General features: G+C 43.4%; 1 protein-coding gene and 3 long non-coding RNA genes across 8 annotated transcripts; 1 reads left to right on the top strand and 3 right to left on the bottom strand.

The window, feature by feature from the left end:
- Positions 1-12,078: 12,078 nt before the first annotated feature.
- On the bottom strand, positions 12,079-73,029 carry LOC308605948. Of its 3 annotated transcripts, none has more exons than XR_014013745.1 (5): positions 72,856-73,029; positions 71,571-71,629; positions 18,892-18,982; positions 13,764-14,110; positions 12,079-12,213 (listed from the first exon to the last, which is right to left on the bottom strand). It is a non-coding gene; the product is annotated as an uncharacterized lncRNA (long non-coding RNA). The 3 variants fall into 3 exon arrangements; XR_014013746.1 differs by lacking the exon at positions 12,079-12,213 and adding an exon at positions 12,519-12,596; XR_014013747.1 differs by lacking the exon at positions 12,079-12,213 and having other exon boundaries at positions 13,287-14,110.
- On the top strand, positions 13,208-30,101 carry LOC308605950. The gene is made up of 3 exons (XR_014013749.1): positions 13,208-13,292; positions 24,232-24,367; positions 28,092-30,101. It is a non-coding gene; the product is annotated as an uncharacterized lncRNA (long non-coding RNA).
- A 19,096-nt stretch (positions 73,030-92,125) lies between the features above and the next one.
- LOC308605949 lies at positions 92,126-103,322 on the bottom strand. The gene is made up of 3 exons (XR_014013748.1): positions 103,263-103,322; positions 93,411-93,590; positions 92,126-92,184 (listed from the first exon to the last, which is right to left on the bottom strand). It is a non-coding gene; the product is annotated as an uncharacterized lncRNA (long non-coding RNA).
- A 15,593-nt stretch (positions 103,323-118,915) lies between these two features.
- LOC308605933 (uncharacterized protein) lies at positions 118,916-128,466 on the bottom strand. Of its 3 annotated transcripts, XM_081216318.1 has the most exons (3): positions 128,397-128,466; positions 125,134-125,260; positions 118,916-121,511 (listed from the first exon to the last, which is right to left on the bottom strand). In XM_081216318.1, exons 1-3 carry the CDS (start codon positions 128,409-128,411, stop codon positions 120,082-120,084), a joined length of 1,572 nt encoding a protein of 523 aa, XP_081072444.1. In that variant the 5' UTR covers positions 128,412-128,466; the 3' UTR covers positions 118,916-120,081. The 3 variants fall into 3 exon arrangements, with proteins under 3 accessions (XP_081072444.1, XP_081072445.1, XP_081072446.1); XM_081216319.1 differs by lacking the exon at positions 128,397-128,466 and having other exon boundaries at positions 125,093-125,169; XM_081216320.1 differs by lacking the exons at positions 125,134-125,260; positions 128,397-128,466 and adding an exon at positions 123,060-123,224.
- Positions 128,467-129,210: the final 744 nt, after the last annotated feature.

The raw sequence follows: 129,210 nt of genomic DNA, 5'->3' as shown, positions 1-129,210 counted from the left end.
TAATAGTCATCGTAAATATACTGATCCTCTTTATTTAATATGGGAGAAAGCAAGAACCACTGGTCCTTGCTTAGTCCCCACTGTTCTGTTTCTAATCAGAATCCCCAGGTTGCCCATGCTTGGCCACTTGAACTTGGAAAGAGGATGGAGCAAGCGGCCCACTCTGCCCAGAGACAGAGGACCTGTGCTCCGGCTCCTCTCGTGGCCGCTGTCCCAGGCGCGCACTGGTCTCCCCTGGTCCCCTTGCCCTGTGCCAGCCCAGGGCGGGCTTCGTGATGATGGGCGGTGGCCGAGGAGGTGGCAGGGGTTACGTGACCTTTATTCTGTGAACTGATCCCATGTGGGTTTTCTCTTTAAGTGCTTAAAAAAATGACTGCTTTTGTCTTCCCTCCAATTTCATTTTAAAGGTGAAAATGAAGATTTTATTCTTGAAGTTGAGTGCAGTGATTTTAGTCTTTTTGAAAGCAACAGTTGAGATTTGAAAAAGACATCTCAGAGAACTCCAGTGTATAAAGCCGAGAAAAGAGAATGTGTTCAGGTTGAATTGTGGGCGGGACCCCAAATTGTGCCTCTGTGTCGCCCAGAGTCTGCTAATTCCTGAGATGGGTGGATATAGGACTCCAAACACCCGAAGGACTAAGGTCCTAAACCACAACTTAGTCTGCTGTGTCAGCAGTGTTGGTTGTTACGGCAGAGGTCTGGATGGAGCCAGGAGCAGCGTAGCCTGTGCCGAGGGATCAGAGAGCAAGGAGGGTGGAAGCACAGCCCAGCCAGGAGGGTGAGAGGGGGTGGGGGGTGACGTGGGGACAGAGGAAGGGGTGACACCTGGCGGGGTCTGAGGGGCCGTGGCCGTCACACTCAGGGCAGGGATGCTCCTGAACGTCTACGCAGCACCCACGGCACAGCCGAGGTTGAGAGGCTCTGGTGTGAAGAATCCCCAGCCTGTCTCAAGTACTGCTGAGTTCACAGCGGGGTCCAGCACTCCACTGTGGGTTCATTTTCAGTGCCCTTAACAAGGTTGGATCCAGCACTTCCTGAGCTTGAGTGAGTCAGTTAGGCAGCATTGACCTCAGAATCAGTGAGGTAAAATTAGCCCAGTGACTCCTCACCTGGGGTAGATTCTAGGGATGCCTTTGAGTTTAGGTGGGGCCGTTCCAATAGCCTCACTGGCGGCGTTTTTAGTAGGAGGAGGTGGCAAAACCCCTCTTAGTTCTAGTGTTTTTGGTTTCTGAAAGTTAATACTCTTCAGTAGCTTCGGGTTGTTAATTTATTGTTAAAAATTTTATTCAATTTTTTAAAAATTAACTTGCTTTATCTGTATGGCTGAGTCGGGTCTTAGTTGTGGCGCATGGGATCTTGAGGCATGCGGGCTCTTTCGTTGAGGTGTGCGGGCTTCTCTCTAGTTGCCGCATGCGGGTTTTCTCTTCTCTAGTTGTGGCGTGCGAGCGCAGTAGTTGTGGCGCACGGGATTAGTTTCCCCACAGCATGTGGGATCTTAGCTCCCGGACCAGTGATCCAACCCGCGCCCCCTGCATCGTCAGGCGGATTGTTTACCACGGGACCAGCAGGGAAGTCCCTCTTCAGTGCTACTTTCAGACAGTATCCTTTCCAAGCAGTGTTTGAGCACTCTTCCCCACACACTCATCCTGTCGTGTTCTTGGAAGTCGTCCCCCCGCACCCCTTCTCCGCCCCGTTGTTGGTGGCCTGAGCCGAGCCCTCCGATGTCCATGGAGCCCCTTGTGACTGGGTCGGTTCTGGGCTCCCGGGAGACAGTGGCAGAGGCGGAGCCATGGCGCCATTCCCTCTGGAGATGGCGGTGATGGCGGCGGTCGCAGTGACAGTGGAGGTGGTGAGGTGCCCAGCAGTGAAGCAGCAGCCACCGCCGAGCGCGAGGTGCTGCACCCGTCCCCGAGGTTGGGTGATGGAAGGGGCCACCTGTGGTCCCATTTCCGGTGCTGCGACCGCAGGGCCAAGGCCATGGCGAGGAAGAACTTGGCCTCAGCTCAAGTCAGGGAAGCGGGGCTGGTGCCCCCGGCCCCAGGAGCACAGCGAAGAGTGCAGGGAGGTGAGGCCGGCAGGGCTGTGGCCCGTCCAATGGGGCCTGGTGAAGAGGCGGGGTTTGCTTCGTCTTGTAAGTACGGCTGCGGGCCCAGGGAGTTGTGGCCTCACTGGGGAAGGATTGACACCATCTGGTCAAACGCGGCAGCAGGTCCTGCGGGCGCTGTGTGGAGGACGGGTGGGGGCGGGGCAAGAGGGATTGGTAGAAAGCACTGGAGGAGGGGTCGCTCGGGGTACATGGGAGGAGTCGCTGGGCATACATGGGAGGGGTCGCTAAGCGTACATTGGAGGGGTCTCTCTTCGTACATGGGAGGAATCACTCTTCCGTACATGGGAGGGGTGGCTGGGCGTACATTGGAGGGGTCGCTCTTCGTATGTGGGAGGAGTTGCTGGGCGTACCTGGGAGGACTTGCTCTTCGTATATGGGAGGAGTCGCTGTGCGTACATTGCAGGGGTCGCTCTTTGTACATGGGAGGAGTCGCAGGGCGTACATGGGAGGGGTTGCTAGGCGTACATTGGAGGGGTCGCTCTTTGTACATGTGAGGAGTCGCAGGGAGTACATGGGAGGGGTCGCTCTTTGTACATGGGAGGGGTCACACTTCCGTACATGGGAGGGGTCACACTTCCGTACATGAGAGGGTTCGCTAAGCGTACATGGGAGGGGTCGCTGTTTGTACATTGGAGGGGTCGCTCTTTGTACATGGGAGGGGTCACTCTTCCGTACATGGGAGGGGTCGCTGGTTGTACATTGGAGGGGTCGCTCTTTGTACATGGGAGGGGTCACTCTTCCGTACATGGGAAGGGTCGCTGAGCGTACATTGGAGGAGTCGCTCTTCGTACATGGTAGGAGTCGCTCTTCGTATGTGAGAGGAGTCGCTGGCCATACCTGGGAGGAGTCACTCTTCGTACATGGGAGGGGTCGCTCTTCGTACGTGGGAGGGGTCGCTGGGCGTACATTGCAGGGGTCGCTCTTCGTACATGGTAGGGGTCACTCTTCCTATGTGGGAGGAGTCTCTGGGTGTACCTGGTAGGATTTGCTCTTCGTATATGGGAGGAATCGCTCTTCTGTACATGGGAGGAGTTGCTCTTCCTATATGGGAGGAGTTGCTCTTCTGTATATGGGAGGGGTCGCGGGCATACGTTGGAGGGGTCGCTCTTCGTACATGGTAGGGGTCGCTCTTCCGTACATGAGAGGGGTCACTAAGCATACATTGGAGGGGTCGCTGGACGTACATGGGAGGGGTCGCTCTTCGTACGTGGGAGGAGTCGCTGGGCGTACCTGGGAGGAGTTGCTCTGCGTATATGGGAGGACTCGCTCTTCTGTACATGGGAGGGGGCACTGGGCGTACATCGGAGGGGTCGCTCTTCGTACATGGGAGGAGCCACTTTTCCGTACATGGCAGGGGTCGCTAAGCGTACATTGGAGGGGTCACTGGGCGTACGTGAGAGAGGTCGCTCTTTGTACATGGGAGGGGTCACTCTTCCATACATGGGAGGGTCGCTCTTCCGTACATGAGAGGGGTCGCTAAGCATACATTGGAGGGGTCGCTGTTTGTACATGGGAGGGGTCACTCTTCCATACATGGGAGGGGTCGCTAAGCGTACATTGGCGGGGACGCTGGGCGTACATGGGAGAGGTCGCTCTTTGTACATGGGAGGGGTCACACTTCCATACATTCGGGGGTCGCTAAGCTTATATAGGAGGGGTCGCTGGGTGTACATTGGAGGCGTTGCTCTTTGTACATGGGATGGGTCACTCTTCCGTACATCGGAGGGGTCGCTGGGCGTATATTGGAGGGATCGCTCTTCGTACATGGGAGGAGTCACTCTTTCGTATACGGGAGGGGTCGCTAAGCATACATTGGAGGTGTCACTGGGCGTACATTGGAGGGATCGCTCTTCATACATGGGAGGAGTCGCAGGGCGTACATGGGTGGAGTCCCTCTTTGTACATGGCTCTTCGTACATGGGAGGGGTCGCTGGGCGTACATTGGAGGCGTCGCTCTTCGTACATGGTAGGGGTCCCTCTTCCTACGTGGGAGGAGTCGCTGGGCGTACCTGGGAGGAGTTGCTCTTCGTATATGGGAGGCTTCACTCTTCTGTACGTGGGAGGAGTTGCTGGGCGTATCTGGGAGGAGTTGCTCTTCGTATATGGGAGGAGTCGCTCTTCTATAAATGGGAGGGGTCGCTGGGCATACATTGGAGGGGTCGCTCATCGTACATGGTAGGAGTCACTCTTCTGTACACGGGAGGGGTCGCTAAGCGTACATTGGAGGGGTCGCCGGGCGTACATGGGAGAGGTCGCTCTTTGTACATGGGAGGGGTCACTCTTCCATACATGGGAGGGTCGCTCTTCCATACATGAGAGGGGTCGCTAAGCGTACATTGGAGGGGTCGCTCTTTGTACATGGGAGGGGTCACTCTTCCGTATATGGGAGGGGTCGCTCTTTGTACATGGGAGGGGTCACTCTTCCGTATATGGGAGGGGTCGCTGAGTGTACATGGTAGGAGTCCAGGGCGTACATTGGAGGGGTCACTCTTCCATACATGGGAGGCGTCGCTAAGCATACATGGGAGGGGTTGCTAAGCGTACATTGGAGGGGTCGCTGGGCATACATGGGAGAGGTCGCTCTTTGTACATGGGAGGGGTCACTCTTCCATAAATGGGAGGGGTCACTCTTTGTACATGGGAGGGGTCACACTTCCATACATTGCGGGGTCACTAAGCGTATATAGGAGGGGTCGCTGGGTGTACATTGGTGGCGTCGCTCTTTGTACATGGGAGGGGTCACACTTCCATACATTGCGGGGTCACTAAGCGTATATAGGAGGGGTCGCTGGGCGTATATTGGAGGGATCGCTCTTCGTACATGGGAGGAGTCACTCTTTCGTACACGGGAGGGGTCACTAAGCATACATTGGAGGGGTCACTGGGCGTACATTGGAGGGATCGCTCTTCATACATGGGAGGGGTTGCTCTTCGTACATGGTAGGGGTCCCTCTTCCTACGTGGGAGGAGTCGCTGGGCGTACCTGGGAGGAGTTGCTCTTCGTATATGGGAGGAGTCGCTCTTCTATAAATGGGAGGGGTCGCTGGGCATACATTGGAGGGGTCGCTCATTGTACATGGTAGGAGTCACTCTTCTGTACACGGGAGGGGTCGCTAAGCGTACATTGGAGGGGTCGCCGGGCGTACATGGGAGAGGTCGCTCTTTGTACATGGGAGGGGTCACTCTTCCATACATGGGAGGGTCGCTCTTCCATACATGAGAGGGGTCGCTCTTTGTACATGGGAGGGGTCACTCTTCCATACATGGGAGGGGTCGCTAAGTGTACAATGGAGGGGCCACTCTTTGTACATGGGAGGAGTTGCAGGCGTACATTGGAGTGGTCGCTCTTTGTACATGGGAGGGGTCACTCTTCCGTATATGGGAGGGGTCGCTGAGTGTACATGGTAGGAGTCCAGGGCGTACATTGGAGGGGTTGCTCTTTGTACATGGGAGGGGTCGCTCTTCCGTACATGGGAGGGATCGCTGAGCGTACATTGGAGGAGTCGCTCTTCTGTACATGGGAGGGGGCGCTGGGTGTACATCGGAGGGGTCGCTCTTCGTACATGGGAGGAGCCACTTTTCCGTACATGGCAGGGGTCGCTAAGCGTACATTGGAGGGGTCACTGGGCGTACATGAGAGAGGTCGCTCTTTGTACATGGGAGGGGTCACTCTTCCATACATGGGAGGGTCGCTCTTCTGTACATGGGAGGCGTCGCTAAGCATACATGGGAGGGGTCGCTGGGCGTACATTGGAGGGATCGCTCTTCATACATGGGAGGAGTCGCAGGGCGTACATGGGTGGAGTCCCTCTTTGTACATGGCTCTTCGTACATGGGAGGGGTCGCTGGGCGTACATTGGAGGCGTCGCTCTTCGTACATGGTAGGGGTCCCTCTTCCTACGTGGGAGGAGTCGCTGGGCGTACCTGGGAGGAGTTGCTCTTCGTATATGGGAGGCTTCACTCTTCTGTACGTGGGAGGAGTTGCTGGGCGTATCTGGGAGGAGTTGCTCTTCGTATATGGGAGGAGTCGCTCTTCTATAAATGGGAGGGGTCGCTGGGCATACATTGGAGGGGTCGCTCATCGTACATGGTAGGAGTCACTCTTCTGTACACGGGAGGGGTCGCTAAGCGTACATTGGAGGGGTCGCCGGGCGTACATGGGAGAGGTCGCTCTTTGTACATGGGAGGGGTCACTCTTCCATACATGGGAGGGTCGCTCTTCCATACATGAGAGGGGTCGCTAAGCGTACATTGGAGGGGTCGCTCTTTGTACATGGGAGGGGTCACTCTTCCGTATATGGGAGGGGTCGCTGAGTGTACATGGTAGGAGTCCAGGGCGTACATTGGAGGGGTCACTCTTCCATACATGGGAGGCGTCGCTAAGCATACATGGGAGGGGTTGCTAAGCGTACATTGGAGGGGTCGCTGGGCATACATGGGAGAGGTCGCTCTTTGTACATGGGAGGGGTCACTCTTCCATAAATGGGAGGGGTCACTCTTTGTACATGGGAGGGGTCACACTTCCATACATTGCGGGGTCACTAAGCGTATATAGGAGGGGTCGCTGGGTGTACATTGGTGGCGTCGCTCTTTGTACATGGGAGGGGTCACACTTCCATACATTGCGGGGTCACTAAGCGTATATAGGAGGGGTCGCTGGGCGTATATTGGAGGGATCGCTCTTCGTACATGGGAGGAGTCACTCTTTCGTACACGGGAGGGGTCACTAAGCATACATTGGAGGGGTCACTGGGCGTACATTGGAGGGATCGCTCTTCATACATGGGAGGGGTTGCTCTTCGTACATGGTAGGAGTCACTCTTCTGTACACGGGAGGGGTCGCTAAGCATACATGGGAGGGGTCACACTTCCATACATGGTGGGGATCGCTAAGCGTACATGGGAGGGGTTGCTGAGTGTACACTGGAGGAGTCGCTCTTCGTACATGGTAGGAGTCGCTCTTCGTATGTGAGAGGAGTCGCTGGCCATACCTGGGAGGAGTCGCTCTTTGTACATGGGAGGAGTCGCTCTTCGTACGTGGTAGGGGTCGCTCTTCTGTACATGGGAGGGGTCGCTGGGCGTACATTGGAGGGGTCGCTCTTCATACGTGGTAGGGGTCGCTCTTCTGTACATGGGAGGGGTCGCTGGGTGTACATGGGAGAGGTCGCTCTTTGTACATGGGAGGGGTCGCTAAGTGTACAATGGAGGGGTCGCTCTTCGTACATGGGAGGAGTCTCAGGGCGTACATGGGAGGGGTCACACTTCCATACATGGGAGAGTTCACTAAGCGTACATGGGAGAGGTCGCTGGTTGTACATTGGAGGGGTCGCTCTTTGTACATGGGAGGGGTTGCTGGTTGTACATTGGAGGAGTCGCTCTTCGTGAGAGGAGTCGCTGGCCATACCTGGGAGGAGTCGCTCTTTGTACATGGGAGGGGTCGCTCTTCTGTACATGGTAGGAGTCGCTCTTCGTATGTGAGAGGAGTCGCTGGGCATACCTGGGAGGAGTCGCTCTTCGTACGTGGTAGGGGTCGCTCTTTGTACATGGGAGGGGTCGCTGGGCGTACATTGCAGGGGTCGCTCTTCATACATGGTAGGGGTCGCTCTTCCTATGTGGTAGGAGTTGTTGGGTGTACCTGGGAGGATTTGCTCTTCGTATATGGGAGGAGTCGCTCTTCTATAAATGGGAGGGGTCGCTGCTCTTCGTACATTGGAGGGGTCGCTCTTCTGTACATGGTAGGAGTTGCTTTTCTGTACATGGGAGGGGCCGCTGGGTGTACATTGCAGGGGTTGCTCTTCGTACATGGTAGGGGTCACTCTTCCTATGTGGGAGGAGTCACTGGGTGTACCTGGGAGGATTTGCTCTTCGTATATGGGAGGAGTCGCTCTTCTGTACATGGGAGGGGGTGCTGGGCGCACGAGAGGGGTCGCTCTTTGTACATGGGAGGGGTCACTCTTCCATACATGGGAGGTTCGCTCTTCCGTACATGAGAGGGGTCGCTAAGCGTACACGGGAGGGGTCGCTAAGCGTATATTGGAGGGGTTGCTGGGTGTACATGGGAGGGGTCACTCTTCCATACATGGGAGGGATCGCTAAGCGTACATTGGAGGGGTCGCTCTTTGTACATGGGAGGGGTCACACTTCTATACATGGGAGGGGTCGCTGGGCGTACATTGGAGGGGTCGCTCTTCGTACATGGTAGAGGTCGCTCTTCATACATGGGAGGAGTCGCAGGGCGTACATGGGTGGAGTCCCTCTTCGTACATGGTAGGGGTCTCTGGGCGTACATTGGAGGCGTCGCTCCTTGTACATGGTAGGGGTCCCTCCTCCTACGTGGGAGGAGTCGCTGGGCGTACCTGGGAGGAGTTGCTCTTCGTATATGGGAGAAGTTGCTGGGCGTATCTGGGAGGAGTCGCTCTTCTATAAATGGGAGGGGTCGCCGGGCATACATGGGAGAGGTCGCTCTTTGTGCATGGGAGGGGTCACTCTTCCATACATGGGAGGGTTGCTCTTCCATACATGAGAGGGGTCGCTAAGCATACATTGGAGGGGTCGCTGGGCTTTCATTGGAGGGGTCGCTCTTCCATACATGGGAGGGGTCACTCTTCCGTACATCGGAGGGGTTGCTGAGCGTACATGGTAGGAGTCCAGGGCGTACATTGGAGGGGTCGGTCTTTGTACATGGGATGGGTCACTCTTCCGTACATGGGAGGGGTCGCTCTTCTGTACATGGTAGGAGTTGCTTTTCTGTACATGGGAGGGGCTGCTGGGCGTACATTGCAGGGGTCGCTCTTCGTACATGGTAGGGGTCACTCTTCCTATGTGGGAGGAGTCACTGGGTGTACCTGGGAGGATTTGCTCTTCGTACATGGGAGGAGCCACTTTTCCGTACATTGGAGGGGTCACTGGGCATATATGAGAGGGGTCACTCTTCCATACATGGGAGGGTCGCTCTTCCATACATGAGAGGGGTCGCTAAGCGTATATAGGAGGGGTCGCTGGGTGTACATTGGAGGCGTCGTTCTTTGTACATGGGATGGGTCACTCTTCGGTACATCGGAGGGGTCGCTGGGCGTATATTGGAGGGATTGCTGTTTGTACATGGGAGGAGTCACTCTTCCGTACACAGGAGGGGTCGCTAAGCATACATTGGAGGGGTCACTGGGCATACATTGGAGCGGTTGCTCTTCGTGAGTCGGAACAGTTGCTCTTCGTACGTGGGAGGGGTCACTGGGCGTACATTGGAGGGATCGCTTTTCATACATGGGAGGAGTCGCAGGGCGTACATGGGTGGAGTCCCTCTTCGTACATGGCTCTTCGTACATGGTAGGGGTCCCTCTTCCTACGTGGGAGGAGTCGCTGGGCGTACCTGGGAGGAGTCGCTGGGCGTATCTGGGAGGAGTCGCTCTTCTATAAATGGGAGGGGTCACTGGGCATACATTGGAGGGGTCGCTCTTTGTACATGGGAGGGGTCACACTTCCATACATGGGAGGGTTCGCTAAGCGTACATGGGAGGGGTCGCTGGTTGTACATTGGAGGGGTTGCTCTTCGTACATGGTAGGAGTTGCTCTTCGTATGTGAGAGGAGTCGCTGGCCATACCTGGGAGGAGTCGCTCTTCTGTACATGGTAGGAGTTGCTTTTCTGTACATGGGAGGGGCCGCTGGGCGTACATTGCAGGGGTCGCTCTTCGTACATGGCAGGGGTCACTCTTCCATACATGGGAGGTTCGCTCTTCCGTACATGAGAGGGGTCGCTAAGCGTACATTGGAGGGGTCGCTCTTTGTACATGGCAGGGGTCACTCTTCCATACATGGGAGGGGTCGCTGGACGTACATTGGAGGGGTCGCTCTTCGTACATGGTAGCGGTTGCTCTTCCTATTTGGGAGGAGTCACTGGGTGTACCTGGGAGGACTTGCTCTTCGTACATGGTAGAAGTCGGTCTTCTGCACATGGGAGGGGGTCGCTCTTCGTACATGGGAGGGGTTGCTGTTGGTACATGCGAGGGGTCGCTCTTCGTAAATGGCAGGGGTTGCTGGGCGTACATTGGTGGGGTCACTCTTCGTACTTGGGAGGAGTTGCTGGGTGTACCTGGGAGGAGTTGCTCTTCTGTACGTGGGAAGAGTCGCTCGGCGTACTTGGGAGGAGTTGCTCTTCGTATATGGGATGAGTCTCTCTTCTGTACATGGGAGGGGGCACTGGGCGTACATGGGAGGAGTCGTTCTTCGTACATGTGAGGAGTCGCGGGGTGTACATGGGAGAGGTCACTCCGTACATGAGAGGGGTCGCTAAGCGTACATTGGAGGGGTCACTCTTCTTACATGGTAGGGGTCGCTCTTCCTATGTGGGAGGAATCGCTGGGCGTACCTGGGAGGATTTGCTCTTCGTATATGGGAGCATTCGCTCTTCTGTACATGGGAGCGTTCGCCGGGCGTACGTTGGAGGGGTCGCTCTTCGTACATGGTAGGAGTCGCTCTTCTGTACATGGGAGGGGTCGCTCACTATATGGGAGGAGTTGCTCTTCGTACTTGAGGGGTCGCTGTTCGTACGTGGGAGCAGTCACTGCAGATACATGGGAGGAGTCGCTCTTTTGTACATTGGAGGGGTCGCTGGGCGTACATTGGAGGGATCGCTCTTCGTACATGGTAGGGGTCTCTCTTCCTACGTGGGAGGAGTTGCTTGGTCAGAAGCCTAGGAGACAGCTCTGCCTAGTCTCCAGGCCCTGTGGGAGGCACCTTTCCGGTGTCTTGGAGGCCGAGTTTGAGGTCCGCTGGTGAGATCTGGACTGTCTTCTTCCGTCAGGTTGACTCAGGGAGGGGTTGACCCCAGTAGCCTCTCTGTCCCGCCCCAGCCATGCTGGGTTCCTCAGCTGGGATGTTTTGTCTCCTGTAGCTTCTTTGTAAATATGCTGTTCTCTCAAAGAAGGCCCTTCTTTTTGCCCTGTCTTCTGCTGGCTAGCTCTCAGCATTCGCTACTATTAAGCAATTTGGTAGCTATCTCTTCTGGAGAACCAATTTTGCCCGGTGTATAAAGATCCTCAAAATGCTTATATTCTGGCAGGAGCCGTTTTATTTCTGCTAAGGAAATGGTTCTTATCTGGAGAAAATGTATGCGTAACAATGTTGACCGTAACAACTTTCAATGTGATTTACATTTTTTTTTACTGGTTAGAAAATTAAAAGAGCAATACGCCACTTAGAAACCACTTTAAGGTATGAGCACCGTGTAGTTCGCGTTCCTTGGGGATTTAACGTCTCCCACTTTGCCTCCCAGCCTTACCTCATTTCCTCGCTTTACCCTCACTTTGGGAGGGAATGATTTCTGGTGGTCCCGTTCTTGTGGTGGGTGGTGGACTCATTGGGCTGAGGCAGTGGTTTCTGACCCCTCTTTGACTCTCTCCTGAGTGGCCGTGAGTGTGAGCCCACTGCGTGCAGAAGGCAGTTTTGACCTTACCGATTTCCTGGAAGTACTTTATTTCGTCCCTCACCAAACAAGGCTGTTTAAGGATTCTTTCTGATTGTTCCCTAAGCCACAAGGAAGACCTGGCTAACTAAAGTGATCGAGCTCCAGGAAATCCTAGATGAGCAGTCAAGAGAGCAGAGCCACGGACTTCACTGGTGGTCCAGTGGGTGAGACTCTGCGTTTCCAGTGCAGGGGGCTGGGTTTGATCCCTGGTCAGGGAATTAGATCCCACATGCGTGCCACGACAAAGAGCCCACAAGCGGCTTAATCCAGACTCAATCTTTGGTTTACACACTGGGAAATTCCTCCACCAATGTGTATATAAGCTGATGCCCTTTAAAATACGCTTGTTTCTGCATATAAATCTGCTCGCTGAGTCCATCTGACAGTAATGGCTGGTGACAGTCCTGAGGCCCCCTGGGTCCTTTGTTGAACAGAAGCCGTGGGGAGGGACCTTGTAACGAACCATGTCGCTGCCCTTCTCTGTACCTGTGGGTCAGCTCTGGTGATGGTGCAGAGTCCACTAGAGATAGCAGTGGGAGGCCACAGCCTACGGAGCCAGGGCACAGGCCACGCCCGTCGTCGCTCCTTGGTGCTTTTAAAACATGGACCATACTTGTTCTTGAAGTCTGTAAGTTGTTTCTCCTATTTTAGGCAAAACAGCAGTTACAAGAAATGCAACATAATCAGGTACTTAAATCTCTAAATCGTTTAGAAATCTGTTAAGAGGTGAATTGAGCTGGGTTCATAGTTATTATAATTACTACAGATGTTTAGCCAACGTCTACGCTAGTCCACTGCTGTAATGCATACAGCACCCCTGGATTTGTGCACCGAATGTGTTTGCATTTTAGATGCATTTAGCGTCTGGCAGTTGTGTGTGGTTCAGAATGCTGACTCCTTTCTGGGTTCACTTGAAAGCTGACAGCCTAGGGAACCAGGGCACAAGCCACTCAATGTTGTCGCTCCTTGGTGCTTTTAAAATAATGGCCATACTTGTTCTTGAGGTTTAGAAGTTTTCGTTTTTCCTATTTTAGGTAAGGCAGAGAGAAAAAATGAATGGAAAATGTAATAAATGCTTATCAGATGCTGCTGACAAGCTTCTTTCAGAATCTAATAAGAGGCTTCAGCTTCATCATAAATGGCTGCTCAGGCAGAGAAGGTGCACTGGCACAGCGTCCCTGAGGGCCCCTTTACAAAAAGGGCACCATTGGTCATGTCCATGCCACAGCAAAGATCCCCCGTGCTGCAACTAAGACCTGGTGCAGCCAAATAAATATTAAAAAAGAAAAAAAATATATATATATATATATCTCCACCTTAGTGTTAGGATTTACGTTCAGAAAAATATCTTGGACTTCCCTGGATCTTGAGAAAGTGGGGTTGCGTTCCCTTCTCACCCCGATCCGTGTGCATGCCAGGGTCAGGGGCAGAGGGGTGAAGGCTGGTCTGAGTTACGGTGGTCCGGGGGGGTCTTGGGTGGACCCCCTTTCTCTGGAGGGTCAGAGGGGTCCTCCCACAAAGGCGCAAGGTGCCTTTGTGTGAAGACTGGAGAGGATTGACTGGGGACAGTCTTGAGGGTCTATTTTCTACTTCTATTTATTTAACTGTTTTCCAGGATTTTGCAGCAGTTAAGAACTAAAGAACTAAACATATGCAGAGAGCAGCTCCTTGAAAGAGAAAAAGAAATCGCTGAACTGAAAGCAGAAAGGAACACCACCAGGGTTAGTGGGGTTCTTACTGCGTTAACATTTGCTTCTGGTCATGATTGGGCTCCAGGTTACTGTCTTTAAACTCAAAAGATGATCCACTCTGCCTGCTTTTAAACACATTTTCGACATCTTCCCACTAAGCGGACTGGGGTTGACCAGTTCAGGGTTCTCATACCTTGCTTGAAATTTATGATGAGAGTTAATGTAATTTTAGTACATTTGAGGGGGAATTTCTCTAACTTGACTCACTGGCCACACTGCGCAGCGTGTGGGATCTAGTTCCCCGACCAGGGATCAAACCCGGGCCCCCCACATTGGGAGTGCCAGTGTTATCCACTGGAGCACCAGGAAAGGCCCTTAGCTAATGATTCTTAAAGAGCAGGAAAACCAGGAGAAGACATTAACAGACGGGGGTGCTTGACGTAAACCCCGAGCATGAATGGAAAGGCAAGTCCTTGTCTCCCTGTTTGGTTCTCATCTCACCTGTCCAGTCTGTGCAGGTCTGTCACCAACACACTGCCTAGACCTGAGCGGCCATGACAGTCGTGTGAGCCCACAGCGGGCAGAAGGCAGTTTTGATCTTAGCAATTTCCTGGAAGTGCTTTATTTTGCCCCTCACCAAACAAGGCCGTTTAAGGATTCTTTCCATTAGAGATCTTCTGATGGTTCTCACGAGGAAGACCTGGCTGGAGTGCCCAAGCTCCGGGAAATCTCAGACAAGCAGTCGAGAGCAGAGCCAGACGAAGGAGCCGGGCGCCTGGCAGCCTTCTGTACTCACGTGACAGAGTGGGAGAAAGGTCTGTACACGGCCAGAGAAGACCTCGTCGTATCTGAGGAAATGAACACGAAATTGCAACGAGATGTTTGTGAAGTGAGTGACATTAGATGTGTCAGTGTTGTCAAGGGAACCAGACATAATCAAAGACAAATGTGGTGAATCGGCTCTGTGTGCACCTTCTGTGTGGTTCTCAGTGGGTCCTCACATGACCCAGAGAACAGGGCGGGCAACGATCGTCTGCCTTGAGTAACTCAGCCTCCCCTGGATGTCCAGGCCTTACTGCCTCTGGAGCATTTTTGTGTGTTTGTTTGTTGTCTGGTCAGAAAGTTCGCCTTTACACTTTTCTTCACTCTCCCTGCAGATACTCCTCCACCTGTTACAGAACCACCTAACTTGGCCGTGTTGATTTTCTCTCAATATTTTGACCACTCTGCTTCCTCCTAGCTGGTATGTCAGAGACAGAAAACTAATCTCAAGATGCCTTGGGCCTCAGCAAATTGGGAGGACAGGCTGAAAACAATGATAAGCTTCCAAAAAAGTAAGCTTTTTGTCTATCTCACTGAACAGTTTTCAGTTGTTCCTGATTTTTAACTAATGTTTATTGATTAAATGGAATATCCAGCTCTCTTCTGAAAGCTTAACCCAAAGCCTTTTATTAAACTGCTCTTTCTGGAGGACTTAGAGCATCTGAACTAGATTCAGACTCACTTTTTCAAGCTGGGGTTAGACGAGGTCTCCCCACCTAAGGCCACTGTCCCCTTATACATTGGGGCTTTATAGGAACTTGTGGGCCCAGGGAGGTGATTTTACTGCTGCAGCCCCAGGTTCAATCCCTGGTCAGGGAACTAAGATCCCACAAGACACTTGGCTTGGCCAAAGAAAAAACAAAAGATAGGAGTTGTCTAGTGACATATTTTTGGATAACATTTTCCATTACCATTTTCATCCACATTTATTTCAGCATTTTTGAACAACAAGAATTACCTGCACTTAGTTTGTCAACATTATTTTTATACTGGTCTAGTAAAAGAAAAATGTTACAAACATACAGAGAAAAATACAAAACTTTCCTATCTCTGTATAATACCTATATTCAAAAATAAAAAGTTTTATCCACCAAAATTAAAAGAACTAGGTATTAAAAAATGCAAAACAGTTTGTGTATTCCACTTATAAAACACTGACTCAAAATTAGAAGTTATTACTATTATACATTAATTTAACATATTAAGAAAAAGACTTATCACAATAATAAAGTTTAAAACTTCCTGGAGAATTAAAAATCATGACAAAAAGGAATATAGAAAAAAAGATATTGTTATGAAGCAAGAACATTTCACCAAACAAACATCATAATCAGAAGAAAACACTGGATGCATTCCCTCTGAAGTTGCAGTGAAGGGTGCTGGCCAGGGCTCCTGCCTTTTACCACTGTGCAGTGTGCCTACAGAGAGTGTGTCAGAGAGCTGGAACTATTAACAATCACAAATCTACAGCCATGGAAAGGCCAAGAGTGAAAGGGTGGAAAAAGACATTCCATCCTAAAGAGACCCGAGGTGACTACACAGTGTCACACAATATAAAGACAAAAGCTGATACAAGAGATGAAGGACAATATATACTGTTAAAAGGATCAATTCACCAAGAAGATATACATCTAACATTAGAGCTCCCCCCCAAAATGAAGGAAACATTAACAGAAACAAAGAGAAATAGCAGCACAGTAATAGTATGAGATTTTAATACCCCAGTTTTTTGGATGGATGGAACCAAAGAGAACATCAGTAAAGAAACAGAGGACTTGAACAAGACTATAGACCGACGGGACCTAACAGACATGTACAAATCACCTAACAAAACCAGAAAACACACACTACTCAAGAACAAATAAAATATTCTCAATGAGAGACCACATTAGGACATAAAAGAAATCTTAATTCATTATGCTCTCAGTCTTCTTAAAATTTTCTCAAACTACAAAGCAATGAAATTAGAAATAAACAGCAGAATGAAAACAGAAAAATCCCCAAAATGTGGAAATAAAACAACATATTCATAAATAACCAATGGGTCAAAGAAGAAATCACAAAGGAACTTTTAAAATATCTGGATGAAAATGAAAACATACAAAAATTCATAAAACATAGTGAAAGCTGTACTAACGGAAGTCAAATCAGAAATCTATTTTTACTAAAGTAAGTAGAGAAGAAGAATAAACTAAAATTTAACGTAAGGAAAGAGGTAAATAAAAAAGATTAGACCAGAGATAAATGTACTATAATGAATATAAAATATAAAAGTCAATATAAAAGTAAAAACTATGAGTTGGTGTTTTGAAGAAATTAAATTTACAAAACCTTGGCTAGAGTAAGAAAACAAAAGATTTAGGTAACTAAAAACATGAAAGAGGAGAGATTTCAACTGCTGTCACAGAAATGGTTTTTAAAACTGTAAGGGGTCCTGTGGACAGTAATGCTTACAAATTACAGAATCTAGAAGATACAGGTAAATTCATGAAACACAACCTACTACGCTCTTATCTTTAATAAAAAAATTGAAAAGAATTATAACTAGAGAGGTTCAAGCAGCAATCAGAAATCTCAAACAAGGAAAAAGCCAAAACCAGATCACTTCACTGCATAATTCTACCAAACCTTTACAGAAGAATAACCTCTAATCCTGAATAAAAAAAACTTCTGAAGAGCTGTAGAGGGAACGCTGGCAAACTCAGTCTATGGAGCCTGTATGATTCTATACCAAGCCCAGAGAAAGACACATGAAGCGAAGAAAAGTACAAACCAATATCCCCGATGAATACTAAAGCAAAAATCCTCAACAAAATAGTACCAAACCAAATTCAACAACACATTAAAATGACTTTACATCATGACCAAGTGGACTTTATTACTATAAAAAAATCGATTAGGGCCTCCCTGGTGGCGCAGTGGTTGAGAGTCCGCCTGCCGATGCAGGGGATACGGGTTCGTGCCCCGGTCTGGGAGGATCCCATATGCCGCGGAGCGGCTGGGCCCGTGAGCCATGGCCGCTGGGCCTGCGCATCCGGAGCCTGTGCTCCGCAACGGGAGAGGCCACAACAGTGAGAGGCCCGCATACCGCAAAAAGAAAAAAAAAAAAAAAAAAAAAAAAAAAAAAAAAAAAAATCGATTAATGTGATACACCACATTAACAGAATAAAGGAAAAAACACATGATCGTCTCGATGCAGAAAAATGCGTTTCACAAAATTCAACTATGTTTCAAGATATAAAAACTGGGAATTCCCTGGTGGTCCAGTGGTTAGGACTCGGCACTTTCACTGTCGTGGCCCAGGTTCAATCCCTGGTCAGGGAACTAAGATCCCAACACAAAGCCAAAAAGAAAAAAAAAGAGAGATATAAACACTCAGCTAGAAAGCTTTCCTTCTCAGATCAGGAAGAAGGCAAGGATACACGCTCTCTGCACTACTGTCCAGCAAAGTACAGAAAGCCCTCACCAGAGAAATTAGACAAGAAAAAGAAAGTTACCCAAATTGAAAAAAGTAAAATTATCTTTTTTTCGTAGATGATAACTTTTATATGTAAAAACAGTAAAGATTCCACAAGGAAACTGCTACATCAAAAAACAACTCTAGGGCTTCCCTGGTGGCACAGTGGTTGAGAATCCGCCTGCCAATGCAGGGGACACAGGTTTGAGCCCTGGTCTGGGGAGATCCCACATGCCGCAGAGCAAATAAACCCGTGCGCCACAACTACTGAAGCCTGTGCGCCCTAGTGCCTATGCTCTGCAACAAGAGAAGCCACCACAATGAGAAGCCCGCGCACTGCAACAGAGTAGCCCCTGCTCGCCGCAACTAGAGAATGCCTGCGTGCAGCAAGGAAGACTCAATGCAACCAAAAATAAATAAAATTTAAAAAGACCTCTAGAAAAGTTGCGGGATACCAAAAGTCCATGCGAAAAACATATCACGAAATAAGATGGTGTGGTACTGGCATAAACACAGATATGTAACGTAACAGAAGAGAACACTCAGAATTAATTTTGCATAGACGTAGAACGCATTTTCAAGGGTGCCAAGACCACGCAATAGAAAAAGGACAGTCTCAGTAACAAATGGTGCTGGGAAACCGGGTATCTGCCAGCAAAAGTGTAAAGCCTGGAACCTTACCTGCATCAGAATGAGAAACTTCTGTGTCAGAGGAGGCAACCAACAGTGAAAAGTAACCTCCAAGGACCAGAGATGATGAAAATGGGTTAAGAATCTCCACGTGTCAGAGATTTAGGTTGATTTCAAAGTTTAAAAGCAATAATAGAATGAAACGCCCTCTATCACTGATGTATCTCTGAACTTCCCATTCCATTCCCAATCATTGCGATTTTTAAATCAGTGACACATCCATTTCGCTTCTAATGCAGCCTGAAAAGTCAGAATGTATTTGCTGTAGTCTGTTTCCTACAATTTACCAGGCATAAGTGCATATTATTACCTGACTTGCATGTGCAGCTTCTTTATCCTGGTTTTCAGAGAGCGGACAGTGCAGTGAGATGGGGCCCTAAGCAATCCCTGCTGCCCAGTAGCACTGACACCACGTCTCCAGTCCATGGGTGTGAAGCCCTGCCCAGGACTAGGCCCAGTGGAGCCTCTTCACAAGTCCCAGGTCACTGGGTCATGGGGAAATGGGATCTAAGTGGAGATGTCAGGCCCTGAGGGAAGGACCCAGGTGAGTGTGAATGTACAGGTGTCAGGCAGGCTACTTCAGAGTCAGAGATTAGCGAGTCCAAAGAAGGGCATTTCAGGAAGGACAGACAGAAGAATCAGCTGAGAAAATGACTTCACCTGAGAAAGAGTCATTCCTGACTCCAGTTCTTTCCTCTCCCTCCTCTTCAGGGCTTCTTTCTCAGACAAGAGTCTTTAGAGGTCACTGGACCTGAAAGTGGAAAACAGGCTGTTTTAATGCTTAGAATCGAGACACCCCCTTCCTGAGTCACCACCACACACACAGGGAAGCCCTCAGCATGTGGAACAGACAGTCCTCTGCTGCCCCCTGTCCCAGGAGGGGCTCAGGACAGTAACTCCCACACACAGCCCAACAAGTAAGTTCCTACTTTTTTTTTGTCCAGTGCATGACAGGTCTTTGAAGATCAAATAGTGTAGCTTATCGCTTTTTTAACTGAAGTATATATATATTGAATATATATTTTATTCATTCATTCATTTATGGCTGCATTGGGTCTTCATTGCAGTGCACGGGCTTCTCATTGTGGTAGCTTCTCTTGTTGCAGAGCACGGGCTCTAGAGCGCAGGCTCAGTAGTTGTGGCGCACAGGCCTAGCTGCTCCGGAGCATGTGGGATCTTCCCGGACCAGGGCTCAAACCCGTGTCCCCTGCATTGGCAGGCAGATTCTTAACCACTGCACCACCAGGGAAGTCCCTATGTTTTCTTTTTCAGATTATTTTCCATTGTAGGTTATTATAAGATACTGAATATAGTTCCCTGTGCTACACAGCAGTTCCTTGTTGTTTAATTACTCTATATGTAGTAGTGTGTATCTGTTTATCCCAAACTCGTAATTTATCCCTCCCCCTCCTTCCACCTTTGGGAACCGTAAGTTTGTTTTCAATGTCTGTGAGTCTAGTTCTGCTTTGTAAATAAGTTCATTTGTACCATTTTTTTAGATTCCACATATAAGTGATATCATATGTGTCTATCTCTGTCTGATTTACTCCACTTAGTACTGTTACCAAAACACAAGTCCGTGTGCTAGACACACAGTGAGGCCAAACAATACCAAGATGTTGGGGTTTGGAACAGAGAAAGTTTGTCGCAGGGCCATGCAAGGAGATGGGTGGCTCCTGCCTTAAAAACCCCAATCTCCCTGAAAGCTTCCAGGAAAGCCCTCTTATAGGAACGGTGAGGGAGGGGTGTGGTTAGTTGTTGCAGACTTCTTGGTGGCAGATCCTTTGTACTTGAGGTCAGGTCATGGTCAGGTAAAGATGTTCCTGTAAACCTCCACCAAACAAACGTTACTCTCTGTCCTGACAAGAAAGGGGAAGGTGCCAAGGCACAACTTTCACCCTCTGAGGTCCAGGCCTGGCTAACAGAAAGGGGTCCCTGCAGGGGGCCAGTTACCCTGCCCTGGAGCACTCGCCCAGAACCAGGTTGGCAGCTCCCTCAGGGCCAGATCCCCAGACCCTGCCCAGCACCCAGGACCCAACTGGCCCTCCAGCTCCTCTGGCCGCCCAACGGCAAGGGGCCAGGTCCCGCAGACAGCGGCCCATGCAGACTGCCGCGGCCATTAGGTCGCAGAGGCGCAGATGGGGGAGAGGGTCACCGCTGCCTCAGGGCCCGGCCAGGATGCTTGCTGCTTGTGGTCAGCCCCGGTTGGGGAATTTTCAGGTAAGGCCCTAGCAGCTGCTGGGACCACTTGTCCTGAGGATCTTCCCTTTAAAATTCCCTGAAGCGGCACCAGATGCCCCAGCACTTAGCAGTGGGAGCAAGGAAGTGACATCTGGGAGCTCCATACAGATGGAATCGATGGGAGGGGCTCGAGACAGTAGGTATGTCTGATGTGTACAACTGGGAACATACCACCCTCTCAATTTCCGCCTTTCCTGTAAGGGAAAAGCCAATTTGTTTTGCATTTGACTGGGGTACCCTGTTGGAGAGGGGAATTTTTGTTGGAACTCTGTGAACCAGTTTGTTTGCTTTTGTTTTGCATTCATTCACGATGGAATTTGTTTGTACTTTCGGTATTGGAATTTGTTTGTGCCCTTTGTGTTTTGTTGCTCTTGAACTTATAAATATATCTGTCCCTAAGGAAAGCCCTTTGGGGCGTATCTTAAATGAATGGGCAAAGTATAGTTGTGGGCCTATGACTAAAAAGAGATGATATTCTATTGTATAGTGTGTGGCCCCAGTATATGTTAGGATCAGAAGAGCAGTGGGCCCTGAATGGCTCACTTATACAATCTTGCAATTAGAATTGAGCAGGTAAAAATGATGAGATTCCATATGTAGAAGCATTTATGCTATTGCATCAGGAGGAAAAGAAGTCAGACAGCTGCTGCATTATGGTATGGTGGTCTGAAAGGAAAACCAGGGGAAAATCTGTTCTACAAGAGATAGAGGGAGAAAATGAGGCTGAGAACATGTGATTTCATATTTCAGCCAAGCAGGCTGCACCAGGGGTTGTTCCGACTGCCCCCACGCCACCAACATATTCACTCCTTTCACCACCTCCTGTTTCCCCTACTTATGGGGATCAATTAGAAGTTTCTATGTTAACCTCTGGGGCACAGAGGCCTAGTTTGTATCACCATCTGTGACCCAAGAGGGCACCCCATTTGACCAGGAGCCACTTCTGGAGCAGGCAGTTCCCCTTGCACCGATAGCCTGTAGGAGGCCTTAATGCAGATGGCCAATCAGCTGGGTTTCTATGGATGCACAGTCCATTCTCAATTTGATTTATTTAACTGGAAAAACCATAACCTACATAAGTCCACATGACTGAACTTCTATCTTTGTCACTGAATGTCCCTTTTGGGCGGATATTCACACCCTTACGAATATGATGCTTACTGGGGATGAAAGGAGGGTGCTCATTGACAAGACTGGAGAGGAGGTGCACGAGCTCCATCTAGCGGACCAGGTGGAACTCCAGAAGCAAATCCGGCAGGTCCTACTGCTGAGCCTGACTGGGAACCTAATAATGGAGATGTGCCGCACCTGGAGCATTAGAGGAAGTGTATCTCAGCGGGTCACTACTCAGTAGCGGGTCGCTACTCAGGGAGTAGCGAGGCAAAAGAGCTTAAACAAAATTCAAGAGATACACCAAAACCCAATGAGGATCCATCAGAGTTTCTAGAAAGAATTTATCAAGCTTATAGGCACTATACTGATGCAGACCCTGAGGCCCCCAAAAATATGGGAATGGTAAATATGACCTTCATTGGGCAAAGCGCCCCAGATATAAGAAGAAAATTACAAAGTTAGATGGTGCATTTGGAATGAACCCTTCTCAACTGGTAGATGTTGTTTTTGAAGTGTTCAACAACAGGGAACAACGAAAGGAGCTCTTTGCAAGACGTAACGCCACCGATCTGGGGTGGGGGGGGCACTGGATTCCCGGAAGGCGAGCAGCCTGGAGAGAGGTGAGCCCACTGGGGAGGGAACAGTGTGCTTACTGGAAGGAGGAAGGGTGCTGGAAAAGACTGCGCTCAGCTAAGGAATAAGAAGGAAAACAACAAAAGAAAGACGGGAGCCTCTCCTGTGGTAGAGAGAGCAACGCTCTGAAGATGAATACAGCGGCCCAGGGGCTCCCTTGGACTTGAGGCGTCCAATTCCAATTTCCCCACAGGAGCCCCGGGTAACTTTGACAGTGGGGGACAAGTTGATTGACTTTCTGATAGATACGGGTGCAACATACTCTGTGATAAACAGCACGGTGGCACAGAAAACATCTCAGTCCCTCCCAGTCACAGGAGTTTCTGGAGAAGGATGAAGTCTTTCTTTCCTGTAACCTCTAGGATGCCAATTAGGGGACCTCAACCTGAAACACAGTTCCTTATATATGCCGGTATGTCTAATCAGTCCCTCTTTTGTAAATTAAGCACTCAAGCAACTTTTTCGCCAGAACAGCTTGGCATCAGGGTCCCACAGGAGCACACTGTAAGCCTAAAGATGGCGCTCATGGACACCCCAGAAAAGGAGACTGAGCTCTCACCCACTGCACCCCCATTCCCCCCGCTCCAGGTCTGTGAAAAGGTAAGGCAGAAGTGTGGGTTGATGGCACCCCAGGGAAGGCCAGAAATGCATGGCCAATACAAATCATGTTAAAAAGGGACTCTGGAGGGAATTCCCTGGTGGTCCACTGGTTAGGGCTCGGCGCTTTCATTGCGGTAGCCCGGGTTCGATTTCTGGTCGGGGAACTAAGATCCCGATCCCGCAAGCCGCACAGCGCGGCAAAAAAAAAAAAGGGATGCGCTGGGACACGTAATCGAAAACAATACCCTCTGAGCCAAGAGGCCCAAAAGGGAATTTAGCCAATTCTCAAAAAGTTGGTTTAATCAGTTTAAACCTTGCAGGTCCCCATATAAAACCCCTATCCTCCTAGTCAAACAGCCAAACTCAACAGAGTATCTCTTTGTCCCAGACTTGAGGGCTATTAATGAAAAAATCCAAGATTTGCACCCTGTGGTACCTAATCCATACACTCTGCTCACAACTATTCCAGGAGCAAACAGCTGGCTCTGTTTTTGACTTGAAGGATGCTTTTTTTCTGCATTCCTATTGCAGAAGAATCACAGCCGCTGTTTGCTTTTGAATGGCAGGACCCAGAAAGACAGGTGGGATGGTCCTGCCGCAAGGATTTAAGGATTCCCCTACCTTGTTTGGGGAAATGTTGGCCAGGGACCTTAGAGACTTAATACTGGATGAAGGACTCTTCCTCCAAAATGTGGACCATTTGCTCATAGCGAGCCCTGCAAATGATGTGTCTACAAAATACCATCAGAACCCTGAGCTATTTGGCCAACTGTGGATGTAAGGTCTCCCAGAAAAAGGCTCAAGTATGTAAGCAACAAGTCACGTAGCTGGGTTTTATCCTTTCCCAAGGGCAGTGGGGCCTTTTGCTTGATAGAAAACGGGCAGTTGCAGGCTTGGGAACACCCAAGAGTTGCAGGTTATCATAACTGAGGGCGTTTCTGGGAATGGCAGGACTCAGTCGGATCTGGATCCCGACCTACAGGCTCAGAGCAAAGCCCCTCTGTAGGCTTTAAAGGGACATGATTCTGGGCCCCTTACTTGGACTAAAGAGTGCCAAACAGCCTTTGAAACAATAAAACCAAAGTTAGTCTCAGCTCCGGCTTTGGGACAACCAGACTGAAAGAAACCTTTCAGATTATATGTCCATGAGAGACAAATCTCGGGGTGTTAATTCAAATTCTGGGGAATGTCCTTCGACCTGTTGCCTAATTCTCAAGACCTTGCCTTTGAGCTATAGCAGCTCCTTGCGACAGACTTCTGGAGGCTGAGTTTGCCCTGGGCAGCCCGGCACTGTGTATGTCTCTCACCATGTCCTTTCTTTACTGGAACAAAAAGGGGGGCTACTGGCTGGCTTCTGGGAGAATGGGGAAGTACCAGGCCATTCTCTTAGACAATCCCAATGTAACATTTCAGGTCACTTCAGCCCTCAAGCCAGCCACCATTGCTCCGGACCGCTGCTGCACAGTCCCCAGAGCACAGCTGCCTGCACGTCGTGGAGCTGGTGTGCTCTAGCAGACCAGACTGATCAGACAACCCCTGGCTGAGGCAGGTACGGAACTGTTCACAGTTAGAAGCAGCATCAGGGACCAAGGCAGTTGATGTGCTGGGTATGTGGTGGTAACCCTTGAAAGGACTGCTGAAGCAAAAGCCCCGCCCCCAGGAGCTCAGCTCAGAAGGCAGAAATCATTACCCTGACGAGAGCCCTCTCACCATGCATTCTCCGTGGTGCATATGCTCACGGCGCGACCTGGAAAGAAAGGGGGCTCCTCCCTTCAAACGATAAAGACATAAAATGTGCTTCTGAAATATTGTCCCTATTAGAAGCAGTCCACAAGCCCTCACAAGTGGCCCTAATGCACTGCCCAGGCCACCAGAAGGGTGAGACTCGTATAACAAAAGGCAACTGGTTAAGCTGACCAAGCTGCAAAGAAAATAGCAAAGGCAGGCAATTACCAAGCCATCATAGGGTCCCTTCTCCCGCAGACTGGCTTGTCAAAAAACCAGCCGGAATATTCAGAAAAGGACGAGGAGAGGGCCGGGGAGCCACTCCTGATCACACCTCGCCTGGTTAGAAATGTAGTGCACATGGAACTGACTTGATTTCTGAGGCATTCGTGGACACTGTGCTGCAGCACGTTCGTAATAGTACCCACCACGGGGGAGATGCCACCTTACGATGGAGTCAAAAATATATAACGGGGCCTAACCTACAAAGGGCTATCCGGGAAGTCACTGAAAATTACGTGATTTGTGCTAAAAATAACCCAAATACTGTCAGGTCTCCCCAGGTGGGGACCCAACACAGGACCCCACGAGCCACCAAGGACTGGCAAATAGACTTTACTCAAGTTGATAGGGACAGAGTAAAGGGACAAAGTAGGCGACTGAATAGTTAATCCCACTAGGGGACTGCAAGTAAAGAAAAAAGCATGGCAGACCCCTGTAAGGTAATGATCACTCAAGAAAGCAGGTTCGCTTATCCACAAAACCAAGCAACAGAAGCCTGAGACACGCCCCTGAACAATAAAACAATGGTGGCATGAGACCCACATCTGCCCAGTGAGCTCAGTAAGTTGATGATTCCTAGACACGCTCCTCTGCGTACACTAAAAACAAGTACATAAGGAAAAGGTGACATTATGCTGAAACCTGAGATGGTTTATCATAGTTCAGTAATGTTTCCACCTTTGTTCCTCCTTTCCGTTGCTCACGACAGTCCCAGTTTGGCCATGTAGGGACAAGAAAAATCCCCCACCCGATGTGGAGGCGGAGCTGATGATGGAAGCTTGAGTGTCTGCTCAAGAATGAGGAAGGAGGTGGTCCTCTCCTCCTCCCCACTTTTCCTTTGATTATAAAACAGGAGCCCACTAAGTTCTCGGGGCAGCACCCTCTCGCCCACCCGCCAGCCTCACAAGCGTCCTAGTCTAATAGATCACTTCGCCTCTCGCTGAAGAATGAGCTCCTCAGAGCACCCCCAAGACACATTTCAGTGGTTTCGGCTGGCGACCACAAAGGGGCAGTGGTAAGATAAGAAGGAGGGGGGTCGGGTTCTAGAGGGGCCGTGGATGCCAGGAGGACTGTGTCTGTCCTAGATAAAAGGCCTCTTAACAGGTATTCTTAAGCACGTCATGCATACAAGGAAACTGAAGGGAATCCACTTCCAAGACTTCAGGTACTTTTCCCCCAGTTACTAGAAGTGCCCAGCAGAGGGGTGCCCTGATGTCGGTCTTCCCCTACTACGCCCCTTACAGGTGCTGACCCTTCATTTCCAATTTACAGTCAGACCAGTTCCCACTCACTGTTAACACCACTGGGGACACCTTCTGTACTATTCCTTTGGGACAGTTTCTTGGCCATTAACACCAGGTTGGGAGACTACTTTGGAAGGGATACATCTAAAGTAGTGAGTACAAATCTTGATTAAATTGCACGGTGGATTTTGACAAAGGAAGGAAACTTCTGGATAGCTAACTGTTGCTCCGGTGGAAGGTGCTATAGCCATGGAAGTGGCTGCTCCAACAAGGGCTATCTCACAGGCAGGAGCCCCTGCTCCAGCTGAGGCCCTTATCCCAGGGGAAAGTGCACCCAAGGGTGAGGAGAGAGAGGCCCCCACCATATTCAGGAGCTCCTCCTCTGTACCCCAAGGGGCCCAGTCTTGGACCAGCTAGCAACCGCAGTGGCGTAAGTCACCAACCAACTGCCCCTACCGTTCTGCCTCTGAGAGAAAGTTCCTGATGGAAATCAAGGAAAAATAGAAGTCCGTGTGCCTTGCTCAATGTCTGATCTAAGTCTGGCAGAAGATAAACTGGGAAGTTTTTCTGAGGACCCTGAACTTTTCACAAAGGAGTTTACCCAGTTAATGCGATCTTTTGATCTCACTTGGGGGGCTTTGCAGATTTTACTATCCCGTGCTGCACCCCAGAGGAAAAACAGCGTATAATATTGGCAGCCAGAGCCCAACAGGGCCAGTCACTACACCGGGTGGGGAACAACGCTGTCCCCGAGGCAGATGCATGATGCATTATCAGGTAAATTCTACTGATAGGGACAGATGAGACCATATGATTGTTCAACAGAGGCTATGAAAAAATTTACAGTGAAACCTGTCAATTATGAAAAAGTGAAAGAAGTCCAACAGGGGTCAGATGGAAGTCTGATAGTATCTCAAGAAAAGTTAATAGAAGATTTAAAAAAGTATATAAATGTGGATCCCTCCTCCCCCAAGGCACAGGCCCTTTTGGCTATGCATTTCATAGCCCAGTCTGCCCCAGACATCAGGTGCAAGATTCAAAGAGCGACTGCTGGCCCTCAGACCCCTATGAGTGATTTGCTCCAATTAGCTTATTCAGTTTTCAATGATAGGGATTTGGCCGAAAAGGCTGAATGCACTCAGAGAAATATATACAAAAGGCCCAAACGATGGTAGTGGCTTTGTCCACTCAGAGCCCACCGAAGGGGAGGCCGGGCTTTCCGGGCCAATCTGGCTGTGGTGGACCACAAGGCCCATGGGTACCCAGACAGGACCAGTGTGCCCTGTGTGCACCAAAGGGACACTGGAGGAAGGACTGTGACACGCGCCCTTTACAAACAGCCAGGGCACTGGAGGAGGGAATGCCGCAGACACCAGAGAGCGACGGGGGCCTCTGATGGTTTCACAGTCAGAACACTGAGGGCGCTCGAGGCTGAAAGTGGCTCTGCCTACAGACACCATGTACGTAACTAGTGTCGAGCCTTGGGAGGTCACTATGTGGTGGGCCATCATAGAATTTCTCATAGACACCGGTGCAACCCTTTCAGTCTTAAGCCAGAGGATTAGAAGCCTTAACAAGCATAAGAAATATGTAATGGGAATGTCGGGAAGGAGACAGGGGCACACTTTCCAGGAACCCCTTTTGTGCAACAGCAATGGCCGGTCGTTTCTACACTGCTTTCCATTTGTGCCTGATTGTCCTCTCTCTTTAATGCAAGGGACTTACTAACTAAATTAGGGGCCACCCTGTCTCTCGAGGGACAAGGAAGCCACCCTTATCACCAAATGATATTAACAAAAAACAAGCTTAAATCTATAACTGAGATAAAAGACTCAACAGAGCCTGAAGTACGAAACACCGAGGTTCCGAGCCTAGCTGAAAACAAACAGATTGAGGCCTTAAGTGATCCTCTTCCAGATTTGGAAACTGTTTGGGAAAAATGGTTTGAATCTTCAAACTTATGGCTACAATCACTTTTAATGACTCTTCGAATGCTTACTGTTCTATTTATGTCTTTTGTAGACGCATCCTCTGACGCTTAACATCCAAGAGGGCTAAAAGGATGATGCTAACCAGAGTGACACTGACTCGCAGTCCTCCCAACAAGAACAGACAGTCAGCCAGGAGCTTTATTCCTCCCAGGCAGGCCTAGGTCCCATCTCAGCAGGAACAGTTAATGATAGGTTCCTCGCTCCTTGCCTCCATTTTAAGCATAAAAGGGTAAACACCTGGAGAGGGGAATGATAGGGGCAGAGTAAAGGGACAAAGTAGGTGATTAAACAGTTCATCCCACCAGGGAATCATAAGTAGAAAGCACGGGAGACCCCTGCAAGTTAATGATCACTCAAGAGAGCAGGCTTGCTTAGCAATAAAACCAAGCAACAGAAGCCTGAGACACGCCCCCAGACAATAAAACAATGGTGGCCTGAGACCCACATCCTGCCCAGTGAGCTCAGTAAGTTGATGACCCCTAGGACACACTCCTCTGCACACACTAAAAACAAAATATAAGGGAAAGGTGACATTATGCTGAAAGCTGAGATGACTGATCATGTTTTAGTATATGTTACCTACACCTTTTTGCTCATTTCTGTTGCTCCACGACAGTCCCGGCTTGACCATGTAGGGACAAGAAAACTGCCCCTCTGGGTGTGGAGGAGTTTTCCCTTGATTATATAAAACTGTAGCTAAGTTCCCGGGGTGGCACCCTCTCGCCCGCCTGGAAGCCTCACCAACGTCCTTATCTATCACTTTGCCTCTCACTGAATTCTTTCTGTGCTGAGACGTAAAGAACCAGAGCTCCTGGGAGCCCCCTGAGACACATTTCTGCAGCATCAAAATGCCTCGAGCCACAGGAAATTTCAGGTATCTGCTTGTGTTTGTGGATGGGTGGAGGCCTATCCCACCCAGACAGAGAAAAAGCCTCTGAAGTGGTTAAAGCCCTCAAGGAAATTATCCCCTGATGTGCACTGCCTGACCCCCTTCATAGTGATAATGGGTCTGCTTTTCTCTTGAGCAAAACCCAACCAGTATCTAAAGCCCTGCAAATTAATTGGAAGCTACATTCATCACGGAGACCACAATCAACAGGAAAAACTGAGAAAATGAATCATCCATTTAAAAAGGAGCATTCCTGGGACTTCCCTGGCGGTCCAGTGGTTAAGACTCCAAGCTCCCAATGCAGGGGGCGTGTTCAATCCCTGGTTGGGGAACTAAGACCCCACATGCCACGCAGCCAAAAAAAAAAAAAAAAAACAAGACCCTACTCCTGAAAGGCCCAGAGAGCAATAGGCTGGTGAACCCTTAGAAGACAAGGTTGCTCACTGGACCTGGGAATGAGCATTCCTAGCACTGTGGGACTAGGTCACAAAATGCCTCCCAAATGTTGGATGAAAATAAGACCGAACGGGAACGGACTGTAAAATAAAGACTGTTGCCCACCATCCAGTTCTACAAGATTCAGGACATCAGCCGCTGCGGTCACTGACCTGCAGCCACCCCGACAGGAATTCAGGGCAGAGAGCAGGATGAGGCACTCTCTGCTCTGGGAAAACTGGCAGAACCGGCCTTCAGAGAGTCAAGCATTTTCAGGGAAAATTTTTATGAACCTGGGTTCTTACATCTTACCATAGTGAGCAAAGCACTGAAACCATTAACTAAGCTATGTGTTCCTCAAGAACGGCAGTTACCTTCTTCCAAGATGTGTGCCTGACTCCCTGTACCCCTCCGCCAGCATCAGCTATACACCAGCCTCCCTGCTTCCCTCTTCAGCACAATCCTCACAGCTCTCCAAGGGACTGTCTCCGGGGTTAAAATCCTCAGGTTGGCAAAAATAAATTTTTCACTTATTTCTTAGATTGACTATTGATTACTTTTCCGCCAACTACACATTTTCCAGCGGGGGGAATTTCAGACGGAAGAACACTGGGGTGTCACGCGCCTGGCCCAGGTCACTCCCCGCCCCACACGCCGGGTGAGGGGAAGGGCTGACCACAAAGGGGAGGCCGGAGGAGCAGAAGGACCGGCCTGAGGAGACGCAAGGACAGAGGAGCGGGGAGGGAGGGAGGGAGGGGGTCTCCGGAGAGGGGCGGGCTCTGCAGAACCCCAGGACCGGGGGGAGGACGCGGCCTGTCCGCTAGCGGGGCGGCCGGGGCTGCCCTCCAGGGGCCGAGAGGGCGAGCCTGGGCGGCGCGCATCCACCTCGCGGAAGAGGACGTTACATGGGGGGGGGGCGGGGGAGGTCGTAAAGGGTTTTATGGAGGAAAACGACCCTAAAGGCGGCGTCTACGTGGACCGGAGACGGAAAAGCTGAAGGAGGCAAATACACGCATCATATCAATGATATTAAGCCATCGTTTACACGTCGTGACTCTCCACCCGTTTCCTCTCTTACTCCTATCATTAAACCCCCAAATCATTTTAGGACCTTATACTGTAAGTATTCTTTAAAAAAGAGTAAAACAGTAGATTGTGAATCCAGTAACAGAAGACTAAATCTTATTTACCAAAAAAGTATGCAAGAACTGCTAATTCACGCATCCATACCTGTTAGGATGGCTTTCTCAAGCTTCTAAAGGACAGCAGTTGTCCACTGGTCTTAGGAACCAAAAAACTGGTGCAAATCCAAGTAAAAATAATAACTTACTCACCTCCTTTACACTAGTCACACTATTCATACTAACAATGCCGATTATAACAACAAACTCCAACATTTACAAAAGTAATATATATCCATCCCATGTGAAAACCACTATCTCATATGCTTTTATCACCAGCGTAATTGCAACAATATTTATTCTTACAGAACAAGAAATAATTATCTCAAACTGACACCGAATCACAATCCAAACCTTAAAATTATCACTTAGCTTCACAACAGATTATTTCTCAATGTTTGTGCAGTAGCACTAATTTATCGCATGATCTAGTATAGAATTCTCAATATGATACATGCACTCAGACCCTAATACTAATCAATTTTTCAAATATTTACTCCTGTTTCTAATCACAATACTAATTCTTTTCCCCGGCCAGGGATGGAACCCAGGCCCTCGGCAGTGAAAGCACGCCGTCCTCACCACTGGACTGCCAGGGAATTCCCACAATACCAGCTCGTGTTCCCACTACCAATCTTCTCCAACTTTTCACCGGATGGGACGGAGCCAGAATCATGTCTTTTCTGCTTATTGGGTGACGACCTGACAGAGCAGATGCAAATGCGGCCGCTCTTCAAACAACTTTATACAACACACTGGAGACACTGGATTCGTTGTATCAACAGCATGACCTCTACTCAACAAATCTGTATACTGAACCTAAGTCACCCAAACCTACCCGATAGGACTTGTATTAGCCGCAACCGGAAAACCCGCCCAAATTGGCCTCCACCCATGACTTCCCTCAGCAACAGAGGGTCCTACTGCCATCTCAGCCCCAGTCCACTCAAGCACAACAGTTGTAGCAGGCATCTTCCTACTAATCCGCTTTCACCCTTTAATAGAAAAGAATACATTTATCCAAACAATAACATTCTGTTTAGGGGCTATCACCACATTATTTACAGCAATATGTGCTCTTACCCAAAGTGACATTAAAAAAATTGTTGCTTTCTCCACTTCGAGTCAACTAGGCCTTATAATAGTAACAGTCGGCATTAACCAGCCTCATCTAGCATTTCTCCGTATTTGCACACACGCCTGTTTCAAGGATATACTATTCATATGCTCTGGATCGATTATTTGCAGTGCAAATGATAGATAAGACATTCGAAAAATAGGAGGCCTACGTAAAGCAATGCCTTTCACCACAACAGCCCTCATTATTGGAAGTCTCACGTTAACAGGATACCACTCCTCACGGGCTTCTATTCTAAAGATCTCATTATCGAATCTGCTAACACGCTGTATACCAACACCTGAGCCCTCTTAATAACCCCCGGCGCCACATCCCTCACAGCTGTGCATAGCACGCACTCACGTTATTTTCCTCCCACTACGAGGACAACCTTGCTTGTCCAATTAACTTCAATTAATGAAGACAACCCACTCCTAACCAACTCTATCACATGTCTATTAGCTGGAAGCAGTTTCTCCGGATTTCTTATCTCCAACAACATTCCCCCAACAACAATCCCACAAATAACTGTGCCTCCTTAATTGAAACCAACTGCTCTTGCCGTAACCATCCTAGGCTTTATTCTAGCACCTGAAATCAACCTTGCTGCATAAAATTTAAAACTTAATTATCCCTCAAACTTCTTCAAAACCTCAAAACTCTTAGGATATTTCCCCACTATTATACACCACTTTCAGCAAGCCAAAAATCAGCATCTTCCCTACTGGATTTAATTTGACTAGAAAATATCTTACCAAAACCCACTTCTCTTATTCAAATAAAATTTTCTACACTTGTACCAAAGAGGCCTAATCAAACTATACTTCCTTTCATTCCTCATTATCCTTACCCTAAGCATAATAGTATTTAATTGCCATGAGTAACCTCTATAATAACTATAAGCAATGAACAACCAGTAACAATTACCTTGAATCAACTACCATAACTATACAACGCCGCAATATCTATAGCCTCCTCACTAAAAAATCCAGAATCACCTGAATCATAAATTACTCAGTCCCCCAGTCCATTGAACAAATACCATTTCTACTTCCTTGTCCTTTAAAGCACAGAAAATTCTATCACTTTATCAATTTTCTATTGTAAATTCTATCATTAATCCCGAAAGAAATATACCTAAAACAGTTTTATTAGAAACTCAAATTTCAGGATACTTCTCAGTAGCCACAGCTGTTGTATAACCAAATACTACTAACATTCCCCCTAAAGAAAGTAAAAACACCATTAAACCCAAAAGCAAACCACCAAAATTCAACACAATTCCACAACCAATACCACCACCCACAATCAACCCAAGTCCACCATAAATAGGCGAAGGTTTAGGAGAAAACCCCACAAAACTAATTTTAAAAATAGTACTTAAATACAATGTATGTTACCATTATTCTTACATGGAATCTAACCATGGCCAATGACATGAAAAATCATCACTATTTCGACTATAAGAACACTAATGACCAACATCTGAAAATCACACCCACTAATAAAAATTATCAACAATGCAGTCATTGATCTTCCAGCTGCATCAAACATCTCATCACGATGGACCTTTGGTTCTCTGTTAGGCATTTGTTTAGTTCTACACATCTTGACAGGCTTATTCCTAGCAATACATCATACATCAGATATAGTAACTGCATTTTTATGAGTAACACATATCTGCCAAGATGTAAACTAGAATCATCTGATACCTACATGCAAATGGAGCTTCCATGTTTTTTATTTGCCAATTCATTCATGTAGGACGAGGCTTATACTACAGATCCTATACCTTTTCTGAAACATGAAATACTGGAATCATTTTACTATTTACAGGTATAGCCACAGCACTCATAGGCTATGTCTTACCTTGAGGACAAACAGCGTTCTGAGGAGCAACAGTTGCCACCAATCCTCTCTCAGCAATTCCCTATATCGGCACAAGCCTTGTGGAATGAATCTGAGGCGGTTTTTCAGTAGACAAAGCAACTCTAACACAGTTCTTTGCCTTCCATTTTACCCTCCTCATTGCAGCACTAGCAACTGTTCCCTTATTCCTTCCAGAAATGGGCTCTAATAACCCCACAAGAATCTCATATGACATAGACAAAATCCCATCTCACCCCTACTATACAAAGACATCCTAGGTGTCCTATCACTGATTCTAATCTTAGTATTATTCTCATCTGACCTGCTAGGAGACCCAGACAACTACATCCCAGCAAATCCCCTTAATACACCACCACATATCAAGCCAGAATGATACTTCTTATTCGCGTACGCAATTCTACGATCAATTCCCAAGAAACTTACAGGAGTACTAGCTCTAATTTTTTCAGTCTTAATCCTAGCATTTACCCAGTACTCCATACATTGAAACAACAAAGCATAACATTCCGACCCCTCAGCCAATGCCTATTTTGAGTACTAGTAGCAGACCTAACGACACATGAATTGGAGGACAAACCCTAGAGCACCCGTTATTATCGAACAAGCATCCATTTTGTTTCTTTTAAATTCTAGCTCTAATACCAGTAACTAGCATCACTGAAAATAATCTCCTAAAATGAAGAGTCTTTTACCCTGGTCTTGTAAACCAGAAAAGGAGAATAACACACCTAAGCCTCAAGGAAGAAGCTCCACTATCAGCACCCAAAGCTGAAATTCTACTTAAATTATTTCCTGAACATTTGTTACGGGACACTTAGAAAATTAAGTACCATGTCGGTATTAAAATGACTTCCTTTTTCTATAAGTTACTACGTATTTCGTGCATTATAATGTATTACCTCTGGATTTTACACCGAAGGGAAATCAGACCCCAGGCTTCTCACGGCCACAACTGAATTAACTTGGGGTGCGGGAGCGGATATTCTAAGGTCCGTAGCGACCCCAGACCTCGGATACGGAGAGGGGACCATCGGGCGCAAGTTAAACTAGTAAAAAACGGTTAACTCACACTCCCCACCGCGACCGCAGCTCCGCGTTCTCTGCTTCGGGATCTGCAGCAAACTACGCGACCATGGAGACGAGACGCCAGAGGCGGCTGGGGGCGGGGCCTGAGCAGAGTGTCACGGGGAGGGGCGGGGCCTGAGCAGAGCGCCACGGGGAGGGGCGGAGCCTGAGCAGAGCGCCAGGGCGAGGAGCGGGGCGTGGGGCCCAGGCCAGCGCCTGGACCGTCAGAGGGCGGGGCGGGCGCTGCACGTTCCTCCGTTTGATCCTGTCTGGGTCTAGAAATGCTTGAGGGTCTTGTGTTGCACCATTGCTTCCTCCTTGGTTTAACAGTTTGTAACAGTTTTAAGGTAAAAGCTTAAAGTAGTGTGGGATACTTATGTTGGTCTGGGAACTGCAGTCTCGGTGGGGGCTTGATGTGGGGTGGTGTTTGGACCCAGGAACATTCCTGCAATTAGAGTTAATTTAAGCAGTTTAAGGAAACAAGGGCTGGATCTGTCTGCGTAGGGATCACAAACTATGTGAAACACAGAACCCTTAGAATGGGCTATTTCATACTAACACCTGTAAGGACAAAAATGTTGCCGTGCCATTCCTGTTCTACAAGGATCAAGCTCATTGGTCACTGCGGTGGCCCTGAGTGTGTCATACAAATACAAATGCGGAAGGGCAATTCGGTGAAGGTAACAGAAGGAGAAAATTGCCAGGATGGGCACATATTTACAGTGACTGAGGAATAGCCATAATTATTGTGTGGCTTGGTGAGGTGTGATATTAATTTTCTATTGGAGACATTTAAAATTTGGGACTTCTTGGAGTTAGAATTTTTTTTATTTTTCAGGACTTAAAAAGCCACCCTATATAAATAGGCTGTGTATACTTCTGCATGTTGAGTCTTCGTTTTAAAAAAATGATATAATTCCCTAGAGAGCTTAAGATATAAGTAATGGATCCAAAATCATGATTACCTGTTTGAAGGACACACAGATATGTTTCTTTATAGCATCCTCAGTATTGCCGAGAAGACATGGGGATGGGGCAGTATAATGAATTAGTGGAAAGATAGTTAATATCATTTGTCAAAACTGCCTGAGAGATTTGATCCCAGGACTATTTATATACACACTTTTCCTGTATCGACCCCTGTAGCTATGTAGGGGTATGTTGCTAGTTCCACTTATGAAGGCATGACAAGTAAAGTAAGTGGACGCTTTTAAGCCTCAGTTGTACCTTCAGTGTCAATGTCATCAAAATATTTTAACGTATAAGACATTGTACTTTCGAATCAAATTGCAACACAATCTCATATCACTTGTATTTCCCCTGAATGAGTACAAGACCTACTGACTGCCAATTATTTGCAGTTTTATTTTTCCAAGTAAGAGCAATCCTGTGTCACAACATGGATCGACCTAGCGATCATCATACTAAGTTAGTCAGAAAGACAAATACCATATGCTATCACTTATATGTGGAATATAAAATATGACACAAATGAACTTATCTCCAAAACAGAAACAGACTCACAGACATAGAGAACAGACTTGTAGTTGCGGGGGGTTAGTAGATGCAAACTATTATATATAGATTGGATAAACAACAAGGTCCTACTGTGTAGCACTGGGAACTATATTCAATACCCTGTGATAAATCATAATGGAAAAGAATATGAAAAAGAATATATACATGTATAACGGAATCACTGTGCTGTACAGCAGAAATTAACATTATCAATCAACTATACTTCACTAAAATAATTTTTTTTAAAAAAAGAGTAATTCATGTGTCACCGCTGCCTAATACCTGAGTACCAGATTGACTTTTCCGTATGCGTTATGTCCAAAATTTTATAGTAATTGAGATACGAAATCGAAATGTGACACTCCATGAGAAGTCAGCAAACTTTTTTGTAAAGGGGCACATAGCAAATATTTTATTCTTTGTAAGCCATACTGATTCTGTTACAACTATTCTACTCTGCCCTTATTAGATCCATGGTATGTAAACATAAGTGTATTCTAATTACATTGATGCAGCATTTAAAAACAGATGGTAGGTTGTATTTGGCTCCTGTTCTGTAGGTTGCCGAGCCATGACCTACACAAAGAAATGAAGGCCACCAGAGACAGTAACTACATGGGTAATACATAAGCCAGACCTTGCTTATTTTTAAGTGTCTTTAAAATATAATTGTTTAAAAAACTTAACCATCTAGTTTGGGTTTATAGTATATGTCAAAGTAAAATCTATGAGAATGATCACACAAAGGGCAGGACTGGAGAACTGGAAGTATACATGTGTAAGGGTCAGATGCTCTATAGAAAGTAGTGTGAAAGTCCTTGAATGTAGACTGTGGTAAGCTGTATAGTAAAACCCCTAGAGCAAACACTTAAATATTGTTACAGCTAACAGTGATGAACTGAAAAAGGAGTTTAAACAAACCCATAAAAAAATTCAGTTATTTTACAGAAGACAGAAAAAGAGGGGAAACAGTGGAAAATACAAAGCAGACAATATAAAACCAACAGCATGATAATAATTTAAATCTAACTATATAATTATCTCAAACCAAATGGCCTAAAGACCCCAATTGAAAGGCAGACATTGACAGCTAGATTTTTAAAAGAGAGATGAATTTAATAAAATTCAAAATAAAAGCATGGAAAAAAGGTAAACCATATCAACACTATTCAAAATAGAGTGGCTATTGTAAGATTAAAGGAGATTAAGGAGCAAATAAGACCAGGGGTAATGAACTCTAGTTCATAATCATAAAGGGATTAAGTTCATCAGAATGACAGACAGTCATAAAAACTATGCACCCAGCAGCAGAACTTCAAAACCCTCAGAGAAAACTGGCAAGATTGCAAGGAGAAATAAATAAACCCACACTCATGGTCAGCGATTTCCATGCTTCCTCTGTCGATAACAGTAGAAGAACAGACAGAAAATCGGTAAGTTCCTGGAAGATTCTAACAATACCATTAATCAATGAAATGGAGATTTATAGAACTGTGAGATAATAGAAAATATATATATTGATCTCTGGCCCTGGCTCCTGGCACAGAGCTCCTAAAACCCTTGTGATTCTCTAAGTGGTAAGAGCACCAGGAGCATCTTTTGTTCTATTGAGGTGACTCTGGGTGGCTCCATCCTATAAGGGGAGCTTGGTCAGCAGAAAGACCAAGCCAGGATTAGAAGCTTGGAATTTTCAGCCCTACCCCTAAAAATTCATTATACCTACACGAGGAAGCCTCCATAAAATCCCAACAGTAGGACGTTCAGAGAGCTGCAGACTGGCGAACACATCCACATGGGGAGGGTGATGCACCCCAATGCCATGAAGACAGAAGCACCTGCGTTGGGGTACCTCCCAGATCTCACCCTATGTGTCTCTTCAACTGTATCCTTTATCATATCCTTTAGGAAACTGGTGAATGTGTTTCCCTGAGTTTTGTGAGCAGCTCTAGCAAATTAATTGATCCCAGGAGAGGCTTGTTGGAATCTACCACCTATAGCTACTTGGTCTGAAGCAAAGGTGATGACCTGGACCTGTGACTGGGGTCTGAAGTGTGTCGGGTGGGGGCTGGGGCAGTGTTGTGGGCTGAGCCCTAATCTGTGGGATGTGATGCTCTCTCCAGGTAGATAGTGTCAGAATTGAGTTTAAGTGAAAAACACCTAGTTGGTGTTGCAGAGAATTGCTTGTTGTGGGGAAAAACTTCCACATTTGGTGACCAAAAGTGTGAGAAGTGAAGTGTTCAGAGTGAAGGTGGTAATAGTGTGAGCATAAAGGAAACACAGAGAAAAGAAACACAGTAGGATGGACTGGATCTTTCTCTCCACAAGAGGAGGGAAACTGAGTTTCTCCTTTATAAGAACAATCCAGCTAACGAGAATTTTAAGCAATCTTTCAAAGTGCACATAGTACTTTACCAAGACAAACCACATCCTGGCCCATGAAACAAGTCTGGATAAACTTTACAAGAATCCTATACAAAATATCTCTATGACCACAATGGAATTAAAACAGAAATCATTAACAAAAATATCTGGAAAATCAAATATCTGAAATATAATGACCGACTTGTGACCAACCCTGTGACAGAGGAGAAATTAGAAAGGAAATTAGAATGTATTCTGAATTGAATAAAAATGAAAACAGAACGTATCAAATTTATAATTTGCTACTATAGCAGGAGAAATTAAAAAGAGCACCCTTGGAGAAGGGATAACTATTTAACAAAACACCTAAAAGCCTAAGGGCTCTTTCATTTTTTTTGTTTTCTTGGGCTTTTTGGCCCTCAGTGTGAACTTCCTGCTTGTAACGGGACTTAAGTCTTAACTGAGCTCATCCAGTTCTGAGGCTTGTTTAGGTAGGTGAAGGCATCACAGTGAAAGAGGGCAAGTTTCTTGAGGTTGTTACAAATATCTGATACGATAAACCAGCTAAACATGTTAAAACTGAGAACACACAATCCATTAAGGGTAGTTAGACAATGAAAGGTAATATATTTCTAGATGAATTAAAATTAAATGGATATTCTAATGCAAACAGTGAATATATGATGGAAGGAGTGAGGGTAATATTTAGGAAGGGGATCTTGAAATCAAGATTTCAAAGGTGGAACAATTACGGGGAATACTGAACTCCCATCTGTAACCTAAACCTTGGGTGGTTACGGTGGGTAAGGAAAAACAAAAGGTCATTGAAAGTGTACCAGTCAGCTTTCTACAAGTTTTCCTGCGGTAACAAATACCTCTGAATTCTTACTGGCTTTATAACAACAAATATTTATTTCTTGCTCATATGATATCTATCATTATTCACCTCTTGCTTGTTTCTCTAACTTGATTCTGGGATTCAGGGTAAAATTCCAGTGTATCTGGGATCTACCATTCTTGCAGCAGGAAGAGAAGGTTCAAAAAAGCAAAGAAAGGTTTTGAAAGCTTCCATTTAAAGTTGAAACATGCCATTCTACTCACACCAGGAACTCACAAAGCCAATCTTGCACAAAATGGGCAGAGAAGTACAGTCCTCTCAAAGGGAAAGAAGGGTTGGTCGCCTAAGTCAAGTGGCCAAGTTTGATATCAAAGGGCAGACATATATGATCTCACAGGATGGTGATAAATGATTGGAAATAATATTACAATATATGTTAGTGCAGCTTCTATCAGAAATAATTTGTCTGTCCTTTGTTCACACAAAATATATTTACCCCGGTCCGAGAGGAAAGAAAAAACATTTCACCCTAGACATGAGTTCAATCACAAATGAGAATTTCATAATAATCTCATGAGATCCCTCTGAATTCAGAGCCCCGTGTGGAGCTCTCCCTACTCATAACACATTACAGTGGAACAGAGAAATAAAATCTCAATAAACACTCTCATTTAGAAGAAAAAAATAAAAGAGGTACCGAGTAGTCTCGGGTCCACAGCAAATGTGCAGTTCTGATGGGCAGATGTAGTGAGGGCCCTGTTCTGTGGGGGCAGGAATGACAAGGGACCCTTTTCTTGAATCCAGCTCTTCTCCTGAGAACAGACCTCCAGTGCTTTGTATTTCGTTGCTCTTGACTTCACCTAGTTACATCTAACAGAGTATTGGAAATGTTGCCTTACTTGTGCAATGAGCTGCTTGCTCCGGTTACTCCCTTCGCATGAATGTTTACAGTCCCAAAGATCATCGGGTTAATTGAAAAAAATAAAACTGAAAACCCACTATCAAAACTACCAAAAAAGGGTTCCATGGTGGCACAGTGGTTGACAGTCTTCGCCATGGCAATCAGAGAAGAAAAAGAAATAAAAGGAATACAAATTGGAAACGAAGAAGTAAAATTGTCACTGTTTGCAGATGACATGATACTATACATAGAGAATCCTAAAGATGCCACCAGAAAACTACTAGAGCTAATCAATGAATCTGGTAAAGTTGCAGTATAAAAAATTAATGCAAAGAAATCTCTTGCATTCCTATACACTAATGATGAAATATCTGAAAGAGAAATTAAGGAAACACTCCCATTTACCACTGCAACAAAAAGAATAAAAGGGCTTCCCTGGTGGCGCAGTGGTTGGGAGTCCGCCTGCCGATGCAGGGGACACGGGTTCGTGCCCCGGTCCAGGAAGATCCCACATGCCGCGGAGCGGCTAGGCCCGTGAGCCATGGCCGCTGAGCCTGCGCGACCGGAGCCTGTGCTCCGCAACGGGAGAAGCCACAACAGTGAGAGGCCCGCATACCGCAAAAAAAAAAAAAAAAGAATAAAAGACCTAGGAATAAACCTACCTAGGGAGACAAAAGACCTGTATGCAGAAAACTATAAGACACTGATGAAAGAAATTAAAGATGATACCAACAGATGGAGAGATATACCATGTTCTTGGATTGGAAGAATCAATATTGTGAAAATGAGTATACTACCCAAAGCAACCTACAGATTCAATGCAATCCCTATCAAATTATCAATGGCATTTTTTACGGAACTAGAACCAAAAAATCTTAAAATTTGTATGGAGACACAAAAGACCCCGAATAGCCAAAGCAGTCTTGAGAGAAAAAAACGGAGCTGGAGGAATCAGACTCTCTGACTTCAGATCATACTACAAAGCTACAGTAATCAAGACAATATGGTACTGGCACAAACACAGAAACATAGATCAATGGAACAAGATAGAAAGCCCAGAGGTAAACTCATGCAACTATGGTCAACTAATCTATGACAAAGGAGGCAAGGATATACAATGGAGAAAACACAGTCTTTTCAATAAGTGGTGCTGGGAAAACTGGACAGCTACATGTAAAAGAATGAAATTAGAACACTCCCTATCACCATACACAAAAACTCAAAATGTATTCGAGACCTAAATGTAAGACCGGACACTATAAAACTCTTAGAGGAAAACATAGGAAGAACACTCTTTGACAGAAATCACAGCAAGATCTGTTTTGATCCACCTCCTAGAGAAATGGAAACAAACCCAAAAATAAACAAATGGGACCTAATGAAACTTAAAAGCTTTTGCACAGCAAAGGAAACCATAAACAAGATGAAAAGACAGCCCTCAGAATGGGAGAAAATATTTGCAAATGAATCAAAGAACAAAGGATTAATCTCCAAAATATATAAACAGCTCATGCAGCTCGATATTAAAAAACAAACAATCCAATCCCAAAATGGGCAGAAGACCTAAATAGACATTTCTCCAAAGAAGACATAAAGATGGCCAAGAAGCATATGAAAAGCTGCTCAACATCACCAATTATTAGAGAAGTGCAAATCAAAACTACAATGAGGTATCACCTCACACCAGTTAGAATGGGCTTCATCAGAAAAGCTACAAACAACAAATGCTGGAGAGGGAGAAAAGGGGACCCTCTTGCACTGCTGGTGGGAATGTAAACTGATACAGCTGCTATGGAGAACAGTATGGAGGTTCCTTAAAAAACTAAAAATAGAATTACCATATGATCCAACAATCCCACTACTGGGCATATACCCAGAGAAAACCACAATTCAAATAGACACATGCACCCCAATGTTCATTGCAGCACTATTTACAATAGTCAGGTCATGGAAGCAACCTAAATGCCCACTGACAGACGAATGGATAAAGAAGATGTGGTACATATATACAATGGAATATTACTCAGCCATAAAAAGGAATGAAACTGGGTCATTTGTTGAGACGTGGATGGATCTAGAAACTGTCATACAGAGTGAAGTAAGTCAGAAAGAGAAAAACAAATATCGTATATTAACGCATATATGTGGAACCTAGAAGAATGGTACAGGTGAACTGGTTTTCAGAGCAGAAATTGAGACACAGATGTAGAGAACAAACGTATGGACACCAAGGGGGGAAATTACCAAATTCGTCACATTTCTCCCCAGTATGAATTTTTTGTTGAATCTTCAGGACATACTGTTTTCTTAAAGGTGTTTCCACATTCAGTACATGTGTACAGTTTCTGATCTGCATGAATTACCTCATTACACCCAAGGTGTGAATATTTGATGAAAAACTTTACAACATTCATTACCTTTGAAAGCTTGCTCTCCAATATAAATCCTCTCCTGTTCCACAGTCCTGATCTCTGGGTTAAAGCTTTAGCATGCACATTAGTCTTGTGTGGTTTCTGTGAAAGACGTATATTCTGAAGTCGAGTGCACTCTGAAGCCTGGAGAAAGCGCCTGCCCATACATTTCCAGGACTTCTCTTCAGTATGGACTCTTGTTGCCTACTTCAACTCAAGGTGAAACTTTTGCCACTCCCATTGCATCTGTAAGGGATTGCTCCACTATGTTCCCCAACCTTTGATGTTTGGGTAAAATCCTTCCCACAAACATTACATCTGTGTGGTTTGTCTCCAGGATATATATTCTTACATACCTAAAGAGTGAGCAATAAGTTTTAAAACTGCCATATTCATAGCATTTCTAAGTATAAAGTATTCAGTAAACCCTGAGTTTAAGACAGTACCTAAAAGCCTAGCCACATTCCGTGCACTTGTAAGGGTCTCTCCAGTATGGATTATCCGATGACTGGTGAGATGTGAGCCCTGAGCAAAGGTTTTACACACTCGTGTCACTTGTAAGCATTCTCTCCAGAATGAACTCTTTAGTGAATCCTGAGTTCAGACCATTGTCTAAAAGCCTTGACGCACTCATTACATTTATACAGCTTCTATCTAGCATGAATTTTCTTAGGAAGCCTAAGATGTAAAGGCCTGACAAAAGCCTTGCCACATTTATTACATTTGTAAGGTCTCCCGTGAGTAGGGATCACCTGATGTCTTTTTAGGCCTGAATGCACCCTGACGCGTCTGCCACACGCATTGCACTTGTACGGCTTCTCTCCTGTATGAGCTTGCTCATGCTCTGCAAGGTGTGAACGCTTTCCAAACGCTTGTGACATTCACTACGCTGGTAAGGTTCCGATTCGGGATTAATTACCTGATGGTTGGTGAACCAGGTCTGAACACAGAACCGAAGCTTTGCTGTGACACCCACATTTGTGTGGCTTTCCTCCAGCTTGACTTTTCTGAGGGTCCAACAGATTATACACTTTACCACACTCATTACATGTGTAAGGTTTCACTCTAGTGTGGATGCTCCAATGATGTGCAGAGTGAGTCCTCTGACTGAAGGCCCGGCCACGTATACCACATCTAAATGGTTTCCCTCCTGTATGGATTCTTTGATGTCTAGTGAGGTCTGAGACCTGAAGAAAGGCTACGTCACACTCATTACACTTGTAAGAACACTGGGGTGTCACAAGGCTGGCCCAGGTCACTCCCCGCCCCACACGCCAGGTGAGGGGAAGGGCTGACCAGGAAGGGGAGGCTGGGGGAGCAGAAGGACCGGCCTGAGGAGACGCGAGGACAGGGGGGCTGGGAGAGAGGGAGGGGGTCTCAGGAGAGGGGCAGGCTCTCCAGAACCCCAGGACCGGGGAGAGGGGAGCAGGGCAGCCGGCGCTGCCCTCCATGGGCCGAGAGGGCGAGCCTGGGCGGCGCGCATCCACCTCGCGGAAGAGGACGTTACATGGGGGGGGGGCGGGGGAGGTCGTAAAGGGTTTTATGGAGGAAAACGACCCTAAAGGCGGCGTCTACGTGGACCGGAGACCGAAAAGCTGAAGGAGGCAAATACACGCATCATATCAATGATATTAAGCCATCGTTTACACGTCGTGACTCTCCACCCGTTTCCTCTCTTACTCCTATCATTAAACCCCCAAATCATTTTAGGACCTTATACTGTAAGTATTCTTTAAAAAAGAGTAAAACAGTAGATTGTGAATCCAGTAACAGAAGACTAAATCTTATTTACCAAAAAAGTATGCAAGAACTGCTAATTCATGCATCCATACCTGTTAGGATGGCTTTCTCAAGCTTCTAAAGGACAGCAGTTGTCCACTGGTCTTAGGAACCAAAAAACTGGTGCAAATCCAAGTAAAAATAATAACTTACTCACCTCCTTTACACTAGTCACACTATTCATACTAACAATGCCGATTATAACAACAAACTCCAACATTTACAAAAGTAATATATATCCATCCCATGTGAAAACCACTATCTCATATGCTTTTATCACCAGCGTAATTGCAACAATATTTATTCTTACAGAACAAGAAATAATTATCTCAAACTGACACCGAATCACAATCCAAACCTTAAAATTATCACTTAGCTTCACAATAGATTATTTCTCAATGTTTGTGCAGTAGCACTAATTTATCGCATGATCTAGTATAGAATTCTCAATATGATACATGCACTCAGACCCTAATACTAATCAATTTTTCAAATATTTACTCCTGTTTCTAATCACAATACTAATTCTTTTCCCCGGCCAGGGATGGAACCCAGGCCCTCGGCAGTGAAAGCACGCCGTCCTCACCACTGGACTGCCAGGGAATTCTCACAATACCAGCTCGTGTTCCCACTACCAATCTTCTCCAACTTTTCACCGGATGGGACGGAGCCAGAATCATGTCTTTTCTGCTTATTGGGTGACGACCTGACAGAGCAGATGCAAATGCGGCCGCTCTTCAAACAACTTTATACAACACACTGGAGACACTGGATTCGTTGTATCAACAGCAAGACCTCTACTCAACAAATCTGTATACTGAACCTAAGTCACCCAAACCTACCCGATAGGACTTGTATTAGCCGCAACCGGAAAACCCGCCCAAATTGGCCTCCACCCATGACTTCCCTCAGCAACAGAGGGTCCTACTGCCATCTCAGCCCCAGTCCACTCAAGCACAACAGTTGTAGCAGGCATCTTCCTACTAATCCGCTTTCACCCTTTAATAGAAAAGAATACATTTATCCAAACAATAACGTTCTGTTTAGGGGCTATCACCACATTATTTACAGCAATATGTGCTCTTACCCAAAGTGACATTAAAAAAATTGTTGCTTTCTCCACTTCGAGTCAACTAGGCCTTATAATAGTAACAGTCGGCATTAACCAGCCTCATCTAGCATTTCTCCGTATTTGCACACACGCCTGTTTCAAGGATATACTATTCATATGCTCTGGATCGATTATTTGCAGTGCAAATGATAGATAAGACATTCGAAAAATAGGAGGCCTACGTAAAGCAATGCCTTTCACCACAACAGCCCTCATTATTGGAAGTCTCACGTTAACAGGATACCACTCCTCACGGGCTTCTATTCTAAAGATCTCATTATCGAATCTGCTAACACGCTGTATACCAACACCTGAGCCCTCTTAATAACCCCCGGCGCCACATCCCTCACAGCTGTGCATAGCACGCACTCACGTTATTTTCCTCCCACTACGAGGACAACCTTGCTTGTCCAATTAACTTCAATTAATGAAGACAACCCACTCCTAACCAACTCTATCACATGTCTATTAGCTGGAAGCAGTTTCTCCGGATTTCTTATCTCCAACAACATTCCCCCAACAACAATCCCACAAATAACTGTGCCTCCTTAATTGAAACCAACTGCTCTTGCCGTAACCATCCTAGGCTTTATTCTAGCACCTGAAATCAACCTTGCTGCATAAAATTTAAAACTTAATTATCCCTCAAACTTCTTCAAAACCTCAAAACTCTTAGGATATTTCCCCACTATTATACACCACTTTCAGCAAGCCAAAAATCAGCATCTTCCCTACTGGATTTAATTTGACTAGAAAATATCTTACCAAAACCCACTTCTCTTATTCAAATAAAATTTTCTACACTTGTACCAAAGAGGCCTAATCAAACTATACTTCCTTTCATTCCTCATTATCCTTACCCTAAGCATAATAGTATTTAATTGCCATGAGTAACCTCTATAATAACTATAAGCAATGAACAACCAGTAACAATTACCTTGAATCAACTACCATAACTATACAACGCCGCAATATCTATAGCCTCCTCACTAAAAAATCCAGAATCACCTGAATCATAAATTACTCAGTCCCCCAGTCCATTGAACAAATACCATTTCTACTTCCTTGTCCTTTAAAGCACAGAAAATTCTATCACTTTATCAATTTTCTATTGTAAATTCTATCATTAATCCCGAAAGAAATATACCTAAAACAGTTTTATTAGAAACTCAAATTTCAGGATACTTCTCAGTAGCCACAGCTGTTGTATAACCAAATACTACTAACATTCCCCCTAAAGAAAGTAAAAACACCATTAAACCCAAAAGCAAACCACCAAAATTCAACACAATTCCACAACCAATACCACCACCCACAATCAACCCAAGTCCACCATAAATAGGCGAAGGTTTAGGAGAAAACCCCACAAAACTAATTTTAAAAATAGTACTTAAATACAATGTATGTTACCATTATTCTTACATGGAATCTAACCATGGCCAATGACATGAAAAATCATCACTATTTCGACTATAAGAACACTAATGACCAACATCTGAAAATCACACCCACTAATAAAAATTATCAACAATGCAGTCATTGATCTTCCAGCTGCATCAAACATCTCATCACGATGGACCTTTGGTTCTCTGTTAGGCATTTGTTTAGTTCTACACATCTTGACAGGCTTATTCCTAGCAATACATCATACATCAGATATAGTAACTGCATTTTTATGAGTAACACATATCTGCCAAGATGTAAACTAGAATCATCTGATACCTACATGCAAATGGAGCTTCCATGTTTTTTATTTGCCAATTCATTCAGGTAGGACGAGGCTTATACTACAGATCCTATACCTTTTCTGAAACATGAAATACTGGAATCATTTTACTATTTACAGGTATAGCCACAGCACTCATAGGCTATGTCTTACCTTGAGGACAAACAGCGTTCTGAGGAGCAACAGTTGCCACCAATCCTCTCTCAGCAATTCCCTATATCGGCACAAGCCTTGTGGAATGAATCTGAGGCGGTTTTTCAGTAGACAAAGCAACTCTAACACAGTTCTTTGCCTTCCATTTTACCCTCCTCATTGCAGCACTAGCAACTGTTCCCTTATTCCTTCCAGAAATGGGCTCTAATAACCCCACAAGAATCTCATATGACATAGACAAAATCCCATCTCACCCCTACTATACAAAGACATCCTAGGTGTCCTATCACTGATTCTAATCTTAGTATTATTCTCATCTGACCTGCTAGGAGACCCAGACAACTACATCCCAGCAAATCCCCTTAATACACCACCACATATCAAGCCAGAATGATACTTCTTATTCGCGTACGCAATTCTACGATCAATTCCCAAGAAACTTACAGGAGTACTAGCTCTAATTTTTTCAGTCTTAATCCTAGCATTTACCCAGTACTCCATACATTGAAACAACAAAGCATAACATTCCGACCCCTCAGCCAATGCCTATTTTGAGTACTAGTAGCAGACCTAACGACACATGAATTGGAGGACAAACCCTAGAGCACCCGTTATTATCGAACAAGCATCCATTTTGTTTCTTTTAAATTCTAGCTCTAATACCAGTAACTAGCATCACTGAAAATAATCTCCTAAAATGAAGAGTCTTTTACCCTGGTCTTGTAAACCAGAAAAGGAGAATAACACACCTAAGCCTCAAGGAAGAAGCTCCACTATCAGCACCCAAAGCTGAAATTCTACTTAAATTATTTCCTGAACATTTGTTACGGGACACTTAGAAAATTAAGTACCATGTCGGTATTAAAATGACTTCCTTTTTCTATAAGTTACTACGTATTTCGTGCATTATAATGTATTACCTCTGGATTTTACACCGAAGGGAAATCAGACCCCAGGCTTCTCACGGCCACAACTGAATTAACTTGGGGTGCGGGAGCGGATATTCTAAGGTCCGTAGCGACCCCAGACCTCGGATACGGAGAGGGGACCATCGGGCGCAAGTTAAACTAGTAAAAAACGGTTAACTCACACTCCCCACCGCGACCGCAGCTCCGCGTTCTCTGCTTCGGGATCTGCAGCAAACTACGCGACCATGGAGACGAGATGCCAGAGGCGGCTGGGGGCGGGGCCTGAGCAGAGTGTCACGGGGAGGGGCGGAGCCTGAGCAGAGCGCCAGGGCGAGGAGCGGGGCGTGGGGCCCAGGCCAGCGCCTGGACCGTCAGAGGGCGGGGCGGGCGCTGCACGTTCCTCCGTTTGATCCTGTCTGGGTCTAGAAATGCTTGAGGGTCTTGTGTTGCACCATTGCTTCCTCCTTGGTTTAACAGTTTGTAACAGTTTTAAGGTAAAAGCTTAAAGTAGTGTGGGATACTTATGTTGGTCTGGGAACTGCAGTCTCGGTGGGGGCTTGATGTGGGGTGGTGTTTGGACCCAGGAACATTCCTGCAATTAGAGTTAATTTAAGCAGTTTAAGGAAACAAGGGCTGGATCTGTCTGCGTAGGGATCACAAACTATGTGAAACACAGAACCCTTAGAATGGGCTATTTCATACTAACACCTGTAAGGACAAAAATGTTGCCGTGCCATTCCTGTTCTACAAGGATCAAGCTCATTGGTCACTGCGGTGGCCCTGAGTGTGTCATACAAATACAAATGCGGAAGGGCAATTCGGTGAAGGTAACAGAAGGAGAAAATTGCCAGGATGGGCACATATTTACAGTGACTGAGGAATAGCCATAATTATTGTGTGGCTTGGTGAGGTGTGATATTAATTTTCTATTGGAGACATTTAAAATTTGGGACTTCTTGGAGTTAGAATTTTTTTTATTTTTCAGGACTTAAAAAGCCACCCTATATAAATAGGCTGTGTATACTTCTGCATGTTGAGTCTTCGTTTTAAAAAAATGATATAATTCCCTAGAGAGCTTAAGATATAAGTAATGGATCCAAAATCATGATTACCTGTTTGAAGGACACACAGATATGTTTCTTTATAGCATCCTCAGTATTGCCGAGAAGACATGGGGATGGGGCAGTATAATGAATTAGTGGAAAGATAGTTAATATCATTTGTCAAAATTGCCTGAGAGATTTGATCCCAGGACTATTTATATACACACTTTTCCTGTATCGACCCCTGTAGCTATGTAGGGGTATGTTGCTAGTTCCACTTATGAAGGCATGACAAGTAAAGTAAGTGGACGCTTTTAAGCCTCAGTTGTACCTTCAGTGTCAATGTCATCAAAATATTTTAACGTATAAGACATTGTACTTTCGAATCAAATTGCAACACAATCTCATATCACTTGTATTTCCCCTGAATGAGTACAAGACCTACTGACTGCCAATTATTTGCAGTTTTATTTTTCCAAGTAAGAGCAATCCTGTGTCACAACATGGATCGACCTAGCGATCATCATACTAAGTTAGTCAGAAAGACAAATACCATATGCTATCACTTATATGTGGAATATAAAATATGACACAAATGAACTTATCTCCAAAACAGAAACAGACTCACAGACATAGAGAACAGACTTGTAGTTGCGGGGGGTTAGTAGATGCAAACTATTATATATAGATTGGATAAACAACAAGGTCCTACTGTGTAGCACTGGGAACTATATTCAATACCCTGTGATAAATCATAATGGAAAAGAATATGAAAAAGAATATATACATGTATAACGGAATCACTGTGCTGTACAGCAGAAATTAACATTATCAATCAACTATACTTCACTAAAATAATTTTTTTTAAAAAAAGAGTAATTCATGTGTCACCGCTGCCTAATACCTGAGTACCAGATTGACTTTTCCGTATGCATTATGTCCAAAATTTTATAGTAATTGAGATACGAAATCGAAATGTGACACTCCATGAGAAGTCAGCAAACTTTTTTGTAAAGGGGCACATAGCAAATATTTTATTCTTTGTAAGCCATACTGATTCTGTTACAACTATTCTACTCTGCCCTTATTAGATCCATGGTATGTAAACATAAGTGTATTCTAATTACATTGATGCAGCATTTAAAAACAGATGGTAGGTTGTATTTGGCTCCTGTTCTGTAGGTTGCCGAGCCATGACCTACACAAAGAAATGAAGGCCACCAGAGACAGTAACTACATGGGTAATACATAAGCCAGACCTTGCTTATTTTTAAGTGTCTTTAAAATATAATTGTTTAAAAAACTTAACCATCTAGTTTGGGTTTATAGTATATGTCAAAGTAAAATCTATGAGAATGATCACACAAAGGGCAGGACTGGAGAACTGGAAGTATACATGTGTAAGGGTCAGATGCTCTATAGAAAGTAGTGTGAAAGTCCTTGAATGTAGACTGTGGTAAGCTGTATAGTAAAACCCCTAGAGCAAACACTTAAATATTGTTACAGCTAACAGTGATGAACTGAAAAAGGAGTTTAAACAAACCCATAAAAAAATTCAGTTATTTTACAGAAGACAGAAAAAGAGGGGAAACAGTGGAAAATACAAAGCAGACAATATAAAACCAACAGCATGATAATAATTTAAATCTAACTATATAATTATCTCAAACCAAATGGCCTAAAGACCCCAATTGAAAGGCAGACATTGACAGCTAGATTTTTAAAAGAGAGATGAATTTAATAAAATTCAAAATAAAAGCATGGAAAAAAGGTAAACCATATCAACACTATTCAAAATAGAGTGGCTATTGTAAGATTAAAGGAGATTAAGGAGCAAATAAGACCAGGGGTAATGAACTCTAGTTCATAATCATAAAGGGATTAAGTTCATCAGAATGACAGACAGTCATAAAAACTATGCACCCAGCAGCAGAACTTCAAAACCCTCAGAGAAAACTGGCAAGATTGCAAGGAGAAATAAATAAACCCACACTCATGGTCAGCGATTTCCATGCTTCCTCTGTCGATAACAGTAGAAGAACAGACAGAAAATCGGTAAGTTCCTGGAAGATTCTAACAATACCATTAATCAATGAAATGGAGATTTATAGAACTGTGAGATAATAGAAAATATATATATTGATCTCTGGCCCTGGCTCCTGGCACAGAGCTCCTAAAACCCTTGTGATTCTCTAAGTGGTAAGAGCACCAGGAGCATCTTTTGTTCTATTGAGGTGACTCTGGGTGGCTCCATCCTATAAGGGGAGCTTGGTCAGCAGAAAGACCAAGCCAGGATTAGAAGCTTGGAATTTTCAGCCCTACCCCTAAAAATTCATTATACCTACACGAGGAAGCCTCCATAAAATCCCAACAGTAGGACGTTCAGAGAGCTGCAGACTGGCGAACACATCCACATGGGGAGGGTGATGCACCCCAATGCCATGAAGACAGAAGCACCTGCGTTGGGGTACCTCCCAGATCTCACCCTATGTGTCTCTTCAACTGTATCCTTTATCATATCCTTTAGGAAACTGGTGAATGTGTTTCCCTGAGTTTTGTGAGCAGCTCTAGCAAATTAATTGATCCCAGGAGAGGCTTGTTGGAATCTACCACCTATAGCTACTTGGTCTGAAGCAAAGGTGATGACCTGGACCTGTGACTGGGGTCTGAAGTGTGTCGGGTGGGGGCTGGGGCAGTGTTGTGGGCTGAGCCCTAATCTGTGGGATGTGATGCTCTCTCCAGGTAGATAGTGTCAGAATTGAGTTTAAGTGAAAAACACCTAGTTGGTGTTGCAGAGAATTGCTTGTTGTGGGGAAAAACTTCCACATTTGGTGACCAAAAGTGTGAGAAGTGAAGTGTTCAGAGTGAAGGTGGTAATAGTGTGAGCATAAAGGAAACACAGAGAAAAGAAACACAGTAGGATGGACTGGATCTTTCTCTCCACAAGAGGAGGGAAACTGAGTTTCTCCTTTATAAGAACAATCCAGCTAACGAGAATTTTAAGCAATCTTTCAAAGTGCACATAGTACTTTACCAAGACAAACCACATCCTGGCCCATGAAACAAGTCTGGATAAACTTTACAAGAATCCTATACAAAATATCTCTATGACCACAATGGAATTAAAACAGAAATCATTAACAAAAATATCTGGAAAATCAAATATCTGAAATATAATGACCGACTTGTGACCAACCCTGTGACAGAGGAGAAATTAGAAAGGAAATTAGAATGTATTCTGAATTGAATAAAAATGAAAACAGAACGTATCAAATTTATAATTTGCTACTATAGCAGGAGAAATTAAAAAGAGCACCCTTGGAGAAGGGATAACTATTTAACAAAACACCTAAAAGCCTAAGGGCTCTTTCATTTTTTTTGTTTTCTTGGGCTTTTTGGCCCTCAGTGTGAACTTCCTGCTTGTAACGGGACTTAAGTCTTAACTGAGCTCATCCAGTTCTGAGGCTTGTTTAGGTAGGTGAAGGCATCACAGTGAAAGAGGGCAAGTTTCTTGAGGTTGTTACAAATATCTGATACGATAAACCAGCTAAACATGTTAAAACTGAGAACACACAATCCATTAAGGGTAGTTAGACAATGAAAGGTAATATATTTCTAGATGAATTAAAATTAAATGGATATTCTAATGCAAACAGTGAATATATGATGGAAGGAGTGAGGGTAATATTTAGGAAGGGGATCTTGAAATCAAGATTTCAAAGGTGGAACAATTACGGGGAATACTGAACTCCCATCTGTAACCTAAACCTTGGGTGGTTACGGTGGGTAAGGAAAAACAAAAGGTCATTGAAAGTGTACCAGTCAGCTTTCTACAAGTTTTCCTGCGGTAACAAATACCTCTGAATTCTTACTGGCTTTATAACAACAAATATTTATTTCTTGCTCATATGATATCTATCATTATTCACCTCTTGCTTGTTTCTCTAACTTGATTCTGGGATTCAGGGTAAAATTCCAGTGTATCTGGGATCTACCATTCTTGCAGCAGGAAGAGAAGGTTCAAAAAAGCAAAGAAAGGTTTTGAAAGCTTCCATTTAAAGTTGAAACATGCCATTCTACTCACACCAGGAACTCACAAAGCCAATCTTGCACAAAATGGGCAGAGAAGTACAGTCCTCTCAAAGGGAAAGAAGGGTTGGTCGCCTAAGTCAAGTGGCCAAGTTTGATATCAAAGGGCAGACATATATGATCTCACAGGATGGTGATAAATGATTGGAAATAATATTACAATATATGTTAGTGCAGCTTCTATCAGAAATAATTTGTCTGTCCTTTGTTCACACAAAATATATTTACCCCGGTCCGAGAGGAAAGAAAAAACATTTCACCCTAGACATGAGTTCAATCACAAATGAGAATTTCATAATAATCTCATGAGATCCCTCTGAATTCAGAGCCCCGTGTGGAGCTCTCCCTACTCATAACACATTACAGTGGAACAGAGAAATAAAATCTCAATAAACACTCTCATTTAGAAGAAAAAAATAAAAGAGGTACCGAGTAGTCTCGGGTCCACAGCAAATGTGCAGTTCTGATGGGCAGATGTAGTGAGGGCCCTGTTCTGTGGGGGCAGGAATGACAAGGGACCCTTTTCTTGAATCCAGCTCTTCTCCTGAGAACAGACCTCCAGTGCTTTGTATTTCGTTGCTCTTGACTTCACCTAGTTACATCTAACAGAGTATTGGAAATGTTGCCTTACTTGTGCAATGAGCTGCTTGCTCCGGTTACTCCCTTCGCATGAATGTTTACAGTCCCAAAGATCATCGGGTTAATTGAAAAAAATAAAACTGAAAACCCACTATCAAAACTACCAAAAAAGGGTTCCATGGTGGCACAGTGGTTGACAGTCTTCGCCATGGCAATCAGAGAAGAAAAAGAAATAAAAGGAATACAAATTGGAAACGAAGAAGTAAAATTGTCACTGTTTGCAGATGACATGATACTATACATAGAGAATCCTAAAGATGCCACCAGAAAACTACTAGAGCTAATCAATGAATCTGGTAAAGTTGCAGTATAAAAAATTAATGCAAAGAAATCTCTTGCATTCCTATACACTAATGATGAAATATCTGAAAGAGAAATTAAGGAAACACTCCCATTTACCACTGCAACAAAAAGAATAAAAGGGCTTCCCTGGTGGCGCAGTGGTTGGGAGTCCGCCTGCCGATGCAGGGGACACGGGTTCGTGCCCCGGTCCAGGAAGATCCCACATGCCGCGGAGCGGCTAGGCCCGTGAGCCATGGCCGCTGAGCCTGCGCGACCGGAGCCTGTGCTCCGCAACGGGAGAAGCCACAACAGTGAGAGGCCCGCATACCGCAAAAAAAAAAAAAGAATAAAAGACCTAGGAATAAACCTACCTAGGGAGACAAAAGACCTGTATGCAGAAAACTATAAGACACTGATGAAAGAAATTAAAGATGATACCAACAGATGGAGAGATATACCATGTTCTTGGATTGGAAGAATCAATATTGTGAAAATGAGTATACTACCCAAAGCAACCTACAGATTCAATGCAATCCCTATCAAATTATCAATGGCATTTTTTACGGAACTAGAACCAAAAAATCTTAAAATTTGTATGGAGACACAAAAGACCCCGAATAGCCAAAGCAGTCTTGAGAGAAAAAAACGGAGCTGGAGGAATCAGACTCTCTGACTTCAGATCATACTACAAAGCTACAGTAATCAAGACAATATGGTACTGGCACAAACACAGAAACATAGATCAATGGAACAAGATAGAAAGCCCAGAGGTAAACTCATGCAACTATGGTCAACTAATCTATGACAAAGGAGGCAAGGATATACAATGGAGAAAACACAGTCTTTTCAATAAGTGGTGCTGGGAAAACTGGACAGCTACATGTAAAAGAATGAAATTAGAACACTCCCTATCACCATACACAAAAACTCAAAATGTATTCGAGACCTAAATGTAAGACCGGACACTATAAAACTCTTAGAGGAAAACATAGGAAGAACACTCTTTGACAGAAATCACAGCAAGATCTGTTTTGATCCACCTCCTAGAGAAATGGAAACAAAACCAAAAATAAACAAATGGGACCTAATGAAACTTAAAAGCTTTTGCACAGCAAAGGAAACCATAAACAAGATGAAAAGACAGCCCTCAGAATGGGAGAAAATATTTGCAAATGAATCAAAGAACAAAGGATTAATCTCCAAAATATATAAACAGCTCATGCAGCTCGATATTAAAAAACAAACAATCCAATCCCAAAATGGGCAGAAGACCTAAATAGACATTTCTCCAAAGAAGACATAAAGATGGCCAAGAAGCATATGAAAAGCTGCTCAACATCACCAATTATTAGAGAAGTGCAAATCAAAACTACAATGAGGTATCACCTCACACCAGTTAGAATGGGCTTCATCAGAAAAGCTACAAACAACAAATGCTGGAGAGGGAGAAAAGGGGACCCTCTTGCACTGCTGGTGGGAATGTAAACTGATACAGCTGCTATGGAGAACAGTATGGAGGTTCCTTAAAAAACTAAAAATAGAATTACCATATGATCCAACAATCCCACTACTGGGCATATACCCAGAGAAAACCACAATTCAAATAGACACATGCACCCCAATGTTCATTGCAGCACTATTTACAATAGTCAGGTCATGGAAGCAACCTAAATGCCCACTGACAGACGAATGGATAAAGAAGATGTGGTACATATATACAATGGAATATTACTCAGCCATAAAAAGGAATGAAACTGGGTCATTTGTTGAGACGTGGATGGATCTAGAAACTGTCATACAGAGTGAAGTAAGTCAGAAAGAGAAAAACAAATATCGTATATTAACGCATATATGTGGAACCTAGAAGAATGGTACAGGTGAACTGGTTTTCAGAGCAGAAATTGAGACACAGATGTAGAGAACAAACGTATGGACACCAAGGGGGGAAATTACCAAATTCGTCACATTTCTCCCCAGTATGAATTTTTTGTTGAATCTTCAGGACATACTGTTTTCTTAAAGGTGTTTCCACATTCAGTACATGTGTACAGTTTCTGATCTGCATGAATTACCTCATTACACCCAAGGTGTGAATATTTGATGAAAAACTTTACAACATTCATTACCTTTGAAAGCTTGCTCTCCAATATAAATCCTCTCCTGTTCCACAGTCCTGATCTCTGGGTTAAAGCTTTAGCATGCACATTAGTCTTGTGTGGTTTCTGTGAAAGACGTATATTCTGAAGTCGAGTGCACTCTGAAGCCTGGAGAAAGCGCCTGCCCATACATTTCCAGGACTTCTCTTCAGTATGGACTCTTGTTGCCTACTTCAACTCAAGGTGAAACTTTTGCCACTCCCATTGCATCTGTAAGGGATTGCTCCACTATGTTCCCCAACCTTTGATGTTTGGGTAAAATCCTTCCCACAAACATTACATCTGTGTGGTTTGTCTCCAGGATATATATTCTTACATACCTAAAGAGTGAGCAATAAGTTTTAAAACTGCCATATTCATAGCATTTCTAAGTATAAAGTATTCAGTAAACCCTGAGTTTAAGACAGTACCTAAAAGCCTAGCCACATTCCGTGCACTTGTAAGGGTCTCTCCAGTATGGATTATCCGATGACTGGTGAGATGTGAGCCCTGAGCAAAGGTTTTACACACTCGTGTCACTTGTAAGCATTCTCTCCAGAATGAACTCTTTAGTGAATCCTGAGTTCAGACCATTGTCTAAAAGCCTTGACGCACTCATTACATTTATACAGCTTCTATCTAGCATGAATTTTCTTAGGAAGCCTAAGATGTAAAGGCCTGACAAAAGCCTTGCCACATTTATTACATTTGTAAGGTCTCCCGTGAGTAGGGATCACCTGATGTCTTTTTAGGCCTGAATGCACCCTGACGCGTCTGCCACACGCATTGCACTTGTACGGCTTCTCTCCTGTATGAGCTTGCTCATGCTCTGCAAGGTGTGAACGCTTTCCAAACGCTTGTGACATTCACTACGCTGGTAAGGTTCCGATTCGGGATTAATTACCTGATGGTTGGTGAACCAGGTCTGAACACAGAACCGAAGCTTTGCTGTGACACCCACATTTGTGTGGCTTTCCTCCAGCTTGACTTTTCTGAGGGTCCAACAGATTATACACTTTACCACACTCATTACATGTGTAAGGTTTCACTCTAGTGTGGATGCTCCAATGATGTGCAGAGTGAGTCCTCTGACTGAAGGCCCGGCCACGTATACCACATCTAAATGGTTTCCCTCCTGTATGGATTCTTTGATGTCTAGTGAGGTCTGAGACCTGAAGAAAGGCTACGTCACACTCATTACACTTGTAAGAACACTGGGGTGTCACAAGGCTGGCCCAGGTCACTCCCCGCCCCACACGCCAGGTGAGGGGAAGGGCTGACCAGGAAGGGGAGGCTGGGGGAGCAGAAGGACCGGCCTGAGGAGACGCGAGGACAGGGGGGCTGGGAGAGAGGGAGGGGGTCTCAGGAGAGGGGCAGGCTCTCCAGAACCCCAGGACCGGGGAGAGGGGAGCAGGGCAGCCGGCGCTGCCCTCCATGGGCCGAGAGGGCGAGCCTGGGCGGCGCGCATCCACCTCGCGGAAGAGGACGTTACATGGGGGGGGGGCAGGGGAGGTCGTAAAGGGTTTTATGGAGGAAAACGACCCTAAAGGCGGTGTCTATGTGGACCGGAGACCGAAAAGCTGAAGGAGGCAAATACACGCATCATATCAATGATATTAAGCCATCGTTTACACGTCGTGACTCTCCACCCGTTTCCTCTCTTACTCCTATCATTAAACCCCCAAATCATTTTAGGACCTTATACTGTAAGTATTCTTTAAAAAAGAATAAAACAGTAGATTGTGAATCCAGTAACAGAAGACTAAATCTTATTTACCAAAAAAGTATGCAAGAACTGCTAATTCATGCATCCATACCTGTTAGGATGGCTTTCTCAAGCTTCTAAAGGACAGCAGTTGTCCACTGGTCTTAGGAACCAAAAAACTGGTGCAAATCCAAGTAAAAATAATAACTTACTCACCTCCTTTACACTAGTCACACTATTCATACTAACAATGCCGATTATAACAACAAACTCCAACATTTACAAAAGTAATATATATCCATCCCATGTGAAAACCACTATCTCATATGCTTTTATCACCAGCGTAATTGCAACAATATTTATTCTTACAGAACAAGAAATAATTATCTCAAACTGACACCGAATCACAATCCAAACCTTAAAATTATCACTTAGCTTCACAATAGATTATTTCTCAATGTTTGTGCAGTAGCACTAATTTATCGCATGATCTAGTATAGAATTCTCAATATGATACATGCACTCAGACCCTAATACTAATCAATTTTTCAAATATTTACTCCTGTTTCTAATCACAATACTAATTCTTTTCCCCGGCCAGGGATGGAACCCAGGCCCTCGGCAGTGAAAGCACGCCGTCCTCACCACTGGACTGCCAGGGAATTCCCACAATACCAGCTCGTGTTCCCACTACCAATCTTCTCCAACTTTTCACCGGATGGGACGGAGCCAGAATCATGTCTTTTCTGCTTATTGGGTGACGACCTGACAGAGCAGATGCAAATGCGGCCGCTCTTCAAACAACTTTATACAACACACTGGAGACACTGGATTCGTTGTATCAACAGCAAGACCTCTACTCAACAAATCTGTATACTGAACCTAAGTCACCCAAACCTACCCGATAGGACTTGTATTAGCCGCAACCGGAAAACCCGCCCAAATTGGCCTCCACCCATGACTTCCCTCAGCAACAGAGGGTCCTACTGCCATCTCAGCCCCAGTCCACTCAAGCACAACAGTTGTAGCAGGCATCTTCCTACTAATCCGCTTTCACCCTTTAATAGAAAAGAATACATTTATCCAAACAATAACATTCTGTTTAGGGGCTATCACCACATTATTTACAGCAATATGTGCTCTTACCCAAAGTGACATTAAAAAAATTGTTGCTTTCTCCACTTCGAGTCAACTAGGCCTTATAATAGTAACAGTCGGCATTAACCAGCCTCATCTAGCATTTCTCCGTATTTGCACACACGCCTGTTTCAAGGATATACTATTCATATGCTCTGGATCGATTATTTGCAGTGCAAATGATAGATAAGACATTCGAAAAATAGGAGGCCTACGTAAAGCAATGCCTTTCACCACAACAGCCCTCATTATTGGAAGTCTCACGTTAACAGGATACCACTCCTCACGGGCTTCTATTCTAAAGATCTCATTATCGAATCTGCTAACACGCTGTATACCAACACCTGAGCCCTCTTAATAACCCCCGGCGCCACATCCCTCACAGCTGTGCATAGCACGCACTCACGTTATTTTTTTCCTCCCACTCCGAGGACAACCTTGCTTTCCAATTAACTTCAATTAATGAAGACAACCCACTCCTAATCAACTCTATCATATGTCTATTAGCTGGAAGCAGTTTCTCCGGATTTCTTATCTCCAACAACATTCCCCCAACAACAATCCCACAAATAACTGTGCCTCCTTAATTGAAACCAACTGCTCTTGCCGTAACCATCCTAGGCTTTATTCTAGCACCTGAAATCAACCTTGCTGCATAAAATTTAAAACTTAATTATCCCTCAAACTTCTTCAAAACCTCAAAACTCTTAGGATATTTCCCCACTATTATACACCACTTTCAGCAAGCCAAAAATCAGCATCTTCCCTACTGGATTTAATTTGACTAGAAAATATCTTACCAAAACCCACTTCTCTTATTCAAATAAAATTTTCTACACTTGTACCAAAGAGGCCTAATCAAACTATACTTCTTTCATTCCTCATTATCCTTACCCTAAGCATAATAGTATTTAATTGCCATGAGTAACCTCTATAATAACTATAAGTAATGACCAACCAGTAACAATTACCTTGAATCAACTACCATAACTATACAACGCCGCAATATCTATAGCCTCCTCACTAAAAAATCCAGAATCACCTGAATCATAAATTACTCAGTCCCCCAGTCCATTGAACAAATACCATTTCTACTTCCTTGTCCTTTAAAGCACAGAAAATTCTATCACTTTATCAATTTTCTATTGTAAATTCTATCATTAATCCCAAAAGAAATATACCTAAAACAGTTTTATTAGAAACTCAAGTTTCAGGATACTTCTCAGTAGCCACAGCTGTTGTATAACCAAATACTACTAACATTCCCCCTAAAGAAAGTAAAAACACCATTAAACCCAAAAGCAAACCACCAAAATTCAACACAATTCCACAACCAATACCACCACCCACAATCAACCCAAGTCCACCATAAATAGGCGAAGGTTTAGAAGAAAACCCCACAAAACTAATTTTAAAAATAGTACTTAAATACAATGTATGTTACCATTATTCTTACATGGAATCTAACCATGGCCAATGACATGAAAAATCATCACTATTTCGACTATAAGAACACTAATGACCAACATCTGAAAATCACACCCACTAATAAAAATTATCAACAATGCAGTCATTGATCTTCCAGCTGCATCAAACATCTCATCACGATGGACCTTTGGTTCTCTGTTAGGCATTTGTTTAGTTCTACACATCTTGACAGGCTTATTCCTAGCAATACATCATACATCAGATATAGTAACTGCATTTTTATGAGTAACACATATCTGCCAAGATGTAAACTAGAATCATCTGATACCTACATGCAAATGGAGCTTCCATGTTTTTTATTTGCCAATTCATTCATGTAGGATGAGGCTTATACTACAGATCCTATACCTTTTCTGAAACATGAAATACTGGAATCATTTTACTATTTACAGGTATAGCCACAGCATTCATAGGCTATGTCTTACCTTGAGGACAAACAGCGTTCTGAGGAGCAACAGTTGCCACCAATCTTCTCTCAGCAATTCCCTATATCGGCACAAGCCTTGTGGAATGAATCTGAGGCGGTTTTTCAGTAGACAAAGCAACTCTAACACAATTCTTTGCCTTCCATTTTACCCTCCTCATTGCAGCACTAGCAACTGTTCCCTTATTCCTTCCAGAAATGGGCTCTAATAACCCCACAAGAATCTCATATGACATAGACAAAATCCCATCTCACCCCTACTATACAAAGACATCCTAGGTGTCCTATCACTGATTCTAATCTTAGTATTATTCTCATCTGACCTGCTAGGAGACCCAGACAACTACATCCCAGCAAATCCCCTTAATACACCACCACATATCAAGCCAGAATGATACTTCTTATTCGCGTACGCAATTCTACGATCAATTCCCAAAAAACTTACAGGAGTACTAGCTCTAATTTTTTCAGTCTTAATCCTAGCATTTACCCAGTACTCCATACATTGAAACAACAAAGCATAACATTCCGACCCCTCAGCCAATGCCTATTTTGAGTACTAGTAGCAGACCTAACGACACATGAATTGGAGGACAAACCCTAGAGCACCCGTTATTATCGAACAAGCATCCATTTTGTTTCTTTTAAATTCTAGCTCTAATACCAGTAACTAGCATCACTGAAAATAATCTCCTAAAATGAAGAGTCTTTTACCCTGGTCTTGTAAACCAGAAAAGGAGAATAACACACCTAAGCCTCAAGGAAGAAGCTCCACTATCAGCACCCAAAGCTGAAATTCTACTTAAATTATTTCCTGAACATTTGTTACGGGACACTTAGAAAATTAAGTACCATGTCGGTATTAAAATGACTTCCTTTTTCTATAAGTTACTACGTATTTCGTGCATTATATGTATTACCTCTGGATTTTACACCGAAGGGAAATCAGACCCCAGGCTTCTCACGGCCACAACTGAATTAACTTGGGGTGCGGGAGCGGATATTTTAAGGTCCGTAGCGACCCCAGACCTCGGATACGGAGAGGGGACCACCGGGCGCAGGTTAAACTAGTAAAAAACGGTTAACTCACACTCCCCACCGCGACCGCAGCTCCGCGTTCTCTGCTTCGGGATCTGCAGCAAACTACGCGACCATGGAGACGAGACGCCAGAGGCGGCTGGGGGCGGGGCCTGAGCAGAGTGTCACGGGGAGGGGCGGGGCCTGAGCAGAGCGCCACGGGGAGGGGCGGAGCCTGAGCAGAGCGCCAGGGCGAGGAGCGGGGCGTGGGGCCCAGGCCAGCGCCTGGACCGTCAGAGGGCGGGGCGGGCGCTGCACGTTCCTCCGTTTGATCCTGTCTGGGTCTAGAATGCTTGAGGGTCTTGTGTTGCACCATTGCTTCCTCCTTGGTTTAACAGTTTGTAACAGTTTTAAGGTAAAAGCTTAAAGTAGTGTGGGATACTTATGTTGGTCTGGGAACTGCAGTCTCGGTGGGGGCTTGATGTGGGGTGGTGTTTGGACCCAGGAACATTCCTGCAATTAGAGTTAATTTAAGCAGTTTAAGGAAACAAGAGCTGGATCTGTCTGTGTAGGGATTACAAACTCTGTGAAACACAGAACCCTTGGAATGGGCTATTTCATACTAACACCTGTAAGGACAAAAATGTTGCCGTGCCATTCCTGTTCTACAAGGATCAAGCTCATTGGTCACTGCGGTGGCCCTGAGTGTGTCATACAAATACAAATGCGGAAGGGCAATTCGGTGAAGGTAACAGAAGGAGAAAATTGCCAGGATGGGCACATATTTACAGTGACTGAGGAATAGCCATAATTATTGTGTGGCTTGGTGAGGTGTGATATTAATTTTCTATTGGAGACATTTAAAATTTGGGACCTCTTGGAGTTAGAATTTTTTTTTATTTTTCAGGACTTAAAAAGCCACCCTAGGGCTTCCCTGGTGGCGCAGTGGTTGAGAGTCCGCCTGCTGATGCAGGGGACACGGGTTCGTTCCCCGGTCCGGGAAGATCCCACATGCCGCGGAGCGGCTGGGCCCGTGAGCCATGGCCACTGAGCCTGCGCGTCCAGAGCCTGTGCTCCGCAACGGGAGAGGACACAGCAGTGAGAGGCCTGCATACCGCAAAAAAACCCACAAAAAAACAAAAACAAACAAACAAACAAAAAAAGCCACCCTATATAAATAGGCTGTGTATACTTCTGCATGTTGAGTCTTCGTTTTAAAAATGATATAATTCCCTAGAGAGCTTAAGATATAAGTAATGGATCCAAAATCATGATTACCTGTTTGAAGGACACACAGACATGTTTCTTTAAAGCATCCTCAGTATTGCCGAGAAGGCATGGGGATGGGGCAGTATAATGAATTAATGGAAAGATAGTTAATATCATTTGTCAAAATTGCCTGAGAGATTTGATCCCAGGACTATTTATATACACACTTTTCCTGTATCGACCCCTGTAGCTATGTAGGGGTATGTTGCTAGTTCCACTTATGAAGGCATGACAAGTAAAGTAAGTGGACGCTTTTAAGCCTCAGTTGTACCTTCAGTGTCAATGTCATCAAAATATTTTAACGTATAAGACATTGTACTTTCGAATCAAATTGCAACACAATCTCATATCACTTGTATTTCCCCTGAATGACTACAAGACCTACTGACTGCCAATTATTTCCAGTTTTATTTTTCCAAGTAAGAGCAATCCTGTGTCGCAACAACATGGATCGACCTAGCGATCATCATACTAAGTTAGTCAGAAAGACAAATACCATATGCTATCACTTATATGTGGAATATAAAATATGACACAAATGAACTTATCTCCAAAACAGAAACAGACTCACAGACATAGAGAACAGACTTGTAGTTGCGGGGGGTTAGTAGATGCAAACTATTATATATAGATTGGATAAACAACAAGGTCCTACTGTGTAGCACTGGGAACTATATTCAATACCCTGTGATAAATCATAATGGAAAAGAATATGAAAAAGAATATATACATGTATAACGGAATCACTTTGCTGTACAGCAGAAATTAACATTATAAATCAACTATACTTCACTAAAATATTTTTTTTTTAAAAAGAGTAATTCCTGTGTCACCGCTGCCTAATACCTGAGTACCACATTGACTTTTCCGTATGCATTATGTCCAAAATTTTATAGTAATTGAGATACGAAATCGAAATGTGACACTCCATGAGAAGTCAGCAAACTTTTTTGTAAAGGGGCACATAGCAAATATTTTATTCTTTGTAAGCCATACTGATTCTGTTACAACTATTCTACTCTGCCCTTATTAGATCCATGGTATGTAAACATAAGTGTATTCTAATTACATTGATGCAGCATTTAAAAACAGATGGTAGGTTGTATTTGGCTCCTGTTCTGTAGGTTGCCGAGCCATGACCTACACAAAGGAATGAAGGCCACCAGAGACAGTAACTACATGGGTAATACATAAGCCAGACCTTGCTTATTTTTAAGTGTCTTTAAAATATAATTGTTTAAAAAACTTAACCATCTAGTTTGGGTTTATAGTATATGTCAAAGTAAAATCTATGAGAATGATCACACAAAGGGCAGGACTGGAGAACTGGAAGTATACATGTGTAAGGGTCAGATGCTCTATAGAAAGTAGTGTGGAAGTCCTTGAATGTAGACTGTGGTAAGCTGTATAGTAAAACCCCTAGAGCAAACACTTAAATATTGTTACAGCTAACAGTGATGAACTGAAAAAGGAGTTTAAACAAACCCATAAAAAAATTCAGTTATTTTACAGAAGACAGAAAAAGAGGGGAAACAGTGGAAAATACAAAGCAGACAATATAAAACCAACAGCATGATAATAATTTAAATCTAACTATATAATTATCTCAAACCAAATGGCCTAAAGACCCCAATTGAAAGGCAGACATTGACAGCTAGATTTTTAAAAGAGAGATGAATTTAATAAAATTCAAAATAAAAGCATGGAAAAAAGGTAAACCATATCAACACTATTCAAAATAGAGTGGCTATTGTAAGATTAAAGGAGATTAAGGAGCAAATAAGACCAGGGATAATGAACTCTAGTTCATAATCATAAAGGGATTAAGTTCATCAGAATGACAGACAGTCATAAAAACTATGCACCCAGCAGCAGAACTTCAAAACCCTCAGAGAAAACTGGCAAGATTGCAAGGAGAAATAAATAAACCCACACTCATGGTCAGCGATTTCCATGCTTCCTCTGTCGATAACAGTAGAAGAACAGACAGAAAATCGGTAAGTTCCTGGAAGATTCTAACAATACCATTAATCAATGAAATGGAGATTTATAGAACTGTGAGATAATAGAAAATATATATATTGATCTCTGGCCCTGGCTCCTGGCACAGAGCTCCTAAAACCCTTGTGATTCTCTAAGTGGTAAGAGCACCAGGAGCATCTTTTGTTCTACTGAGGTGACTCTGGGTGGCTCCATCCTATAAGGGGAGCTTGGTCAGCAGAAAGACCAAGCCAGGATTAGAAGCTTGGAATTTTCAGCCCTACCCCTAAAAATTCATTATACCTACACGAGGAAGCCTCCATAAAATCCCAACAGTAGGACGTTCAGAGAGCTGCAGACTGGCGAACACATCCACATGGGGAGGGTGATGCACCCCAATGCCATGAAGACAGAAGCACCTGCGTTGGGGTACCTCCCAGATCTCACCCTATGTGTCTCTTCAACTGTATCCTTTATCATATCCTTTAGGAAACTGGTGAATGTGTTTCCCTGAGTTTTGTGAGCAGCTCTAGCAAATTAATTGATCCCAGGAGAGGCTTGTTGGAATCTACCACCTATAGCTACTTGGTCTGAAGCAAAGGTGATGACCTGGACCTGTGACTGGGGTCTGAAGTGTGTCGGGTGGGGGCTGGGGCAGTGTTGTGGGCTGAGCCCTAATCTGTGGGATGTGATGCTCTCTCCAGGTAGATAGTGTCAGAATTGAGTTTAAGTGAAAAACACCTAGTTGGTGTTGCAGAGAATTGCTTGTTGTGGGGAAAAACTTCCACATTTGGTGACCAAAAGTGTGAGAAGTGAAGTGTTCAGAGTGAAGGTGGTAATAGTGTGAGCATAAAGGAAACACAGAGAAAAGAAACACAGTAGGATGGACTGGATCTTTCTCTCCACAAGAGGAGGGAAACTGAGTTTCTCCTTTATAAGAACAATCCAGCTAACGAGAATTTTAAGCAATCTTTCAAAGTGCACATAGTACTTTACCAAGACAAACCACATCCTGGCCCATGAAACAAGTCTGGATAAACTTTACAAGAATCCTATACAAAATATCTCTATGACCACAATGGAATTAAAACAGAAATCATTAACAAAAATATCTGGAAAATCAAATATCTGAAATATAATGACCGACTTGTGACCAACCCTGTGACAGAGGAGAAATTAGAAAGGAAATTAGAATGTATTCTGAATTGAATAAAAATGAAAACAGAACGTATCAAATTTATAATTTGCTACTATAGCAGGAGAAATTAAAAAGAGCACCCTTGGAGAAGGGATAACTATTTAACAAAACACCTAAAAGCCTAAGGGCTCTTTCATTTTTTTTGTTTTCTTGGGCTTTTTGGCCCTCAGTGTGAACTTCCTGCTTGTAACGGGACTTAAGTCTTAACTGAGCTCATCCAGTTCTGAGGCTTGTTTAGGTAGGTGAAGGCATCACAGTGAGAGGGCACGTTTCTTGAGGTTGTTACAAATATCTGATACGATAAACCAGCTAAACATGTTAAAACTGAGAACACACAATCCATTAAGGGTAGTTAGACAATGAAAGGTAATATATTTCTAGATGAATTAAAATTAAATGGATATTCTAATGCAAACAGTGAATATATATGATGGAAGGAATGAGGGTAATATTTAGGAAGGGGATCTTGAAATCAAGATTTCAAAGGTGGAACAATTACGGGGAATACTGAACTCCCATCTGTAACCTAAACCTTGGGTGGTTAAGGTGGGTAAGGGGAAAAAAAAGGTCATTGAAAGTGTACCAGTCAGCTTTCTACAGGTTTTCCTGCGGTAACAAATATCCCTGAATTCTCACTGGCTTGTAACAACAAACATTTATTTCTTGCTCATATCATATCTATCATTATTCACCTCTTGCTTGTTTCTCTAACTTGATTCTGGGATTCAGGATAAAATTCCAGTGTATCTGGGATCTACCATTCTTGCAGCAGGAAGAGAAGGTTCAAAAAAGCAAACAAAGGTTTTGAAAGCTTCCATTTAAAGTTGAAACATACCATTCTACTCACACCAGGAACTCACAAAGCCATTCTTGCATAATATGGGCAGGGAAGTACAGTCCTCTCAAAGGGAAGGAAGGGTTGGTCGCCTAAGTCAAGTGGCCAAGTTTGATATCAAAGGGCAGACATACATGATCTCACAGGATGGTGATAAATCATTGGAAATAATATTACAATATATGTTAGTGCAGCTTCTATCAGAAATAATTTGTCTGTCCTTTGTTCACACAAAATATATTTACCCCGGTCCGAGAGGAAAGAAAAAACATTTCGCCCTAGACATGAGTTCAATCACAAATGAGAATTTCATAATAATCTCATGAGATTCCTCTGAATTCAGAGCCCCGTGTGGAGCTCTCCCCACTCATAACACATTATGGTGGAACAGAGAAATAAAATCTCAATAAACACTCTCATTTAGAAGAAAAAAAGAAAAGAGGCACCCAGTAGTCTCAGGTCCACAGCAAATGTGCAGTTCTGATGGGCAGATGTAGTGAGGGCCCTGTTCTGTGGGGGCAGGAATGACAAGGGACCCTTTTCTTGAATCCAGCTCTTCTCCTGAGAACAAACCTCCAGTGGTTTGTATTTCATTGCTCTTGACTTCACCTAGTTACATCTAACAGAGTATTGGAAATGTTGCCTTCCTTGTGCAATGAGCTGCTTGCTCCGGTTACTCCCGTCGCGTGAATATTTACAGTCCCAAAGATCATCGGGTTAATTGAAAAAAATAAAACTGAGAACCCACTATCAAAACTACCAAAGAAGGGCTTCCATAGTGGCGCAGTGGTTGAGAGTCCGCCTGCCGATGCAGGGGACACGGGTTCGTGCCCCGGTCCGGGAAGATCCCACATGCTGCGGAGCGGCTGGGCCCGTGAGCCATGGCTGCTGAGCCTGCGGGTCTGGAGCCTGTGCTCCGCTAGGGGAGAGGCCACAGCAGTGAGAGGCCCACGTACCGCAAAAAACAAAAAACAAACAAACAAAAACAAAACAAAACAACAAAACTACCAAAGAAAATAGGAGAGGGACTTCCCTGGTGGTCCGGTGGTTAAGACTCCAGACTCCCAAGGCAGGGGGTCCGGGTTCGATCCCTGGTCAGGGAACTAGATCCCACATGCACGCCACAACTAAGAGCCCTCATGCTGCAACTAAAAAATCCTGCATGCTGCAACTAAAAAATCCTGCATGCCACAAGGAAGAGCCCGTGTGCTGCAGCTAAGACCCGGCGCAGCCAAATAAATAAATAAATAAATTTTTTTAAAGAAGAAGGAAAATAGGAGAAACACAAATAACTAATATCAAATGAAACAGGGAACATTACTACTGTTAAAAAGAAAACCACCGGCCAAAATGGAATCACTCATGCTAGGCCACACCACTAAACTGGGGCTTGAGGGACTTCCCTGGCAGTCCAGTGGTTAAGACTCTGCATTTCCGCTGCAGGGGGGCACAGGTTCGACCCCTGGTGGGGAACTAAGATCCTGAATGCCATATGGTGTGGCCAAAAAACCCCCCAAAAAACCGGGGCTTGATAACTTAACGTAACTGAAGCTTCGACCTCCCCCAGAAATGCTGTCTTAACAGGTCAGTCAGGAATTTTCTGGTCTGCACCAGTGAGGTCATGTGTCACGTGGGCCCTCTCCATTCTCCAAAGGAACATGAGGTCCTCTGCCACACAGACCCCTTCTGTCCACCACAGGTGAGTGACCTAAGCCTGAAGTTATCTTTTTTGTTTATGACTTCTTGCCTCACCTTTAAAAAGACCTCTCCTTTTCTGTAGCCCTTTACAGCTCCCCTCTCCTCACTGTACGGGATGCTGCCCTATTCATATATCAATCACTGAAGCCAATTAGATCTTTAAAGTTTATTCAGCTGAATTTTTGGTTAACACTACAGAGGGACTTCCCTGGTAGTCCAGTGGTTAAGACTTCGCCTTCCAGTTCAGGGGATGCGGCTTCGACCCCTAGTTGGGGGACTAAGATCTCACATGCCACGGGGCAACTACTGAGCCCACGCACTCTAGCGTGCTCCACAACTAGAGAGAAGCCCGCTCACCACAACGAAGAGCCTGCACACCACAATGAAAGATCCGCAACTAAGACCCGACGCAGCCAAATTAATTAATTAATTTTTTAAAAAATGGTCCATATCAAAAAAAAAACTTAAAAAAAAACTACAGAATTTACAGACATCAAAAGGATAGTAAGGGACTGCTACAAATGCTCCACACACATACACTTGACAAGTAAGATGAAATATTCTTTTAAACATACAACCTACCACAAATCACCAATGGGAAGCATATCATTTGAATAAATATTTTGAATTATGAAGTGAATTTATAATTTTAAAATCTCCCCTCCCCCCCAAAATAAATCTGCAAGCACAGTGACTGTTGAGCGTTTACCTAAACTACTTGGTAATACTGCTGCCTTGGCGTTTATTTTGTGTGGCCAAGTGGCCTGCACGGGTCTTGAACTGACACCAGCCCCTCCCTTGAAGGCATGTCCTAGATAACAGCCCACAGGGTCACAGTAAATGTAAGTTCCTGATATGACTCCCCCAGCTGCCCTTGTGATAAGCATTGTCCCCTGTTACCCAGGGCCTTCCCCTTGTTTCCCTTTAGATAAGACCCCCCAGCCCTGAAGTTTACCAAAACCCTGCTCTTTTGGGTTTGAACTGACCTATCTGACCTTAGCCCCAGAACCCAAAATCACTCCATCCACGGAGCCTAATAAAGGCCTGTATCCTAGGTCCTGCCCCGTGCTCCTTGACTGCACCCTGCTCCCTGCCTGGACCTCCTCACGTGGCCCAGGAGCTGTGCCTCAGGACCTATAATAAACGCCTGCATTTTGTTTTCCCTTGCAGTCTTTTGTTGAGTAGGGGCTCAACATCCAACACCTGGGGGCTCTACTTAACAAATATTAACAAAATCACAACAGTGACACAATTCTATCAAACGTATAAAGAAGAATAAATAGCAATTATATACAATTTCTTTTGGAAAACAGAAGTGGAGGGAATACTTCCCAACTCAATTTATGAGGCCAGTATTACCGTGATGCTAAAACTAGACAAAGACATTAGAAATAAATAAATAAATAAGGAAGAAGAAAGATAACTACCAACTAAACCCCACATGTAGATGTAAAAGTTCCTAACAAAATATTAGCAACAGCAATCAGCAGTACACAGAAAGAACTATACACCATGACCAAACGGTGTTTATCTGAGGGAGAGAAGGCTGGCTTTAACGTCCAACCAATGTCATCCACACTGTTAAGAGGATGAAGAAGAAAATTCCGAGGCTCTATCAATAGATGCGGCAAAAGCACTTCATAAAATGCAATGCCCATTTATCATTATATAAACTTCAGAACACTAGGAAGAGAGGGAACTTCCCTCAACTCAATAAAGAACACCTACAAAAAACATACAGTAAACATCAAACTTAATGGTGAAAAACTGAATGCTTTTCCCCAGAGGTTAGGAACCAGGCAAAGATGTCCACTCTCACTACTGCTATTGACATTGTATTAGAAGGTGTAGCCAGTGAAATAAGGGAAGAGGAAGTAAAAGTAACAGGGAGAGAAAAAGAAGACAAAATAGTGTACCCACTTACAGAAGACATTATGGTTGTGGTAGGCTGAATAATGCACCCCCCAAACATCCACCTCCTCATAGCTCTAACATATGGAGTGTTAACTTTAAATGTCTAAAGGGAGTTTGCAAACGTGATCTACGTAAGATCATGACATGGGAGATTATCCTGGATGATCTGCTAAATGTGTTATAATCCCAAGGGTCCTTATATGCAGGATACGGTAGAATTAGACTCATGTAGAGGTTGGTGATATGGCAGAAGCAGAGGGACAGAGATAAAGAGATTTTAAGAGGCTACCTTGCTGCCTTTGAAGATGGCAGAAGAGGACCATGAGGCAAAGGATCTAAGTGGCCTCTGGAACCCAGAGGGAATGAATTCTAACCTCAAGTATCCAGAAGGAGCACAGGGCTTTGGATCCATTTTACACTTCCGGCCTCCAGACTGTAAAAAGAATAAATGTTGTTGGTTTAAGCCACTCAATTTTTGGTAATTTGTTACAGCAGCAATAGGAAAACTTAAAGAAATAATATATGTAGAAAATCACGGTGATCTACATAAATTTCTAGAAAAATAAAATTTGCAATGTGTCAGTATGTAAGAATGACATACAACAATCTACTGCACGTCTACAAACTAGCAATTTATACATGGAAACTGAAATTAAAAATACAATACCATGTATGAGTGCTCAAAAAAGAAAAAGTAGAAGAAATATGTGTGTAGGGGGTGGGATGAATTGGGAGATTGAGATTGACATATGTACACTATTGACACTATGTATAAAACAGACAGCTACTGAGAACGTACTGTATAGCACAGGGAACTCTACGCAATGCTCTGTGGTGACCTAAATGAGAAGGAAATCCAAAAAAGAGGGTAAATACGTATACGTATAGCTGATTCACTGTGCTATACATTAGAAACTAACACAATATTGTGAAGCAACTAGACTCCAATTAAAAAAAAAAAAGAGGGGCTTCCCTGGTGGCGCAGTGGTTGAGAGTCGACCTGCCGATGCAGGGGACACGGGTTCGTGCCCCGGTCTGGGAAGATCCCACATGCCGCGGAGCGGCTGGGCCGGTGAGCCATGGCCGCTGAGCCTGCGCATCCGGAGCCTGTGCTCTGCAACGGGAGAGGCCACAACAGTGAGAGGCCCGCGTACGGCAAAAAAAAAAAAAAAAAAAGAAAAAAAAGAAATGTGTAATTTTACATGTCTTTTAAGTCTATTTCAATAATTATTACATTATTTCCAATTCAATTTCTCTTAGCAGCCCTCCACTAATAATTATATGATCCGTAATCAATAATAATCTCTGTCTTAAAATGTTTGATCTCTTTCTCATGGTTTTGTTCTTCTCCTCAGCTAGCCACAATCCTGGGCAATTATTTCCACAGTTAGTATCTCTCCACCCTTGTTCCTGGCTCAAGGGAAATGGGTCTTCTGTATCCATCCTAACAGTGAACCATTCTTGCCTCCATAAATCCAACTTCATCTTGGATAGTCTTCCTTGTAGGGTTATGTGGGCATCAGTGTATTTACATCTTATTTAACTATTCACTCATTGGTAATACTGGCCTATGAAATAAAAGTACAGACAGAACAGAAAGAGCCCACAACCACAATTATATATAAAGATAACCCATAAAAAAAGTCAAGAGATACTCACAAAAATTAAATACAGATGTTGAATAGCTGAAGGATAGAAATAATTTGCCTTGTTAGTGTAGCGTCATGGTTAAGAGACGTCTTTACAACCGGACAACATGGACTCAAATCCAGATTCAGCCACTTGTTGGGATGGGATTAAATGAGCTTTCAAATTTGCCTCTGTCCTAACTTCCTTCATCTGTGCAATAAGAATAACATCAGTACTTATCAGAGAGTTGAAGATTCCAGCAGTTATCATATGTAAAGTGTTAATAACGGTGACTCTTAAAATACGATATAAAAGATATCAAAATTCATGTCATTTATTAAAGGAAATATACGTATTATATTGGGATGGGAACAAATTCTAAGTGGAGGATACTGGGTGTCCGTTGACGTGGTAAAAGTAGCGCAAACCTCATTTTCCCTGCAAGACCCTCTGGCTCTGAATGTGAATACATCACTGGGAAAGGGCAGAATAGCCTCGAGGCATTTGCCAATGGAGATCATCTCCTTGTCACAACCTACAGTTGGAATCTTGGAGGCTTCCTTATTTCTTCTTCATCGCTGTATTTCCATTTACTTCACTGTGTGATTGTTCACACTTGATTTTCAACCGCCCGACTGTAGCCAGGTCCCTCAGTACAGACGCAGCTCACCGTTTTGCCGCTCCTTTAAGTTGAAGGCTTAAAGGAGCTCTCGTGCTTCATGCTTACAGAGCACCTGCTTTGCGCCTGTCACTGCCTGATGTGCACTGTCACGCCTCAAAACTGTCAAACCAACACAATCATATGTTTATCCCTTGGTGTAAACGGGGAAAAGTGTAAATTAAATATAAAATCGGGGTCACACCGTGTGGAAGAAAAAAATAACTATCAGAGAGAAGTATATCAAAAACGGAAACAAAGGGGCTTCCCTGGTGGCGCAGTGGTTGGGAATCCGCCTGCCAATGCAGGGGACACGGGTTCGAGGCCTGGTCCGGGAGGCTCCCACATGCTGCGGAGCAGCTGGGCCCGAGCGCCACAACTGCTGAGCCTGCGCTCTAGGGCCCGCGCACCTAGAGCCGGTGCTCCAAGACGAGAGAGGCTACCGCAATGAGAGGCCCGTGCACAGCAATGAAGAGTAGCCCCTGCTCACCGCAACTAAAAAGAAAGCCCATGCTAAGCAACGAGGACCCAACGCAGCCAAAAATAAAAATTAAAAATGAATGTCATTCTTTAACACATTATCTCTGAATAAAGCTGTGTAAATTTTTTTTTAAAAAAAGGAAACTAATTTTACTACAGTTGTAAATGAACCATGTAACATATTGCTTAATACCAATATGTGAAATCAACACTTTAACATCCTTTGGGATACTGCTTTGTAAACTTGCTTAGGAATGCTTATTATTAGTAAACATGTCCAAACATTAATTTTCATTAAACTAGTGTAAAAATATCTTAGCAATTTATCCAAATAGCATTTTCACAAGCATTTTCAACAACCAGATAATACAATAGAACTTATGTGTGCAGTAGGAAAAGGAATGTAATAAAATATTGGCCTGAAGAATCCAAACAGAATCCAACAACACATTAAAAGGATCATACACCATGATCAAGTGGGATTTATCCCAGGGATGCAAGGATTCTTCAGTATACGCAAATCAATCATTGTGATACACCATATTAACAAATTGAAGAATAAAAACCATATGATAATCTCAATAGATGCAGAAAAAACTTTTGACAAAATTCAACACCCATTTATGATAAAAACTCTCCAGAAAGTGGGCATAGAGGGAACCTACCTCAACATAATAAAGGCCATATATGACAAACCCACACCAAACATCGTTCTCAATGGTGAAAAACTGAAAGCATTTCCTCTAAGAACAGGAACAAGACAAGGATGTGCACTCTCACCGCTATTATTCAACGTAGTTTTGGAAGTCTTCGCCATGGCAACCAGAGAAGAAAAAGAAATAAAAGGAATACAAATTGGAAAAGAAGAAGTAAAACTGTCACTGTTTGCAGATGACATGATACTATACATAGAGAATCCTAAAGATGCCACCAGAAAACTACTAGAGCTAATCAATGAATCTGGTAAAGTTGCAGTATAAAAAATTAATGCAAAGAAATCTCTTGCATTCCTATACACTAATGATGAAATATCTGAAAGAGAAATTAAGGAAACACTCCCATTTACCACTGCAACAAAAAGAATAAAAGACCTAGGAATAAACCTACCTAGGGAGACAAAAGACCTGTATGCAGAAAACTATAAGACACTGATGAAAGAAATTAAAGATGATACCAACAGATGGAGAGATATACCATGTTCTTGGATTGGAAGAATCAATATTGTGAAAATGACTATATTACCCAAAGCAACCTGCAGATTCAATGCAATCCCTATCAAATTATCAATGGCATTTTTTACGGAACTAGAACCAAAAAATCTTAAAATTTGTATGGAGACACAAAAGACCCCGAAGAGCCAAAGCAGTCTTGAGAGAAAAAAACGGAGCTGGAGGAATCAGACTCTCTGACTTCAGATCATACTACAAAGCTACAGTAATCAAGACAATATGGTACTGGCACAAACACAGAAACATAGATCAATGGAACAAGATAGAAAGCCCAGAGGTAAACTCATGCAACTATGGTCAACTAATCTATGACAAAGGAGGCAAGGATATACAATGGAGAAAACACAGTCTTTTCAATAAGTGGTGCTGGGAAAACTGGACAGCTACATGTAAAAGAATGAAATTAGAACACTCCTAACACCATACACAAAAATAAACTCAAAATGTATTCGAGACCTAAATGTAAGACCGGACACTATAAAACTTAGAGGAAAACATAGGAAGAACACTCTTTGACAGAAATCACAGCAAGATCTGTTTTTGATCCACCTCCTAGAGAAATGGAAATAAAAACAAAAATAAACAAATGGGACCTAATGAAACTTAAAAGCTTTTGCACAGCAAAGGAAACCATAAACAAGATGAAAAGACAGCCCTCAGAATGGGAGAAAATATTTGCAAACGAATCAAGGGACAAAGGATTAATCTCCAAAATATATAAACAGCTCATGCAGCTCGATATTAAAAAACAAACAATCCAATCCCAAAATGGGCAGAAGACCTAAATAGACATTTCTCCAAAGAAGACATAAAGATGGCCAAGAAGCATATGAAAAGCTGCTCAACATCACCAATTATTAGAGAAGTGCAAATCAAAACTACAATGAGGTATCACCTCACACCAGTTAGAATGGGCTTCATCAGAAAAGCTACAAACAACAAATGCTGGAGAGGGAGAAAAGGGGACCCTCTTGCACTGCTGGTGGGAATGTAAACTGATACAGCTGCTATGGAGAACAGTATGGAGGTTCCTTAAAAAACTAAAAATAGAATTACCATATGATCCAACAATCCCACTACTGGGCATATACCCAGAGAAAACCACAATTCAAATAGACACATGCACCCCAATGTTCATTGCAGCACTATTTACAATAGTCAGGTCATGGAAGCAACCTAAATGCCCACTGACAGACGAATGGATAAAGAAGATGTGGTACATATATACAATGGAATATTACTCAGCCATAAAAAGGAATGAAACTGGGTCATTTGTTGAGACGTGGATGGATCTAGAAACTGTCATACAGAGTGAAGTAAGTCAGAAAGAGAAAAACAAATATCGTATATTAACGCATATATGTGGAACCTAGAAGAATGGTACAGGTGAACTGGTTTTCAGAGCAGAAATTGAGACACAGATGTAGAGAACAAACGTATGGACACCAAGGGGGGAAATTACCAAATTCGTCACATTTCTCCCCAGTATGAATTTTTTGTTGAATCTTCAGGACATACTGTTTTCTTAAAGGTGTTTCCACATTCAGTACATGTGTACAGTTTCTGATCTGCATGAATTACCTCATTACACCCAAGGTGTGAATATTTGATGAAAAACTTTACAACATTCATTACCTTTGAAAGCTTGCTCTCCAATATAAATCCTCTCCTGTTCCACAGTCCTGATCTCTGGGTTAAAGCTTTAGCATGCACATTAGTCTTGTGTGGTTTCTGTGAAAGACGTATATTCTGAAGTCGAGTGCACTCTGAAGCCTGGAGAAAGCGCCTGCCCATACATTTCCAGGACTTCTCTTCAGTATGGACTCTTGTTGCCTACTTCAACTCAAGGTGAAACTTTTGCCACTCCCATTGCATCTGTAAGGGATTGCTCCACTATGTTCCCCAACCTTTGATGTTTGGGTAAAATCCTTCCCACAAACATTACATCTGTGTGGTTTGTCTCCAGGATATATATTCTTACATACCTAAAGAGTGAGCAATAAGTTTTAAAACTGCCATATTCATAGCATTTCTAAGTATAAAGTATTCAGTAAACCCTGAGTTTAAGACAGTACCTAAAAGCCTAGCCACATTCCGTGCACTTGTAAGGGTCTCTCCAGTATGGATTATCCGATGACTGGTGAGATGTGAGCCCTGAGCAAAGGTTTTACACACTCGTGTCACTTGTAAGCATTCTCTCCAGAATGAACTCTTTACTGAATCCTGAGTTCAGACCATTGTCTAAAAGCCTTGACGCACTCATTACATTTATACAGCTTCTATCTAGCATGAATTTTCTCAGGAAGCCTAAGATGTAAAGGCCTGACAAAAGCCTTGCCACATTTATTACATTTGTAAGGTCTCCCGTGAGTAGGGATCACCTGATGTCTTTTTAGGCCTGAATGCACCCTGACGCGTCTGCCACACGCATTGCACTTGTACGGCTTCTCTCCTGTATGAGCTTGCTCATGCTCTGCAAGGTGTGAACGCTTTCCAAACGCTTGTGACATTCACTACGCTGGTAAGGTTCCGATTCGGGATTAATTACCTGATGGTTGGTGAACCAGGTCTGAACACAGAACCGAAGCTTTGCTGTGACACCCACATTTGTGTGGCTTTCCTCCAGCTTGACTTTTCTGAGGGTCCAACAGACGATACACTTTACCACACTCATTACATGTGTAAGGTTTCACTCTAGTGTGGATGCTCCAATGATGTGCAGAGTGAGTCCTCTGACTGAAGGCCCGGCCACGTATACCACATCTAAATGGTTTCCCTCCTGTATGGATTCTTTGATGTCTAGTGAGGTCTGAGACCTGAAGAAAGGCTACGTCACACTCATTACACTTGTAAGAACACTGGGGTGTCACAAGGCTGGCCCAGGTCACTCCCCGCCCCACACGCCAGGTGAGGGGAAGGGCTGACCAGGAAGGGGAGGCTGGGGGAGCAGAAGGACCGGCCTGAGGAGACGCGAGGACAGGGGGGCTGGGAGAGAGGGAGGGGGTCTCAGGAGAGGGGCAGGCTCTCCAGAACCCCAGGACCGGGGAGAGGGGAGCAGGGCAGCCGGCGCTGCCCTCCATGGGCCGAGAGGGCGAGCCTGGGCGGCGCGCATCCACCTCGCGGAAGAGGACGTTACATGGGGGGGGGGGGGCGGGGGAGGTCGTAAAGGGTTTTATGGAGGAAAACGACCCTAAAGGCGGCGTCTACGTGGACCGGAGACCGAAAAGCTGAAGGAGGCAAATACACGCATCATATCAATGATATTAAGCCATCGTTTACACGTCGTGACTCTCCACCCGTTTCCTCTCTTACTCCTATCATTAAACCCCCAAATCATTTTAGGACCTTATACTGTAAGTATTCTTTAAAAAAGAGTAAAACAGTAGATTGTGAATCCAGTAACAGAAGACTAAATCTTATTTACCAAAAAAGTATGCAAGAACTGCTAATTCATGCATCCATACCTGTTAGGATGGCTTTCTCAAGCTTCTAAAGGACAGCAGTTGTCCACTGGTCTTAGGAACCAAAAAACTGGTGCAAATCCAAGTAAAAATAATAACTTACTCACCTCCTTTACACTAGTCACACTATTCATACTAACAATGCCGATTATAACAACAAACTCCAACATTTACAAAAGTAATATATATCCATCCCATGTGAAAACCACTATCTCATATGCTTTTATCACCAGCGTAATTGCAACAATATTTATTCTTACAGAACAAGAAATAATTATCTCAAACTGACACCGAATCACAATCCAAACCTTAAAATTATCACTTAGCTTCACAATAGATTATTTCTCAATGTTTGTGCAGTAGCACTAATTTATCGCATGATCTAGTATAGAATTCTCAATATGATACATGCACTCAGACCCTAATACTAATCAATTTTTCAAATATTTACTCCTGTTTCTAATCACAATACTAATTCTTTTCCCCGGCCAGGGATGGAACCCAGGCCCTCGGCAGTGAAAGCACGCAGTCCTCACCACTGGACTGCCAGGGAATTCTCACAATACCAGCTCGTGTTCCCACTACCAATCTTCTCCAACTTTTCACCGGATGGGACGGAGCCAGAATCATGTCTTTTCTGCTTATTGGGTGACGACCTGACAGAGCAGATGCAAATGCGGCCGCTCTTCAAACAACTTTATATAACACACTGGAGACACTGGATTCGTTGTATCAACAGCAAGACCTCTACTCAACAAATCTGTATACTGAACCTAAGTCACCCAAACCTACCCGATAGGACTTGTATTAGCCGCAACCGGAAAACCCGCCCAAATTGGCCTCCACCCATGACTTCCCTCAGCAACAGAGGGTCCTACTGCCATCTCAGCCCCAGTCCACTCAAGCACAACAGTTGTAGCAGGCATCTTCCTACTAATCCGCTTTCACCCTTTAATAGAAAAGAATACATTTATCCAAACAATAACATTCTGTTTAGGGGCTATCACCACATTATTTACAGCAATATGTGCTCTTACCCAAAGTGACATTAAAAAAATTGTTGCTTTCTCCACTTCGAGTCAACTAGGCCTTATAATAGTAACAGTCGGCATTAACCAGCCTCATCTAGCATTTCTCCGTATTTGCACACACGCCTGTTTCAAGGATATACTATTCATATGCTCTGGATCGATTATTTGCAGTGCAAATGATAGATAAGACATTCGAAAAATAGGAGGCCTATGTAAAGCAATGCCTTTCACCACAACAGCCCTCATTATTGGAAGTCTCACGTTAACAGGATACCACTCCTCACGGGCTTCTATTCTAAAGATCTCATTATCGAATCTGCTAACACGCTGTATACCAACACCTGAGCCCTCTTAATAACCCCCGGCGCCACATCCCTCACAGCTGTGCATAGCACGCACTCACGTTATTTTCCTCCCACTACGAGGACAACCTTGCTTGTCCAATTAACTTCAATTAATGAAGACAACCCACTCCTAATCAACTCTATCACATGTCTATTAGCTGGAAGCAGTTTCTCCGGATTTCTTATCTCCAACAACATTCCCCCAACAACAATCCCACAAATAACTGTGCCTCCTTAATTGAAACCAACTGCTCTTGCCGTAACCATCCTAGGCTTTATTCTAGCACCTGAAATCAACCTTGCTGCATAAAATTTAAAACTTAATTATCCCTCAAACTTCTTCAAAACCTCAAAACTCTTAGGATATTTCCCCACTATTATACACCACTTTCAGCAAGCCAAAAATCAGCATCTTCCCTACTGGATTTAATTTGACTAGAAAATATCTTACCAAAACCCACTTCTCTTATTCAAATAAAATTTTCTACACTTGTACCAAAGAGGCCTAATCAAACTATACTTCCTTTCATTCCTCATTATCCTTACCCTAAGCATAATAGTATTTAATTGCCATGAGTAACCTCTATAATAACTATAAGCAATGAACAACCAGTAACAATTACCTTGAATCAACTACCATAACTATACAACGCCGCAATATCTATAGCCTCCTCACTAAAAAATCCAGAATCACCTGAATCATAAATTACTCAGTCCCCCAGTCCATTGAACAAATACCATTTCTACTTCCTTGTCCTTTAAAGCACAGAAAATTCTATCACTTTATCAATTTTCTATTGTAAATTCTATCATTAATCCCAAAAGAAATATACCTAAAACAGTTTTATTAGAAACTCAAATTTCAGGATACTTCTCAGTAGCCACAGCTGTTGTATAACCAAATACTACTAACATTCCCCCTAAAGAAAGTAAAAACACCATTAAACCCAAAAGCAAACCACCAAAATTCAACACAATTCCACAACCAATACCACCACCCACAATCAACCCAAGTCCACCATAAATAGGCGAAGGTTTAGGAGAAAACCCCACAAAACTAATTTTAAAAATAGTACTTAAATACAATGTATGTTACCATTATTCTTACATGGAATCTAACCATGGCCAATGACATGAAAAATCATCACTATTTCGACTATAAGAACACTAATGACCAACATCTGAAAATCACACCCACTAATAAAAATTATCAACAATGCAGTCATTGATCTTCCAGCTGCATCAAACATCTCATCACGATGGACCTTTGGTTCTCTGTTAGGCATTTGTTTAGTTCTACACATCTTGACAGGCTTATTCCTAGCAATACATCATACATCAGATATAGTAACTGCATTTTTATGAGTAACACATATCTGCCAAGATGTAAACTAGAATCATCTGATACCTACATGCAAATGGAGCTTCCATGTTTTTTATTTGCCAATTCATTCATGTAGGACGAGGCTTATACTACAGATCCTATACCTTTTCTGAAACATGAAATACTGGAATCATTTTACTATTTACAGGTATAGCCACAGCACTCATAGGCTATGTCTTACCTTGAGGACAAACAGCGTTCTGAGGAGCAACAGTTGCCACCAATCCTCTCTCAGCAATTCCCTATATCGGCACAAGCCTTGTGGAATGAATCTGAGGCGGTTTTTCAGTAGACAAAGCAACTCTAACACAGTTCTTTGCCTTCCATTTTACCCTCCTCATTGCAGCACTAGCAACTGTTCCCTTATTCCTTCCAGAAATGGGCTCTAATAACCCCACAAGAATCTCATATGACATAGACAAAATCCCATCTCACCCCTACTATACAAAGACATCCTAGGTGTCCTATCACTGATTCTAATCTTAGTATTATTCTCATCTGACCTGCTAGGAGACCCAGACAACTACATCCCAGCAAATCCCCTTAATACACCACCACATATCAAGCCAGAATGATACTTCTTATTCGCGTACGCAATTCTACGATCAATTCCCAAGAAACTTACAGGAGTACTAGCTCTAATTTTTTCAGTCTTAATCCTAGCATTTACCCAGTACTCCATACATTGAAACAACAAAGCATAACATTCCGACCCCTCAGCCAATGCCTATTTTGAGTACTAGTAGCAGACCTAACGACACATGAATTGGAGGACAAACCCTAGAGCACCCGTTATTATCGAACAAGCATCCATTTTGTTTCTTTTAAATTCTAGCTCTAATACCAGTAACTAGCATCACTGAAAATAATCTCCTAAAATGAAGAGTCTTTTACCCTGGTCTTGTAAACCAGAAAAGGAGAATAACACACCTAAGCCTCAAGGAAGAAGCTCCACTATCAGCACCCAAAGCTGAAATTCTACTTAAATTATTTCCTGAACATTTGTTACGGGACACTTAGAAAATTAAGTACCATGTCGGTATTAAAATGACTTCCTTTTTCTATAAGTTACTACGTATTTCGTGCATTATATGTATTACCTCTGGATTTTACACCGAAGGGAAATCAGACCCCAGGCTTCTCACGGCCACAACTGAATTAACTTGGGGTGCGGGAGCGGATATTTTAAGGTCCGTAGCGACCCCAGACCTCGGATACGGAGAGGGGACCACCGGGCGCAGGTTAAACTAGTAAAAAACGGTTAACTCACACTCCCCACCGCGACCGCAGCTCCGCGTTCTCTGCTTCGGGATCTGCAGCAAACTACGCGACCATGGAGACGAGACGCCAGAGGCGGCTGGGGGCGGGGCCTGAGCAGAGTGTCACGGGGAGGGGCGGGGCCTGAGCAGAGCGCCACGGGGAGGGGCGGAGCCTGAGCAGAGCGCCAGGGCGAGGAGCGGGGCGTGGGGCCCAGGCCAGCGCCTGGACCGTCAGAGGGCGGGGCGGGCGCTGCACGTTCCTCCGTTTGATCCTGTCTGGGTCTAGAATGCTTGAGGGTCTTGTGTTGCACCATTGCTTCCTCCTTGGTTTAACAGTTTGTAACAGTTTTAAGGTAAAAGCTTAAAGTAGTGTGGGATACTTATGTTGGTCTGGGAACTGCAGTCTCGGTGGGGGCTTGATGTGGGGTGGTGTTTGGACCCAGGAACATTCCTGCAATTAGAGTTAATTTAAGCAGTTTAAGGAAACAAGAGCTGGATCTGTCTGTGTAGGGATTACAAACTCTGTGAAACACAGAACCCTTGGAATGGGCTATTTCATACTAACACCTGTAAGGACAAAAATGTTGCCGTGCCATTCCTGTTCTACAAGGATCAAGCTCATTGGTCACTGCGGTGGCCCTGAGTGTGTCATACAAATACAAATGCGGAAGGGCAATTCGGTGAAGGTAACAGAAGGAGAAAATTGCCAGGATGGGCACATATTTACAGTGACTGAGGAATAGCCATAATTATTGTGTGGCTTGGTGAGGTGTGATATTAATTTTCTATTGGAGACATTTAAAATTTGGGACCTCTTGGAGTTAGAATTTTTTTTTATTTTTCAGGACTTAAAAAGCCACCCTAGGGCTTCCCTGGTGGCGCAGTGGTTGAGAGTCCGCCTGCTGATGCAGGGGACACGGGTTCGTGCCCCGGTCCGGGAAGATTCCACATGCCGTAGAGCGGCTGGGCCCGTGAGCCATGGCCACTGAGCCTGCGCGTCCAGAGCCTGTGCTCCGCAACGGGAGAGGACACAGCAGTGAGAGGCCTGCATACCGCAAAAAAACCCACAAAAAAACAAAAACAAACAAACAAACAAACAAAAAAAGCCACCCTATATAAATAGGCTGTGTATACTTCTGCATGTTGAGTCTTCGTTTTAAAAATGATATAATTCCCTAGAGAGCTTAAGATATAAGTAATGGATCCAAAATCATGATTACCTGTTTGAAGGACACACAGACATGTTTCTTTAAAGCATCCTCAGTATTGCCGAGAAGGCATGGGGATGGGGCAGTATAATGAATTAATGGAAAGATAGTTAATATCATTTGTCAAAATTGCCTGAGAGATTTGATCCCAGGACTATTTATATACACACTTTTCCTGTATCGACCCCTGTAGCTATGTAGGGGTATGTTGCTAGTTCCACTTATGAAGGCATGACAAGTAAAGTAAGTGGACGCTTTTAAGCCTCAGTTGTACCTTCAGTGTCAATGTCATCAAAATATTTTAACGTATAAGACATTGTACTTTCGAATCAAATTGCAACACAATCTCATATCACTTGTATTTCCCCTGAATGAGTACAAGACCTACTGACTGCCAATTATTTCCAGTTTTATTTTTCCAAGTAAGAGCAATCCTGTGTCGCAACAACATGGATCGACCTAGCGATCATCATACTAAGTTAGTCAGAAAGACAAATACCATATGCTATCACTTATATGTGGAATATAAAATATGACACAAATGAACTTATCTCCAAAACAGAAACAGACTCACAGACATAGAGAACAGACTTGTAGTTGCGGGGGGTTAGTAGATGCAAACTATTATATATAGATTGGATAAACAACAAGGTCCTACTGTGTAGCACTGGGAACTATATTCAATACCCTGTGATAAATCATAATGGAAAAGAATATGAAAAAGAATATATACATGTATAACGGAATCACTGTGCTGTACAGCAGAAATTAACATTATAAATCAACTATACTTCACTAAAATATTTTTTTTTTAAAAAGAGTAATTCCTGTGTCACCGCTGCCTAATACCTGAGTACCACATTGACTTTTCCGTATGCATTATGTCCAAAATTTTATAGTAATTGAGATACGAAATCGAAATGTGACACTCCATGAGAAGTCAGCAAACTTTTTTTTGTAAAGGGGCACATAGCAAATATTTTATTCTTTGTAAGCCATACTGATTCTGTTACAACTATTCTACTCTGCCCTTATTAGATCCATGGTATGTAAACATAAGTGTATTCTAATTACATTGATGCAGCATTTAAAAACAGATGGTAGGTTGTATTTGGCTCCTGTTCTGTAGGTTGCCGAGCCATGACCTACACAAAGGAATGAAGGCCACCAGAGACAGTAACTACATGGGTAATACATAAGCCAGACCTTGCTTATTTTTAAGTGTCTTTAAAATATAATTGTTTAGGGCCTCCCTGGTGGCGCAGTGGTTGAGAGTCCGCCTGCCGATGCAGGGGATACGGGTTCGTGCCCCGGTCTGGGAGGATCCCATATGCCGCGGAGCGGCTGGGCCCGTGAGCCATGGCCGATGGGCCTGCGCATCCGGAGCCTGTGCTCCGCAACGGGAGAGGCCACAACAGTGAGAGGCCCGCATACCGCAAAAAGAAAAAAAAAAAAAAAAAAAAAAAAAAAAAAAATATAATTGTTTAAAAAACTTAACCATCTAGTTTGGGTTTATAGTATATGTCAAAGTAAAATCTATGAGAATGATCACACAAAGGGCAGGACTGGAGAACTGGAAGTATACATGTGTAAGGGTCAGATGCTCTATAGAAAGTAGTGTGGAAGTCCTTGAATGTAGACTGTGGTAAGCTGTATAGTAAAACCCCTAGAGCAAACACTTAAATATTGTTACAGCTAACAGTGATGAACTGAAAAAGGAGTTTAAACAAACCCATAAAAAAATTCAGTTATTTTACAGAAGACAGAAAAAGAGGGGAAACAGTGGAAAATACAAAGCAGACAATATAAAACCAACAGCATGATAATAATTTAAATCTAACTATATAATTATCTCAAACCAAATGGCCTAAAGACCCCAATTGAAAGGCAGACATTGACAGCTAGATTTTTAAAAGAGAGATGAATTTAATAAAATTCAAAATAAAAGCATGGAAAAAAGGTAAACCATATCAACACTATTCAAAATAGAGTGGCTATTGTAAGATTAAAGGAGATTAAGGAGCAAATAAGACCAGGGATAATGAACTCTAGTTCATAATCATAAAGGGATTAAGTTCATCAGAATGACAGACAGTCATAAAAACTATGCACCCAGCAGCAGAACTTCAAAACCCTCAGAGAAAACTGGCAAGATTGCAAGGAGAAATAAATAAACCCACACTCATGGTCAGCGATTTCCATGCTTCCTCTGTCGATAACAGTAGAAGAACAGACAGAAAATCGGTAAGTTCCTGGAAGATTCTAACAATACCATTAATCAATGAAATGGAGATTTATAGAACTGTGAGATAATAGAAAATATATATATTGATCTCTGGCCCTGGCTCCTGGCACAGAGCTCCTAAAACCCTTGTGATTCTCTAAGTGGTAAGAGCACCAGGAGCATCTTTTGTTCTACTGAGGTGACTCTGGGTGGCTCCATCCTATAAGGGGAGCTTGGTCAGCAGAAAGACCAAGCCAGGATTAGAAGCTTGGAATTTTCAGCCCTACCCCTAAAAATTCATTATACCTACACGAGGAAGCCTCCATAAAATCCCAACAGTAGGACGTTCAGAGAGCTGCAGACTGGCGAACACATCCACATGGGGAGGGTGATGCACCCCAACGCCATGAAGACAGAAGCACCTGCGTTGGGGTACCTCCCAGATCTCACCCTATGTGTCTCTTCAACTGTATCCTTTATCATATCCTTTAGGAAACTGGTGAATGTGTTTCCCTGAGTTTTGTGAGCAGCTCTAGCAAATTAATTGATCCCAGGAGAGGCTTGTTGGAATCTACCACCTATAGCTACTTGGTCTGAAGCAAAGGTGACGACCTGGACCTGTGACTGGGGTCTGAAGTGTGTCGGGTGGGGGCTGGGGCAGTGTTGTGGGCTGAGCCCTAATCTGTGGGATGTGATGCTCTCTCCAGGTAGATAGTGTCAGAATTGAGTTTAAGTGAAAAACACCTAGTTGGTGTTGCAGAGAATTGCTTGTTGTGGGGAAAAACTTCCACATTTGGTGACCAAAAGTGTGAGAAGTGAAGTGTTCAGAGTGAAGGTGGTAATAGTGTGAGCATAAAGGAAACACAGAGAAAAGAAACACAGTAGGATGGACTGGATCTTTCTCTCCACAAGAGGAGGGAAACTGAGTTTCTCCTTTATAAGAACAATCCAGCTAACGAGAATTTTAAGCAATCTTTCAAAGTGCACATAGTACTTTACCAAGACAAACCACATCCTGGCCCATGAAACAAGTCTGGATAAACTTTACAAGAATCCTATACAAAATATCTCTATGACCACAATGGAATTAAAACAGAAATCATTAACAAAAATATCTGGAAAATCAAATATCTGAAATATAATGACCGACTTGTGACCAACCCTGTGACAGAGGAGAAATTAGAAAGGAAATTAGAATGTATTCTGAATTGAATAAAAATGAAAACAGAACGTATCAAATTTATAATTTGCTACTATAGCAGGAGAAATTAAAAAGAGCACCCTTGGAGAAGGGATAACTATTTAACAAAACACCTAAAAGCCTAAGGGCTCTTTCATTTTTTTTGTTTTCTTGGGCTTTTTGGCCCTCAGTGTGAACTTCCTGCTTGTAACGGGACTTAAGTCTTAACTGAGCTCATCCAGTTCTGAGGCTTGTTTAGGTAGGTGAAGGCATCACAGTGAGAGGGCACGTTTCTTGAGGTTGTTACAAATATCTGATACGATAAACCAGCTAAACATGTTAAAACTGAGAACACACAATCCATTAAGGGTAGTTAGACAATGAAAGGTAATATATTTCTAGATGAATTAAAATTAAATGGATATTCTAATGCAAACAGTGAATATATATGATGGAAGGAATGAGGGTAATATTTAGGAAGGGGATCTTGAAATCAAGATTTCAAAGGTGGAACAATTACGGGGAATACTGAACTCCCATCTGTAACCTAAACCTTGGGTGGTTAAGGTGGGTAAGGGGAAAAAAAAGGTCATTGAAAGTGTACCAGTCAGCTTTCTACAGGTTTTCCTGCGGTAACAAATATCCCTGAATTCTCACTGGCTTGTAACAACAAACATTTATTTCTTGCTCATATCATATCTATCATTATTCACCTCTTGCTTGTTTCTCTAACTTGATTCTGGGATTCAGGATAAAATTCCAGTGTATCTGGGATCTACCATTCTTGCAGCAGGAAGAGAAGGTTCAAAAAAGCAAACAAAGGTTTTGAAAGCTTCCATTTAAAGTTGAAACATACCATTCTACTCACACCAGGAACTCACAAAGCCATTCTTGCATAATATGGGCAGGGAAGTACAGTCCTCTCAAAGGGAAGGAAGGGTTGGTCGCCTAAGTCAAGTGGCCAAGTTTGATATCAAAGGGCAGACATACATGATCTCACAGGATGGTGATAAATCATTGGAAATAATATTACAATATATGTTAGTGCAGCTTCTATCAGAAATAATTTGTCTGTCCTTTGTTCACACAAAATATATTTACCCCGGTCCGAGAGGAAAGAAAAAACATTTCGCCCTAGACATGAGTTCAATCACAAATGAGAATTTCATAATAATCTCATGAGATTCCTCTGAATTCAGAGCCCCGTGTGGAGCTCTCCCCACTCATAACACATTATGGTGGAACAGAGAAATAAAATCTCAATAAACACTCTCATTTAGAAGAAAAAAAGAAAAGAGGCACCCAGTAGTCTCAGGTCCACAGCAAATGTGCAGTTCTGATGGGCAGATGTAGTGAGGGCCCTGTTCTGTGGGGGCAGGAATGACAAGGGACCCTTTTCTTGAATCCAGCTCTTCTCCTGAGAACAAACCTCCAGTGGTTTGTATTTCATTGCTCTTGACTTCACCTAGTTACATCTAACAGAGTATTGGAAATGTTGCCTTCCTTGTGCAATGAGCTGCTTGCTCCGGTTACTCCCGTCGCGTGAATATTTACAGTCCCAAAGATCATCGGGTTAATTGAAAAAAATAAAACTGAGAACCCACTATCAAAACTACCAAAGAAGGGCTTCCATGGTGGCGCAGTGGTTGACAGTCCGCCTGCCGATGCAGGGGACACGGGTTCGTGCCCCGGTCCGGGAAGATCCCACATGCTGCGGAGCGGCTGGGCCCGTGAGCCATGGCTGCTGAGCCTGCGGGTCTGGAGCCTGTGCTCCGCTAGGGGAGAGGCCACAGCAGTGAGAGGCCCACGTACCGCAAAAAACAAAAAACAAACAAACAAAAACAAAACAAAACAACAAAACTACCAAAGAAAATAGGAGAGGGACTTCCCTGGTGGTCCGGTGGTTAAGACTCCAGACTCCCAAGGCAGGGGGTCCGGGTTCGATCCCTGGTCAGGGAACTAGATCCCACATGCACGCCACAACTAAGAGCCCTCATGCTGCAACTAAAAAATCCTGCATGCTGCAACTAAAAAATCCTGCATGCCACAAGGAAGAGCCCGTGTGCTGCAGCTAAGACCCGGCGCAGCCAAATAAATAAATAAATAAATTTTTTTAAAGAAGAAGGAAAATAGGAGAAACACAAATAACTAATATCAAATGAAACAGGGAACATTACTACTGTTAAAAAGAAAACCACCGGCCAAAATGGAATCACTCATGCTAGGCCACACCACTAAACTGGGGCTTGAGGGACTTCCCTGGCAGTCCAGTGGTTAAGACTCTGCATTTCCGCTGCAGGGGGGCACAGGTTCGACCCCTGGTGGGGAACTAAGATCCTGAATGCCATATGGTGTGGCCAAAAAACCCCCCAAAAAACCGGGGCTTGATAACTTAACGTAACTGAAGCTTCGACCTCCCCCAGAAATGCTGTCTTAACAGGTCAGTCAGGAATTTTCTGGTCTGCACCAGTGAGGTCATGTGTCACGTGGGCCCTCTCCATTCTCCAAAGGAACATGAGGTCCTCTGCCACACAGACCCCTTCTGTCCACCACAGGTGAGTGACCTAAGCCTGAAGTTATCTTTTTTGTTTATGACTTCTTGCCTCACCTTTAAAAAGACCTCTCCTTTTCTGTAGCCCTTTACAGCTCCCCTCTCCTCACTGTACGGGATGCTGCCCTATTCATATATCAATCACTGAAGCCAATTAGATCTTTAAAGTTTATTCAGCTGAATTTTTGGTTAACACTACAGAGGGACTTCCCTGGTAGTCCAGTGGTTAAGACTTCGCCTTCCAGTTCAGGGGATGCGGCTTCGACCCCTAGTTGGGGGACTAAGATCTCACATGCCACGGGGCAACTACTGAGCCCACGCACTCTAGCGTGCTCCACAACTAGAGAGAAGCCCGCTCACCACAACGAAGAGCCTGCACACCACAATGAAAGATCCGCAACTAAGACCCGACGCAGCCAAATTAATTAATTAATTTTTTAAAAAATGGTCCATATCAAAAAAAAAACTTAAAAAAAAACTACAGAATTTACAGACATCAAAAGGATAGTAAGGGACTGCTACAAATGCTCCACACACATACACTTGACAAGTAAGATGAAATATTCTTTTAAACATACAACCTACCACAAATCACCAATGGGAAGCATATCATTTGAATAAATATTTTGAATTATGAAGTGAATTTATAATTTTAAAATCTCCCCTCCCCCCCAAAATAAATCTGCAAGCACAGTGACTGTTGAGCGTTTAGCTAAACTACTTGGTAATACTGCTGCCTTGGCGTTTATTTTGTGTGGCCAAGTGGCCTGCACGGGTCTTGAACTGACACCAGCCCCTCCCTTGAAGGCATGTCCTAGATAACAGCCCACAGGGTCACAGTAAATGTAAGTTCCTGATATGACTCCCCCAGCTGCCCTTGTGATAAGCATTGTCCCCTGTTACCCAGGGCCTTCCCCTTGTTTCCCTTTAGATAAGACCCCCCAGCCCTGAAGTTTACCAAAACCCTGCTCTTTTGGGTTTGAACTGACCTATCTGACCTTAGCCCCAGAACCCAAAATCACTCCATCCACAGAGCCTAATAAAGGCCTGTATCCTAGGTCCTGCCCCGTGCTCCTTGACTGCACCCTGCTCCCTGCCTGGACCTCCTCACGTGGCCCAGGAGCTGTGCCTCAGGACCTATAATAAACGCCTGCATTTTGTTTTCCCTTGCAGTCTTTTGTTGAGTAGGGGCTCAACATCCAACACCTGGGGGCTCTACTTAACAAATATTAACAAAATCACAACAGTGACACAATTCTATCAAACGTATAAAGAAGAATAAATAGCAATTATATACAATTTCTTTTGGAAAACAGAAGTGGAGGGAATACTTCCCAACTCAATTTATGAGGCCAGTATTACCGTGATGCTAAAACTAGACAAAGACATTAGAAATAAATAAATAAATAAGGAAGAAGAAAGATAACTACCAACTAAACCCCACATGTAGATGTAAAAGTTCCTAACAAAATATTAGCAACAGCAATCAGCAGTACACAGAAAGAACTATACACCATGACCAAACGGTGTTTATCTGAGGGAGAGAAGGCTGGCTTTAACGTCCAACCAATGTCATCCACACTGTTAAGAGGATGAAGAAGAAAATTCCGAGGCTCTATCAATAGATGCGGCAAAAGCACTTCATAAAATGCAATGCCCATTTATCATTATATAAACTTCAGAACACTAGGAAGAGAGGGAACTTCCCTCAACTCAATAAAGAACACCTACAAAAAACATACAGTAAACATCAAACTTAATGGTGAAAAACTGAATGCTTTTCCCCAGAGGTTAGGAACCAGGCAAAGATGTCCACTCTCACTACTGCTATTGACATTGTATTAGAAGGTGTAGCCAGTGAAATAAGGGAAGAGGAAGTAAAAGTAACAGGGAGAGAAAAAGAAGACAAAATAGTGTACCCACTTACAGAAGACATTATGGTTGTGGTAGGCTGAATAATGCACCCCCCAAACATCCACCTCCTCATAGCTCTAACATATGGAGTGTTAACTTTAAATGTCTAAAGGGAGTTTGCAAACGTGATCTACGTAAGATCATGACATGGGAGATTATCCTGGATGATCTGCTAAATGTGTTATAATCCCAAGGGTCCTTATATGCAGGATACGGTAGAATTAGACTCATGTAGAGGTTGGTGATATGGCAGAAGCAGAGGGACAGAGATAAAGAGATTTTAAGAGGCTACCTTGCTGCCTTTGAAGATGGCAGAAGAGGACCATGAGGCAAAGGATCTAAGTGGCCTCTGGAACCCAGAGGGAATGAATTCTAACCTCAAGTATCCAGAAGGAGCACAGGGCTTTGGATCCATTTTACACTTCCGGCCTCCAGACTGTAAAAAGAATAAATGTTGTTGGTTTAAGCCACTCAATTTTTGGTAATTTGTTACAGCAGCAATAGGAAAACTTAAAGAAATAATATATGTAGAAAATCACGGTGATCTACATAAATTTCTAGAAAAATAAAATTTGCAATGTGTCAGTATGTAAGAATGACATACAACAATCTACTGCACGTCTACAAACTAGCAATTTATACATGGAAACTGAAATTAAAAATACAATACCATGTATGAGTGCTCAAAAAAGAAAAAGTAGAAGAAATATGTGTGTAGGGGGTGGGATGAATTGGGAGATTGAGATTGACATATGTACACTATTGACACTATGTATAAAACAGACAGCTACTGAGAACGTACTGTATAGCACAGGGAACTCTACGCAATGCTCTGTGGTGACCTAAATGAGAAGGAAATCCAAAAAAGAGGGTAAATACGTATACGTATAGCTGATTCACTGTGCTATACATTAGAAACTAACACAATATTGTGAAGCAACTAGACTCCAATTAAAAAAAAAAAAGAGGGGCTTCCCTGGTGGCGCAGTGGTTGAGAGTCGACCTGCCGATGCAGGGGACACGGGTTCGTGCCCCGGTCTGGGAAGATCCCACATGCCGCGGAGCGGCTGGGCCGGTGAGCCATGGCCGCTGAGCCTGCGCATCCGGAGCCTGTGCTCTGCAACGGGAGAGGCCACAACAGTGAGAGGCCCGCGTACGGCAAAAAAAAAAAAAAAAAAAGAAAAAAAAGAAATGTGTAATTTTACATGTCTTTTAAGTCTATTTCAATAATTATTACATTATTTCCAATTCAATTTCTCTTAGCAGCCCTCCACTAATAATTATATGATCCGTAATCAATAATAATCTCTGTCTTAAAATGTTTGATCTCTTTCTCATGGTTTTGTTCTTCTCCTCAGCTAGCCACAATCCTGGGCAATTATTTCCACAGTTAGTATCTCTCCACCCTTGTTCCTGGCTCAAGGGAAATGGGTCTTCTGTATCCATCCTAACAGTGAACCATTCTTGCCTCCATAAATCCAACTTCATCTTGGATAGTCTTCCTTGTAGGGTTATGTGGGCATCAGTGTATTTACATCTTATTTAACTATTCACTCATTGGTAATACTGGCCTATGAAATAAAAGTACAGACAGAACAGAAAGAGCCCACAACCACAATTATATATAAAGATAACCCATAAAAAAAGTCAAGAGATACTCACAAAAATTAAATACAGATGTTGAATAGCTGAAGGATAGAAATAATTTGCCTTGTTAGTGTAGCGTCATGGTTAAGAGACGTCTTTACAACCGGACAACATGGACTCAAATCCAGATTCAGCCACTTGTTGGGATGGGATTAAATGAGCTTTCAAATTTGCCTCTGTCCTAACTTCCTTCATCTGTGCAATAAGAATAACATCAGTACTTATCAGAGAGTTGAAGATTCCAGCAGTTATCATATGTAAAGTGTTAATAACGGTGACTCTTAAAATACGATATAAAAGATATCAAAATTCATGTCATTTATTAAAGGAAATATACGTATTATATTGGGATGGGAACAAATTCTAAGTGGAGGATACTGGGTGTCCGTTGACGTGGTAAAAGTAGCGCAAACCTCATTTTCCCTGCAAGACCCTCTGGCTCTGAATGTGAATACATCACTGGGAAAGGGCAGAATAGCCTCGAGGCATTTGCCAATGGAGATCATCTCCTTGTCACAACCTATAGTTGGAATCTTGGAGGCTTCCTTATTTCTTCTTCATCACTGTATTTCCATTTACTTCACTGTGTGATTGTTCACACTTGATTTTCAACCGCCCGACTGTAGCCAGGTCCCTCAGTACAGACGCAGCTCACCGTTTTGCCGCTCCTTTAAGTTGAAGGCTTAAAGGAGCTCTCGTGCTTCATGCTTACAGAGCACCTGCTTTGCGCCTGTCACTGCCTGATGTGCACTGTCACGCCTCAAAACTGTCAAACCAACACAATCATATGTTTATCCCTTGGTGTAAACGGGGAAAAGTGTAAATTAAATATAAAATCGGGGTCACACCGTGTGGAAGAAAAAAATAACTATCAGAGAGAAGTATATCAAAAACGGAAACAAAGGGGCTTCCCTGGTGGCGCAGTGGTTGGGAATCCGCCTGCCAATGCAGGGGACACGGGTTCGAGGCCTGGTCCGGGAGGCTCCCACATGCTGCGGAGCAGCTGGGCCCGAGCGCCACAACTGCTGAGCCTGCGCTCTAGGGCCCGCGCACCTAGAGCCGGTGCTCCAAGACGAGAGAGGCTACCGCAATGAGAGGCCCGTGCACAGCAATGAAGAGTAGCCCCTGCTCACCGCAACTAAAAAGAAAGCCCATGCTAAGCAACGAGGACCCAACGCAGCCAAAAATAAAAATTAAAAATGAATGTCATTCTTTAACACATTATCTCTGAATAAAGCTGTGTAAATTTTTCTTAAAAAAAAGGAAACAAATTTTACTACAGTTGTAAATGAACCATGTAACTTATTGCTTAATACCAATATGTGAAATCAACACTTTAACATCCTTTGGGATACTGCTTTGTAAACTTGCTTAGGAATGCTTATTATTAGTAAACATGTCCAAACATTAATTTTCATTAAACTAGTGTAAAAATATCTTAGCAATTTATCCAAATAGCATTTTCACAAGCATTTTCAACAACCAGATAATACAATAGAACTTATGTGTGCAGTAGGAAAAGGAATGTAATAAAATATTGGCCTGAAGAATCCAAACAGAATCCAACAACACATTAAAAGGATCATACACCATGATCAAGTGGGATTTATCCCAGGGATGCAAGGATTCTTCAGTATACGCAAATCAATCATTGTGATACACCATATTAACAAATTGAAGAATAAAAACCATATGATAATCTCAATAGATGCAGAAAAAACTTTTGACAAAATTCAACACCCATTTATGATAAAAACTCTCCAGAAAGTGGGCATAGAGGGAACCTACCTCAACATAATAAAGGCCATATATGACAAACCCACACCAAACATCGTTCTCAATGGTGAAAAACTGAAAGCATTTCCTCTAAGAACAGGAACAAGACAAGGATGTGCACTCTCACCGCTATTATTCAACGTAGTTTTGGAAGTCTTCGCCATGGCAACCAGAGAAGAAAAAGAAATAAAAGGAATACAAATTGGAAAAGAAGAAGTAAAACTGTCACTGTTTGCACATGACATGATACTATACATAGAGAATCCTAAAGATGCCACCAGAAAACTACTAGAGCTAATCAATGAATCTGGTAAAGTTGCAGTATAAAAAATTAATGCAAAGAAATCTCTTGCATTCCTATACACTAATGATGAAATATCTGAAAGAGAAATTAAGGAAACACTCCCATTTACCACTGCAACAAAAAGAATAAAAGACCTAGGAATAAACCTACCTAGGGAGACAAAAGACCTGTATGCAGAAAACTATAAGACACTGATGAAAGAAATTAAAGATGATACCAACAGATGGAGAGATATACCATGTTCTTGGATTGGAAGAATCAATATTGTGAAAATGACTATACTACCCAAAGCAACCTGCAGATTCAATGCAATCCCTATCAAATTATCAATGGCATTTTTTACGGAACTAGAACCAAAAAATCTTAAAATTTGTATGGAGACACAAAAGACCCCGAAGAGCCAAAGCAGTCTTGAGAGAAAAAAACGGAGCTGGAGGAATCAGACTCTCTGACTTCAGATCATACTACAAAGCTACAGTAATCAAGACAATATGGTACTGGCACAAACACAGAAACATAGATCAATGGAACAAGATAGAAAGCCCAGAGGTAAACTCATGCAACTATGGTCAACTAATCTATGACAAAGGAGGCAAGGATATACAATGGAGAAAACACAGTCTTTTCAATAAGTGGTGCTGGGAAAACTGGACAGCTACATGTAAAAGAATGAAATTAGAACACTCCTAACACCATACACAAAAATAAACTCAAAATGTATTCGAGACCTAAATGTAAGACCGGACACTATAAAACTCTTAGAGGAAAACATAGGAAGAACACTCTTTGACAGAAATCACAGCAAGATCTGTTTTTGATCCACCTCCTAGAGAAATGGAAATAAAAACAAAAATAAACAAATGGGACCTAATGAAACTTAAAAGCTTTTGCACAGCAAAGGAAACCATAAACAAGATGAAAAGACAGCCCTCAGAATGGGAGAAAATATTTGCAAACGAATCAAGGGACAAAGGATTAATCTCCAAAATATATAAACAGCTCATGCAGCTCGATATTAAAAAACAAACAATCCAATCCCAAAATGGGCAGAAGACCTAAATAGACATTTCTCCAAAGAAGACATAAAGATGGCCAAGAAGCATATGAAAAGCTGCTCAACATCACCAATTATTAGAGAAGTGCAAATCAAAACTACAATGAGGTATCACCTCACACCAGTTAGAATGGGCTTCATCAGAAAAGCTACAAACAACAAATGCTGGAGAGGGAGAAAAGGGGACCCTCTTGCACTGCTGGTGGGAATGTAAACTGATACAGCTGCTATGGAGAACAGTATGGAGGTTCCTTAAAAAACTAAAAATAGAATTACCATATGATCCAACAATCCCACTACTGGGCATATACCCAGAGAAAACCACAATTCAAATAGACACATGCACCCCAATGTTCATTGCAGCACTATTTACAATAGTCAGGTCATGGAAGCAACCTAAATGCCCACTGACAGACGAATGGATAAAGAAGATGTGGTACATATATACAATGGAATATTACTCAGCCATAAAAAGGAATGAAACTGGGTCATTTGTTGAGACGTGGATGGATCTAGAAACTGTCATACAGAGTGAAGTAAGTCAGAAAGAGAAAAACAAATATCGTATATTAACGCATATATGTGGAACCTAGAAGAATGGTACAGGTGAACTGGTTTTCAGAGCAGAAATTGAGACACAGATGTAGAGAACAAACGTATGGACACCAAGGGGGGAAATTACCAAATTCGTCACATTTCTCCCCAGTATGAATTTTTTGTTGAATCTTCAGGACATACTGTTTTCTTAAAGGTGTTTCCACATTCAGTACATGTGTACAGTTTCTGATCTGCATGAATTACCTCATTACACCCAAGGTGTGAATATTTGATGAAAAACTTTACAACATTCATTACCTTTGAAAGCTTGCTCTCCAATATAAATCCTCTCCTGTTCCACAGTCCTGATCTCTGGGTTAAAGCTTTAGCATGCACATTACTCTTGTGTGGTTTCTGTGAAAGACGTATATTCTGAAGTCGAGTGCACTCTGAAGCCTGGAGAAAGCGCCTGCCCATACATTTCCAGGACTTCTCTTCAGTATGGACTCTTGTTGCCTACTTCAACTCAAGGTGAAACTTTTGCCACTCCCATTGCATCTGTAAGGGATTGCTCCACTATGTTCCCCAACCTTTGATGTTTGGGTAAAATCCTTCCCACAAACATTACATCTGTGTGGTTTGTCTCCAGGATATATATTCTTACATACCTAAAGAGTGAGCAATAAGTTTTAAAACTGCCATATTCATAGCATTTCTAAGTATAAAGTATTCAGTAAACCCTGAGTTTAAGACAGTACCTAAAAGCCTAGCCACATTCCGTGCACTTGTAAGGGTCTCTCCAGTATGGATTATCCGATGACTGGTGAGATGTGAGCCCTGAGCAAAGGTTTTACACACTCGTGTCACTTGTAAGCATTCTCTCCAGAATGAACTCTTCAGTGAATCCTGAGTTCAGACCATTGTCTAAAAGCCTTGACGCACTCATTACATTTATACAGCTTCTATCTAGCATGAATTTTCTTAGGAAGCCTAAGATGTAAAGGCCTGACAAAAGCCTTGCCACATTTATTACATTTGTAAGGTCTCCCGTGAGTAGGGATCACCTGATGTCTTTTTAGGCCTGAATGCACCCTGACGCGTCTGCCACACGCATTGCACTTGTACGGCTTCTCTCCTGTATGAGCTTGCTCATGCTCTGCAAGGTGTGAACGCTTTCCAAACGCTTGTGACATTCACTACGCTGGTAAGGTTCCGATTCGGGATTAATTACCTGATGGTTGGTGAACCAGGTCTGAACACAGAACCGAAGCTTTGCTGTGACACCCACATTTGTGTGGCTTTCCTCCAGCTTGACTTTTCTGAGGGTCCAACAGACGATACACTTTACCACACTCATTACATGTGTAAGGTTTCACTCTAGTGTGGATGCTCCAATGATGTGCAGAGTGAGTCCTCTGACTGAAGGCCCGGCCACGTACACCACATTTACATGGTTTCCCTCCTGTATGGATTCTTTGATGTCTAGTGAGGTCTGAGCCCTGAAGAAAGGTTACATCGCACTCATTGCACTTGTAAGGTTTTTCCCTGTGTGCTTCTTGGTCTTGTGTCAGTACTGAACGATCATTCTCATATATATTAGAAATGCTGGTACAGCCACTAGGAGTTCTTCGAAGTGGGGAAACTGAGGCAATACTGTTGACAGTCCTCACAGCCTGATTACATTAAAAAATTTTCCCTTCAGTTTGAAGTATCTGCAGTTCATCTTGAAAGCTTGATCCATGCCTATTTTCAATAGGCTTATTTCCTGCATCGCTTCTACTATGTTGATCTCTTCCAACAGTCAGATTTTCGTTATGGTATTTTTTTTTTTTTTTTTTGCGGTACGCGGGCCTCTCACTGTTGTGGCCTCTTCCGTTGTGGAGTGCAGGCTCCAGACGCGCAGGGTCAGCGGCCATGGCTCACGGGCCCAGCTGCTCCGTGGCATGTGGGATCTTCCCGGACCGGGGCATGAACCCGTGTCCCCTGCATTGGCAGGCATACTCTCAACCAGTGTGCCACCAGGGAAGCCCTGCCCTAGCTTTTTAAGGGGGGGCCTCCTTCATGCCCACACCACAGGCTCCTAAGCTTCTCCCCATCCTTACCAAAGTGTAATCAGTATCCCTGACGCTGAGCAGATGAACTGCTGGAAGGCAAGGCTCCTGTCCAAGATGGTAACTAGCCCCTCGATGTGCAGAATTTGGAAGACCTGGGGGCTACAGTGAGCAGTGACGCAGAAGAACAGAGCAGTGACACTTTAGTTCAGTCAGAGTTGAAATTTCCAGAACAAATATGGGAACTAACCTCATCATCTGCTCTAGCCCCTTGGTTTTCCCTGAGGAGTACTCTGCCCAACCCAGTCCCCAGCATCTAAACACTCTCAGAGTAAAGTGCTGCAGGTGTCCTGGGAAGAAGATGGAGAAAATGCACCCTCCAATGGAGGGAAAAATGACCCAAAATAATCAAGGGAGGAGAGCATTTCTTATAGAGGAGCTTGATGTGGAAGCAATAAAACCTGGGTAATGAGACAGAGAATGACTGGTGAAGGGAAATTTAGATGATTGGCTGGAGAAGATGGGGAGATATCTCTGGCCGAGACCTGAAGGAGGAGAAAGGGCCAGAGCAGAGACGATTTAGGGACAAAGCGTGAAGCAGGAACTAAGATCTGAGATAGAAAAGGTGTTGGTGTTTGGGAACAGAGAAACGCTGAATGTGACTGGGGCACAGTGAACCACAAGAAAAGGATGAGGCTGGAGACAATGGCAGGGCCCTGAGGATGACTAAAGAGCTGTGTAGCCACCGTGAGGACTCGGGATTTTGCCCTGAAGACGTATGGAAGCCAGTGGAGGTCTGAGTGCCAGAAGTGACAAACCCTCCCTTCCCATTTATCCTTATTCATAGAAGACACCTGATGATGGTCTCCGACTCGGAGCCTATGTTCCTGCCTCCATCCTACTGTTTTTCTTTTAGTTTTTCACGTTGGGAGGCCTGGGACCCACTTAATATTCTAATTACAAGCGGACACTCCCTCCAAGAAGAACCGCCACACACAGACACACACCCAGTCTGGCCAATCAGTTCAGGCGTCAGTGTTGCTCAGCCTCAGAGTTTCTGGTCTAGTCTCTCATCTCCATGTTACAAGTGGGCTCCCTGAGGCCCAGATGGGAGACATTTCTGAGAAGGTCTGAGTTGAGTGAACAGAAGCAGGTGGAACTGAATTCTGAAAAGGTCGCTTGAAGGGCCAGTGGGCAGAGTTTGTCCTTATCAACGTTCCCACTTAAAATACCGGGACCATCTTTCATGTGCCTGAGCAAAGGAAATGTCTCTTTCAAGAAGTTTCAAAGGAAACTTCTCTTTCAAGGTCTGATCACACTGATACTGAGCATTTAATTCTTCTTTTCCAGAAAATTACAGCAAAGCAGTTTAAAAATACATAATTGCAAAAACATACCTACTCGTGAGGAAAACACTGAAAAAGGGTCAGCTGTGAAAGAAGCTCTGAGCAAGTTTTTTTTTAAATTTCATGTTTATTGAAGCTTTTCTGTTTTGTTGAGCACATTTCTTTTTTTTTAAACCTATTTTATTTTATTTATTTATTTATTTATTTTTGCGGTATGCGGGCCTCTCACTGTTGTGGCCTCTCCCATTGCGGAGCACAGGCTCCGGACACGCAGGCTCAGCGGCCATGGCTCACGGCCCTAGCCGCTCCACGGCATGTGGGATCTTCCCGGACCGGGGCACGAACCCGTGTCCCCTGCATCGGCAGGTGGACTCTCAGCCACTGCGCCACCAGGGAAGCCCGAGCACATTTCTTTATCGCAAATAGATAGGCTCTGTTGGTAAAAGGTTCCAAGTCAATCCAGCTTATCCTTCAACTTTTCCAGAGAGTGGACAAGAAGGACTAGAGGGGAATATCTGCTTAGTAGCTCATGGCTATTTTAATAGATCACATAAAAGCAAAGAAAACTGAATATTAGACTAACTAGGTTAAATGAGGTTTCAACTATTAAGATAAAAGATCATTGACATCTTTACTCAGTACTCATTGAAATAGTCTAAAATTCTTTACTAGTTACCAAAGAATATTTCCAATATATAAGATAAAGAGGAGAAAGCACACAGGCTTTCTCTAAACCAGAAACAGATTTAAAACGGAAACAATTAGTAATTTTTTTTTAAAAAAACCCTGCACGGGCTTCCCTGGTGGCGCAGTGGTTGAGAGTCCGCCTGCCGATGCAGGGGACACGGGTTCGTGCCCCGGTCTGGGAAGATCCCACATGCCGCGGAGCGGCTGGGCCCGTGAGCCATGGCCGCTGAGCCTGCGCGTCCGGAGCCTGTGCTCCGCAACGGGAGGGGCCACAACAGTGAGAGGCCCGCGTACCACACACACACACACAAAACAAACAAACAAACAAACAAAAAACCTACACAATTCTGGGGTCAAAGTCAAAAAATATTAAGCATATATATTTAGAAAATGACATGAATTGATGATAGGATGCCCACCAAAGCAATTTCAGAGGTTATTATTTATAGGAGAGCAGACATTGAATGAACTAAGATTATGCTCAAGCTACAAAAAGAACAATGAAAAAAGAAATCCCCATCACAAAAAAAAAGGGAGGGAATTTTAATGTCCCTTTAAATAGGCACTATGAAGTAACAATTTTTTCTTGCTACACACACACACACACACACACACACACACACACACACTCCCTATCCCACGCCAGGAAAAGGGAAGGGGGTGACCCGCAACTGACTGAGTCAAGTCACCAGCCCCTGGTTGAAGGATTGCAAATGGAAGTTTTCTTCTGATAAAAATAAATATTAAATGCACAAGCCTTATAGAGTGGAATTTTGCAATTCTCCTCCTCATCTATATAAATTAAACAGCTTTAAAATTTAGTAGACTATAAAGCCACGATTCAATATATCACAATTGAATCATTCATATCCAGTCAATTCATAGCCAACCGACTCATCTGGGTCCAGGTCACTCCTATTTCGCCACTACTGTGGGTTTCCCTCTCACTCTACTTACCTCCCTATTCTTTGTCCTCTCCCTCCCTCTCCCTCTCTCTCTCTCCCTCTCTCCCTCCCTCCCTCCCTCTCTCCCTCTCTCTCTCTCCCTCTCTCTCCCCCTCCGTCCCTCCCTCCCTCTCTCCCTCTCCCTCTCTTCTCTCCCCCTCTCCCCCTCTCTCCCTCCCTCCCTCTCTCCCTCTCCCTCTCTTCTCTCCCCCTCTCCCCCTCTCTCCCTCCCTCCCTCTCTCCCTCTCTCTCCGTCTGAAGTGCTTCACCATTGTTGCCCCGCTGCTACCCCTGATCGAGGGCCCCTCTCCTATTTCGCGCGCCTTCATCTCCCTGGAGACCTCGCTTTTCTCTAAACTGCTCTCTCTTACCCACCTGCTACCTTCCAGGCTTACTCTCCTCAAGGCTGCCGTCTCTTCGCAAGTTCCTTACCCACCCTCTACGTTGCCATCGGTTCTCCCTCCTCCTTTTCTCCTCAGTTTTCTGTTACTCTCAGTCGCTGTCTCTGCTTCTCCTGATCCCTCTGGCCCACGTACTTGCAGGGATGGCGACTGAATAAGGTGCCCCCCTCCAGCAAGAGCACATTTTCAGTGGGATGGAATTTGAGACGGAAGAACCATGGGTGTCACATGGCTGGCCCAGGTCACCTCGCCCAACACGGGTCAGGGGAAGGGGAGGCCTGCGGAGCAGGAGGACCGGCCTGAGAAGGACCTGAGGAGAGAGGGGCTGAGAGGGGGTCTCAGGAGAGGGGCGGGCTCTCCAGAATCCCAGGCCCGGGGAGAGGACGCGGCCTGGCCTGGAGCGCGGCGACAGAAGCTGCCACAGGGGCCGAAAAGGGCGAAGCTTGGGGGCCGCTGAGCGAATAAATCCACCTCGCGGAAGAGAACGTTATGTGGTGTGGAAAGGGCGGAGGGGTCAGTGAGGTCACTGAAGGGTTTTAAGCAGGAAAGAGGGGTGAAAGGCGGTGTCTAAGTGACCGAAGGCAGGGACCGGCTTCAGAGTTTAAACCGAAAGGGAAGCGCCCCTCGGCCTCTCACAGCGACGTCTGAGTTTACTTGGGGTGGAGGGGCGGGGCGGGAATTCATGGTCGGCAGCGACCCTCAGACCCCGGGTACAGAGGAAAGGAGACTGCGAGGCGCAAGTTTAAACTATAAAGACAGAAACTCACGCTGGGCAGCGAGACTCTCTCCACACTCTCCGTTTCCGGGTCCGTGTGGAATTCCGCGCGCGGAGTGAAAAGGCGGAGCGGTATGGGGGAGGGGCCTGGGCGGGGCAAGACCGTCATGGGGCGGGTCATAGAGAGAAGCCGGGTCTCCGCGGGGACCCTGCCTGGGAAGGTGAGGCGGGGCCTCGGGGTGCGGTGGGCGGGGCCAAAGAATTGAGCAATCGTAGGGAATTTGGAGGGTCTCTGGCTTTTCCCCAGGTAAACAAGGGGCCTAGTGTGAGTCTTCATGCACTGATATGCAGAAGGGTGGGTCTTGGCAGTAAGCCGTTTCCTGGAATGTGAAGTGGGAGAATTCTTTAACCTTTTATCTTTTCCACAATGACAGGGTTAAGGAAGCTTCAACCTTGTCACCACAAACTGTAACACCAAGCAAAAGTCAAAAATGATAAATACACGTTATAGTTGAAAAATGGAACATTAGAAATGCTGAACTAGGGACTTCCTGGAGTTCCTGGCTGTCCAGTGGTTAGGACTCTGAGCTTCCAATGCAGGGGGCCCGGGGTTCGATACCTGGTGGGGGAACTAGATCCCTCATGCTGCAACCAAGACCCAGTGCAGCCAAAATAAATAAATATTAAAAAAAAAGAAATGCTAAACAAATAATAATAATGGCGACAACAACAAACTTGCCCAGGAACCTCAGTGTACATGCCTTTGAACGACGTTGAAGGGCTCTGCATGTTCATTTGTGGCTGTGTTGTGTCTCATCTTGTCACATCCTAGAGACATCATTACGTGTTGAAAGATGTTCCTCTAAATCAGGCCAGAGGTCCCGGCTGCTGTTAAATTGAACAAGAACCCAGAGTTTATATTAAGAAAAATATTTTTCATTTTGCTGTTTCTCTGGTAATCACGAAAAAAAAATCTGCGGACAGCATCATGGATTTTATGTTCATGATTAGACAATATAAGCAGTAATGAAAATGTCATACTTATGTAACTAAATTATCCAGGCATCTCCTCTATTACCAGCTGAGCCCTGCTGAAGAAATAAGCTGGTGAGAATAAGCTTTTCTTGATTAATTATGCAAAAAAAGGTCTGTTGTTTTCCGTGACTTGGGAAAGAAAGCTGTATGTAGGACTTCCCTCGTGGCACAATGGTTAAGAATCCGCCTGCCAATGCAGGGGACACGAGTTCGAGCCCTGGTCCGGGAAGATCCCACATGCTGCAGAGCAACTAAGCCCGAGCACCACAACTACTGAGCCTGTGCTCTAGAGCCCACAAGCCACAACTACTGAGCCCATGCGCCACAACTACTGAGCCTGCACTCTAGAGTCCTTGAGCCACAACTACTGAGCCCACGTGCCACAACTACTGAGCCCACACGCCTAGAGCCCCTGCTCTTCAACGAGAAGCCACCGCAATGAGAAGCCACACACCACAATGAAGAATAGCCCCTGCTCACCGCAACTAGAGAAAGCCTGCACGCAGCAACAAAGACCCAATGCAGCCAAAAATAAAATAAATAAATAATTTTTTAAAAAGAAGAATATTTCCCACCATCCAGTTCTACAAGAATCAAGACATTAGCCACCACAGTCACTGACCTACAGCCATCCTGACAGGAATTCCAGGCAGAGATCAGGATGAGGCACTCTCTGCTCTGGGAAAACTGGCAGAACCGGCCTTCAGAATGTTAGATATTTTCAGGAGAAATTTTTTTATGAACCTTAATTCTTTCATCTTCCCATACTTAGAAAAGCACTGAAACCATTAACAACCATTAAGATGTCTGTTCCCTTTGACCAGCAGAAACCTTCTACCCAGATGTGTGCTTGATTACATGTAGCCCCTTCCCCAAATCCACATATATACTGGCCTCCGCCCTGACTCAGAACAGTTTTCAGAGCTCCCTGGGGGACTGCCTCCTGGGTTATAATCCTCAATTTGACTGGTATGAAATTTTCCATTTCTTTCTTACATTGACTACTGATTCATTTTTCTTTGACACCACAATATAAATATCTTCCTTTTCCCTCTTAAGCTGGACATATTATTTGTTTAAAATGGATGCTGTAATTTTATCTCCACGTGGGTTTAAAACCAAACAAACAAAAACAAAACAAAAACCCAAAAAAACCTGTTCTCTGATTATGGTGAAACTATTATCCCTCTTGAAATTAGGCACAGACCGGGCAGGTGCAGGCAGCCTTGGGCTGCCTGGGGGATGCGGGGCTTAGGGGGCCCTTCAGCCAACAGCCACTGACAGGGGTGGTGCACCCCTTTTATTTGCTTTCTTCCTCCCTGGCCTGGGCAGGCTGGGCCACAAGAGTAAGTCAGGCCTCAAAGCCCACCCCCCACATCGCTCCCCCCTCCCCCCCTCCTCCTTCCCCTCCTCTCCGCTCCGGTCCCCTCCCTCCCTTCCTCCATTCCTCCTCTCCTGTCCCCTCTCCCCTCCCTCCCCTTCCCTCCTCTCCTCCCCTTTTCCCTCCTCTCTCTCTTTCCTCTCCCCTCGCCTCCCCTCCCAGGGCACAAGCTCCCTTCACTGTGGCTACCGGCTCTCCCCTCCTCTCCCTACCCCTCCCCTCTCTCCGGCCAAGCTTCTGCAAAGTGCTTTCCCAACAGGGACTAGTTGCTCCTATGCTGACCCATTTGTTTTCTAGCCAGCAATTCACAGGGGATTTCAAAGCACCTTATCCCTTGGTTAATGGGCCCGACTGCCCCCAACTCCTGGAAGGAGTGCTAAGGAACACTGCCTGGTTCAGAGTCAGGTTTCCAGAGGAAGGGAGAGTCCTAGTTCAGTTCCTTGGTGTCTTAGTTCATTCAGTTCACCACTCACAGACCTCTGTCCTCCTGCCTTTGGGTTCCTCCCCTGGTTTCAAGGAACACTGCCTGGTTCAGAGTCAGGTTTCCAGAGGAAGGGAGAGTCCTAGTTCAGTTCCTTGGTGTCTTAGTTCATTCAGTTCACCACTCACAGACCTCTGTCCTCCTGCCTTTGGGTTCCTCCCCTGGTTTCAAGGAGGCGGCCAAAGAGATCTCCTCTCTGGGTTTCCTGAAGACCTATCTAAGGGCCTTGTCTGGGTCACGAACATACACTCAGTCCCGCGTGGATTCTTTCCACTTTGCTCTTAGAGCAAGTGAAAGGCATCAGCAAATATTCATTATCCACTTCAGCTGTCTTCCTTGTGGATTTTTGCTCAGAAATTTGGAAAAACAATAAAAGAAGAGATCACACCCTCCCACCACCACCCCCCCCGAAAAAAGAAATTAGACAATGACCATTTCAGAAAAACATTAGCATTATGTTGTGGGTTTCAGAGCAAATGATCTGGGACTTGACAGTCTGCAGTTTCAGACGTATCTTCTGATATTTCTCTGTTAAGAACAAATGTTTTAACGTCAACCCCAGGCTCACACCAAATCTAATATTTAAACTTATTCATTGCACTTGTTTCCATGACTTCTGGATATCATTTGGAATACTTGTATTTGAGTCTATTTCAATAATTATTATATTGCTCCTCACAGAGTTTCATGTAATCCTCCTTCACTGTTAACCAATTATATCGTATGTAATCAGTAATAGTTTAATCTCTATTTTAGTGTTTTGTCTCATACATGTTTCAAAGCCCAGAGATTAGCCCATCATATTATAGTACAAAGATTCTGTTGGTTGCTCTCATTTTATGCTTGTTCTTGGGATAAGGACAAATGTTACCGTCACCACATCAAACCATTATTGCCCCTATAAACCCAACACTTGGTCTGGGATAATCTTTCTTATAGGATTTTATGGTAGTTGGTGCATTATCATCTTATTTGCATTTTAAAGATTTATTCATAGGTAACATTGGCCTATAAAATAAACTTACAGACATAATTATAAACTTGCCACATCACAATGATTAATGAAGATAAAACCATTTAAGTATGGCAAAGGACATAAGTAAAAACAAAAATACAGATGTTGAGGACATGAGGAGTGAAACTGACTACCTTTCTTCACGTAGGATCCTGGGGAAGAGGCTTGTCTGCAGCCAGAAAACACAGATGCAGTTTCTGATGCTGACACCTAGGGGGATGCGAGTTGGGATGGTTCTTATCATCTGTACTTAGGGTCACCTCGTCTGGAAAATGACAACAACCGTACTTATCTCAGAGTTGAAGATTCAGTGTCGTTACATACAAAACAATATCACTTATGCAACCACTTGTTAATGGAAAATGGGAGTGTTTCTGAATGAAGAAGAGTGAATTTCAATTGCCGTGTCACCAGTAACGTAAAACGCACATATTCCTGCAGCGCTGTCTTACTCTGAATATGAATCTCAGTGTCTGGGAGGTGGCAGAATGGCCTCCAGGGATTCGGCAATAGGGGTTATCTCCTTATCACAGACTTGTAGTTGGAATCTCAGGGAATTTCTATTTTCTTTATCAGAATGTCATCATTCACCTCAGGGGATACAGGTTAAAATCCCTAGATTTGATTTGATTCTCAGTCACCTGATTTTTGCCAATACCTCGGTCCTCCTTTCTAAAGGACTTCCCCACACAATGGCAGCCTTTGGGTTGAAACATTTCCTCAGTGGCTCTGGATGCAAACTTGTTTTGTATGTTCACATAGTGGCCACGGCTGTGTCCTTCAGCACCATCTGTCTCTTAAGTATCTTACAGGCCATCATGATCAGCCCCAGAAACTCCACATGGACAAATCTTAAAGTAAAGGCTCCCAAGTACACTGGCTTCTTTATTTACCTGTGACGGACTTTGCACTTGCTTGTAAATATAGTTGTTTTCACATGTGTCTGGTAAATGGGGCAACACAAACATCGCAAAGCAAAAAGATTTGGGATACTGCTCTAGTACTCTTCTTGACAAAATAACATCCACACTATTGGCAGCTTTTTAAAGCCCTCCTAGTACTTTGTCTTTTGGACTCATGATCTTGGCCAGTGGATACATGGTTTTCATTCTGTACAGACACGACCAGCAAGTCTGACACATTCATAGGACCAACTATTCAACCAGATCCTTTCCTGAGACCGGAGCTTCCCAAAGAACCCTTGCCTTGGTGAGCGTCTTTCTTTCTTTCTACATCCTCTGCCCCATTTTTGCAACTTATATGCTGATTCTCAATAATCCCAGGTAGTGGCTGGTTAACATCTCTGCACTAATGCATTCACACTGCCCCACTGTCAGCCCCTTTCTTCTCATGAGTCCAGACACCGATGTACCCAGGCTCTGCTCTACCTGCTGCAGAAGGAATACCCAAGTCCCTAATCTGGTCAGAAAACTCTAAATTTTCTATTTGTATTCACAATAAAAGTCCTTTATTCATTCAGCTTTTCCTGTATTCAGCACTCAAATGAGCAGTCACATCCCAGACAGTGGTGACCAACAGGCTGTCTTCCGAATTTAAAATATATTGGTTGGGGACTTCCCTGGTGGCACGGTGGTTAAGGATCCGCCTGCCAATTCAGGGGACAAGGGTTTGAGCCCTGGTCCGGGAAGATGCCACATGCCATGGAGCAACTAAGCCCATGCGCCACAACTACTGAGCCTGCGCTCTAGAGCCTGCGAGCCACAACTACTGAGCCCACGTGCCACAACTACTGAAGCCCATACGCCTAGAGCCTGTGCTCCGCAACAAGAGAAGCCACCATAATGAGAAGCCTGTGCACCACAACAAAGAGTGGCCCCCGCTCCCCACAACTACAGAAAAGCCCGTGTGCAGCAACGAAGACCCAATGCAGCCAAAAATAAATAAATAAATTTATTTTAAAAAAATTTTGTCGGTACAACCACTATGGAGAACAATATAGAGGTTCCTTAAAAAACTAAAAATAGAACTACCATATGATCCAGCAATCCCACTCCTGGGCATATATCTGGAGAAAACCATCATTTGAAAAGATACATGCATCCCAATGTTCATTGCAGCACTATTTACAATAGCCATGGAAACAACCTAAATGTCCATTGACAGAGGAATGGATAAAGATGTGGTACATAGATAAACAATGGAATATTACTCAGGCATAAAAAAGAATGAAGTAATGACGTTTGCAGCAACATGGATGGCCCTAGAGATGATCATACTGAGTGAAGTAAGCCAGAGAAAGACAAATATCATATGATAGCACCTGTATGTGGAATCTAAAAAAAAATGATACAAGTGAACTTATTTACAAAACAGAAACAGACTCACAGACTTCAAAAACAAACTTATGGTTACCAAAGGGGAAATGTGTGCGGGGGTGGGGGTGGGGATAAATTAGGAGGTTGGGATTAACGTACACACACTACTACGGTACATAAAATAATCAACAAGGACCTACTGTACAGCACAGGGAACTCTACTCAATATTCTGTAATAACCTATATGGGAAAAGAATCTGAAAAAGAATGGATACATGTATAACTGAATCACTTTGCTATATACCTGAAACTAACACAACATTGTAAATCAACTATACTCCAATATAAAATAAAAATTAAATTTAAAAAAAGCAAAAATAAAAAGGTCTAACTAACACACACAAAAAATAAAATATATTGGGGAAGACACTGAACCAGCTATTTACTAAGCAAAATGCAATGTAATCTCATTTTCATGAGCTGTTTCAATATAATACTTGAGTCTAGGAATTTGTAAAAAGCGTGGCCTGTATTATTTGGAGCTAATAGAAAGTTTCTCTGAGTATGTATATTTCAGTCTAATAAATCAAAATGTCCCTAGAGCTCAAGAGGCAGTGAAATGTGAGAAGAGTTTATGGAAAGAAAGAGCCTTTGGTTTTGATTATTCGCATACCTAGGATGGATCTGGAAGAGGGAATAAGGTGTCAGACACTGCATAACACTGAAGGTCCAGTATGTGTTTTTACCTCAAAGCCTAAGAGGAGACCTTGCTATTTGAGTTGTTTTTGGATGGGGAGAGATTGCCATATGTTTTTTCTGTATTTTCTGGCAAAAATCAGCTGAATGATGAAGGTAAGGCAACAAAGTAAACACAGATGTCTTGGGATTTTTAAAATAATATTTTTAGTTGTGATGAAATACACATAAAATCTAACATTTTAACTATTTTTTTTTTTTTGCTGTACGCGGGCCTCTCACTGCTGTGGCCTCTCCCGTTGCGGAGCACAGGCTCCGGACACACAGGCTCCGCGGCCATGGCTCGCGGGCCCAGCCGCTGCGCGGCATGTGGGATCTTCCTGGATAGGGGCACGAACCCGTGTCCCCTGTATCGGCAGGCGGACCCTCAACCACTGCACCACCAGGGAAGCCCCATTTTAACTATTTTTAAGTGTACAGTTCAGCGGCATTAAGTACCTTGATATTGTTGTGCAACTATGACCACCACCCATCTCCACGATTCTTATCTACTAAACTGTAACTCTACGCAATAAACAGTAACTCCCTATTGCCCTCTCCCTCCGCCCCTGGCAACCACCATTCTACTTTCTGTCTCTAGATTTGACTGGTCTAGGTACCTGATATAAGTGGAATCAGACAGTATTTGTCCTTTTGCGATTGGCTTATTTCACTGAGCATAATGTCCTCAAGGTTCATCCATGTCGTAGCATGCGACAGATTATCCTTTTTAAGGCTGAATAATATTTTATCGTTGACCACATCATGTTTCTCTTTGTGTATCAGTGGACATTTGGTTGTGTCCCCCTTTTGGCTACTGTAAATAATGTTGGCTATTGTAAATCATGTTGCTCCAAACATGCCTGTACAAATTCCTCTTTGTATCTTCTCTTAGTTCTTTGGGGTATATACCCAGAAGTAGAATTTTTGGATCATATGTTAATTCTAGGTTTAACTTTTTTTTTTAATAGAATGAATTTAAATTTATTTATTTATTTTTGGCTGTGTTGGGTCTTCATTTCTGTGCGAGGGCTTTCTCCAGTTGCGGCAAGTGGGGGCCGCTCTTCATCGCGGTGCACGGGCCTCTCACTGTCGCGGCCTCTCTTGTTGCGGAGCACAGGCTCCAGACGCGCAGGCTCAGTAGTTGTGGCTCGCGGGCCCAGCTGCTCCACGGCATGTGGGATCTTCACACACCAGGGCTCGAACCCGTGTCCCCTGCATTGGCAGGCAGATTCTCAACCACTGTGCCACCAGGGAAGCCCCTAGGTTTAACTTTTTGAGGAACCCTTTGTTTTCCAAATTAGCTGCACCATTTCACAATCCAACCAACAGTGGATAAGGTTTACAGTTTCACTACCTCCCTGCCAACATCTGTTATTTTCTGTTGTTTTTTAAATAATAGTAGCCATCCTAACGGATGTGAGGTGGTATCTCATGGTAGAATGTTTTTAAGATGGGAAATCGACAACTAAAAATATCAACCGGGTACTGGGATATTTAGAGCCTGAAATATTTTGTATTAACTGATATCTCAATTAGTTTGAGGGAAGACAGGAGTCAGTTCGGATTCCCATGTCCTCTACTGAGGAAATATACCCATGGTGGAATCTTCACATTTCTAGAATAGCAGACGAGGAGGGTGTGGGTGAATAACCTTTTTGTTTATGTGGATCTTTCTTTAGGAAAAGATCCAAGGGAACAAAACAGGAGAATCAAAAAGTGGGGGAGGGGCTTCCCTGGTGGCGCAGTGGTTGGGAGTCCGCTTGCCGATGCAGGGGACACAGGTTCGTGCCCCAGTCCGGGAGGGTCCCATGTGCCGCGGAGCGGCTGGGCCTGTGAGCCATGGCCGCTGAGGCTGCGCGTCCGGAGCCTGTGCTCCGCAACAGGAGAGGCCACAACAGTGAGAGGCCCGCGTAGGGGAGTATAACTGACTCACTTTGTTATAAAGTAGCAACTAACACACCATTGTAAAGCAATTATACTCCAATGAAGATGTTAAAAAATAATAACAATAAAAAAATGAAAAAATAAATAAATAAAAAATAATTTTAAAAAAGTGGGGGAAATGGACAATTCCTCAATCACATAGAAAGATTAGAATATACCCTTATTTGTGACTGCTAGATTTGAGGATCCAAAAAATTGAAAGGAGTTTCAACAAATGGACAATATATTCAAACTTGTGTCAAAAAATATATATATAAAGAACATTTTTCAGCAGTTGTTAGACCACAAAGTTTCAAACACTAAAAAAAATTTTTAATAAGACAGATAATATTTTATCATCATCAAATAATACCACTTGGAAAACTGTACATTCAGAAATTTTAAAATATTGAAAACCTTAAAGAGTCACTATTTGTTTAGATAATTAGAATTTATGTATATGAAAAGATAAGAAAATTCTTGTGTCAACCCTGTGATATTTATTTAATGAAAATAATTATTTAGAGGAAATAAGATAGCTGCAAATTCACATATTAGAAGTTCACTGGACAATCCATGTCCTATGGGCCCAATTCAAGAATTTTTAAAGAAAGGTATAGTGTAAACCCAACAAAAGGCAAAAATGAAAATTATATTAAATATAACAAAATGTTCTTTTGAAATATTGGCTTTAAAATGTGCAAAAGGCTTCCCTGGTGGCCCAGTGGCTAAGAATCCGCCTGCCAATGCAGGGGACATGGGTTTGAGCCCTGGTCCGGGAAGATCCCACATGACACGGAGCAACTAAGCCCATGCACCACAACTACTGAGCCTGCACGCCACAACTACTGAGCCCACGTGCCACAACTACCAAAGCCTGAACACCTAGAGCCCGTGCTCCGCAACAAGAGAAGCCACCACAATGAGAAGCCCGCGCACCGCAAGGAAGAGAAACCCCGCTCATCGCAACTAGAGAAAGCCCATGTGCAGCTACAAAGACCCAACGCAGCCAAAAGTAAATAAATAAAATAAACTTATTAAAATAAAATAAAATAAAATGTGCAAAGACACACTTGAACAATACTAATAATAGTAGATGACTATTGATAGATTTTCAAAACCTGTAGAGATTACTAAGAACAACTTTATATTAATTAATTTGAAAATTGAGAATGATTTCTACAAATATAGATCACTAAAACTGAATTAAGGAGAATTAGAAATAAGAGAAACATAAATAACTTCAAAACTTTGAAATACTCAACAAGACTGATTGTTTTACAGGAAAATTTCCCACATTTGCACGGTATTGGCAGTTCTCTTCATTTACAAACTTTTTTCACTACAGAAGATATGAAAATGTGTAATACTGCTATTCTATCCCTCATGTTAAGACATCAAAAAAAAAGCAGTTTGACTTCTGAAGTTTGATGCAAAATGGATCATTAAAATACACAGTGTGACTGAGCAGATGTTATTCTAGTAATATATGATGTTTTAATATATGTGGTATTACACAGCCTGCTGTGGTGTGAACAATGAGAACACTGACCCCTATTATGCCAATAGCTTCAGAGAAGCACTTGAAACATTTCAACACTCAGTTACATTTATAGAAATCTACAACACAACATTGTAAATCAACCATACTTCAATAAAATTTAAAATAAAGTAAAATAAAATAAACATACACCCAGCATATAGGATCAGGAGGAAAATTAATCTGATCTATAGTGCCCATCAACAATGAATATAGAACTTTATATTGATGGTCAAATGTTGAGAGAGTGTTATGGACTTATATACACCACCAAATGTAAAATAGCTAGCTAGTGGGAAGCAGCCGCATAGCACAGGGAGACCAGCTCGGTGCTTTGTGACCACCCAGAGGGATGGGATAGGGAGGGTGGGAGGGAGATGCAAGAGGGAGGGCATATGGGGATATATTTGTATGTATAGTTGATTCACTTTCTTATACAGCAGAAACTAACACACCATTGTAAAGCAATTATACTCCAAAAAAGATGTTAAAAAAATGTTAACAAGCATTTCTGTTTAGGTCAGGAATAAATCTAGAATTGATCTCTGAATATCGCTTCTACTCAAGAGTATAGTAGAATTTGTAGCCATTTACAGCCAGTAGGTCAGAAGCATGGGAGGCCTCGGACTTGTGATTGGCATCTGAAGTGGGGGTAGTGTTGTGCAACTGAGTCCTTAATTCTTTGGAGTCTGTACTTACTCCAAGTAGCTGGTATCAAAATTCAATTGTAGGACACACAGTTGGTGTCCGAAGAGCTGGAGAACTGCTTGGTGTGGGGAAAACCCCCATATGTTTGTTGTCAGAAGCGTTGTACCCTTTGATCATTGAGAGGCCCAAGTACCGCCAAAAAAAAAAAAAAAAGTGATCAGTGATCATTAAAAAAGATCTTACTGGACTTCCCTGGAGGTCCAGTGGTTAAGACTCCGCACTTCCATTGCAGGGGGCACGGGTTCAATCCCTGGTCAGGGAACTAAGATCCTGCATGCTGCACGGCACAGCAAAAAAAAAAAAAAAAAAATCAAATCAAAATGAATTAAATACTTAAGTGTCAGACCTGAAACTGTAAGACACCTAGAAGAAAACAGGAGAAAAGCTTCTTGACAACGGCCTGTGGAATAATTTTTTTTATTCGACATCAAAGCTAACTAGACAAATGTGACCACATCAAACTAAAAAGTTTCTGCGTAGCCAAATAATCAATCAAGAGTGAAAAGGCAGGGACTTCCCTGGTGGCGCAGTGGTTAAGAATACACCTGCCAATGCAGAAGACACGGTTTCGAACCCTGGTCTGGGAAGATCCCACATATTGCGGAGCAACTAAGCCCGTGTGCCACAACTACTGAGCCTGTGTGCCACAACTACTGAAGCCCACACACCTAGAGCCCGTGCTCTGCAACAAGAGAAGCCACCACAATGAGAAGCCCGCGCACCGCAACAAAGAGTAGCCCCCGCTCGCCGCAGCTAGAGAAAGCCTGTATGCAGCAATAAAGACCCAATGCAGCCAAATAAATAAAATAATTTATATATAAAAAAAAAGAGTGAAAAGGCAGGGAATTCCCTAGTGGTCCAGTGGCTAAGACTCCACATTCCTAATGCAGGGGGCCCAGGTTCGATACCTGGTCAGGGAACTAGATCCTGCATGCCACAACTAAAGATCCTTCATGCCACAACTAAGACAGGTACAGCCAAATAAATAAATAAATAAATATTTAAAAAAATAATAATAAAATTAAAAAAAAGAGTGAAAAGGCAATCTACAGAATGGGAGAAAATATTTGCAAACCATATATTTGATAGGGGGTTAATATCCAAAATATGTAAGGAACTCATCTCAATAGCAAACCTCCCCCAAATAATGCAATTAAAAAATGGGCAAAGGACCTAAACAGACATTTCTCAAAAGAAGACATACAAATGGTCAGCAGGTATATGAAAAGATACCCAACATCACTAATCAGGGAAAAGCAAATCAAAGCCACCATGCTGTATCATTTCATACTTGTTAGAATGCTTATTATTTATTTTTTTAATAAATAAATTTATTTATATACTTATTTATTTATTTATTTTTTGGCTGCATTGGGTCTTCGTTGTTGTACGCGGGCTTTCTCTAGTTTCAGAGAGCGGGGGCTACTCTTTGTTGTGGTGTGCAGGCTTCTCATTGCGGTGGCTTCTCTTGCTGCGGACCACAGGCTCTAGGCGCACGGGCTTCAATAGTTGTGGCTTGCAGGCTCTAGAGAGCAGGCTCAGTAGTTGTGGCGCATGGGCTTAGTTGCTCCATGGCATGTGGGATCTTCCCGGAACAGGGCTCAAACCCATGTCCCCTGCATTGGCAGGCGGATTCTTAACCACTGCACCACCAGGAAGTCCCTAAGATGATTCTTAAAGAGACAAATGATAACAAATGTTGCCAAGGATGTTTGAGAAAAGGGAACAGTGGTACAGGCACTACAGAAAACAGTATGGTGGGTTCTCCAAAAATTATAAATAGAACTACCATATGACCCAGCAATCCCACTGCTGGTAACATATCCAAAGGAAATAAAATCAGGATCTCATAGAAGTACCAGTACTCCTATGTTCAATGCAGCATTATTCACAATAATCAAAGTATAGAAACAACTTAAATGAGCATCAACACAAGAATGGATAAAGAAAATGTTTTATAAACATACAATGCAATCTTATTCAGTCTTAACAAAGAAGGAAATCCTGTTCAACAACATGGAGAGCTCTGGAGGACTCTATGCTAAGTGAAACAAGACTGATGGAGAAAAATACTGTATGATCTCACTTTTATGTGGAACCTAAGATAGTCAAACTCATAGAATCAGAGTAGCATGTTGGTTGCCAGGGGTTAGCGGAGAGGGAAATGGGGAGATGGTGTTCAAAGGGTACAAAGTTTCAGTTATACAAGATAAATAAGTACTGGAGATCTACAATATGACATACTACCTATAGCTAACAATACTGTACATGGTAGTACTCATGTTAAGTGTTCTTACCTCAAAAAAAAGTGCCCCTCCCAAACTTATTGCTAGACTCAACTGGTGACACTAGGCAATTCTATCAAATGAGTGAAGAAAAACAGTATTTGTATACAATTTCTTCCAGAAAATAGACCATGAATACTTTTTAACTCAATTTCTGAGACTACTATTACCACGGTAACAAAAATAAAAGCACTTGAAGAAAGCAATAACTACTAACTAAATCCCACATAAAAAAATATGCAGGGGCTTCCCTGGTGGCGCAGTGGTTGAGAGTCCGCCTGTTGATGCGGGGGACGCGGGTCCGTGCCCCGGTCTGGGAGGATCCCACATGCCACGGAGCGGCTGGGCCCCTGAGCCATGGCCGCTGAGCCTGCGCGACTGGAGCCTGTGCTCCGCGGCGGGAGAGGCCACAGCAGTGAGAGGCCTGCGTACTGCAAAAAAAAAAAAAAAAAAAGCAAAAATTCTTACAAAATATTAGTGATAGAAATTAGCAATATATAGAAAGAGGGACTGCCCTCGTGGTCCAGTGGCTAAGACTCCAAACTCCCAATTCAGGGGGCCCAGGTTCGATCCCTGGTCAGGGAACTAGATCCCACATGCTGCAACTAGAGATCCCGTGTGCCGCAACTAAGACCTGGTACAGCCAAATAAATAAATATTTAAAACAAACAAACAATATATAGAAAGAACTGTACACGAAGACCAAAAGGGGTTCACTTGAGGGATGCAAGGCTGTTTTAACGTTTAAAAACCAACATAAATCACAGTAGCAACAGATTACAGTGGAAAAATCATAGCATCCTATCAACTGATGCAGAAGAAGCATTTGACAATATTCAACACTCAGTTTAAGCTTTCAGAGAACCAGGAATAGAGGGAAATTTCCTCAACTCAATAAAGAACACCTAAGAAAGCTTACCTTACAAAATCATTCTTAATGGTGAAAGACTGAATGCTTCCCCCACAGAGACTGAGGATAAGACAAGTATGTCCGCTTTTACCACTGTTAGTCAACATGCAATTAGAAGTTACGGCCAATGAAATAAGGGAATAAAAGGAAATAGAAGTGATAAAGGTCAGAAAGAAGATATAATAGTGTATCCATCAGCAGGAGGTATCATTGTGGTGGTGGGTTGAACAATCACCTCCCGCCACCAAAGGACAGCCACATGCTCACCCCTGTAACCTTCAAGTGTTAAGGATCTTGAGATGAAAGATTACCCTGGATTATCCGATAAACATGGTATAATCAGAAGGGGTTGAATAAGAAGGATGCCGTCGGACTTGGCCACATAGAAGTTGCTAGTGTGGTGGAAGCAGGACGGAGATAAAAAGATATTAAGATGGTACCTGGCTGACTTTGACGATGGATGAAGTGGCAAAGCATATAAGCAGGCTGCAGAATTTGCAAGTGCAAGGAAATAAATTCCTCCCTGGAATGTCAGGGTTACAGTTCTGTTAACATACCCATTTTAGACGTCTGACCTGAACTGAAAGAGAATAAATTTTATTGTTTTAATCCACCTAGTTTGTGGTAATTTCTTACCGCCTGATGAAATAAAATTTATATTTTAAGGCAAGACAAGAAAAACATTAACATAAAATTCTCTGTTTGGGCCTCCTCCCTCCCGAGTGTGCAGTGTGCATCTGCATCACACATTAACCACAGATCCTCAAACGTGGGAGTGCCTGCCCACCAACCGGAAAGGTCAAATTTTTTTCCTTTCGACACTAGCAATTTAACTTCTTAAAAGAATAGCGTCCTTTCCCAACTCTGTAGGGGGCCATGGTGACTTGCTGCTCGCGTTGTTGTATGTACTCACCTGGACTACGTATCCTTGGTGAACTTTATGTAAAATATCAGTATGTCATTTTGATGCACGATCCTTTGTCTCAAAAATGTGTATGACTGTACCTTGAACTCTAACAGCTGGAACAGTTCTCAGAGCTTTCTGAGAATCTGCTTCCTGGATTATAGCCCTCAATTTGGCGTGCATAAAATTCTCTTTTTTCTTCTTCTTCTTGATAGATAATTGAATTTTCGTCAACAAGCTGCATTAGGAAACTAATGAAATGATATATACAGACAAGTCCAAGTCATCTATGAATACCTCTAGAATAAGTGAGACTAGTAAATTCTAAGGATACAAGATCAACATTCAAAAATCTATTGTATTTCTATATAGTAGCAATTAACGCATGGAAACAAGTTAAAAATAACATGTCCGATTATTCAAAAAAGAAGTAGAAATGTGTTAATCAAACAAAACGTTGATGGGATTTTGATGCTGAAATCTATAAAATATTGGTGAAAGAAACCAAAGATCAGACAAATAAATAGACATACTACAGCCATTTATTGGAAGGCATAATATAGAAATGATGTCAAATGATCGCAAACTGATAGACAGGCTTAATGCATTTTCTATCAAGATATTTTGTAGGCACAAACAAGATTTTTCTAAAACTTATATGGAAAGGCAAAGGAACTAGAATAGCTAAAATATCTTAAGAAGAATAAATTGGTTGGAATCACTCATTCAATTCAAAACTTCTAATAAGATAAAAAGTAATCAAGACTGATATTTGTGGAGTGAGACATACAGAACGAGGGAACAAAACAGAGAACCCAGAAATAGCCCCACACAATTACTTGCAACTGAGTTTTGACAAAGGTACCAAGAAAACTGAATGAAGCAAGAATCTGAAAAAATTACACCATATCAACTGATCTTCCATACTAGGAAAAAAAAAAAGAAAGACTCTCCACCAAAACTTCACACCTATACAAATATTAGCTCAAACTTGGTCATAGCTTTAAACGTGAAATGTAAAACCATACTACTTTAAATTATAAGAGATTTAGAAAAGAAACCATAGGATAACATCCTCAGGATCTATCTATATATCTACCTAAGTTTTAACATATTTTGACTTTTAATTTTATTCTGCAGTATGCAACATTTCAGACTAAACTTGAGACTTAGTTATTCCTCATGTGAATGCTCTGATGTGGATTCTGTTGTGAAAAGTCTTGAAGAAATGTTAAATATTCATTACGTTTGTAAGGTTTCTTTCCATTATGAATTCTTTGGTGAATCCTGAGGGGACACTGTTGCTTCAAGGCCTTTCCACATTCAGTAAATTTCCCTGGTTTCTCTCAGGTATAAATCCTCTCATGACATCAAAGCCATGAATGTTTAATAAAAAGCCTTCCCACATTCATTACATTTGTAAGGCTGCTCCCCAGTAGGAATCTTGCGATGTTCTGTAGCTTTGATCTACAGATGAGAGCCTTTATACACACATTACATTCTTGTGGCTTCATCAATGATGTATATGCTGATGTCTAGTGAGTTGCGAAGTCTGTACAAGTCCTCTGTCCTATGTGTTACACTGATGTAATTTCTCTTTAGTGTGGACTCTCTGGTGTCAATCCATGCTTGAATTTGTGTTATTTTGCCACACTCGTTACATACATTGGTCAGGTTACTCTCTAGCATGAATTCTCCGATGACTTACAAGGCTTGAGTTTTGAGTGAAGACCTTGCCACACTCACTGCATCGGTAAGGTTTCTCTCCAGTGTGAATTTTCTTATGTCTGTTGAAGTTTGAGCAATGAATAAAGGATTTGCCACACTGATTACATTTGTAAGGTTTCTCTCCGGTATGAATCCGGCGATGACTAGGAAGGCTTGAACTCTGACTGAAGACCTTGCCACACTCATTACATTTGTAAGGTTTCTCTCTAGTATGGGTGACCTGATGATAATTAAGACTTGAATACACACCAAATGCTTTGCCGCACTCGTTGCATTTGTATGGCTTCTCCCCAGTATGAATTCTCCGATGACTTACGAGGCTTGAGTTTTGAGTGAAGACCTTCCCACACTCACTACATTTGTAGGGTTTCTCTCCAGTGTGCATGACCTGATGTCGAGTGAGGTGGGACCTCTGATTAAAGGCTTTGCCACATTTATTACATTTGTATGGTTTCTCTCCAGTATGAATCCTGCGATGATTAGTAAGGCTTGAACTCTGACTAAAGACTTTGCCACACTCATTACATTTGTAAGGTTTCTCTCTAGTATGGACAACCTGATGATAAATAAGACTTGAATACACACTAAAGGCTTTGTCACACTCGCCACACTGGTAGGGTTTCTCTCCGGTATGAATTCTGCGATGACGTACAAGGTGTGAACTGTAACTGAAGCCCTTACCACATTCCTCACACTTGTGATGTTTCCCTCTTGTGTGGATTCTTTGATGTCTAGTGAGATGTGAGCTCTGATTAAAGGCTTTGCCACATACATTACATTTGTAAGGTTTCACACCTGTGTAGATTACCTGATGGTTAGTGAGATGTGAGCCATGATTAACTGCTTTGTCATACTCATCACATTTGTAAGGTTTTTCCCTAATGTATGCTTTCTGGTCTTGTGTGAGTAATGAAGAATGCCAGAAATCATTCCCATATTCATTAAAAATGTTGGTTTGGACACTGGGAAGAATTCTCTGAAGTACTGAAAATGAGGAACCACTGTTGTTAGACTTCTCAACTTGATGATACGCATAAAATTGCCCTTCAGTTGGAAATATCTGCAGTTCGGCCAGATGTGACTGAAAGCTTAGTCCGAGCCTGTTTTCAATAGGCTTGTTTCCTTCATCTCTTCTACCATGTTGATCTCTTCTACCAGTAAGATTTTGTTTACAGGTGACAGGCACTCCTCTGTAATTTCTTTTGTCATTTCTCCACTGGTACTCAAAGTCACACATATTTTTCTGGATTTCCCTATAGCCATAGTCCTCAGTCTCACAGCTTTCATGTCTTTCCAACAACACTGTTTGCAACATTTCCCCTGTATGACTGTTCTCTTTTGGTGCTGATTCCTTGATCACACATTTAAGAGAGGTATCTACAAGACATAAAGAATCGTATGTCTCCTATTAATTACAGTTTGGAAAGAAATATTTCATATTGAAGAACATAATATCATATCAGAAGTACTACATATTTTGAACAGTTAAGAAATGTTGCAACCATGATCTTCAGTTTTTAGGAACACAAAGGGAATGAGATTCTTTCATAAAGAAAGGGTGGGACTTCCCTGGTGGCACAGTGGTTAGGAAGCTGCCTGCCAATGCAGGGGACACGGTTCGATCCCTGGTCCGGGAAGATCCCACATGCCACAGAGCAACTAAGCCCATGCGCCACAACTACTGAGCCTGAATTCGAGTCCGCGAGCCACAACTACTGAGCCCACGTGCCACAACTACTGAAGCCCGCGTGCCTAGAGCCCATGCTCCACAACAAGAGAAGCCACCACAATGAGAAGCCCGCGCACTGCAACGAAGAGTAGCCCCCGCTCACCGCAACTAGAGAAAGCCCACGTGCAGCAATGAAGACCCAACGCAGCCAAAAATGAATAAATTAGGGGAAAAAAAAGAGAGAAAGGGTGATTACATGTATTTCAAATTAATTTTAGGGAAGCCTACTTTAAACAATCAATGGCTGAAACACCCATAGTGTACCCATGTTAGCCCTGAAAGAGGGGTATTTTTGTACCATGACCCCAAAGCACATACCACTTCACAGAAAACATATGGCGGCTTCAGATTTGAAGAGATAAAGATATTACACATATTTACTGCATATCGATTGTGTACCAATAAGTGCTAAAGCACAGTACTCTAATGGTAAATAAGCCATAATTTTAACTAATGAGTAATATAAATAAATGGCAGTTTAGAAGTGGAAATGAAGTTTAATAAAACAATGTTATAGGGCTTCCCTGGTGGCGCAGTGGTTGAGAGTCCGCCTGCCGATGCAGGGGACACGGGTTCGTGCCCCGGTCTGGGAGGATCCCACATGCCGCGGAGCGGCTGGGCCCGTGAGCCATGGCCGCTGAGCCTGTGCGTCCGGAGCCTGCGCTCCGCAAGGGGAGAGGCCACAACAGTGAGAGGCCCGCATAACGCAAAAAAAAAAAAAAAAAAAAAAAAAAAAACAATGTTATAAAAATACAGTAATTCTCTGAATACCAGTTATAAGAGTCATAGAACTATATTCACTCAGAATGGCCATTCTGCAACACTAACCAGTGATGTGAGTCAGTTATACTGCATAATACCCACTGAAAAGCCATCATCTATAAATCATAATGAAAATTAGCAAACAGTGATAAAACATGATGGAAAAGAATGTATATATGTGTAGGTATGACTCAGTCACTCTGCTGGACAGCAGTAATTAACACAACATTGTAAATCAACTATACTTCAATTAAAAAAAGAAAATTAGTAAATAAAACATTCTAGTAAGCTATGATAAAACCAGGGTATAAATAATAAGTAACCGCAATTATACGAAACTATTGTTTGTGAAATTCTCAACAAATCCTTCTGAAGAAAAAAAAAAGCAAGGGCTTCTGTTCCAGAACCAACACAAAACGGGAACTGAAATTTACCTTAAGACCACTGACTTTTTGAAAGAGAAAGACAAATACCATGTGATATCACTCATATATGGAATCTAAAATATGGTACATGGGACTTCCCTGGTGGTCCAGTGGTTAGGACTCTGTGCTTTCACTGCTGAGGGTGAGGGTTCAATCCCTGGTGGAGGAACTAAGATCCTGCAAGCCACACGGCAAAAAAAAAAAAAAAAAAAAAAGGCACAAATGAAACAGAAACAGACTCACAGACATAGAGAACAGACATGTGGTTGCCAAGAGGGAGGGTGAGCGGGGGAGATATGGATTGGGAGTTTGGGATTAGCAGATGCAAACTACTATATACAGAATGAATAGACAACAAAGTCCTACTGTACAGCACAGGGAACTATACTCAATATTGTGTGATAAATCATAATGGAAAAGAATATAAAAAAGGATGTATACATAGGTATAACTGAATCACTTTGCTGTACAGCAGAAATTAACACAACACTGTAAATCAACTATACTTCAATTTTTTTTTTTTTTTTGGCCAAGCGGCTTGCAAGATCTTAGTTCCCCGACCAGGGATTGAAACTGGGCCCTCAGCATTGAGAGTGCAGAGTCCTAACCACTGGACCTTCAGGGAATTCCCAACTATACTTCAATTTTTAAAAAGTTTTTTTAAAAAGACACTGTTAAGAAAATGAAAACACCAGCTACAGACTAGGGGAAAGTATTTGCACGATAGATATCTCATCATGGACTTGTGTCCAGGTTATAGAAAGAACTCTCAAAACTAAGAAAACAATGTGTTTTGAAAAATAAGCAAGGGAACTATATTCAATAACCTGGGGTAAACCATAATGGAAAACAATGTGAAAAAGAATGTATATGTATATATATAACTGAATCACTCTGCTGAACAGCAGAAATTAACACATTGTAAATCAAGTACACTTCAATTAAAAAAAAAGAGAATAAAAAAAGTTAAAAAGCGTAGAGGCTAGGGAGTAACGGGCATGTGGGCAGTGTGTGTACTTGCCAACCTGTGGGAAGATAAATGCATTCGGACACTTAAAAGTGACTTAGGAAAAAAGAGAAACTGACTTAGCAAGTAGCATAATATTGTCCCATTCTTAACTATAGGACATGGGGCAAAAAGGAAGAGATCTAAAAGGAAGGGAGTGCAGGGGCTTCCCTGGTGGTCCAGTGGGTAAGACTCTGCGCTCCCAATGCAGGGGTCCTGGGTTCAATCCCTGGTCAGGGAACTAGATAGCGCATGCATGCTGCTAGTAAGGAGCCCGCATGCCGCAACTAAGACCCGGTGCAGTCATCAATCAGTCAATCAATGGGAGGAAGTACAATGATGAGGGAAGAAACCAGGTCTAGAAACACAGAGTAGAATAACTGCTGCCTGGGGCTGGGGGTTATGGAAATGGGGAGAGGTTGATAAAAGGGCACACAATTTCCGTCACAAGATGAATGAGGTCTGAAAATTTCACGTAAAACTTGATGACTATAGTGGATAATACTATAAAACTAAAATGTGCTATGAGAGTAGAACTTAAGTGTTCTCCCCAAGAAAAAAAAAAAGTATGTGAGGTAACTTATGTTAATTAACTTGATGGGAATCCTTTCACAATGTATATGTGTATCAAATCATCGCGTTGTACACTTTAAATATATTACAATTTTATTTGACAACTATATCTCAATAAAGCTAAACAAACAATTTCAAAAATTCACCCACTGATTGTGTCCTAAACGCACAGAGCATAGTATAATATGCAGACATCTAGCTCTCTTCCAAGAACTACTGAATCAAAAGCACAGGGGTAGAAAAGAGGGAACTGGATATTTTAAGTTTGCCATAAGATTTTATGCATATTTAAGCTCTGGAATCACCCTTGATCATGAAATGGGAAGATCATACGAAGAAAGGACAAGTTCAAAGTCCTCATGCTACATTATGAAGCTTTTCATTTCTGAGTCAACAGGGCTTTGATCTCAGGCAGGCAATGTAGGGGTTCCCAAGAGGTACACAAGGGAAAATGCAAAGATACCCAAGGACAGGTCCCGACTGCTGGAGGGAAGTTATCCTCACCCAGGGAGATCAGGTTCCTGTAGGTCTCCAACATCACGTCCCTGTACAAGGCCCTCTGAGCAGGGTCCAGGCATTCCCACTCCTCCTGAGTGAATTCGATGGCCACATCCTTGAATGTCAACTGTGCCTGAAATGAAAACACATTTCACCAACGGGCCATGAGAAGAGTCCTTATTTTCACACAAAATGAGAAGAGGAGAGAGAGGGGAAAGGATCGATTAGACTGAAGTGAGTATTGTTACAGATCCACTTATGGTATTTTTGAGCAAGTTATGTGTCCCTAATTTTGGTTTATTATACTTCTCCATAAGAGGTTATGATAGCCTCTACATCAGTGTGGACTTCCCATTTTTGTGGACAATACAAGAAACACACACAATCAACACAGGATTATCTGAATAGAAATGTGAGATATGCTCCACACACCAAGTTATATTCAATGTCTAGAGGAACAAGAGCAGGAATGACGTCTTCAAAGATGACAATGTCTATAGTGGCTTTAAAGAAACTGTGATGACAGCAACAGTAATCTCAAAAAGCGTTTGAACACTTCTCATGTGCTACGCATTCCTCTAAATGCTTTGCATGTACTAACTCGTATAATAACGTAATACCAAATTAAAAAATATCTGACCCAGCGATCCCACTACTGGGCATATGCCCTGAGAAAACCATAACTCAGAAGGACACAGGCACCCCAATGTTCACAGCAGCACTATTTACAATGGCCAGGACATGGAAGCAACCTAAATGTCCATCAAGAGAGGAATGGATAAAGAAGATGTGGTACATATATACAATGGGATATTACTCCGCCATAAAAAGGAATGAAATTGGATCACTTGTAGAGACATGGATGGACCTAGAGACTGTCATACAGCGTGACGTAAGTCAGAAAGAGAAAAACAAGTATCATATATTAATGTATATATGTGGAATCTAGAAAAATGGTATAGATGATCTTATTTGCAAAGCAGAAATAGAGACACAGATGTAGAAAACAAATGTATGGATACCAAGGGGGAAAAGGGGGGGAGTGGGAGGAATTGGGAGATTGGGATTAACACATATACACTATTGATACTACATATAAAATAGATAACTAATGAGAACATACTGTATAGCACAGGAAACTCTACTTAATGCACTGTGGTGACGTAAATGGGAAAGAAATCCAAGAAAGAGGGGATATATGTATATGTATAGCTGATTCATTTTGCTGTACAGTAGAAACTAACACATTATAAACCAACTCTACTCTAATAAAAATTAATTTAAAAAATTAAAAAGAAATTTTGAAAAGAATCAAAAAAAGAGTGGATACATGTATAACCGATTCACTTTTCTGCACACCTGAAAGTAACAACATTGTAAATCAACTATATTCCAGTAAAATTAAAATATTAAACTAAATAAATAAACAAAACAGAAAGAGACTCACAGACATAGAAAACAAACTTATGGTTACCAAAGGGGAAAGGGGGGGTGGGGGTGGGGATAAATTAGGAGTTTGGGATTAACATACACACACTACTGCATATAAAACAGATAACCAACAAGGACCTACTGTATAGCACAGGGAACTTTACTCAACAGTCTGTAATAACCTACATGGGAAAAGAATCTGAAAAAGAATTGATATATGTATATGTATAACTGATTCACTTTGCTGCACACCTGAAACTAACACAACACTGTAAATCAACTATACTCCAATAAAAATTATTTTTAAAATATATAAATAAGTAAAATTAAAAAAAACATAATAAAAAGATCTGGTGGGTGGGGGAGGGATAAATTGGGAGTTTCGGATTGACAATACACACAGTGCTATGTTTAAAATAGATAACCAGGGACTGCCCTGGTGGCGCAGTGGTTGAGAATCCGCCTGCCAATGCAGGGGACACGGGTTCAAGCCCTGGTCTGGGAAGATCCTACATGCCACGGAGCAACTAAGCCTGTGCGCCACAACTACTGAGCCTGCGCCCTAGAGCCCACGAGCCACAACTACTGAGCCTGCACGCCTAGAGCCCGTGCTCCACAACAAGAAAGGCCACCACAATGAGAAGCCCACGCACCGCAACGAAGAGTAGCCCCCGCTCCCTGCAACTAGAGAAAAGCCCATGCGCAGCAACGAAGACCCAACGCAGCCAAAAATAAATAAATAAATACATAAATTAAAAAAAATAAAATAGATAACCAACAAGAACCTACTGTATAGCACAAGCGACCCTGCCCAATACTCTGTAATCACCTAAATGGGAAAAGAATTTGAAAAAGAACAGATACCTGTGTATGTATAACTGAATCACTTTGTTGTACACCTGAAACTAACACAACATTGTTAATCAACTATACTCCAATATAAAATTTAAAACAATTTTTTTAAATTAAAAAAAAAAAAAAGATCTGGTCCCATCCATCTTAAGGCAGAGACAGCTGTATCACCGACATTCTAAGAAATTTGCCTCAGGTCAAACTGCTAAAGATGGTAGAACAAACATATAAACCCAGGTGTTTAGATTCTGAATTTAAATGTAAAGAATTTAAGTCATATAAAAGCATCAAAGGTACATTGACAGAGGGTTCCCTGAGGAAACCTGAAACAAGTTCAAGGCTAACAACCTAGAACTACATAAAATGTCATCATGCAGACATGCACACACACGCACATACATGTTACTCTTTTTATAACTATTTAACTCATTAATGTCATAGTGTAGAAAAAATTTAACGCAATGAAAAATACATATGATGTAATTTCAACAACTAAATAATATGTAACTTTTTTTAAGTTTATTTATTTATTTATTTATAATTTTTTTGGCCGCACCACGCAGCTTGTGGGATCTTAGGTCCCCAACCAGGGATTGAACCTGTGCCCCCTGCAGTGGAAGCGTGGAGTCTTAACCACTGGACCGCCAGGGAATTCCCATACCTAACTTATTTAGAAATAATGATATGTATTTTATAAGAACCATGGGCTTGAGCATCCATGCACTCATACACACACATATACACACTTAAATTTACTGAAATAAGAGTTGTCTCTTGATGACCACAATGGAGCTTCTTCAAGTTCCACATCACTGGGTCCTCATGAGACAGAATCTAAGTGGAGATGACAGGTTCTGAGGGAAGGACCCGGGTGACTGTGACTGTACAGGTGTCAGGCAGGACACTTCAGAGTCAGACAAGATCAGTGAGTCCAAAGAAGGGCATTTCAGGAAGGACAGAGAAATCAACTGAGAAAATGACTTTACCTGAGAAAGAGCCATTCCTGACTCTCCTTCTCTCCTCTCCCTCCTCTTCAGGGCTTCTTCCTCAGACAACGTGAGTCTTTAGAGGTCGATCCTGAAAGTGGAAAAGATGCTGTTTAATGCTCAGAATCGACACACCCCCTTCCTGAGTCACCACCACACACACAGGGAAGCCCTCAGCACGTGGGACAGACAGTCCTCTGCTGCCCCGTCCCAGGAGGGGACTCAGGACAGTAACTCCCACACAGACCAACAGGTGAGTTTCCCACCCTTTCCTTCACATCACGCTCCCCTCCTGGTGAGGCCCTCACGTCCCCAGCAGCAGCGGGCACCTCAGCGGGACCCGACGATCCCCTGCAGGTCACAGACCAGCCCCGATCCATCCCCACGCAGAGCAGGGTCCCCTTGCCTCTCCCAAGGGCTCATCTCAGCCTCAGAAAGGGAAGATCCAGAGCCCTGGTGCTCAGTGCAGGCCACAGATCAGAGTCCTTTGGGGGCACCTTAAAACATTTCTGGGGCCATGCCCCACCCAGCTAAACTGGACGAGACTCTTTGATGGGGGGAGGGGTACAAAGCGTCTGCAAAATGCCTCATCCGTGTCACGTGAAGCCGGGGGGCAAGCCGGCCCGTCTCCCACCTTCTTTCCGTCTCCCACCTTCTTTCCGTCTCGTTTCGACCCGTGGTGAACTGCTGTCACCAGGGCTCAGCCAGTGGACGGAGCAGCAGGAGGAGGAAACGTGCAGAGCGGGCGTCATGGACCAGAGGTGGGGGTGAGGGTGTGGCTGGCATGTTAACTGGGAGGGCGGTGGTCAGAGAA

This window comes from Mesoplodon bidens (genome assembly GCF_964165515.1).
Source record: "Mesoplodon bidens genome assembly, chromosome: 18".
NCBI lineage: Eukaryota > Metazoa > Chordata > Mammalia > Artiodactyla > Ziphiidae > Mesoplodon > Mesoplodon bidens.
Note: the sequence above shows the minus strand (reverse complement) of the source record. Positions and strands in the feature narration are given on the sequence as shown.

What these genes read in the sequence shown, in the direction of transcription:
- LOC308605933 (XM_081216318.1), bottom strand. An exon ending in CAGGAACCTGATCTCCCTGG is followed by an intron (nt 121,512 to 125,133) that starts GTGAGGATAACT and finishes TATGTCTTGTAG; the next exon opens with ATACCTCTCTTAAATGTGTG.